This window comes from Nilaparvata lugens, chromosome 11 (assembly GCF_014356525.2).
Source record: "Nilaparvata lugens isolate BPH chromosome 11, ASM1435652v1, whole genome shotgun sequence".
NCBI lineage: Eukaryota > Metazoa > Arthropoda > Insecta > Hemiptera > Delphacidae > Nilaparvata > Nilaparvata lugens.
Genome location: NC_052514.1, coordinates 20,549,140 through 20,693,318, shown reverse-complemented (window position 1 = coordinate 20,693,318; position 144,179 = coordinate 20,549,140). Strand labels below are relative to the sequence as shown.

Sequence of the window (144,179 nt, the reverse complement as noted above, 5' to 3'; positions counted from 1 at the left end):
ACTATGCTAAGCGCAAAGTGGAGAAAGGTGCGTGCGTGTGTCAGTGTGTGTGTGTTTGAGTGGTAGTCAGGTGGCTTGTGAGGTCTGGAAGGCACCAAACACACCTTCTCTAATCAACGCGCGCACACGCACGCACGCACGCAACGCTAGTAAACAGTGCAAGGCGGTCGTTGGACTATTCGTTGAATTGAGTCGGTGTTGTATAGAATTTGGAGGAGGCAGTGGAGGGGCAGGGGGAGGGAGACCAAAGCAAAGGAAGGTGGGCATTGTGTGCGCTTTGAATACCAAACAGAAAAGGGAACATAGGTGACTGATTTGAGGAAGAGGTAAAAGAAGACAGGAAAAGGAGGAGAAGGATAAAAAGAAGGAGAAGAAAATTGGAGAAAAGGAGGATATTAAATATGTTAAACACCTACAATGAGAATTTTTTTGTGAAGGAGACTTGGAAGGAGAACTGAGAAAGTAGAATGGGCAGAAGAGGAAGAGCAGAAATGGAATGAAATTCATGGCTTTACTCTTTAGAGAAAGAAGGGAATATCACTCACTCTTGATATTACCTATTTTTTTAATGGTCAAGTAAATATAAGATATGATATTGTATTCATTCATACTGATTTTTATCCCACTAATTTCAGATTCTGTACCTGTATTATTTTCCCAACTCTGTATTGTATCAATTTCAAGTCGTATTCACCAGTGTTGAATACACTGTTGTTGGGAAACAACTTACATCTATTCCTTCTTGAATTATGTAGTGTCTAGTCATAGAATGAACAATTTTTATATACGTTTTCTACTTTACGTAGAAACAAACGCGTAAACGTTTACTGTGTTCTATTTTAGAATATTCATTGCAATGCCAATGTAGTGCTAGTTGCATACTCAACTAAGATCGGGCGCTACCTTTTTCTACAAAAATTACGCAAAGAACTGCTCAAATGATACGCTGTAAATGAAGTTAGCTTTTGAATGTGAACTACTCAGTACTCACCGATAACTTTGTGTAGAGTGTCATCCTCGCCAAGCTGCTCTTCGTCGTCGGCATAGGCGTCGTTGACGAGGCCACTGGGAGGCGGCATGGAGGCGGCCTGGGGGGCGGTGCTACTCTCCAGAGCCTGCAGCTTTTTCGAGCCGCGCAGCGATCTGTTGAGAAACTCATTCTGTTGTGCCACTCGCTCCTCTTCCGCTTTGCGTTTCCTGATCTGTTCCTGTAAACAAAAATTACCAAAAATGTTATTAGAACAAAAATGGAATTATGAAATCACGAAATAAAGAATCAAAACTACGAAGATAATTATAATCATTTTTTTGGATAGTTGGAACAAGGATTTTCAAGCCTCACGTCCATTCAAAGAGGAGAGAAGTTGATGAAGAAGAAGAAAATAGTAGGAGAAGAATTTAAGATACATAAAGAGGGTGGAAATACGAATAAGTGAATCAATAATATTAACCAATGTACCTAGAATACTAGAGTATGTATCCTAGGTACCTTGACATTAACTATAAAATCATGGATGAAGCCTTCACAAAATACTGTATTATTGGAATAAATGAGTTCCATTTTTATTCTCATATTATATAAATGCAGATGAAGAAAAATATATGAAGAGGGTGAAAATACAAATATAATAAGTGAATTGATAGTATTTATTATCAAATCGAGAAATCATAGATACGATGATGATTAATTCGAATTTAGTTCCATCTTCATACTCAAATAATATGAACGCATATAATAAAATTGCTCGCTGGCTATCAACTTTTTAATACAATGCAACACTCAATAATACTGAAGCATGTACATAAATGTAAAAAATAAGAGTATGGAAAACACGAGTTTAATGGATCTATATACAATAAATCTATATCCATCTTAATGGATCTAATGCAATAGATTGAGTATATCACATAATCTTGTAGGAATTTGAGTGGAATCTGAATATAATTATATCTTGAGGAAGATCTTGAAGTACCCTTCATTCTTAAAAACTTTAAAATAGTTCAACAACTAGTTTCGACCCCACAGTTGCTTGAAGTATTCAATAGTTTATAGTTGTTGGACTATTTTAAAGTTTTTAAAAATAAAGGGTAGGCCTACTTCAAGATTATTATATTGTTTTTATTAATTTATTGAAAGTGACCCATGTGAGTGAAGTGTTTTTATCTTGAGGAAGATATACAAATTATTCTAGTATAGAATCTGTGAAATTACATTCCTGACAAGTTTGAAAAGGAACAAGACATGAGTTGAAAAGAAAATTTTTTTCAAGTTCAAAAAGATACTATAAAACATTGAAGAAACGGAAAACCAAATCGAATACAAATAACTTTTGTCTTGGTTGTAACCATTAGTTTTCACTTATACGTTTTCATCAATCTCCTCTATCTTTCCTTGCTTCTTCCGCTCTCCTACTGATCAGCGGTTGACATAAAACAAACATTATTCACGTCACACTTCGTGATGGAATGTGACGCATGGCTCAAGGTTGCACACCTGGACTCAAGCATCTCACAACATTCGTTTTTCTTAAAATGTTGATAGCAAACATTACTGCTAGCCAATCACTTATTCTTATCATTTGTTTCGAAGAATAATTTTTCACACTTTTTATTCTTCTTGCTTATTATCCTCCACATTCTGCTTTATATCATCATTCTTATTTTCTTTAGTTTGCTTCTTTCGCGTTCTCTGATAACTCTGATTTAGTTTTCAACTAGCTCACAATTCTGGCTTAATTTTTTACTGGGCCAAGTAGAAGCGGCTCACAAGATTTACATAATCGCTGTAATAATATGATAATTGAACAATTATTGCTAATCATCCGAATTATTTGTTTTGAGGACTAATTTTTTCTTTAAATTTATAATCCTTTATCAAAATTACAAAATTTTTCATCATAACTTCATCATCCACATTCCTAGGATATTCTTCTAACACAAGTATCACCTCCATGTTCTCCTCAAGTATATTCTCAAATCCTACCTCCTCTTTTCCTTAAATTCTATGGCGTTTTCTCGATTTTCCTAGTTTTCTACAATTTTAAAGTCTGATTGTCAATAAAATCGTACGACATATTTCAAGACACGTGCTTCAATGAATAACAGGAAAACTCACATTTCAAATTGAATTTTGTTTCAAGTATGCAGACAGAGAATAAATGACTATGAAAAACCTCAGGTAATGGAAGATGGAATTAAAAGAATACGTTTGGCTATAATAGAAACGGGAAATTCCCGTATTATAAGGTAACCTATTTCATTTTCCTATTGTGATTTTTCCTAAAAAAAATTGCAATAAATGTACAATATTAATGAATGGAATAATGACAAAAATTATTAAAATGAATCTTTTTGTAGCATTTATTTCATGCATTCTATATCTATAATGCATTCATTGACTGGACCAAGTAGTGATGTACAAACATGTACATTTTCTATGTATAAAATACGATTAAAATATATTGAAATCTGAAATCTAATTGATTGTTATGAAACTTCTGAACTGGAAGTCAACGAGTAAATCCAGTATCGTAGAGGATAATTCATTGCCACGAATCAACTGCTGGATAGCGAATCAGAACTAGGGGAGCGGAATCAAAACTAAATCAGTCTGCATCCAACAACTGAATTTTAATCTGAAGCGGAAACTGGAAAGAATGATAAAGCGAACCGCAAACACGAAGAAGATCTAATTTATTGCACTTATTCACAAAAAATGGAGATTTATGAGTTTGCACGCAATAGCAAAGAGCGGTTTCATTATGAAGATTTGGAATCCTGCCATTGTCGCGCCATCATTGTTTTTGGTTTGTTTGTTGAATCCAATGACACAATTCGTGGATGCCACCACTGTATAAATAAAAATACATCTTTGAATTATATTTTATAAGTGGAGCAAATTTGTGAATTTGAACAGTGAGAGGTTTGGAATAGCACAAAATGAATGAATTTCTAGTTTATTAGCTTTGATAGAATCATGTTGAAAATTTGTAACATTTATTCAATTATAGATTTTTGTGACAGATGAAATAGAATTGAAAAATTTTGAAACCATAAAACTTCGATTCATGTAGCATTCTGTTCGATGAGGCAATTCAATAGGATTTATTCATCTATTCAACTCACAACGATACACAAGAATTATGAGAAAAATCTTCTGTTCTGATTATTCTTTTACATTCTTAGATTCTAATCCTAATCAACGTCATTGAAATTCCATAATCAATTGATCATGATTATTCCAGGACAAGTTGAAAATTTTTTCAGGCTACAAGGGAAACTCACCTCAGCTAAAGCGTTTTTCGGTAACTTTTTCGAAGACGTAGGAGTTGTGGACACCATGTCACCGTTTAAAACATCACCAACAAGTCACAAAACCAAACACCAAACACTAATTTCATAAAATAATTATTCGTGACAGAAAGATTCCAGTTACAAAAATCACATCACTTTCAAGTAACAAATGTAGCAGAAAATTAACTATATTAACGTCATGACAACACGGTTCACGAAAACTTTTTCCACTCAAGTTTGTCACTTATCCTGCTTGATTTTAGTTGATAATCAAATTCTAGTTGTTTTTAGAACACTAATGGAATGAAAGAATGGGAAAAAAATTATTGAGCAAATCTGTTGGAAGTGATGTTAGAATAGTTTGAACCAACAGAAAATTCAAAGATGAAATACATTACTAGGCTGTTTGGAACTGCCTGGTAGAAACGCAAAGCCCTCATACACGACTAGGCTGTGTGGAACTGAATACAGCTAACGACTTGAGACATTTGAAAGAAAATTCTAATTTTCCCATTTCTGTGTTTCTGACGCCCGCGCAGGCTTCACAGATAACATGTTATCGGTGCTGGCAAGGCCGTTGTTAGAATAATAAGTTGAAAAGGAAAACATCACAGCTTGGACTAATAAGGTGCAAATCAGTGGCGCTAATAGACACGCTAAGTTGACAGTCGAATATTGATGAAGATAAATTCCAATCTCGAATAATTTGAATTTATATCTTATCCTAAGATAAAAATTCAATGTATGTTCAAATTCTGGAAAGTATAAACAAAGATCATCAACAATTAATTTAGTTATGAATTACTATTTATCTAGTTACTTTTATTCTTGTATCATAATATCTATTGAAGACTTTTCCAACTTATCATTCAATGATATAATTTGTTGATGAAAAATTACAGTCTTCATGGGTACCAGGGAGCAACCATTATTGCCTTGACACAAAAAAACTAGGGTAACTTATATGTTTTGAAATGCGATACTTTCCCAATCTACGGTAGTAGATGTAGAACAATGTGAATATGAAATAATATTGGATAAATAATGAATAACTGCTGCATACGTATGAAGTATGGATATGTTAGTTTCACGTAATAGTGTACACGTGTAGTTACACGAAGTAACAGATATAAATATGTACTTTATTTTAGAAATTTGCAGAATATTATAATCAACTACAGAGGATTTGGATAAAGTCGCATTGAATCTCAGTCTCAGTTATAATCATCCAAGCTACATGTAAATGTGTTTTAATAAAATTTGAATCACATCTCACTAGTTTACACATTGAACTACCGACGACATTCACCACAAAAACTAGTCACACCGAATCTTTGGAGAGCTGATAGAAACAACATCACAAAGTTAATAATTTAATGTGACACCGACTGCTTCCTAACACGACACTGTTCAACTATTGCAACGCTGGTACAGTAGGTACTTCCATTTAGGTGAGCTTGCCGAGTTGATCATCATCATCATGCCAATCACCATCATCATCATTATCATCATCATCATCACCATAATGGGCAAGGTTAACAAAGCCACCACTAGAGCGTGCTAGTGGTTATTTCCACATAGTATAATGGACTTTGGTAATGCGCTTCAATGGGCAAACTTATCAAAACAAAAAGCTGAAAGGGAATGGACACAGGTGGGCTCCTTCCTGTTAATGACGTCACTGCCCTCATGTGTGTGATTGGGTTGCTGCACCTATATTGTGAAAAACACAACACATTTATACTGTATTTATATGGTACAAGGCTATCAGGATTTTCCTGGGGGACCAGATGGCTTTCAATTGATAACGTGCGTTCACCCGGTGGTTTATGAATTCCAGTAATTTATTCAATATATCACCACGAGCTGGTTGCAATTCCCAATTGGGTATCCTAAAAATAGTTCATGATTAGCAAGTCATAAAGTAAAACACGCATTCATAAATTCATTAATGTACACTAATTGGAATTCTCCACCCAAATGAATAATTTGGCAAAGACCTTCACAGTAGGTGATGCAAATTAGAGCACTGGGTAAATATAAATTCACATATCAACTCTATCATAATAAGGCCCGGTTTCATAAAAGCCTGCTGAGTTTCAATCATGATTAAATTTCGATAGATCCAACCAGAGAAGATTTTTTTTTAAGAAGGCTTCTGTGATTGGTTTTTAAGGCATTTGCATTTAATCAGGATTAAAGGTGAACTGAATTTTGTGCAACCGGGTACGAGACTGTCAGTGCATCATTATTATCATTTGATTTTTGGAGACTGGGGCTCACATGAGCTTGTGTGTAGATAATCAGATGGATGATTCTGAAAGACCTAAAACCCTAAGGTGGGTTCCAACCACCGGGAAGCGATTTCCAAAATCATAATTTCCATTCAGAAAACAACTGTTATACTGTTGCAAAATCAGTTCAATTGAGATATGCTTTCCTCCTTATAGGGCTACTACGTTTGATGGAATTAAATAAAAATTCTCAATTAAACTTTTTTCATTCCTTCAATCACGATACTTTATAAAATTCAATTTTTCAGACTTTGTGATCGATAACACACGTTTCATCTGATAATCCTCCAGTAATGGCCTACTGTACTTTATAAATTTAGCTTGGATGATTCCTTGAATAGTTGGAATACAGTATTTGATTCATGTTATTGAAAATGGAACACAGGTTCGGGAGGAGTGTGAATTTTGAAAATGGAAATTACAAAACGAATCAATCATTATTTCACCTTATGCACTAGATTTGCATTCTTCCGTCGAAATTATCGGTAGAGAAGAGAATGGCAGAATAAAAAAAGGAAAATCATCAAGATTGAATCAAAACTATCACTGATTGTACCAAAATTTTGAGTTATTAAATGGAATTTATTCTATGTTAAGTTAGTAGTTTTCAGTTCCCATGAAGATAGTAAATTTATTCTTGTTCATTGGCAACTTAGCCAGCATTTCTAAAATCGTTATAATTATGATCAGAATCTTATTAAAGTCCTTGGTTCCCACGATCCCACTTGGAATTATCTGTTCTCACGACGATCTAGACGCCAGAAGTATGCTGATTCAATCCCATAATTCTAAACTTGCAAAAGGGAAATAACTTTTCTCGCCTAGTTTCCTTCTTGCTTGAACGTATCACCTTCCTTATTTACTGAGCAGAAAGAGAGTGGGCGAAGAGAAATTTACAGGCGATCAGGTAAATATTTTAAAGTTCTATGGTAGAACTGATCAGTCTGGAAGCCTCTGAAAACTAGGAGAGCGATCACTCTAATCCCAGCTGTCATAGTGTTAACTGTTTCTTGAGATTTTCTTACAATTTCCAGTAATATGTTTTCGTTTGGGGGTACATTCTCATTCTCTCCAGGAGAATTTAATAATTGATTGTCCAAGTAAATCGGACATATTTGAAGTTACTTTAAATGTAGGCTAAGAGTAATATTTAGAGGTAAAGTCCCCCTTATAGCTATGGGATAGCTTTGTATTAACAAATGACGATTGATTCCCTCTATACTTCGCATCTTCAATACCCATTTTGGGTTTCTGTATCGGGCTGAGAATTTCCATTGTAAAAGGGCCGGCGACTTCTTCCAACCATGGATGAAATTGTACGTCATTGAACGCTGATGAGGAGAGAACAAGACTAACTCCCTTTTGGATCTGTCGCCGCGACGCCTGAACATTCCTGGAGGACGACTAATCATCTTTACCCTTCATCCATCTCCCCCAGGGACTCCGGACATCGCGACGACAACTACAAGATGAGTACTTGATCTTTCCCCACCAGAATTCAATGTGTCCCTTAAATTTTGGTCTCTTAAAGACGTAAAAATAAGTAAATTTGGTCTCTTAAAGACAAAGATAATCTTTAATTGAAGAAAGTATTTATTGTAAAGTGTTGTTTGAATTTAAATATTTAATATAGAGGCAATCAATCGTCAAATGATTTTTATTTCGGATTCCTCACTAGTACTAGAATAGTACTAGAAATTTCACTAACCCCTCCACCATCGGGGTCTCGCATGATTTCCAAACTTAATTATAGTTGTCTGAGAATTTAGGTTCTCAAAAGACACTATATGATTTTGATAGAGGAGAATAAAGATTGTCATGATTGACAAGGTTGTCATGTGTGAGTACAATTTATTCCGGTGTTCCACAGAAATCACCTCGCTCTACAATTCTACATCATCTAGTCTACTAATAAGTTTCTATCAAATTTGAGCAGGGTCCATCAAGTAACAAAGTACCAGTGATCAGACACTAGTACCAGTGATCAGACACTAGAACGTGTCAGTGGAATAGAGGGACAGGAAAGCTAGTTTGGATGAATCTACAGTATTCATAAGGATCGTCCATTTCTCAAACATCCATCATAGCTGTTATCATTCATGTTTCCCACAATGCTCTTAGTAGATTGGTTTCATTCCTAACTAGGGCGAGTCAATTTGTCTGACATTTGACCAATTCATTTTGAAAACCGTACAGTCTATCGTACAGAGAATTTCATAGAAGGTATAATAATGAGAATTTTAACATGTTGCCTATAGTTATCGCGTAAATAAATAGACAAATTTCCAGACAGGATCGGAGCCATTATCTATGTCAGCAACATAAGGAAAAATAACATTGTATAGTATAATATGATAAGTAATATCAGATAAATAGCTAATGTCTGTGCATCCGCTCACACGCTTGGAAATATGCAAATACGGATTGAATTTTCACAAGCAATATCTCACAAACTTGAAATCCTACACTGATAGAGAAACAAATAAGAAGATGTACGTGTTTATCAAGAGTAAAAGTATTCAACTGAATGAATGAAACAAAATAGAGAAGCCAGAGGAGTACGTATGGTACAAAAAACATTGGATAGTTCTTGGCCCCATACCAGCTTGGAGAGGCTCACTGTTGTGTTATCAATCACTATCCACTCTAACCTGTTTCCTCCAGAATGTAATAATTGTAGAAGCAAGGCAGCTTTAGAAAAGATTCACGTAAATCTGTCAGCATCTGTGGAGTGCAAAGCAGTGATGTTATTTCTATAAAAATGCTAGCAGCTTGAAATGGATCTAACTGGAGCCTGAGGGGTGAAAACTGGAATAAATGACAACAGAGAGCAGAGCCACCAAAATAATTCATGAGATTGTCACTCAAGCCTTGTTTTTGTGATGGCGAGATTCTCAGATGAGTCTCTTGACAGTGGAAATCACTCCAGAAAATTGGCCACATCAAACTTTTCAATCCGACAATATCAGGCTCAAATTCCTGGAACTTTCCTTACATTCTCGTCCATGGTATAATATGGAATTCAATCAATAAGAAAGGATCCTCTAATCTAGATCATAATAGGCTATCGATTCGAACTTACGAAAATTAACAAACAATCTCGACCACAAAGAATAATCTGTGGCTTCTTACAAGACCTACAACTACATGTATTATTTCTCTCATTTATCATTGAGAAATGGGATCTTCTCTCACTATTGGTTGATACACATGAACAAACTAGAATCTCTAATAACTCTAACAAGCTCATGAAATTGCACAAACACTCTACTTCACAACGTATGAATATATATTCTCCACAACCATATTCTTATTTCTTATACTCTTCACAACCATATATGGTCTTCTTCATTCATACTCAATCCGGATATCAATTGAAATGTGGTCAAGAGCCAGGTCAAATCACCATAACATTAATGATATTTCACAAAGAGAACGTCATTAGAATCCACACTGCGATTACACACATTCTCTATGACCACTATTTTATGATACAACATAATGTATTTGCAGATGAAAATTAAAGAGAAATAGCATTTGTTCAAATTGCCAATCAATAAATAATTATTGTTAAACGAAAATTCAAAGTTAGATTTTAACTGTAAACCAAGAAGTCTTTGTGGTGTTGAAAAGCATTTAGTTTTGGATTTTCGTTCGATAATAATTATAATGTGATTAATTGATTCACTGAGGAGGCAGGTACAAGAACCTCGCTCCTTCATCGAATTTCATCTGAATGTTCACTATCTTAATCAGATGAAGATACTTCATACACTTTGAAATCTCCATGACGTTCTTGAAATTTTATAATCACCTTTTCTCCTCAACCATGAATGTAGCAGTGGTGAAGTGATGGTCGCCACAGAGTAATATGATTATTATTTGACTATCGAACAGAGCCAGTCTGTCAGTCCCCCGGGGCCCGGGCTTCGTAGCAAGCAGGCATACATCCAGCGTCCGATTGGTTTCTAATTCGATATATTCAGATTCACTTGGAACAGTCAGTATTCACTTTGAATAGCATCAATGCTCCCCATTCAACCAATGCTCACAAAGTGAATGACAGTGTGGTGCAGATGTGGATTAGCCAATAGCAGAGCAGAGCAGAGGCTGTCATCGCATTCAACATTCAACTCACATGGAGCAGGCAGGCAGACAGGCAGGCAGCTAACTACTGATCCCGATTAGATCCATTACATGCACATTGCCACCTATGACTGCTCTCTAATGAATTTCAGATTGGTGGACAACGGAACTCCAGATGTTAGGTTCGAAATGAGGGGAAGTTAAGGGGGATTTTTATCTGGATGAAACGCCTTTTTTGTCTTGAAACACTTCGACGAGTTTTGATACCATGACCATACAGGAAAAAATACTTGGTAATATTTCATCTCTGACAGAACAAAAATGTAGAAAGAGGAGAGTATAAGAAGAGGATGTGTGAGTATCTGAATGAATCTTTGTTGATCGGCAAAAAGATTGTGATAGACGTCCAAAAAGTAAAAAACGTAACTCCGTTACACGAAGTTTGGAAATTATACTCTTATACATATAAATTATACTCATACTTATACATTATAACTATTTTGGCGTTGCCGATTTCATCACAGGCTTCTCACACATCGGCTGAAAAATGGAAGCCATGCCAGGTGCAGACTTCAATTTGGGATACTCAACGAAATTAATGGCAGATCCATTTTATGAGCGCGCAGTCAGTCCGTTGCGAATCCAACCGAGACTCCAGCTTACATAACGTCGGTTAGAACAATCCCAATCAATAATACGTGCGTCTGACAGTTAAAAACACAATTTCAATTTAGCCTTGTTCCAGAGGACTCGTATCCAACGAATTATTTATTAATTAATGAATCAATTTCAATAATTGAGATTGGTTGTACAGATAATGATTATTTTATAGTTCCATAGTTATAATATTAATATTGGACGATTTAGAAATTGGTTGGAGTGAATTTATGATAAAACATGTATGTTCAAAAAGTACTAAAAAGTTTTTGCATTATAAGATGATATCGTGGCTTAACATGGAATAAGTTCCATTATAGACTAATAGAAAAATCGCTTTATTGGCAAACCGTCTCTAGCTAAAGAGTTAGGGTGGAGAATAGTTGTTATTAGAAAACATAATAATAGTAATTCATATTTGACTTTGACTGATACAGAATGTTTCATTTTCATTTTCACTTTTTCCCATTAGGATCAGAACAACTATACATCAGATTATAGTAATTTAGTTCTGTAATGTTCTCTAGACGTTTAATAAAGTACATATATATAATACTACTCTAGTTATGAAGTTCTAGTACTGTACCGCAACACTCGAGATCCCAGGTTGGAATATTGTACATGTATTCCATAGGAAGTGAAGAAATCAGGGAAATACTGTTCATTTTGCAATGAACTTCAATATTCCTACTTAATTTGTTAAATTATTATAGTTTCAAATAGAATTTAATCAGATTGTATTAAATGATTCACTGTTTGCTCAACGTTCAGTAAGTTATAATATCTTACTCTTTGAATGTAGAATAACTGGACTAGCTCAAAATTCGCAATTTTATTATTTTGTACATTAAATGCGAGTATGATTCGAGGTGTGTGCACGGTTCATTAGTATGAAGTTCCAATCACTTGTAAAATATAAAACTACATTTGGTACACACTCATTTTAATATTTCTCATAGCTTCTCCTCAACTTTCAAATTTTCAACTGTGACTTATCCAACTCTCGGAAAACCATTGCAGAAACTTTTCCCACAGGAATCATCCACTCCCTACAATACTAGGAATGCAAGACCTTGCTTAACTCACTTCAGGTGCCTTCTGATTTGTGAAGCATTCCTACAAGACAGGTGGTAAACACACTGAAATTCCAGAGGGGTTGATAGAATGAGATCAAGGTGAATAGAATAGAGGGGAATAAGGATGTTGAATAGAAGTTAAGCTCTTGTCACTCGACACAAGATGAAAGGTGGATGTTTCAGATTTTTTTCCTGGTCTGTAAGTAAATAAAAACATGCTATAGGCTACACATATATATTTTATGAATAGGAGTTTCTATTACTATATACGTTACTATATTACTATTACTATATACGAGGTTGTATACTATTTACGATACTTATAACTATATACGTTTATCAAACTATTTACGATGTAGGCCTATGATGTAAAATTTCAAAGCTATATGTGTAACGTTATATATATTTTGAGTAGCGTATATGTAGTTATTTATGGTCGATTCTCCTAGTATTTTTTTCATATAGAAATAGACCGACTTTTTTCTTGTTAGAAGAGGGTGGATAGCAAAAAGCAATACTTGGAATAGCAGCAGGTTCTTTCCTTCTTTTATCCTGCATCGATACAGGTTAAAAGCAGTATCAGGGTCTTCCTGCACCAACCGATAAACATAGCAGAGTGGAAAGAATGTGACAGGAGTTGGGAAACGATTAGTGCGCATTTAAAAAGTGGGCGTTCTTGTGACTCCCCAGGGGAACTGCAACACACATGGCTCTGCACTAAATTCTACCAAATGTCGCCCGAGATAGGCTGAAAAAGGTCCTAATATCGTTCAACTGGGGTGAATGTGCACATTGCAGAGTGCACACTTCAACGTGAATTACTGCCGACGTGTCACTCAGCTGAAAACAGATCACTATCTTGTTTAGTCCTGACTGCAACTGCAGTATATGGGCTCACTGAACACTCTTTCCCCAGCACCGTATTTTGTAGGTAATTAAGTCTGGTATTTGAGCTTGGAAGTATATTTGTATAATTTGAGATTGAAGTTCCACGTTATTAAAAACAAAAATGGTTTGAACATGGAAATAATGCTCCATGAACCATTGGATGTAGAGCTCGCCTTCTAGAGAACTGATTCCATTCAGTATTATATAGTACGAAGTGTAAAAAATCATGGTTTGGATGTAAAATTTGCCTTCTAAACAATAATTTCATTTAATTGTGGTTCGGATGTAGACTTTGCCATCTAAAAACTGATTCCATTAAACATTATAGTACGAAGAGTAGTAATTTGTCTCGTCACTTTTTGAATAACCGTTGTAGCATTGATTTTCATGGTGGAGAAACCCAACAGATGCTACACCTTCCCGTATTAATTTGGAAAATTATTTGTGATATCTCAACTCACTTCAAGTGAGATACTCCTGCATGCATGTGGATATAATATGATCTCAAAGCGCCCTCACTGGGAGAGAAGTTGAGTAGAGGATTAGAAGCCATAGATATCAGGGATGTCAGACAACTTCTGTGACGTGAGAAAGGTGATGAATGCATCAATCAATCCATCCTAAACTCATATCTTATTTTGTCAATTATTGCTTTCGAATAAAAAAATACTCTTGACTATACAAAAAAGTTACAAAGTGTACCTGCACTATTTTTGTTTTGTTACTTCAACCATATACAGTCACAATTCTCTAAGAAGCGACAGGCTTTTTTATCTTTTTGCCTATAAAATTCGTGTACATTCTAATACCGACCTGTAATGCAATACGCTACCTACTACAATATTTGAAAATTTCAAATTTCAAACCTTGATTAAAGGGGATTTGAATAATAAGGATTGTTTGGGGAGTAATATTATCAAAGATCCAACGATCCGTAGAGATCCAGCTTTTCCATCCACGAAAAAGTATTTAAAGGGTTACTAGCGTTTCAAGTATTGAGAATTTCATTGTAGCTTGGAATAGAGTGCTGGATGAGCTAGCGCTTAGCGGCATTTGCAAAACATTTGAGTAGAAATCTTCCTCTCTTCCTATTACTTTTCAATACTTCTTGTTGTTGTTGTTGTTGTTCTTCTTCTTCTTCTTCTACTACTTCATGAAATACTCTTTCAAAACTATTGACAGCCTCTGATGCTGTGCTTGTTCATTGTGTACTTCTTAAAAATACATGGTACACGATAAATTCACTTAATAACAATAATGTTGAATCAAATTGCTTACCTGGAACTTGCGTATGCTGTCAAGTTGTTCCTTGGTGGGCTCCCTGGTGGACTGCTCGATGTTGTTGTTGAGGGGGGCCCTGGAGGGCAGTTGAGGGGGAGGCACAGGGGCACGTGGCCCCCTCGGCGGTGTCACTCCATCCTTGGGCGATATCGTGTCAGTTCTTGGCGGTGGCACAGGTTTCACTACCGTTCCGTTTGATGGTGTCTGCAAAACGACAATTTAAAATATATCAGAAAAGAAAATTATGAACATATTAGTGTTCATGATACTTATTTAACATTATCAAATTTTTGAATATTGTAAAATCAAGACCACTGATTCATCTTCACAATACACATATTATTGCTTTCAGTTTGATACTCAAGGCCTGCTTTCCAAAAAATTCTGATCTGCTAGGCAGAAATGTAACACTATAGAAAAGAAACACTATTCTATTATATAAGAGTTTCTAAAATGCGTTTGCTCTTTTTTTCTCATTGACTTTACACAACTTTTTCTTCAGAGTTTGAGTATAATTGGTCTCTTATACTCTTATACAAGGAAAATTATTTCCTTGTCTGACTACCATTACATAGACACAAGAAAATTTGGCTTTCCAAAATAATTGAGGTATTCCAAGTTCATAATTCCTATACATTAAAAAGCTAATTATAGTTCGTTGGTAAAAGCTATTTAAGGGATTGGTTCAAGTGCACCTCAAATGAACTTTTCAAGTCAGCTGTAAGCAGGGTGAAAATTGCCATCATGATAGCCAACCTCCGCCATGGAGACGGCACATGAAGAAGAAAAGGTAAAAGCTAATGAATAATAAGTATCACTTGTACATCAAGCGATAAAAGTGAACCTACTCGACGAATAGGTACAGTATTCAAACAAGGAGTACACATCTGCCTTGTCTATAGAGCTCTTGTGAGATCTTGGAACTCACACTGAGCACTCGCTACGGCCAATCACAGTTCTTATTCTATATAGAATGGATAGGATAGAATTTTTATTCGCCATTAGATACAAAATAGTACATTAGGCAATAATATCTTGTTCAGCAAGGATGATCGGATGATCTTTGCACACGTTTTGCACTAAATGTAAAATTGATAATTATTGAGAAAAACACTAGTAATATGCATTCAACGAGCGTATTTCATTCTACGAGCTTCATGGATCAAGATGAAGACTATCAAGTGATGCTGTAGCATTCTAGTGAAGGGAAGATGAATGGCTGCTGGTGAAGACTAGATAATTGAAAATAAATAAGTACCTAAATGTGATTGTACTGCTACTCCGTTATTCTCGTGTCAGCTAATTTCAATTAGTATTCAACATGACTATGTCCTAATAATATGGTATTATATTCTTATACATATATTCTTTGACAAATAGAAGCGATTTGGTTGGTGGTGGCGCTAATAAGCTATCGATAAGGCTCCATGAACTTAAAGCAAATATTAAACCTATTGTGAAATTTCTTCGTAGACAAGATAAGGAATCGTGGCTTGCTAATTTCAAAAACGTATCATCAAAGGACAGGGCTAATCATGGTATTTCGACGAAGTCAATCGATAATATGTATCCGGACGGCAAGGTGTTCGCTCATCAACACCTTCCAGCACATATCCTGGATCGGCTCAAGGTGGTGAGGGGCGTCGCCTTCCAAAAGGACTACAAATACTTATGGGCAGGGAAGGAGAAAATATACGTCCGGAAAGATGCTACCCAACAGGCAATATTGATTCGTAGTAAAGAGGATTTGAACACTCTATGAATCATAGATTCATTATTTTAAATATGTATGAACTAGACAAATTGATCGAATTAAGGTTTCATTTTATTTTATATGTCAACTATTATTTGAAGGTGAAGGTATTACTTCAATGTGAATTCAGGTGCAGTTATGATTCGCTTTTCAAGCATTGTTTATTTTTTATTAAATACATCTTGAGTGAGGGTCGAATTTCTATGATTGTGGTAATTTTTGCCATTCTAAAACTTGTGGTAACGATTATTGAGTTCATTTTGTTCCATTTTTTTATTTTTTGTTTTCATTTTCTTACTAAAAAAAGCTCAAGTTTTTTATATGAATATGTGGGTTTTGGGGAAGTCCCATCTATTATATTACATTCTTCTGTATGTTTTGTTTTTTGTATTTTAATTGTTTTATTTAATTCTCTATAATTATGACGCTAGCAAGATTACTTAGTTCAATATTGAGGAAGTGAATACCTTTTCCTCAGAATCAGTAGGCATTGGCATCTATCACCAAAACATACGGAGCATGCAATCAAACTTTGATTCATTCCTATTATATCTTAATGGTCTAACTGTGAAACCAGCGATAATTATTCTTAGCGAGGCCTGGTTACAGCATGAGAATGATGTTCTATTATATCAAATAGATAACTATGAGAGCTTTTCAGTATTTTCTGCTTCATCTAGGGCTAGTGGTATTGTCGCTTATGTGTACAATTCCATTGGTGCGAGGACGGGTGATTTCCAGATTCCGAATTGTGATTGCCTACTTCTGAATTGTATATATGGGAATCGCAAATTCTCAGTAATGGGTATTTATAGATTGCACATTGGTGATCGTAGATTATTTGTTAATAATCTGAGAAATGCTCTTCAGAATGTAAAAATGAATGATTTGATCTGTGTCGGAGATTCCAATATAGATATTAGCCTAGACGACATTGTTGTAAATGAATATTTAAACTGCTTAAGCAGTAATGGTCTTGAACAGCTGATTGATGTCAACACAAGGGTGGTGGAGTTGTCATCAACTTGTCTCGATCACTTCTCTTATCGATCTGATTGGGCTACTGTCAGTAGAATCGCAGTAATTGATAACTTTATCACCGACCATAGAGCCTTAATAGGCTTTTTACCGGTTGGAGAGGGAAAAATATTATTACGTAATGCAACTGATTTCAATAAACTTGATTATGATTTAATTTCTGAACACATAAAGGCTCAATCATGGATAGGTGTACTCGAAGTGGATGATACAAATACAGCATTTGATAAATTCTATAGTATTATGAACAATATTTTGAATAAATCCGTGAAGCAAGTGAAATATAGAAATAATCTGAAAGTGATAAAACCGTGGATGACCCCTGGGTTGACAAACAGTATAGCAGTACGTGATAAATTGTACAAGTTACATAAAAGAATGCCTGATAATATTACACTCAAAAATAAATTCATAACTATGAGAAATAATGTAAAGCAGTGGATAAAAGATGCAAAATGTAAATACTATTCAGACAACCTGAATTTACACGATAAAAATCCAAGGAAAAAATGGGAAGTATTACATTCAATCTTGCCTGGTGAATATAAAAGAAGCCATGGGATTCAACTTAACGAAAGTGGCTCATTGATTAGTGATAGCAAGAGCCTTGCAGATATATTCAATAAATATTTTATTGAACTTCCTAAAAGACTCTCCCAGACTTGTCCACCAAAAACAGATCATATAATACAGCGATACTCAAATGAATTCAAAACGGAACTAAATGTCAGATCAATTTTTCTGGATCCGATCAGTAGTGAAGAACTTATACAAATTGTTAAAAAACTCGATATGAATAAGAGCTCGGGTAACGATAGAATAACAGCTAGAATTTTGAAGCAGAATATCTAATATCTTTCCCAGGTTATTACATACTTATTCAATCTCTCAATAGTTGAAGGGAAATTTCCAAATGTCTTGAAAATCGCAACTGTTATACCGATTTTTAAAAAAGGGGACAGATTGTCCAAAACTAACTACCGTCCCATTTCTCTACTACCTACCCTATCAAAAATATTCGAAAAACTTATAAAAAAGAGAATTCTGAATTTCTTAGATAGTAACAACTTTTTCTCTCAGCAACAGTTTGGCTTCAGAGAAAATCTGAGTACTGAACTGGCACTTCAGCATTTCCTGCAGAATGTATATAAGGGATTGAATAAAAAACAAGGTAAAAATGCAGCTGGTTTGTTTATCGACATAAGTAAAGCATTTGATACAGTTGATCAATTCATGATCTTTTGCTACATGAATTATGGCGAGCAGGTATCAGAGGCACACCGTTGGAGTTGCTTAAAACTTTCCTTCAGGAAAGAAGACAATCAGTTAAAATCAATAATGAGATTAGTTGCCCTTTGGTAATCTGTCATGGAGTACCGCAGGGATCTGTCCTGGGACCTATATTATTTTTAATATATATCAACGATTTATTTAAGGGTGACTTCAATGGGGAAATAACTACTTTTGCTGATGACACTGCATTGTCATATAATACAGACAATAGAATCCAACTTCAGTTAAATATCCAGCAAGATTTGGATAAACTATCACTCTGGTTTTCTTGTAATAAATTATCTATGAATGTACAGAAAACGAATTATACTATTTTTAGTCTTGCTGGGAGTCAAAGCCTTCCAGATCCTATACTTCTTCACTCATTTGACTGCAGACGAGACCAATGTGATTGTCCCATAGTTAAAATGGAATCCACAGTAAAATATTTGGGTGTGTTCCTGGATAACAACCTATCTTGGAAACAACACATATCAGTCCTTAAAAAGTCTCTCCACTTTTACCTCACAACAATGCCAAGATTGAAGGGGCTTTGCAATCAGAATATACTTAGAGATATCTATTATGCGTTTGCCCATTCAAGACTTAGTTATGGTTTGAGTTGTTGGGGGGGGGGTGCCTATTACACTACTTTGGATCCTATAATTAAGCTACAAAAATCATTTATTAGAGTAGTTGCTGGTATGGGTTATAGAGACCACTCTTTTCCACTATTTCTCCAATCTGGGATTTTGCTGCTGAGACATATGTATGTTCACAAGGTATTGTCCATGTTTTACTTGATAAGTGGAAATGACGGTGTAACAGTGGAATATTGTGATTTGGTTGAGGGTCCCCATTTAACAAGAGGAGTGGTAAATCACAACCTACGAGGAGTCAGGCCAAACTGCACTCTTTTTAGGAAGTCATTTATTTTTCTTACACTTAAATTTTTCAATCAATTACCCAATGATATCAACATAGTTTTCAAGTCTCGTGATAGAATACAGTCGCTTAAAATCTATTATCAAGAAATGGCTACTAAGTATTACCCGAGAGGATCTTGAAACCATGTACAACCCTATGATTTAATTTCCAGTGATGAATGATCTATTGCTCCAATTTCGCCAAAACTGATTAATGTTATTTTTTCATTTTTCATTAATATATTCTCTACACGCTTCAAAATGGTTTTAAATAATGTTTTAGTGTTTGTTTAATAATTCTTAAAAAAGTGTTTGAGTTGAATTCATTGTTTCCTATTGACTGGCTCATTATTCTTCTCCGCTATATTCCTAAACTCTGGTAATGTATTGTTTTTTTATTCCATATCATTTTTGAAATATATATATATATATATTGTAGTGCTGTATTTAAATGCCTCACGTTGGGCCGGCAAATCATGTAAAGCGTTTTTTAACGGCTTCACACATGTAGAGTGAATCTTGTACTAAATCAACGGTGTTGGGGTTATAAATTTTGTAACTGCATGCGTGGACGCTGAGTGTACACCAGACTGATTGACTCACTACAAGATTCAATACAATTGTCGGAATCGCAGGAGGCCTAAACGCTCGCTCACCCTTGATTCTTCTTATGACAGATTGTATGGTGATGAAATTTTTATAAGTAGTGTAGCGGACGCTAAACACTGAATACGGATACCTTAAAATTATTACCTGTGAAGAATGAGCATACAATATCATACAGGTTGAGCAAAAATCCCGATGTAGATAATTTACGGGACTGCATCTCTAATAAGTTCTGAAGGATTAAAATACGGTACTTGGACCAAATATCGTTCAGAATATATTTCGAGAACAGAGTCTTGTCGGGTTTTAAGCTCTATTGTAGGAAATTATATGATCTCTGGCTGCATCTGCTGTACTGTTGATGTATTCGCTCCTAAGTCGAGGTTGGTAACAGATAAAAGCTGATATATGAGCAGGTAAGGACAAAGAACAAATATCTCGATCTGACCCCACTCACTACATCCACTTAGACCTGTTCCAGTATCCAGCTTAATTCAATTATTTTAATGATCGTATTCGATCAGTTCTTGATGATATAGAACGTATCAGACACAACAATTGACAGGCTCAAGAAATAATCGAACTCAGAAAACGAATTAACAAAATTGAAATATATTATAATAAAATATAAGATCTCACAGTGCAGATTCAGAATATAATTTACAGAGTGAAAGTGTTTCAACATTGACAAAAATGATTAGCAGTTTTCTTGTACTTGCATGATACCATGCGTGATTCGACAGAATTTTACAATTGATAAAATTTAACAGTCTTGAAAAAATAGTGAAAAATGAATAAAAAATGTTTTTTTTTTTAAATTGTTCGGGGTCGTGGTTCTGGCAGCGGAGGATAGTTAATCAACTACAAATTCTTAGAAATTCTATATGAATAAATTCTAGGCTCTTAATAACTAAAAGCGCTTGTCGGCGTGGCCAATAATTTAACGAAGAAAAAATTTATGTTTTCTGCACTGTAATATTTTTCGAAGCGTAGATTGGGCCCCTTTAAACTTATAACTCACGTGAAATTCCTTGGTGGTCGTGGTTTTCTTCTTTAGATCAAAAATCGTTTGATCAGCAGCGGGTCCAGGCTTCGGTTACAGCACGTGGGGAATTTTAATTGAAATATCTCCTTCACCAAATTAATTAAGGGATAATTTAGCTTTAAATTTTTTAATTTATCGATTGATGAAAATAAAATTTACAAATAACAAATAGATTGGCCTAAAATATTGGCTCACAAATAAAACATATGAAATCGAACAAGAATTTTTTACGAATAGATCTTGGTAACTATAAAGAGATCTGAATGGTGAGGATTTCAAAAGGGAAGTGAAGTCTTTTTCTCTAAGCTTCTTGGCTAGACCTTTCTTCTGAGAATCTCGGTGTAGTAAATTTGCATAAAAAATTTGCCATTGGTAGAACGATTGTGACGTAGACATGACGTCAGTGGCAAGCAAGAGAATATAATTCCTTTAATTACAATAATAATTCAATTTATATAATTCTTAAAACCACTCAAGCTCCTCGACATAGTTCCTCTTATACAATGCATATGTGCTAGCGTATATGATAAGGCAGGTTTGTTGTCTGATAGTAGATTAACATATGTTGTTTTCAAACGATCACCTTTTTGGTGCTATTTCTATGCACTATGATTGGCTTAGGCTTGCCAAAGAGATTTAATTACCATGTGGTTCAGTTGAAATAATAATTAATAAATTGATATTCTTATACAATTCTTATTATGTTTGAGACCGTTATAATTAATTTCTGCTGTTTTTTATCAATAATATGCTGTTCATGATATGACCTAGTTAGTTACAATAAGACCTGACATATAATATAATTTCTTGAGTAATAAATAATTTCAACAATAATACATACATTTTTATTTTTTATTCGAAATTCTTGGTCCTTTTATTGATAGTTTTTATAATTTTTAGAAATGATATTATACTTGGCATGAAACCGGCATGACATTTGACAATACTTTGAATCAGTCAGCTGCATTCGAACTGCTTTAAAAACATCTGATCGATAGTAAACAAAGTGTAACCTCAAAATTCAATGAGCAATTCATAAATAATTCGTGCTTTATTTGCAAAATAATTATAATTTTATTGAAAATATTCGGTATAGAACGGTACTCTTATCTAATATACGGTTACTGATAAGTAAGCTTTATCGCTCGGTCGCTAACTACTCCTTTAGCAAATTCTTTCATTTTAAGCAGGTTAATCACAATTTTTCTCTCTTCTCATGAGGTCTATTTAAAAGATTCATCACAATATATATATATATATATATATATATTATATATATATATATATAATATATATATATATATATATATATATTGTTTCTCTTCGTCCTGCGTGATGAATAATAGATTATTATAATTATTAATACTAGATTAATCTTTCATATATTTTCCTTGTTGAATTTGTATCTGCCGGCTTTCTCTGTCTCTGCTTGTTCCTTGTCTAACTGCATTGCTCTCAACTGTACTCCTTCATGCGGACGTGATTTTATCACTTGCATGGTTGACTATTTCCACATATTTTTCATTTATAGATGTATAGTGTAGGCAAGAATGGAGATTTATCAGTATTATTATTTATTTTTTAATATTTAAGTGATGAATTTCCTTTATGTATTATGCTCCATTATTATGTGTCATTATCATTATTTTAGTATTATTAAGTAGTTGGTTATTTTCTTACACTTGCACAAGTTGTTTGTTTATTTTGTTCTTTTCTTGTGGAAATAAATAAATATAAATATAATATATATATATATAATAGAACTTGCTACTTTCTTTGTAGGCAGAGACAAACAACTAACGCTTATCCTTTCTCTATGGTAAGGGTGACCACTTTAAGAGCCAAACTCCTCTAAATACCAATAATGAGTTTAAAAATTGCTTCATGGTGGTTAGAAATCCACCTAAAGCTGTAGGATCATCCTTAACAAAAAATCAACTACTGTTTATTTCAAGTGATAATATGCTGTGTTGTATGAATGAATATGTAATGTTGAGAGCTCTGACCTGTGAGGCTTGCCTGGCATGGGGCCGGGGTGGCGGATATCGGGGTGGCGTCTTGCTTCGGGCAATGAACGAGTCAGGCACGTCGACGGGCAACTCCCGGTGAGGCCCCCCCTGCCCCCCATCCACTGCCGCCGCCATCATCATCATCATCTTGTACTCCTCCCCCTCGCCTCCACCCTCCTCCCCCAGCACGTGGTCGCCCAGTGGTCCGCGCTTCACGTCGTCCGCATCCACCACGCGGATGCTTGAGCCGCTTCTCCTCCGCGGCCTGCAGACAAATCAAATCAAAGTTTATTATTCTCTTCAAATAGTTACATGAAGGTGTGTTGTGCCATAGAGAAAAGATAGCATAAGAAAATGGATATCTGGCCCTTACTAAGCTATTAATTTGAAAGGTGTACTTTATTAAAAAAAAAAAAACATTTTTTGTTCATAATAAATATTACTGTATAATATTATAGTATTGTCATGTTTGTAATGTGTTTAGAATCTTGAGAGAAATAAACTAATTGGACGGAATTTTTCTAAATTTTGTGGGGTGCATCTATGCTCTTGGGGGAGGGGAGAAGGGTTGTTACACAACTGGTAGAATTATTGTAGACACTTTCAATGAATGAATAATTATTAATGATGAATGTTGGTTTAGTTTGGGATAGGAACAGTTTTTTGTGATGCCTGTTCACCTCCCAAAAGTATTGTTATAGATGATTGTTTGTAGAAATGATGGCCCAGATTGGGATGCTTTATATATTTTAGATGTTTAGAACACACAAAAAAGTTTATATGTTGATATAAATATTGGGAACAAGACGAATTTTGGACAAGAGCATAAGTATTGCACCTTCCCGAAAGTATAGTTGAAACACAGATGTAAATTTTTTATTTAAATCTTTGGTTTGGACGATTAAATGAACATGGCGCTTGTTCAGCTTGGATTTTCATATCAGTCTGATTCCTATATTGGTTAAAGTGGAGTGCTGTGCTCTCATCCTACAGGTTTAATTTCCTATTTAGCAGTTGAAAAATGTTGATAATTAGCTGCCACTGGAATAAGCAAACACACGGCCTCCCTATCCGAATTTTCCCACAGGAAAGCTTCAATTTGTGAGAACAATGCAGTGGGCGTCTGTTCAACTATAGCTGCTCGTTTTTTCCAGCACATAACTAAACTCAAGTATGTGTAGGCCTACCTTGACACTCTCAAGGCAGACATAACCTTGGGAAAACACATAAACCTGAGAAGGAATTTAGCTACTGAATGAACAATGTGAAAATTTTCTAGCAGCTTGATGCCTCGAAAATGTTCATGTATTGGTATGATCATAGATTGAATTTGATAATATTTTATTCATATGTGAAAGCTGCTCTTAATAAAATTACACACGTTTCAACGTGAAACAAGTATTATAATTGGATTCTTATATAATACAATTACACATAAAATAAATGCGGATGCATATATAAAATATATGCAATAATGCGGACTGAAAGACAACAGCATTAGAAGAATCAGGAGCAAGTGTGTCAATCTTTGTGGACAATCGAGCTTCAGAATTACTCAGTACAATTATTTCTCCTTAAAAATTTAACTCATTCATAGCATTATTTGTTCAGCTTCTCCAGATCCAAGTGTTCTAAAACAAATGTAACAAAGTTAACTCTATGCTTACCGCCATATCCATGACATTATTATACTTCATATTTACATATTTATATCATATACAACGTAATTTCATTTTTCATATCCTACATGTATGTAATCATTAGCAAGAATATAGGGAAGACAAGATCTTTTACTTCCTGTTTCTCGTCCCCGGTAAAAACAGATCAAGTAAAAGAATTCAGAAATACCAACAAACTATGGGAATTGTTCTTGTGTTACCCGAGGATCCAATCTTGTGCATTACGTTTTACCACATATTCATAAATTAGGAATCATGAATCACTTCTACTTTTTCGTTCCCTTTCAAAACAAGACTTGTACGTGCAACCGAAACTTCTTTCCATTTCACTTTCATGGTCCTATCAGAGCAATTTAGCCAATAACAGCCACTCATCTCCGGGAATAATTCAGCACATTCTAGATTGCGATAATTGTCGGATGGCTGACTCGGTGATGGTGTTTGCACAAGTTACTGCTAATCGTCGCCAAACATGCGAGTGATGCCAGATTTCCCTTCCACCCCACCCCCCCCCCCCAAAACATCGAACACCTGATGTTAGTCAACAAATTAACAAGATACGAAACTAATGCTGGGTCTGGATTGTTCCCCTTGGAGTTCTGAGTGGTTAGTGGGGGGAGAGGGGCATGGAGTCGTAAATAATGAACAAGGCAATGTCAGAGTGAAAAGACGAGAGGGGCACGATAGACCTACTGTGTGGTGGGGGAACTAAGTCGTTTCAAAATTGCCCGAGGGAGAAACGGGATGAATGCGGTAGGATGTGAGTGAGTGAGTGAGTGAGGCAGCTCGAGGCTTACAGAAGCGCTCAAATCTGAAAGAAAAGTTGGCAATCATCCTCCACCGCCCCCGTCAACATCCTTGCAGCATCCCTCTAAACCGCTTAGCATACGGAGCCACCCAGCTCAGTATCATCACCAGTTGCCTGACTATCTGTACTATACTGTGTTTACTCTCCTACAGGTAATAGCCAACTGACAAACTCACACATTACATATGAGTACTAATCTCCACCATCTCGAAGAGCCGTGTGTCTAAACCATTGTCCAAGCAGGCTCCAAAATTAATGTGAATTAGTAAGTGTTTGTTGGTTACATCTATGTTGTCGTGAAACTTTAAACTCTAAAGTAACATGATAACAATGGACCACATTAACTCTTCCCTGAATTGTCCAACTAGTAGGCCTATCAATTAATTTGATATCGCTGCTTTGCTGCACAACATGTGGAAGAATAGACTAAGAATAGTATAGCTCTTGCAGTTTTCCTCAAAGAAAAATCTGTAATTTGAATCTTCATACCAATTCCAATATATTACACTTCACGCCCAGAAGTAACACTTGATTATCCTCATTCTAATTATCTGATAGACTGACTTCAACTCTTAAATGTCTTATCATTCAACATTAAAAGTATTGGAAGTCATGTTACTTCCATTGGAAGTTGGAAATCATGTGTTACATGCATTGGAAGTCAATGTGAATACATTTTTACTTTATACTAAGAATATGACTGATATGATCTCTAATTGAAGAAGTCCTCTTATTATTATTATTATTAGCGTATGGCTTTGAATGGTGGAGAGACCCAAGGGTAGTTCCACCTCGCCGTATATAGTCCAAAGTTCCCTGATGGGAAACCGGACACTTGAAGGGAAAAAATCAATAATTATCTGGAGATCATCTTTGCCCTAGGTCTGAACAGAGAAAATATAGCGTAAGCACTTCATATTTATACCTTAGGGCTGAACATAGAGAAAAGATAGGCTTGCGATATCTTCTCTTCATCGTATAAATAATCAATGCTGCTATATCACAACGTTTAGGCACAAAACTCTTTGACCATCGTTACATTCTAGCTCGAATTAGAACACTGCCATGTTACTCAATAGAATGCGGAAAATTCAGAGAATTAAGAAAATGTCAAAAAAGACTAAAATTTCTAGAGTGGAATTGTAGAAGTGTCCATCATGTTGAGGAAGAACGCATGAGTCATGAGTGTGACCGAATTTTACGCCCTGACTTGACTCGTCATGGGAATTGCTTTTCTCATTAGATACCGGTGCAGGTCCTTTTGATTGGAAAGAATAGATCTACTTCATGTGTTAAAAGATAGACCTCAACCCGTTATTATTCTGTGCTACTCCACATACCATAATGTATAAAAAGATTTGTGCTTTTAGAGTTCATGAATGGATGATCCAAGAAACACAAGGACTTATCCTCTTAATAAGAACAAATCTCAATACAATGCAACATATTACAGCCTATATTATTCCAATGATAAGCTCAGAATCAATTTACTACAAGAATGGCAAACTATAATAACGCTTTAGGCGAGAATAAAAAAAATTAAATAAGATCCAATAAATTATCAAACTCTTTTTCTCAAAAAGGAGATTCCTTGATTGCTAAATTTAACAATGTTCGTGAAGGAATTAACAGTAATTACGCATGTTTAGATATTAAATATTTATACAGTCTTTTACCCCAGCAAAGATTGAGTGCTTACGTTGTGCTCCATCCTTGGGTAAAAAATATAGCTTATTAGCCAGAAATCTATTAGTTTTTATATAAATCTACTATGTCATGATTATTTAATACCTAATATCTAATACCTATAATCAAACAAGGTATGTATTTTTCTGATAATTCTGATTTAATACCTTCAATCATTATTGAAGGTATCAAATTATTGAAATAAATTGAAGATTTATCAAGCAAGAATTCCTAATTATTTAAACTGTATTTTATGCTACTATTTATGACAGCTGATTGAGGAATTATAACTATAATAATAATTTCATTCTTGAAAAACAACAAAAATATTGAAAATGAAATTTGTATTATACTCAAAACTAACAATCCTAGTTCAGTCTAGACATGAACCATCAAGAAAACAGTATAGTTTACAACACTATCTCTCACTACTTTCTACTGCTACAAATACCTGAATACTTCATGTTACACGACAACAGCCCCTACAAATAAAAATCATTGCTGAATAGCTGTCTTAGATTGCAGCTTGCAATTAGTTGTCGTTCATGTCATAAACTATCCATAGAACAACTACAGCAATATAACTAGAGTATCAACAAGATATCAGCAACAAGAATCAAGTCTTGCCGTTCACAACCTAATAAAATTCAGTTTCCCAACCCATATCTAAGACTGTATAGGATTAACGACGGTGACACAGAGGTTTATCAACGGTCTCATTGTTCGAGTACACCATTCCACCTCACAATAACTCCTATCCTCATGAATAACCTCACCGAGCATTCCTCAACGGCACAATAGAGGGCGGGCTACGATTTCGTCACAATCGGATCAAAACACAATAGTCATTTATTATAATAATAGATTCCGATCTCAGGAAATCATAGACGACTTATTATTCTGGTTTCGTGTAATAATGTATTCCGTAGCACACCCTAAAGGGTGGTGGGGTGGTTGGTGGGAGGGGAAACGGAAGAAGGGACTTGAAACGTTGCATGACACGTGGTACGCGGCTATGAATAGAACTTTGTCTAGAGTGCTTGCTGCTCAAGAAAGTGTGCCAGAAACACACCGCAACGCAATTAGACAATATTTCATTCATATTATGTTTACAATGTTGTTGTTACTAGACTGCTTGGAGTAACAGTAGATGACTTCTGATTCATAATTCGTTGTTAGATGAATTAACTAACATTGAAAGACTCATCCTCTTCTAAATGGAAGTGAAGTAGACGTTGGCTAGATGTTTCATCATGATTTAGAGTAAATTCTCCAACATTTATTCAGGGGTGCCCCTCAAGCCCATGAACACACCTCATTGAATTTTTGGAAAAAGCTTCTAAGCTCCCCCCCCCCACCATAGTAACAGAAGACAAGTCTCTCAGCTCAGATTCAATCATCGATACCCGTGTTTGCGTGGCATGAAAATTATGGGAAAAAATTCAGGTATTCTTTGAAAATATGCAAGTGACCTATTTAAATAGCCATTCCATATTGTATTCTCATTAAGGCGTAGTCTACTGAATGTTCATCCTGTATTTTGTATCGTATTATGTGTGGCACCATTGTCACATCTCATTATCAAATTTATTATGGATCTCATATAAGATGTTGAATAAATGGGAGGATCAAATCTATATACAAGGGAGATATCACTGGATACCATAGACTATAATAAGCTGGATATGGCCAGGACATATTATGTCAAACTGGAAATGGAATAGAAGTAATGATTGGCAGCAATAGGTGATCATCCGGTACGAGGTCTGTCCTTGATCGCTTTGTTGGGATGCGACGATGCTGTCCAATGGCAAATGGACCATCACTAATTCCTGCACTGAATCGGTTCAGTTGAATTAGATACTGACTGTACCACCGACTGACTACTGACTCCAAATCAGTACTGACTCTCTACCGGCTTCCCTCCCATGACGCCTGCTGTTTTGGCCTCAAAATGAATTGGATTGGAATGCGAGGAGCAATATCAGTGGCTATAACTTATGTGAAGAAATAATTTTAGTGAATATCACTCTGTGTAGGATTACATTTTTGCTCCATTCCTAATACTGTAATTAAGACAGCATGACCACAGGCTATAATTATCATCAATCCAAATTTCAGCATCGAAATTCTTGAATGGTTAGTAATCATGTCAAGTCGAGATTTTGTGATACTTCTAAAGAAATTTTGTGGCTAATTATGTAACCTCCACTAAATTATGTGATTCTGTTTCCACATTTATGAAACATGTGATGAATGAACTAAGGATACTGCAGAGCCTCTAAATATGCAACAATGTCTATGATACTTTGATTGAAAAATGTTACACATTTCGTTACATTATTACATAATTTTTCGATACAAATCATTACATAAAGGTGTTCGTGCTCATAAAGGAGCACTACGTATACACATAGTTCACACATAGTTCACGTATACACATAGTAACACATAGTTCATTTTGAAAGTTGATTTTTACGAAAAATTTCCAAAAACTAAATCAAAGCAAAAAAAGAAAAGTATTTAATATAGTAGCAAAATTTCACATTAATTCCATTCCCTCAACCCTTAGATTTGCAAATATTTAAATCTCCTTCTGCATTTTTCAACCCTCTCCTACTTGAGCTTTACTCAACTCTCTCCTCTTTCACCTTTTCTCATCATCCTTGAAAAGTATGATTTGTTCAACTTGGCATTATGTAAAGGATGGAATACATCTGACTTCATTGGGAGACTGCACACTTCATGAAATGATTACAGCCTGCAATGCTGAACTTTGGACTCTGATGTCGATGTACGTTCTTGCATTATTCAACTAGAAAGATTCATTTTATTTTTGCCAGTGGAAAGGTTGCACAACATCAATACATATACAAATATTATTGGCTTTCAAAATCAGCTAGAGAAACAATTTTTGGGTAATCCTGATGGTTCTTCTCCAATCATCAATCTGATATTGTGCTTGTGTGAATAAATTGAATATTGCAAGTCACATCTGCCAAACTCTTAATTGTTTACAAACAAATATTATTTGATAGCCAACTACTTTTTTATTACTAATGACTCATGATTATCGTTCATTTCTTCGATAGTTTGTATTCGTCATGAGCCTACTAGCAGAAGTACAAATAGAAAAAGGATATGAGGAAACGTGAACAAGCGTCTGAGAAGATCCGAATGCATACCAATCAGGATTGATTACTATTCTCATCCAGGAAATCAATACAATCAACAGAGCCCTCAGTAATTAAATAATTATTACGATCGCATCCTTTACAACGAAGGCCAAACATCTAATAATTCTATATCACGTGGTCTGGTCTTTTCGATCACCGGATGATGTATGTATATGCTGTACAACCAATCTCATATTAGGGTCTCTATCTAGTTCTATTTCTCTCTGTCTTTCCCATTCACATCCTCTTCACTGCTATTTTCTTACCGCGAACATGGTGCGTGTGTGGAATAGAAGGTATGCAAGTGAGGAATAAAGAAAGGAAGTCCTTACATGGCCTGTTAGATGCAGCCAAATGATTAGGCCAACAACGCAATTCAACATCCTAAACCAACAAGCGTAGCTACAAAGAAGGCATAGCAGGGAAGCACATGCTTTATGAGGCTCAAGCAACACTGATAATGTATGGTTGGGCGGTTGGAGCGAGGTGCTTTTCATAGCAAATAAGAAGTTTCAAACTTTTTGTAAGGAAAAAGAAACAAAATAATTATTTTATAAAACAATTGGGAAAGGAAAAGTTGAGGAAATAATCGTTAACTTGATTGGAGTGCTCGAGAAATATGAAATACATATATGAGTTCGAAGTTTGGTAGGACAAGGTGAACATTGAACAATAATACATCATCAAGATTCACCATGAAATATTATAACATTATTTAATATGATTTAGATAATGATATGCCATCGAATAAGTTGTAAAGTGGTTGAGGTAAACATTTTATCAAGTAAGTTGAGGAAAGCTTATTGATAATGAAATGATGTGGAATAATTAATTTCAAGGTTCTTCCTGCTCAAGAGAGTTGTAGTCATGAAATTTCAACCCTCTCAATCTCAGTATTATGAATGTTCTATTAGTAATAATGTATCAAATACCATGTACTGAAAGATAGATTTTGTCGCCTTATTATGGATCAATAGATGCTTCATATCATAATATTCAATTCGATTACCCTTTGAAAAAGATTTTTAACTTTTGTAACTGAGATATCACTTTTCAAATTCCTCAGTGTCAAGAATCTGACCGAGAAAGTTTTGATAAAAAACGAGAAAGCCGATCTTGGAAAAGTGTAAAGTTTAAAGGTTGCCACTTGTAAAACTCAAGAGAAACCCCAGATCTCTCTCGTCAGATAAATTCCATTACAATCAACTGGAAGCGTTAAATGATAGCAAAGTGGTTCAGAGGCAATCTAGATCCGAAACAAGCTTAAGAAAAGTCGTTCTCACTAATCTAGTCTTCCAGGTTCTCACGAACCTCCGTAATAGAAAATCGAGACCTACTAAAAACCAGTATTTCGTATCTATGAATATTGCGTGTTTAATAATTATTTTAACAGTATTGTAGGTAAAATATTTTTCAAATAGAGCCGTTATAGTACACATTCCATTCATCAATGAAAACACATAAATCCAGTTTAGAGTTTAGTTCTCATCAACAACAGCATATCATGTATTTATGACTCATCACTCTGGCATTCTATATTTTGCAATATTGAAAAAGAAAAATCAAGAAATGACGGACAGCTTTTGAATAATGTAGTTTTGCAAGTGCTGTATCACAAGGCTTGGACGCGAGCTGTGAGAATGATTGCGAATTTCAAGGTCGAACGAACTCTGCTGCAGGCTTCTGTGTAATAAAAGGATGGGGCGAGTCTTCTTTAGCAAATGACCTATTAACTTATACCAGTTACCCAATTGACAGCTGATTCAGCGCAGGCCTAGTTTTGAAGCTTGGACTCCATGATTAAGTTGGTCTATTAGTGATAGAGTAATTTTTCACTTTGTCAACTTTTCAATTAAAACTATTTTCTATAGTTTTATTGCAATTGATACTTCATATTTCACTCAAGCGAGGTAATAGTTTAAAAAAAGGCAAAAAATCATAGATTCCAGTCATATATTCAATCACTGAAAGACAAGATAAATCCGTGGTTGGACAATATCTAATGTTTTTTTAGTATCATGGATCTATTCAGTATCTACCTCAATATCTTCTTCACAACTTCAGAAAGTCAATTTTCTTGTTTCTATTTCAAGTAGTACCTTATAAACTACTAATTGACTTCAGAATGTCAATTTTCTTGTTTTTATTTTAAATACTAATAATTTGAAGGGATTTATAGTTTTTGATTGTATTATATTGTGATTTGATTCCTTGTATTTGTATTGAATAAGATTGATATATGTGCAAATTTAACTCAATCATAAGAATAGATTCCATTCAAATATTCACTTTTCAGGGCTACTACAATATTATTGAAATCAAATAAAATTTTCAAACCACGTATTATATTTTAATAAAATATTTAAATATTATTATTTATTTGTAATTATTGACTTTATTATATTAGTCCAAAATTTTGAATTTCACTTGAAAAAGACTCTAAAGAAACATGTTGTTAATTGAAAAAGGGAACTTGATGATTTATATTTCATTTATATTCAAATAATAATATAATAATTGTAATTGATTGAATTCATAGTTTATTGTTACTCATTTCTAGTTTGAGTGGAGCGAAACTAAATCCTGACTCATTTTTTCATAATTCCTAGCAGAAGTCACAGAGCTGAGATAGCTATTAAAAACACGTGTCACAGGCTTTCCAAAACCTGTCAGAAATATTTATCATTTTACAAGCTCCAGGCACATATAAACAGCGAATGACATAAAAAAATCTAGATCCAATTTTAATAATTGGGGAGACAATTACGCTTATCAAATTACCAGTGGCAATCATACTGGAGTTAAATGAATGATACAATCAGTCAAAACATATTTGTGATAAAACTGTACCACAAAAGAATCGAATTGATTATTTCCTATAGAGAAACTACTGATTGAAAACCACAGGAACCAGATATATCTGAAATAATAAAGATGTCATGTACCAGCAAGGAACAAAGCACTTCACTATTACAATACCTTACAATCAGCTGATTGAAAATGAACTGACTGACGCGGAAGAGTGGCCAATTCAGTCACGCCTGTCTGCATCATTTGAAACGAAGCAAATGTGTTTGCAGTGCTTAAAACTCTAAACAATTCACTCGCAATCAGTTTTAGCAAAAACTGACTACAAATGATTAGAGCTTATCTTTAAAACAGAAATGATGCGGATAGAGACCGAACACTGGACATGTTCCAAGTTGCATTCAACGCAATGCAGAGCAATTCAATTGAAATCAACATTGTTTTAGCTTTGATGCAGACCTAGTAATCTGATTTATTCCTCTTTGTCCCACCCATCCTTGTACTACATTCATTTAATTACCGTAGTAAAGGATTCATCAAGTGTTGATTTTAAATTTGACAACATAACTCTTTAAATACTAGTATGAGAATTACGATTGAGAAGAGAGCAAATTGAGAACAGAGCAGAGGAGATGAAGAAATGATCAGCCTTGAGGAAATTTAGAAAGGTTTTGTATGAAAATTAGTTTATAAAATTGTACTTGAAATTCTCTAAATTAAATGTAATAAGAAGTAAAGGTAAATGATGAGCTATACTAACAAAGATTGCTGGTACATGAGAGTGTAATTTCAAGCGAATTCCACAATGGATAAGAATAATGTTATAACAGATATTGATCATAGTTTCTTTTCTGAGATAATTTATTCAGTTCAGTGACATAAGAAATAGTTGATAATGATGATGGTGGAGGAGTAAGAGAAAGAAAAGGAGGAGGAGGAGGAGGAGGAGGAGGACGAGGAAGAGGAGGAGGAAGAGGAGGAGGAAGAGGAGGAGGAAGACGAGGAGGAGGAGGAGGAGGAGGAGGAGAAGAAGTAGAAGGGAGAGGAGATGAATGAGAAAAAGTATTAATAGTGGATAAGAAACAGAAGAGAAATTAATGAAAAAACAAGGAATGGAGATTTAGGAGGAAAAAGAGGAGATCAATGAGAAGGAAGAGAAGAAAAATAATGAAGATAAACGCAATGAGAGACAACCAGGAAATAGTTAAATAATTTGGTTGTTGTACAATCCATTTAAAGCCATTATCGCAATTTAAGTGCAAAGATTACAACTTGCAAGATAGATTTATCCTGCACATGCTTTAATTGCAAAATTCTATGGAAACTGACGTAACATGTGCCCTCCAAACTCTACCATAAAAAAAATTATTATTTTAGCTCATACTGAACTACTTGACTCTTGAATGGACTTGCTCGAATGGATACGGACAATACTGAATTTAACATGGGCTCAAAGTAATTTCCTCATTTTCAAATGCCAGCTGTACCGAATTCAAAGGTATAAACTTAAACGCTGAAAAAGTTCTGACTCATCCCAATCATTTCAGTGTATAACAAAATTCAGTTTCGTTCAGCATTCCTTGTTTTTATTGACTATAAAATACTGGTTCATATATTTTAGTTGAACGCTGGTGTCATTCTATGTTTTTAACTCCATTCCTTGGTTATTCATAAAAATATACGAATGTGATTGCCTCATTGCTTCATTGTGGTGAGCTCAGAATACGAAAGGAGTGAACGATTTGCTCGAGGAATTTATGGCCTGGCAAGTGGCAAACACCATCTACCATGGAGTCATCATGAATCATGATCGTCACAGAATGGAGTCATTGAGGTTTCAACATTACTTCCCACTCCAATGACTGAATAAAAACATCAAGGACCAACCAATCAAATGATTTTGATCGTGAGAAATTATTTGATATGGATATTATTTTTAAATGGTGATTTATTATTATTGGAATGAGACGACTTAATAGCCAAAAAGAGCAGAAATATTTTGTACTCCAGTTTGAGAAGTGACTGCATGAGGCCAGCTTCATAACTACAGAACACCCTAATTTAGTAGGTCGATTTATCTCTCATCATCCCTTTCAAGCCTAGGTTTCAAGGAAATGTATTGTTTTTCAGCAGAAAAACAAATATTAAAAAGATGAATTTCACTATTTCATAAATAAACAAACTTCGCCATCTTGTATTTATAATTGTTAAATCTCAATAACCCACCACAATCTACAAACTCTCCTACTATCCAATCACTGAGAACCATAGCACATTCTTCCCTTCAATCTCAATTAATACTTCTTTCACCCACAAAAAATCCTTAGAACATTCCTCCCCCTTCAATCTCAATTAATGCCTACTATTTTCTGTCACAAACCTATCACAGAATCCAACAATTACCATTGCATTCCCATCAATTCTAGCACCACTTAATGAAAAGCATACCGATAAATAGCTGGCAACTTGACTCCTGAGGAATTCTATGCATTGTGAATATTTGCCCTGTTGTCGGCATTTAACGTGGGTGGCAGTCAAGCAGTAGAATGCAACTGGCCAAGCTGTTTGTATTTGCAACGACGCGGAATGTCAAGAACCGCATTGGCTTGTGTTGCGGCTGTCATGCAAAGGATTTGTTATTCGCGCGCGCGCACATTCGCATACGTATGCTAACCTGTGATGAGGGTATGTTCAGAAGAGAGGTGGGGAAGCATCTATGGGGTAGAGGGACCAAGACATTGCAGCTGACTCACCACACTGGTGAGCGAATATATTGTTGGTGGTGACTGAAAAGTTATAGATGTGTTGAAACTTTCCGCTGTATACAGTGAACACTCTATACTATAGTAAGTATAGAATTCAGAGACTGTATAGTATGAATCACATGCATTCCGAGCTGCCAACAGTGGAATAGAGAGTCCCAGATTCTAGGAACCGAGAGAAACGCACTGAATTTCCTACTGCTAAACTAGAAAATGCCAGGCACCCTTCCGAGAATGGGATGACTGGATACCAGGTAACTGAGTAGTGAGTACGTTCACCCAAAATAGTTGTGTGTTTCCATTTGAGTCTGTACTCCAAGACTATTTGCTAAGTTTAATCTGGTCGATTTGCGATATTTCAATAGAGATTATGGGACGTCTCTTGAGAAAATTATTCGTTATAATCTACCAAATAAGTGGTTGACCCACAGAGTATAGAATGTCATTCTAATTTGCATTCTATAATCTCTGGGTTGACCAGAAGTTGAGCAAACACATAGTAACACTTTCTAATAGAACTCTGAGGTTCCACACATAAGTTGATATTGTTTGAGAAAATATTATAAAACACCTTTCATCTATCAAATGGGCGAATAATAGAAAATATATAAAAATATAGTAACTTGCTTTGTTTCAGCTTTCAAAAATCAGATGTTAGCAAACACTGACACTTCATGATTGAAATTCGAGTCTGTAGAATCAGTTTAAAGTAGTCAAACGATTGTAATATTTGAGATTACAATAATATATTCATAAATCGATTCGTAATTACTTTAGCTAGGCCTATGAAGGAATAATAATGAAAACTGTTCTATCAACATCAGAAAACCAAATCTTTCGATAATCATGGAACAAATATGCATTTTCTTCTGAGGATTCCAAGTTGGACTCCTTGTTTAGAATTTTCCTTTGTACAATAAATTGTTCTTCTAAAATGATTGATGAAGACAAAACTCTTACATGTTCTCACTTTTTGGGTGATATGTATCTAATAAAAAGCAGCATTATAGTAGCAATAGTGAAGCGGTAATTATTATTAACAGTTTCAAAGAAAACCATAAACTGAATGTCAGAACCAACGATTAAAATCCGAGGTTTCAATTCAGTTACTCCGAAATGAACATCATTAAAGAATAATACACAGAATATCCGTATCATGAAACTGATTGATCTCCCTAAGCGTATAATGCTTTATAAGCTGTCATACATTGTGTGGTTTCCATCCTCATTAGCTGGGTTAAATGACCAACTCAATTTGTAAGTTTCAAGTTGAAGGACAATGAAAAATGGATTTGAACCTTAATAGCAGGGAATTTAATGACATGAATAATTTCTGTAAAGGGAGCAAACCGTCCCAGGTCAATTAAGAGGTTAATTATTATTAATGTAATGTAGGTCGCAGCACAGAAAATATTTATCAATGCCACGAGAAATTTTAGAGCAGATTATATTGTAGAGAATTCATTCCCCAAAAATATAAATATAATATGTTCGAAGATAATTTTTATAATGAGTCAAATGCCAACAATATAAAGTCCAGCGCTTCCAAAGTTTAGAAAAATAAATTTTCCCACTAGAAAGAACAATCCCTCTCCCTACATTTTGTCAGTAAAACCTTTTTTGCTTTGAGCAGTTGCCTAGTAAGTTAGCCCAGGCTGGGCCTAGTAAGAAATATAGTCAGGATATTGACAATGAATAAACTGTTTATTATATTTCAGCATAAATATTAGTACCATCATATCGACAATATTAAAATAAATTTAGCTGTATAGTGAGTTTTATTATATATCTGTGCCGAACTTACAAAAGATACATTCCGTACATCAGTGAATATATTTCAGTAGATTTCCATTTTATAAAGACTTGATTGAATGAATGAAAACTGTGTTACGCGGTTGGGGAGGAGTGTTTGGATACCAAGAATCGTGAGAATAGATCAGAAAAAAGTGAGCAGGACTGACATCACAATACAATTCAGTAGGAAAAATTTCCTTCAGCCATCCAAGACATTTCAGCTGGATGTTGAGTCGACACTGGAGCAGAGCTATAAAGACGTTGGTTGAATATTATGGAACTATGTATATGTTTAGTTCTATGCTATATACTTGCCTTGTGAGCATTATTGTGTATGGATGCGTAGGAAAGACCAGAGAGAGAGAAACAAGAAAAAAGGGAAGGAAGAGGGATTGAATGGATGTGAGAGGAAGAAGAAACAGACACAAGAATGGAATACTACAGATTAGTGGGAGAGGGAGTGAGAAAAAGCATTCCAGATAGAGAAAAGAGAGAGAGAGATGTATGAAAAGAATACAAGAGAAATGAACAAAGATGAATGTAAGGTGGATGAACAGCATGATCCAAATGTACAGGATGAATGTCAGAGAGCAATGAATTCAGTTTGTACGTGTAAGAGAAAGAAAGATAAAACGCGAGAGGGTGTAAGAGTGCATAGCATTCACTTTGTGTTAGAGAAAGAGGGGATATACATAATAAACTGAATGAATGAGAAAGAAAAGGGACTGCATTTGTGTGAGAGAGATAATAAGAACCCGAAAATCAGTAGAAGGTCTTCAACCACGTGAGGATAACAAAGGAAAGGAACAACCTGACGTTTCGAGGAAACCATCCTATCCTCGGACAGGCTTGGCTGTATCATCATCTACCTGTGTCTGTCAGATTCACGTCCTATTGTCAGCATTGGTTGGATGGGAAGCATTTACGTTATTTTAAATGAATGCTGATAGTTTGTTGTGAATGTCAGGTAGGCCTTCCAATATCAGAGACAAAGGCTGTAGAGCCGGAGCAGGGCGTCATATGGTTAACGGGAGATGTCATCAGGTTATTATGGGGAGATTCCTCGCTCGTATTTCAGGAGAATCAACACTCAACACTCATTGCGTGTATAAAACTGGTAGGGAAAAGTTCTGCTTCATCAGACCTATATATAATTTAATGAGGATATATATTCGTGTGCTTGATTGACTTGACTATACTGTATACTAAGTGAAGCTTGGAAGAAACCGTTGATGCAAATTGATTGTCTGAAAATATAGCTAGTAAATTGAAATCAAATTGAAAATGAAGAACTCGGATGCATGAGAAAAACATGAGATCATTTACATTAGATATATTCATCGGAGAGTTATTTTTTTCCAGACCAGAACAAAGACTCAGACTGTTTGTGGTCTGGTCTGGAAGTGTGCAGGCGGCTTAAATGGATCTTTCACATTCATTCTTATGTAAAATTTTATTTCAACAATAAGAGAAGACATTTCACACATAATAACTTCGACAACTTCAAAAAATAGATCACTTAATCATTAGAAAAATCATTATGTATCACAAACACAAATCATTAGTAATATAATTGGCTAAATGTATAATAATTGTAAATGGCTCATTCATTAGAATTAAACCGCAATCAAAGATCATTAGATATTGTCTAGTTGTCCGAGATGACAAAGAGTAGTTCTATATAAACAAAGATGTTTGATGTTGAACTGTGTTTTGAATGTTGGTATCATGCATTAATAAATCCTGGGGTTTGAAGCCAACATACATTTTTTCACAGGCACTTGGAGAAACTAATAATTTGTTAAATTCGAAAAATCATTTCTGAAATATGTGGATGTTGGAACAGGGCTTCATTGTAATAGTAATACTATTTCATTCATATTACAATGAGTAATCAAGATGCTTTTTGAAATGTGATTCATGACGAATTGGGTATTATTTAAAAACTATACATTGATTTAGATTGTAATGAATCTAACTATGATGTTAACTTGGAACGTTGATTCAGGAAAACTTAATTCAAGCTAAATGTGAATGAATAATAATTATTTCTGACTACACCAGCTATTACACTATTATTACTCATCACTTGACAATTCAATGCTGGAATAATCTTCAATTATTACGATCATTTAAACTCAAAAGTGGTATGTAATTAAGCTTGTCAACGTTCTCTTGAGTGATTTACGCAAGAATTTGAATTTTCGAAGTCTACAGTTCATTGTTGTCATCTATGAAATATGTTGTTCAATGTATAGCTCCACTGATTGAACAAGTATTAATGTATTATACGGTAGGCTACTTGATCTATGATCTATATCAGTTGGGAAAAGTAACTACCAAGCATTCGCAGAAACAATTCTAAAAAAAACACATTTTCAAAATAAGCGTTAGAAATAACGTTTATGGAGAGTTATGGACAGTTGCAAACCTCACAACAGAATCAAGTAAGCTAAATGCCAATGAATTAGTGGATATTCTATCCAATGAGAACTTCAACTAATTGTAAATAACACTTTCAAGATTGTTAATGCAATGTATCATTTTATTATGTAGGATAATTAAACAAAAATAATCATACATTCTTAAACTTCTCACAATCTAATCTATTTCCCTTGGTAGATGGATAATGAAAATTTATTCCTGGAATGTTATTATAAGGGGCTGCTGAGAAGTTGTTTCCCCATCTCTTAAATGACTTGAAAATTTATGTTGGAAAGAGACTCGAGAGTAGAATAAGTTATACGAAGTAACTCATCACTTTAAATTTGAATTTAAATACGCTTTGCATTTGATACGAAACTTTATATTTCACCTGTGATATATGATTAGGCCTATTGTAAATTCTGAAGAAAAAAAGGAATATCAATAAGGAACAATAGTTTTGTTTGAGAAACTCACCAGTAATTCTTGAGCAGCCGCATACTTTTGATAAACAAACTTTCAATTGGGAAGCACTATCATGAATACAAAAATATATGGAACACTCTCGACTTCAGATAACAAAGCACTTATTGGCAGGCAATTAACATCTCATATTAGACCTGAAACTATTTGAAAGGTGAACGCACTATGGACATATTATTTCCACACCGGTGAAGGAGTATTTTATCAAATCACAACGATTAATGCTTTTGGAAACCTGAGCTCATCAATTTTCAGGATACACTTCACAGATGACACATTCTTTGCAGGTGAAGATAAAAATTCACTACACTTGAAACACTAATGTGATTGTTTACCAAATTTGAAACTGCCAAACACCTCAACTTTTGAACATCCGGTAAAAAAAATAACCAAACTTCAGACACCAAAAGATGACAAATACTCATTCGAGATTGCTTTCTACAATGTAACAAAATGTACATCCAGAAGATTCCCTTTTTATGAGCAGCAACATCACATATAATTATGAATCAACACACATGGAATTGAACACTGTGATCCTTTTTATCAGTGAAATAGTGATAAGGCGACATTCACAGCATTGTAAGCTGCAACACAATCACAGAGTCACAAATAAATAGGGAAAAGTGAATTATGTAAACGAAAATTTCGAGGTTAAGTGCTTGTTTTTGGTGGATGTACCGTTACATTTTCACTGAATTTGGGGTTGATTTTCGATGATAAGTCACAAATTACACTCATTGGAAATGCTACACTGGATATGCGAGTATTTTTTAGGATAGGCAAAGTTCATATCGAATAAAAACCGAAACAACGATCCCTACAAATTAGATTAGACGCGGAAGACTCGACCGAGAACTGAGTCCAACACAAGTTTTCACATCAACGATGCCGGTTACTGACTTGGCTTTGGCTGTGGTATCGTAGTAAACGTTCCTTCCACCTTCCACCACTACAAAAGCTCACCTATACGAGCAGCGCCCTCATTCGGCTGCTAGAGGAACCAACTACTACACCTGTCCGGCTTTGGAGTTGGAAAGAGATAAGGAAAGTGAAGAGAAAAAGATAACGTGAGGGAGTGAGGGGGAGGAACAGAAAGCGAAATTTTGTGTGAGAGAGAAGGTGAACGTAATCTTCCACTAGCCACCCCCTCCAACAAAATTTTGTTCTGTTTTTATTTAGTTGGCTCTATAGATGCTGAATCCAGTGACTGCTTGAAAAACGAAAACCTACGAATAGGAAGCTCTACAAGCAACCGAAATTCACATATTTATTTAGAGAAATTGATAAAAGTTATTCTACAGGGTATGTGCGATTTGTAATGTTACTTGTATCATTTGAATTTAGTACAAAGTTCCCAATTCGCTTTGATATTATGTGAATGAAGAGAAAAATGTATAGAGAAATAAATGAAGAGGTTTTCTAGAGCAGGAGTCAGCCCAATCTAACAATGGACAAGCGCTCACAAAACAATGCAATGTGAAAAGTTCGATTTTACAAACGATAGGTTAGTGAAACGAGATAGAGGGTAAAAATACTAAAGTTAGTATTTCATTCTCATTAAAACTGATTCCTTGAGAATCTCATATTGGTTGTTGTCTTGGACACATTTTGCAAGAGTATTTAAAAGAAATAATATCCATGGATGGCACAGTATGCAAAGTAGTTTGACTGCAGTTTAGTATTAATAATGTGCATGGATGATATGTGACAATTTAAAAGATAGTTATTATCCAATAAGATGAGTTACAATATTTTCCAATTCGGGTGTTAACAGTATAATCAATAACAGGAGTTTTAGTTTCCTCTATTCGTAGTAGACGTCCAAAAAGTCAAAGATTTAACAACAAAGGAGCAACCAAATTAATAATACTGTAATAATAATAATGATGATCAAATCATCATCCCAACGTAGAGATAATTGAAAAACTTGTTGGAAACGCATCTGTAGTAAACTCCATTGTATCCGAATTTCAATTTCTGATGAACGAATAGGACTCGAGGGTTGAATAATAGAATGCTTTGTTGGCGATCACGACTTAATGAAAGATTTTACAAGCATATCTGTAGCTGATGAATTATTCATACAGTTATCTCAATTCTCCAACTTTCAACGATTATTTCCTTGCTTCTTTTTCTCGATATTCATGCTTTCAACTCAATCCTACCATTATTAAGAAATCATAGTCTTTTCTGTCTCACAGTATTCTGCTTTTTCATGGTTCAGCACCTGAATGGCACAATATTATTCTCAAGGCTATATCATATAGAGAAATCGAGATTTCTTGGAGATGATATTATAAGAAAAACAAAAGATGATGAGGAGGAAGAGAAAGAAAAAAAATCGTTGGAAGAAGCAGATATCGCTCTTCTCAAGCCAGGGCCAGAGGCAAGTACATAAAAAGTATACAAAAAGTACGATATACAATATACAAAAAATATATAAAAGTAGTATATAAAGTATAAAAGCATATAAGATAAGTCATTTTTTTATTTAGCCTGTAAGAAGATTCAAGTCTCATGTAATTTCTTTTTTGTAATAATAATGTTCAAATTGTTATAAATAATAGTTATACATTCTCAAAAATGTGGAACTGAATTACTGTTTTTTCAACATTAGCACATTTGGAAATTCTCATGTATGTAATCCGATATTTTACAACGAAAAACTAGTAGAAATATGCTTAGAACTATTGATCGAATTCATGCGCCTTGTATATTAGGTCTTATTTAGACCCCCTCAAAAGAAAGAACATTTTTGAAAATATTATGTGTAGATTCTAAAAAACTGACTTTGCCTTCATCCCAATCAACGTTCTTCCAATTAGAAGAGAACATTGATCGAAACAAGATAGTTTTATAGTGCTGAAAATACAGGGACGATTCCAAAAAATTTAAAGGATTCAAGTTATAAAAAACTGAATTCCCAATGGCATTCAAAATTTATATACTGAATTTGATTGGAGCTGTCCAAAACTAATTTTTCGGGAATCCAGTGTACTAGCTGAAGAAGCTGTTAACCTTTACATGAGAGTTTGATATAATCTCCTCCTCGGAATCATGTTGCAGGTGGAAGCCCTTGGATAAATTAAATTATAAAAGTAATGTGGAATAAAATCAGATGATGGCTTCTGGATTTTAGATGGATGATTGAAGTTTATAGAAGATGGAGGAGTCTTGTGACGAAGATGAAGATGAAGATGAAGATGAAGGTGAATAATTGAAAGTTAATGAACAACTCCTCAAAGAGGAGAGAGAGAGGACTAGGACTGGCTTGGAGTGTAACAGACAGACTGGTTGCTTGGACAGTTATTAGCTTTGATTACATTTTCTGCTCCTTTCTTAATCAACGACCATCTTCTTATTTTATTCCCAACAGGTGGATTCACTCAAAACTGTCAGCAATTCTTATTTATAACATCAATGCTACCCATTCACTCAATGCTGACACGCTGACGGTCTGAAGCAAATCCTTCCATCTAAGTTATCATTTCTGTTTTCCTCTATAAGTTACAACTGCTTCTGTCTCTCTCAATCTCCATTCTATTTTTAAAAATATTGTTACTCAGTTTTGTTCATTCCTCTCAATTCACTCATTCCGTTCTCCCCTTTTTCCTTTCTTTCGATCACGTCTGTCTGTCTCTTTCTCTTACTTTGTTTTTCTTCACTTCCTTATTTTTCTCTATTGCCTCAACCTCCTGTCTCTTTTATGTTTTACATCTTAATCCTTACTTTTTGACAACTTCTTTCTTCTCTCTCTTTCATTCTACTAGTCTTCCATTATTTCTCCATATTTTTGCTGAAACCATATTAATAATAAAATGGTTGTTGTTTCAATAAATTGATCAATCTCACTATCCTTCCCTTTCAAATTTCTCTTTTGTATCTCATTTTCTTCCTTTTTCTCCTTCTTCTCAATTACTTTTTCCTACTTTTCCTCTCTTACTCAGTTAATTTCCATCCCCAGTTATTTCCTTTTTTCTCAATTTCACTATCCCTTCCCCACATTCTTTCTTCATCCTTAGTTATTGTTCTCTATTCTCAGTTTCCCTATTCTAACAGCCTAATCGGCCTCTCCTCACCACTGATTCGTGAGGTTTGTGGAGAGTAATCACCCCCACCCCTCCCACCTGCACACTGCCAACTCTGCTGAGAAGATGGGTTGACTGAAAAATGATGAAATGCCTGCCCCTGGCTTAATCAGCGGCAAACGATAGCTGTAAGTCCCCATGTTATCTGTTGCCAGGAGAATGTTGGCACAAGAGGAAGAGAGAAAGGCATAGATGCGTAGGAGAAGGATGGAGAGATGAGAGGGATGGTGAGATTATTTATGAGCTTAATAACTGCCCTGTTCTGTGTACAGTGATTATTATTAAGGACGTGAAGTGGGATGAGATGGGGTAGGGAGGCGTAACTCAAGTAGAATCTTACTCTGGAAGGGAGGAGGGAGAAAGGAAGAAAAGATTGATTAAAAGAATAAAGTATTAGATGGAGAGGACAATCAAGTTGGGTTGAGCGTGAATATTATCTTAAATGTTCAAGTCAAAAACTTTATTGAGATTTTCACATTATAATTACGTTAGAAATATCTTAAAAACTTTGATTAAATGTTACGTTAGAAAAATGATCGAATTTGATAGAAAATATAGCAGCCACAGCTCACGCAAAAAACTAGAATCCCACAAGATAAGTAGGGGTGAATATGGAGAATAGGAAATGACAAACCATAAGAGAAAGATCACTTCCGTTGAAATTACGCCTGTAGATGATTGACCATTTTTATTATCCGTTGTTCCGGTCCCATCCGAGGCTGTTTGAAGTTTACCAGTAAGTGAAAGATCCCCTGGCCGCGTTACGAGCGCTGCGCAGGTTAAGTTCAATGGTGGGGCCGCCACCTTGCTGCATTTGAACTCAAAGGATTTTTATAAGGTTTACTCCCCTAGACAAGTTGCTTTAACCCAGCTGATGAGCCTTGTCTACCCAAGAAATTATAAAAGAAAAAGAAGAAGATTGGTCAAGGAAGACCAGACAGAGAAAGTGAGGGAATAGAGAATAGCAAAAAGCTCAGTCAATAGAAGAAGCTATTCTAGATATGAGAGAGTTCCAGAGCAAAATAAGATGAAGAAGGAGGATGGGAGAAGGGTTCTGGAAGTTGGAATCATGACGCAGATAGCACAGTCTACATGTTTTACTGTGGCAACAGTCTAGATGGAGGTGACTGCCGATCTGACCATAATATAAATCTGTACATATGCGGAACTATTAACAGAACTCTCAAAAATAAAGCCCGAAAAGAGACGAAACTCAAATTTTATAAAGTAATGGCCGTCCCTACACTTTTGTATGGCTCTGAAACCTGGGTACCAAAGAGAAGGGAGTGGAGCAGGTTACAGGCGGCCGAAATGAGATTTTTAAGGTCAGTGAAGGGATGCACCAGAGAGGACAGGCTTTATAGTATCGATATCCGTAGAGAGCTCAATGTAATCTCCATATCTCAACAAGTTGACGGGAATCGACAACAGTGGAAAGAACACGTTGAGAGAATGGGAAACGGAAGAATCCCGAAAGCTGCCATTGCTTACAAGCCAGAAGGGAGGAGAAGTATTGGCAGACCAAGAAAAAGGTGGGAGAATGTTTGAAGGCGGAACAGGTATTAATGCCTACCCCTGTAAGAAGACGACGACGAGATGATTGACAAGAGATGAATTGAGAGGTTGTGCAAATCAAGAGGAGAGACACATTTTTCATTAAAAATAATGCCTAATGATATGATCAAACACATAAGTATTGCGCACACCACTGCGAATCGCATGATGGCGAAGAGAACTTTGAAGCCGTGAAAAAAGTCAGCATCGTCGTTTTAGGCGACTCATTTGTCGTCTTCGTCATGTGACTCGCAGTGGCGTGTGCTTCACCAAGGCTTCATCAAGACATGCAAAACTATTGGAATTCATATTGATGATAATGAGAATTGAATAGAATCTAATTGATTTGAGAATGATCCAGACGAACTGTGAGTATAGGAATGATAGATCAAGTCCCAGTCAGAGTTTTATAATTCGTCAAAAATGTTCTTGATAATTAATGAGGCTTATAAAATGTGTTTCAATGTAGAATTGAATAGTGTAGCATATTTTCTGAGACTCACCACAAGTTAGCACAACATGTTACGTTTAATGGAGTCACCTGAATGACTCACCTGAAAACAATAAAAATCTATTAGAATCTACATCTACAGTTCAATGTATCATGTTTACACAATTTACAATTTTAAAAGAATTTCCAATTCTACAATACATTTTTTTTAGTAGCTGAATGTTTACACCATTCATGATTCTGCCAAATACTCAAATTTATTCACTTCATTCACCACTTCACAAGATCACAAAAGAAATTACGTTTGTGACGTGTTACCTATTCCCTAAGACACTATTCTGTATTCTCTATTATGTTAGTGAGTCAGAAGTTGAGTGAGAAATAGATGTAATTTAATAAAAAATTCAAATGTTTAACATCCAATAAATCCACATTCTGATAAAATATTGAAACTTAATGTCTTATGCTTTTCTAAAAATTTTATTACAATGAGATTCATTGTGAGTGCCACTAGTACTCATGGAAGAATATTTTCACTGAACCAATCACGGACACTCATACTGAGAAATATGAATCCACCTTGAGTCACTGACGGCTGCACTACAGACGAGAAGAGGTTGAAATCAAATATTGCATAATTCACAAGTAAACATAATTCTGTGCCTGTAATGTTCATTTCCACAAGTAATTGCACTTATTGCAATAGATGAATAATCTGTAATTTTGATGTTAAATCATTCCAATGAAAAGTGCCGCATCTTGTATCATCTCACCATTAGCAGGGAGAAACAATGTTATGAATAATTATATACTTCAGTTTTGACAATTTCGGGTTGATACTCTCTCCTTTATAGATTGACCAAAAACACGTCGGATCTCAAACTTCAGGACCAGTGAACAATTTCGTACGGAACAACTTGTCCCCGAGTGGAGACAAACAAGAAAAAGTTTGTTCTTTCTTTTTGAGGTACCTTGCAGTCCAATTCCACGCTGCTCTGCCCCCGTGTTCCGGATCACTACTTGACTATCGTGAGATTCACTTTCAACTGTCAGCACTGGTGCAATGGGGAGCATTCAGGTTATTTACAACGATTGCCGACAGTTAAAGTGAATTTCACTAAACTGTTTTAGTACCAGCTTTCACATTCACCAGTCAGCATTAGTATAATCGGAAGCTTTGATGTCATTATAACCGTTGCTGACAGTTTAAATTGAATTTCACAATACCAGCCTTGAACCTGTGGACATTCTCATCCCACAACGATTACCTCACAAGCTCTTGCTCTGCTCTCATTTTCTTGACTTTAGATTTTTCTCGTTTCTTTTTGGAACGGTGGACCACCAAACACCACCGAAGAACAAACAGGCTATGGTCACGTCCACTAATCCAAACACTGCATGCAAACGACCAACAAACTGCCTGCTGCAAGAGCAGTGCTCACAAATTCCACACTCATATTTTACACCTTTCCATCAAACTCCAGCTGAACAGAATCAACCGTTCAAAAACACAGAACAGTATGAGACTTTATTAGACATGTACTTTGGTTTGAAAACACAAAACATATAGGACGTTTCACTTTGGTTTGTAAGAACCAAAAATCTTATAGGACTTTTTATTTACTCTGATTCGAAAACACAAAGAATGCAGGAAAATAATGCTTTGGTTTGAAAAGAAAAAAACAGTAGGCTATGGTACTCTTCATTTTGGAAACCTCTCTCTACATAATATCTCTATTCCCTTATTTCCTCTCATACAGACGTCACTGATTCCTGCCGTACATTGGAGGTACGACCTCGGTACCACAGTTATGATATCGTTCCAGTTATGATATTAAAAAAATGACGTAAAATTCTCAAGTCTCGCCTCTAGTTCTAGAGTGTTTTTCTCTCGAAAAATCTGCGTATGCACAGAACACATGCGTAATGAGTAAGATGACGTTTTGTTAGGGTTATAGCAGGAAAAAGGTTAGCGAAGGGTTGAGGTTGGTTAGGAACTTGGGTTTTGATTTTAAATAAGAAATTGTAGTGAAGGGTTATGGGGTTAGGGTTTGCTTTTAAAAGGCTGAAGGTTCATGAATGTTACGTTGTCATTTTCCTCGAGGGATACTCTCGTTCTAGTTCATGTTGTTTTGATAATCCAACAAACTCCATAAAGGTTCTCTTCAATACACTTTAGTAAAACCATTGATATCTTAGTTGGGTGCCACATTTGAGATGGCGAAATGCAGCCTGATCTTTGACTTTTTCCTGGGAATAATCATTATTTTATTTAGACTAGTATCAATTAATTCATACAATTATGAATAATATGATCATGATTTAGTATTGATCGGTTGAGAGGAATCTTACTATTTCTAATCTATACTCTAATCTATACTAAGTCTATTATATCTAATATATACTCTATCTCTAATCTATACTCATTTCACTAAATGTAAAGTAGCCAAAGCCAAGCATTGAGCAAAATTGAAAATCGATTAAAGTTTATTCGATTCTTCAAAACTGTATGATTTGATTTTTGATGGAGTGATAATCATCTTTGATACAGCAGTATATTTTTCATTAAATTCAAATTATGGAACGGATTGACTGATTTGTTTTCTCCAACTACTCTCTATTGTTCGAATATAATTTTATGAATGAAGTCAAACCTCACTTCCTTCAATGGGAAAGTGGGACGAACATAATCTACCTGTTCCCTATACTTTTTTACTCCTTCAAAATACAACCGGAAACTGTCAGGAACCTTCTCACTTCCTCATCAACAACAATACCACTCTTTTACCCGCAATCATCTCCCAAACCCTTATAACTATTTATCCATGATTTTATAAGTGTAGGGCCATGAATCCTTAAAATAGGGCTCCTAAAAATAATGCTCGAATAACTAACTGTATATTATTCATGATTGTACTACTGTAGAGCTATATACCTCCCCTAGGAATAATTCTTGAATTTATTCAACGGTCTACGAGTTAAGTCGGTCACGGTGGTGGCACACACGGGTCTCATGTCTCATGTCCAGGTCCACCCTTCTTTTTTACTTTTTCAAAAAAACACCCCCACAAAGTTTTCGCTGAGTGAGTGGAGACGCGTGCACATGCGTGCGTGGGTGTTTTGTGGGAACTTCCTGTCGCTCGTGCAGGTGCCCACCTGTCCTGCACTGCACAGATTCACCTCAAATTGTCAGCATTGCTTGAATGAGAAGCATTGATGTTGCAGATGAGGAATGGTGACTGCCTGGAGTGAATTTCACTAGCAGCCCACTCATGTTTATTTTATTGGCGATGCCTTCGCATCGTCTCCCTCCCCCCCACGTGGTTTCCTCGAGTACTACGTCTGCACCCTGCACTTCACTTTTGCAGTCGCGTCTTCATTCTCATAGTTTCCATTCTGTATTCTGTAATCTATCTCGGAAATCGCACGTGGGTCAACGGTAACAAGTTACAGATACATATAATATAGATACATATTGCTCTATCGATTAAAGAAATAAATAATACAGATATATCAGATTCACGTGATTCAGAGATCTCATCTATGTTGTGATATGATTTACAATATAAGAGATTATTTCTTCTCGTTCCCCAGATTTACAGTGATGAAAAATACGAGTGAATCTATTTACGTTAATATGTGAGGAGAAGAAATATCAAATCAATAGAAATGGAAATAGTTCTCTGAATCGTTTTCTTCTCCGAAATGATTAACATAGTTTGAGAGTATTCCAATGGAATTATTGACATTCTTTTCATCATGCTTATCACGTATAATGTTTATTGCACTGATAAGCAGTATTGAAATACTGCCGAGTAATATAAGAGTATACTAAGATCATTTTTTATGATAAGTAAATGTTGGTTATCTTCAAGTAAATCTTCATGTTGGTTAGGTACTCGGAACTAAAGCCTAGAATATTTCCCAATAAACTCGCCCTCTTCCTTATTTGTATGCAGGCAACTTCCTATCAGTCTTCCATCATGATTTGCGCACTTTTCTCCTTAAAATGAAGATCGATAATGGACAGATTAGCGTCAACTGTTACACAGCAGAATGTTGCTTGATAGAACGCTAGGCCACCTTTTATTGAACAAGATGGAGAACGAAATTATGCCCGACTGCTTCCCGAATATAGTGAGAGATTTTATGATGCTGCTCGGGATATCAAAAAGCATCATGCAGGGAGAGAAGGAGATGGAGGGAGAGAGGGTGAAGCTCTTGGGGACATCTGGCAGAGTCGTTCATCAAGACAGACACCACTTCTCGAGGTGTTTGAGAGTGTGTCGTATGATTGGATGATGAAGAGGATGAGCTATCCCCCTTTCCTCATCCCCCATCGCCCCCTGGAAAGGGTTTTTGGCAACGGTTCCTACAAGCCTTCATCACTATCTCCTCTCTTGTGAGAGTACTAGCAGTTGCCAACGAAAGTAAGCGATACACTCAACCGTATGAGCCGACAAGAGTGAGAAGGGAACACTGAAAAGCAGGAAAGAGAGTCTCTTCTATATGATTTATTCTGTAAACTTGTATCTTACTTGTTGCTGAAGCTATCAACGATAAATCGCAACTTATCTCTTTATTATTTGTAACGTATTATATCAAATCCAGACTTCTAGCAAATAATAGGGAAAAACTTGGGAAGGGATATTAGATGAATTTTGTACAAATTAGGGTTGATCAAGAGTGTTGATATTTACGTTGATGATCCAGGCTTGTGCCATACGACATAAATTCTATTTCTGTAACAAATTTAATTATGACAGTGAGGACGACCGGAGGCCATTAAGTTAAATTAATGGATACCTCAATTTTGGATAATTATATTCATTAAAAATTTGGGAGAACAATATTATTTTGGGCTATGCTTGTTGCTCCTTTCCCAATCATTTATCAGATTTTCTGAATGAATAAATGACTATCAAAACCGACTATCTCCAGAACTTTTATAAATAACACAGAAATCGATCAGTTGATTCATCATTTCTGTCATATTATTCAGTTCAGTGACTCATCATTATTGTAGCTCTTTCATAACATACAGAAGCTGCAAGCTGCTATTAACTACTGATGTATCCTGCTGCTCTGATGTGTTGTATTCTCAGATTTTCTCTTTCCTTCTCCAACTACTTCACAAACATTCTTCATAACTCATTCTTTTCATCTCATATATTCATCTTCTGTCTCCTTTCTCTATTTTGTTCTGTACATCAACATGAGTCTTGGAACCGGTTTATGATGATTGAGAAGAGGGAGAGGGCCACATCAGATGTACATTCCTTATCCCTTACTATTTATTCCCATCAGAGAAGCATTATTCCTCAATAATGTTTGAATTTCTAGCACTTTATGATTCAATTTTTTGTAAAACGATCATAGGTTAGAGATTATAAATGGGGTTGTAACTTATAGATTGCAGGGGAGTGGAGTGAGGAGGGATTCGAAAACCCTGTTTTTGAATTACTTCTAATTTCATGAATTCAATTCGATAACTCAAGGTTTATTCCAAAACACCTAATTTCATAACACCTACTATTGATCAATGTAAATTAAAATTTCTATTACTTGGAAAACAAAAATACCACAGTACAATATAGATAAGAATTGAGGTAGGTAATGAAAGCAAAGTGAAAAAAAATTAAATTACAATGCTTTAAAATACAAATTTAATTTGTATTAATATTCTTTTCATAACATTTCCTGAAGAGACTCCATTTGAAATAATAGTTTGAACCAATGTACCTAGCATACATGAATTCTAGGTACATTGGTTTGAACGTTGATGTTAGTTGAAGACAATATAGTGGAATTTCCCACTACCTTTATAGCAAAAAACAGTTTCATTTACTCGATGATTTGATAAAAATTATAATAATAATGATGTGATGGAAAATGACAGGAGCAGTAGATAGACACCAGTAGAAGTGAATAGATTGTTGATCAAACATTTGAAATAAATTTGAGAAAAAATAGGTTATTCATACTTTTTTATAAAATCTATCAAAGAAAATTGAATACGTCAAACGATCGTGATTTTAGTTGGTTTGGTGACAATTATAATGTAATTTTTCAATGTTTTGCAAGCTGTGAGACTTTTAATGAATGAATACAACTGTTATAATAATATATTTCAGATATTCATTCAGGTATAAATGAAAAGTGAACTATTATTCCATCAATAAGATTTCAAAGAGATGTTTATAAGGAAAAACGTATAGGAAGAAGAAACATTTGAAAATTTATGAGAATTTTCCTCTTGCAAATTGATGCTGCACAAGCTATGAATGCAAATCGACCAGCCTTGACACAATTTCAACATCCAATTATGCTGTACTGAGACTTCAACCTGAAATGAGATGACATTTCAAATATTCAGTTCAATTGACAGTACTGTGTCATTCATCTCTCATCAAAATAATTTTCACAGATGACAGGTCTCTAGACAGAACTGTCTGTTCCTGGCTGCGACATGACACATCCAGCAACGAACCTCACTGATAATCTGTGTACTTCTTTCAGCCCCTAATCGGTTCTCTCATCTTCCCGCTCTTTTTCTCTCGAACGCTAACCATCACACACATATACACACGTACTATTTTTTCATTCCCGTCCATTATTGTTCCTCTTCCACGGTTTCGTCACAGTCACGTTCGCCGTCTGTCCGGAGAATAGAGTCAAAAAAGAAAATTGAGAAAAACATAATCTTACAAGCACCAATGGCAGTGAGTCCATTCCACTCCACCGGCCAACTAAACGCGCGTTTATGTTCCAACCACAGCATACTGTGCTCAACCTAACTACAGCATTTCAGTTTAGAAAAATCCTTTCTACTATATTTCGAATATTAGATAACTTTAAATATAAGTAACTGAATATATTAAAAGATACCGTGTTCAACCTCACTGGAACATTGCAGTTTGGATAATTCCTTTGGACTATACATTAAATATTAGGTAACTTTAAATATGAAGAACCGAATATATGAAAAGATACTGTGACATTATTTACTGGAACATTGCAATTTAGATAATTCCTTTGTAGCCTACTATATTTGAAATATAGGGTAACTTTAAAATATAAGTAACCGAATATATGAAAAAATACTATGTTCAATCTTACTGAAATATTGCAGTTTGGAGAATTCTTCTGTTCTATATTTAAAATATTAGGTAACTGTAATATGAGTAACTGAATATATATAAACAAATATGTGAATATAAAGCATTTCATAAAAAACAATTCATCAATGATAACAATGAACAGGAGTTGTGAAAAAATTGTAAAAGCGAAAAAATCTAAAGCTCTCGTCACTAACTTCTAACCCAAAAAAATCATTCCATTGTCCAAATTTATGAGAATTGCATTCACGCATGAACTAAACACTGTCTATGAATTTTTATTACCCTCAAATACAACAGGAAAAGCGCTTAAAACAATCACAAGGAATGGAGGTCAAATGGAAGATTATTAGGATATATCCAGATCTAAAAGCGTTGAGTGTTTCCCACATATTCCCATGAAATTCTCGAAGACGCGTTCACATTTAGTTAAGACGGAGAATATGATGAGATGAAACTTGTGCACACATTCAGACAACAATCAGTTGGAGATTAACGACGAAAGCCTACTTGGAGGAGTCTGAGTCTGAGCTGAGCTTTTGACTCAACTTGGCAGCGGTGGTGACAGACAATCCAAACAACAGACAACAGATAGACGCACTCTGGATTACCTTAAAGCCGGCATAATAGTCTTAGGCAACATGCGAATGTTTTCTCCAGATTAGATGTCTCAAAATCAAGTTAGCCAAATAAGTATGGCGGGTAAATTTACGGGTTCTACTCGTGACTTACTTACATCGATCAAACAGTACCAATTTATTTATTCTTTTCCTACAATGAAGCACAGATCGGGAGAGAAAAAACTAAGGATACCTTGTACTATTCCTCTCCCGAATTTAGGTTACATTAAAAAGTCCGAGATATTCCAGAGGGCGGTGGAAAAGAAATCTCTTCTGAATTTTCTCAAGGACAGACGACATTCTTGGATTGGACACATAAGACACGACGCATTCACGTCAAGTATTCTAGAAGGTACTGTTGATGGACAAAGGGGTCGTGGGAGACCCCGGCTACAGTATTTAATACAAATGATGAAGGATCTGGGTGCTATGAGCTATGTACTATGGAAGAGAGTAGCAATGGACAGATTTAGATGGAAGACTGCCAACCAATCAAACGATTGAGCTGTAAGAAGAAGAAAAAGTCCGAGATAGGGTTCTGTCTTCTAGGTTTTCACTTTAACAAACTTTTAATACAACTATTAAAAATTCTTTACAAATTAAAATTCTTCTACAACTGATATTTATTGCTATTTCGCATAAATGGAGGAGACAATGCATGACTGGAAATTCCTAGACAGCTAAATATTTCTCAATTCTGAGAGTTTTCAAAGATCAAGGCATAATTGACTATAATCGGACGTGATGGAAGAATCCCTTTGTCTGGACATTGTTCATTTGTTCTATTCATAATAATTACGAGATTCAAAGGACGGATACTGCACAAGAATGCTTTGTACAAGTGATGCTTTGTGATCCCTGCTTGAATAATGAAGATACAATGTATGATTTTACTGTATTACAAATTATATTGCTTTGTACATGTCAAGTATGCTTCTCACATATTTTAAAATATGTGAGGGAGGAGGAATGTAGAAGGAATAGGAATAGTTGGGACTAAATCAAAACAAGCCAATTGCAGATGAATATTCCCGCAATGCATCTATTGCAAAAATGAATGAAGTTTAATCATCTCTAGGAAAATAATCCATCCACTGAATAGTAAATGTTCTACATATTTTTTCCAGGTTTGGAATAACTCTCATGATTTATTCCGACTTCAAATTACTCCAATAGACCAGTATGAAAGTGGAAAATAACTATGAAGTGTCCACAATATGAAATGGAGACGCAAGGCTGCCGACAGAGAGGAGTGGAGAGGCATTCTAGAGGAGGACAAGGCCCTGGATGGGCTGTAGCGCCATGGAGTAAGTGTCCACAATATGAATAGGGAAATTTCTCAAAATGTGGGATTTCATCACCAGTCACCAGGAGTTCCAATTACGATTTGAAGTGAGCTGCATACTTTTTTCAGAAGTTACACTCATAAGTTTACATCCCTGCACATCAGGATTGAAATGAATGTAGAAATAGAACTGTACAAAACTATTAAATTGTAATTTGTTAATCAACTGTTGCAAAGCTATTGTTTTTCCGCTATTTGTGTTTGCTAGCTATTGGTGTTATATTGGAATAAGCAGTAAAAGAAGTAGGAATAAGGTGTAATATATAGTGCCGGTTGCACAAGAAGCGGTTAAATTTTAATCGTGATTAATTCCACAAGAACCAATCAGAGTAGCCGTCTTAACAAAATGGCCTTCTCACTATGGCAACCGGGCCATACTGTATGGGGATAAGTGGTAAAAGGATTACTGAAAATTAGTCCAGTTTTGATCAATGGACTTTTGTATTAGTACAGCTCCTGCTGTTCATACTTTCCAATAAACCACTATATCATTGATTCGAGAGTAATGCCTTTTCTATTATTATTTGGTTTCCATTACTGATGAGAGACAGTTTTATCACACATTTTCAATCTGTTCGCTTCTATTGCTGACTCTTATAACATTGACATTTGAAATCAAAAAATATTCAAGGATAGTATTAAAATCTGGTTGTATTGAACAAACGCAGAAAGAACAAAGAAGATTTGAAAAGACTAGTCACTAGTCTGCTTTATTTTCTACTTTGTCCTCCTACGCATTTATGAAACATGGGACAAATTCAATTTCGGTCGACGGTTAAGCTTAAATTCAAGGTCTCTGGACTCATCATCTAAAAAAACAAAATAAATAAAACAGCGATCGTCCCCAGCCTATCAACCGCCAATCGCTATTATGCTCAGCATCGACTCAGCACAGACATCCAATTGACTGCCCTTCTACAGCAGATAGTATCGCACACAACAAAAAACTGTCATCCAACGATAATTTCGGCGCACCTATACCTGATACTAACATTAAAACACCCACGCATGTCCTATGCTACAAACCAAGTGAAAAGAGTTATAAGATGCATCATTTCTGTGCCGGTATGATTCCTATTTGTAGAATAGTAAATATCGTTATGTATATCTGAGGAAAAAATTGTATTTCATGCAGTGTGTAGGCCTATATCTTGTGATTCAAGTTTATTCTTACTAGATTAAATCATGTAGCTGAATAAATCAATTGTCTAATTCAGTAACATTCCTCACACTCACAAAATAACTGTGGAAAATGTTATAAGAAATGAGAAAATCTATACGGTACCAACTATTAGTGAGTAATTTTAATTCTAACATGAGATTATTGAGTGTCCACTATTGATGTTTCAATCAATAGACTCGTTTTTCCTGACTCGTTTTATGAGACCGCATTTCATTTCATGCACGATATTTTTATTAAAAAAATATTGTTTAGGCTACAGCCAATTCTATAAAGTGTGAGAATTTTGTTCTTTTGGTGGTTTTGCAAAACTTAAATACTGTGTGTGTGTAGTATACATTATTCATCATCCATCCACTGTATATCTAATATCTCATTATCTAATATGTGAATCAGACATTACTCTTTGAAGTAGGAATAGAATAGCATATAAGTCATTTCATAGATTTTCATTTCATAGGTAGGTTGAATGACATAAGTGGAATTTGTACACGTATGCTTGTAAGGTCTGATCGTCATCCATTCAAGATATAATACGAAGCTTGACTAAAAGGTGTGAGTGTACATTTGAGGTGAAGTATCATGATGAAGGAATAATCTGATAATATAAGTTAAATTGGATAAAACATATCTGAATTTATTTGCATGAATGTGGGAGAAATGTAGTGTGCAAGAAGGAAAGATGGGAGAAATAAGTGATGTGTGCCTCACGAACTACAGTACTTTTCCAAACCCCTTTTCTTGAATCATTGCCATGATTCGTAAGTAATAAGACTACGTGTATAAAATAAAAGAAATTTGCAGCTTACCTGCTTGAGTTCCAACTCCTCAGGGCCCTCTTCGCTGTGACCGTTGCTGAGTGGGGGCCGTGAGGGGCGGGTGGGGCCGGGGGCGGCTCCAGCAGTGGGCGGAGGGGTGGTGGAGGCGGTGTGGTGAGATCCCCCCAACTCGGTCACATAGATCGGACTGTTCTCGATGAATCCGTTCAGCTCGGCTTCTGTAGCGGGGTTCTGCTGCTGGTTCAACTGCACAACAAATAATTTAATTGATTGATTACACTAATAAAATTTATTTATTTCTAATCACATTTACCGTACTTATTCCTTAGTACTATCACTCAGAATTAAATTTCAAAACACTAACTAGTAATTTAGACAGCTATTACTATTTAGACAGCCAGGAAACTATTAAATCGAATCACTACCTAAAATATCACTCAGAATTGAATAATTAAATGTCTTGTTTTCATGAAAAGGATTTACAGTTATTCACGCTTAAGTTTCACTAATTCATTGAAGATGAAGATTGAAGATTTCAGCTTTTTGTAATGATATGAGTTCTTAATTACACATTCACTCTTTATATTAGTTTACGCCTCAATTCACCACCTATCATTTCTTTCTTTATTACTAATATATTATCTTTCTATTTATATTTGATGTTTTTCTTCTCTCTCCTAGTTCCATTCCTTGTTCTCTTTCCAGTTTCTAATGTGATCGATTCAACAACAAAGTTATGATTTCAACACTAATTCAATTTCTGGACAGATTCAACTATTGGATCTTTGAATTGAAACTTCTTTTTCTTCTATTTCCATCCCTATTCGTGGATAAAAAGTGACATTGTTGAAAAGCTTTTCATTTTTACATTATATTGGAATATTATATACTTATTATTTTATCTTATTATCGATAAGTTTTTGCCAATTTAATTTTTTATCTAATTATTTTCGTTCTTCATGGGATAAAATAATTCTGTTTCCACCATTGAGTACGAAGCATTTCTGGTAATTATTGCGATTATAAAAATATATTGATATCGATTGAAAATGTTTTTGTTTGAATATTGATCCTTATATTGGGCACAGCAACTTTTATCATTGCTGTTTGGAAAAAATACTATAGAGATTCAATGTTACAGTATGCAATCTCCATAATATATCTATTCTGCAATTATATAAAAAATCATATATGCCGAATAATGTTGACTGATAATAATCATTAATCAAAGCTCAATCTAGAAAATGTTGGATGTCTGAGTACCAAGACTGGAAACCCTGCATCCATGAAAATTTATATGGGTGGATTTAATATACCGTTAAAACAGTTATGAACAGAAAAAAAGTTCCCCAGGCTTCAGTGGAAATATGGGAGAAACTTCTTGCCAAGAGTATCGAAGTAGATCACTCGGCCGATACCAGTATTCACATTTTATTTTTGTGGAGCACTCACAAGTATCAAGTGTCAGAAAAAACCCGTTCCTCTGCAACTGCAATACCTCTCTACCTCCATAGAAATCATCTTCAACTTCTGTAATATCATCACAAACTTCATCATCATATTGGATTAATTTGATTAATAAATGAGTATTGTGTATTATCATAGAAGTGTGAATTCTATTTCAAATTAAGTGGAAATATTCAATCATGTCTCTCATAGTGGACTAAAGCAAACGATTTATGCTAAAATTCGATCGAATATACATGCACCAACTTCATGTTGGAAAATAGATAATGAATAACATCAGAATAATATTCCTGATATTCAGGATGATATAATCTAATTTCTATTATTACCAGAGCAGGCAAAATGATAAGCAATACCGTACAAGGATTGACAAAAAGGCGAAACAAATTAGAACATATCCAGGAAATTTGGTAGGTTGGCAAAAAGTTAGGGGGAAGTCAATCGCTGAAAGGAACCGTAATCAATTATATTTCCAGATCCCTTTTTCTTAAGATGAAGAGGGTTTGTGGTCCATATGGGGTCCAGTGAGTGAAGGAGAAAGACAGAAAGATGGTAAACTTGAGAAAAAACTTTGGGCGATCTTGGTGTAAAATCCTGTAGTTGTCAAAGTACATGACCAAGGAGTTCCAATACATCAAGATCAAGCGGGTAAAGAATAGATGGTGATTTTTTATTGAATTCTCTATTTCTTCTTAAAAACAGGACACATTTAAAAGCACAGAATATGACAAGCAATGAAAAATTCAAATTAGAAAAGCTGCATCTTCATAAAGTACATTCACTGCAAGTAGACTATGTATTTTATCGTGCAATGAATGTCTTTTTCAAAGGAATATCAATGAATAGATTCAGATAAAATCCATATCAATGTGATTTACTGCATCTTCATCATGGACCACACTGCTGCACATTAGCATGTATTTTTCAACAATAATTATTGTGCAATGAATAACTTCTCTCAGAAGAATATGAGCTACTGAGGGTAGAATAATTCACCAGTTTTTTTCATAATTCAACAAATTAATGTATAACTCCAAAAAATTAAATGAATATATAAAATTAATAAATAGATATTCCAATAATAATTATTGAATACTTCACTATTAAAGAGAATCCTTAAACAGACATACACGATTACATTGAATAGCTGGATGATCATAAAAGCGAGTCTTGCTCATAGAAGGTCGACCCTTCAAGACGATGACAGAAGAAACCCATCCACAACTCTCGTCAAAAAAATCTTGTCCACCCAATTTATTATTTTTGTTACACGCTATCAATCCTCCCAGCTCCCACACGCACATGTGCACCCGCACGAGAAACACGTGTCTTGGGAATTATTTTTGCCTCCATCTAAATCGGAAGCCCCGGCAAACGGCCACAGTCCAAGGGAATGGGTCACATCAGAGACCAACAAATAGATGTATTCTTCCTGTATGGTCACATGCACCCTGCTATCAACCTGAATGACACAACTGATGGGTGTGGCTCATGGCTCACATGTGTTCTACATTATTGCGGAAAATTTCAAGGAACTAATACTTTTGGGGTTTGTAGGGTGACATGGGGTTTTTTGGGTCATCAGTGGTGTTTTGGCCAAATTAATGCATAGTGAGATTCACTTCATCCTGTCAGCATTGATTGAATGGGAGGCATTCCTCTTATAAATAAGGACTGCTGACAGTGTGAAAGTTTCAAGTGAATTTCTTTAGATGTGAATACACATAAAAAATAACAATTTCTGGTGAGAAACAAAATCAAATCCTGGTGAGAACTGATTCAAGAAACTTGAACAATTACAAGCATCTTGCTGGGAGCTGGGGTATCTCCATTCCGAACAGAAACCCTAATGAGGGTTTAATGAGATATTGTGAACCATTTAACATTTTTTAACATCATAGTCTTGAAGTAGAACGTTCTGTGTAGAGAACTATATTTTTATGTGCAGCCTATCTATCATAATTTATTATAATTATTTCGTCCTATTTCAATTTCTATTCATCCTTTATCCGTGATTTATAGTCAAAATAGATCCAACTATTCTTAAAATAGTTTCACCTGTTTGGAAAAAGCATAGTTTTGAAACTTTGTTTTTCTGATGCAATTGTTTAGGCCTACACGTGGCATAGATTATTAATTTTTCAGCTAGAACAGTTTTTTGAGACAAAGTGCTAATAAACGTCTACAGTTTCATCAATGCTGTATGAAAACACATGTAGTTAATAAAAATATGTCTTTGAATAAAGGTGTTGATATTTACATAAGAAATTATTCTCTTACATTTTTATTCAATTAAAATTCCAAAATTATTCGAGCCCTGATAGAATGATCGACTCACTGTTCAGTCAGTCGAGAATTTTAATATTGGAATGAGGGGTATTTTGGCAAGCTGAGCAAAAATATAAGGTCATAATTATGTACCTTTTCGTTATATCTTCAAATGAAAAATTAGTTTTGTGGGTTGTCAAAAGTCCCTCTGAAAGGGAAACTACTCAACTTATTCTATCCAGTAAAATAACAATGATCATTCATCCATCTATCATCATAGAAGATGACTATAATCATAGACTATAATAAAGGAAAGAACTATATTATACACGTATACAGGTGTAAAGTACTGGAAAATTATGTTTGACGCATCATCACGTCTGAACTACTGGACTGATTTACTTGAAATGCTGCATATCAAGCAGGATTAATCAACCGAGGATTCTTATAGGCCTATTTTCAATTCTTCTAGATTCCATTACGTCAAGTTTTCAGTTTGTCAAGTTTTGAAATAGACCCTTGCGATGCACGGGTTACCTGCTAGTAAAGTTGATAAAGGTGGGTGAAAAATAATATTTTTTTTGCATCCTCTTGCCTTTAAATTTAAAAACAGCTTTTCTCAACTTACTTTGTACTAGCTATTCACAGACACAGATGAGCGCGATATTTATTTATTGGATAGACATAATACCTAAGCCTTACATTATTCTCCATATTCTATTTAACAAATAATAAAGTAGAATCATTGAAAATGAAAAAAGTTGATCATAAGTCAAATAATCCGAATGAAATTTCTTAAACAAATTTTTAGTTACGGTACTTATAATGAAACAATGAAGAATTAGTATATAAAAGAGAAAACTTATTCAATAGAACTTGGAATGTATACTTTGGATAAAGCAGGGTATATTACGTTGGTAACATAGGCCTAATATTATCATTGAAAATGGTGAGGATGAAATTGTTGACCTGTTCATAACATACCTATCTAAAAAAAGAAAAATATAGCCTAGTTTCAAAACAATATCACTGTGGAATAAGCAACAGTTTCTATGCAAGTTAATTCTTGCCCATCATTCTCTTCTAAATCATGAAAATATTGAATGAAAAAGACTGAGAAATTGTCAAAAAACCACTGATTTATCAGTGAATAAATCAGTGGTTTTTTGACAATTTCTCAATTACCAAAATATCAACTTCTCAACTACACAAAATGTGAAAAAAATCATGAAAAATAATAAATATAGTATCTTCAATAAACCAATGGAAGAGAAAAAAATATTTGAAAGTGACTATGATTTATGATTGTTGGTTGAATTCACAAAGCGAAAGTCAGTTTGTGATAATTTTATTTATTGATATTTATTCACGATACACAATCATGTAATGACATTAAATTTGTAGATAAATAATAAGATGATCCTTGTGCTATTTTCTTCCGAATTCAATGCTTTGGTATTGATAAATAATGAAAATATACAAAATAAAAAGGGCTAACAGTAGTTGGAAGAGGTTTTGAACTAATTGCTTACCATTTTCCAGGTTCGAAATCAATAATCATCCAATACTGATATTTATCTATGTTTCCTTCCCAATATTTCCCTTTCTCTTTAAATTATTATATTTATATTTATATTTTTTTCTTTTAATATATTTCTTTAAATTATTCTTAATTTAGAAGAAGTAGGCATTCGCAAATTAGATGCATCCCATAGCAATTTATCCCTGATTAATTCTCTAGTTTCATTTCCGTATGCATTATATTATTATCTACTCCACTTCTCCACTGTATTCAGTGTTGCTATTTCCATAGCTGTTGTCAGTTGTTTGCTAGGACACAAAGTCAAACATTCTCAGCCCTAGGCAAAGGCAAAGGGCCAACGTGAGTAATAGAACAATCTGAAGTAGGACCGCTTCCGACTTTTGATGATGATTTATGATGGGCATCAGGCTTCAGGCAGCAAGCACTATTCATCAGCCAACGCCAACCCTTCTCCATCTCATCCCTAACTAACCACAGCTCTGAGCCCTCAGCCCAGCCACTTATCAACTAATTTGAATTTCATCTAGGATCGCCGTCCAAGTAGGATCTCCTCCTGGTTCTTGTGAATTGTGAATGTTGCATTTTTTTAAAAAAAGGAGAGTGGAGCAAGACTCTCTGACCGTCGGGAAGTCTCTGTCAACATTTGTAGATACCAGATTGGCACCTACTGGGAGGGACTTTTCCAGAGAAAATGTGATCTTCAATTTATCTAACCTGTGATCTTTCGGTTAAAACTAACTTAGCTCCATCCCTATTCCAGGTACTCCAAAAATGGCTTTGTTGGATGAACCATTTCCACCCATTGATTTTATTCTCAAAGCAACATCATAGAATTCTTCCTGTAGACCTTGCAAGTTTCCAAGTTTCTACGTTTCCCAAAATGTGAGAGTCAAGAACGACAAAGACAAGAGGTAAGAGGTATATGAGAGTGACCTCGCTGGATGAGATGTGATGTCAGAGCTTCCAGGTCGCAACTGATCAATTTCAGGGCCTCTGACATGACCTAACGACTGCTTTTTAGGCAACCGGGACCAACGGATAACGTGTCCATCGGATTAACGTGTCCATCCGAAACACGGGAGTGGCCCTAAAGATGGGTTATTGTCGTTTGTGCGGATCCGCGTTCGGCTGCGTATGCGATTAGTCAAAATAGCAACTTTCCCAAATGTATTCGTATCTATTTGTATTATATCCATTCAGTTGAAATCGTAATTCAGAATTAAAATTATTGTTACATTAAATGGAACGACGTACCATACCATCTGAGTGAATATACGATGCAAATAGATACTATTTTTTATTGTTTGGAAAAGTTGCTATTTTGACTAGTAGTTCTGTGAACAGTAGACCTCATGCAGTATTCTCGTCCACAAGTACCTGATTGAAGCCATAGACCTTATGGAAATACAGCAATAGACAGGCTTCTCCAAACATCTGTGTAATCACTTGTCAGCTGATTTATGATGAATAATTCTATAGTCTGATTTTTACTCTAATATTGGCGTATGAAGGAGGCTTCGTTTTCCTTTTATATTATCCTTGAAATGCAAAACTTCCAAAAACCTTGTATATACGTCGACGCGCAATTAAAAAAGGAACATACTAGTCAAATTTCATGAAAATCTATTACCGCGTTTAGCCGTAAATGCGCAACATATAAACATTTAAACATTTTAACATTTTAACATTTTAACATTTTAACATTTTAACATTTTAACATTTTAACATTCAAACATTTAAACATTAAGAGAAATGCCAAACCGTCGACTTGAATCTTAGACCTCACTTCGCTCGGTCAACTATACGCATACGCAGCCGAACGCGGATCGTTCGAAAACCCACCTTTACATGGGGTAAGAGTTGAATAGTTTGATAGTTCAAAAATTGTTATAGTTGTTACATGACTAAGGGAGGGAGACTGTTTTGGGCTCTGCCTGTTGTCCTCTCCAGATGCCGATAATATTGTATATTATGATTTGTGACGTATTTAATAAGCTTAATGAGCGGATAAATTAGATTCAACTAATATTGAAAGGGATTCTATATCATTCTCGATCAATTATATAATTTTAAGGAAAATTTGAAATTATAGCTCTCACGAAAAACAGAAAACACTGCCTCATTTCTAAATACTAGCGGGAAAACATGAAGTAAGTGATAATGAGCATGATGAATTGATGAATGAGGTATTAGATGGATGTCAGCTAATGTAGAGGCACTGACCTGTTTCGATAATCCCTGGATATCGACAGGCTTGATTCGTTTGAGCGCTGACAGTCTTTCTAGCCTCTCTCGCGATTGTTGGTCCACTGCTATTACAAATGCATCCTGAACAACGCTGATGCTCGCCAAATCTAACGCTGCAACAAACAAAAGTTAACAAATCTGTTAGAATTTTATTAAAAACGAGTTTTTATGTTGCATCAAGTTATTTCCTCATTTATGGCTATCAAAACTATGAATCCACATTTTTACTTATTATCACCCTCTTACATTATTAAGGCAAATTCGCTCTTGGGCTCATGAGTTGAGAGTTCGAAAATCAATCAATTCTTTAAATGATTGCTGAAGCTAAGCCAGCGCAATTTAGCTTGAAGGCTACGTAGACAACTTGTGAAAAGGATTTCAACAAAGAGGCGCAATCCTTAATGAAATAGAATCATCTAGAGTTCTAGACAATGCTCGAAAACAATGAACTATAATCAAAGAATGAATGGAAGGGGAACTCGTAATTAATTTGAAATGCATTCTTCAGTTACCCGAATTAATGTGGTTTTCGTTAGCTCTTGTTCAATTTGTCTTGAGAAGAATTATTTAGGATAATTATTTTTCATTGGAATAATAAGAGCAAAAGTATAAAATGAGTAGAATCAATAAATTGACATTCAAAATATATCATTCACAATATTAATGTTGTTAAAATGAGGAAATATGTACCCAAAGTATTTACTTTGTCAAGTGTAGGATACAATTATACAATCTATGATAATTGAGAGCAAACTTCTTTCAAGCTCCAACAATTTATTGTAGAGTTAATCCAGTCAAATTTAAGTTTCAGAACTATTGGTTATGAGGCAAGAGATCAATGAATTCAAATTCATGATCAAGTCGAAGAGGATAAGAAGTTCGTTGTATGTATTGAATTCTCTTCGTTTAATCAACAATTATTTATATATTTTGCCTTGCGATACTTGAGATAAAGCACCAGTTGAAGACATGACTGATAAAATAACATCCAAATTACTTCATTATTATACTATTCTATACACTATACTCATAACCCAAATGATAGAGTTTTTTATTTAACCTTTATAGTAATATCTATAAGATATTGTACGGTCTGATGGGGAGCAAATCATGTCCAGAAACAGCTTGTTATGATAAAACGTTCATTTGTAGTAGCTTCGTAAAAACAAATTTGATGTTCAACCAACAAAGATAATTTTTATTTCAACTATAAAACTGAGACATGTGCGGAAAAAGTCAGATTTTCCTCTTAAGCACTGTACAACCTACATAGTTTGTATTAGTTTTAAAGCCACCAAGTTTAGCGATGAGATAAACGTTTCTCATCTTTCCACTTAAGTAAACAATCACCTTGGATAAATTATTGCTTGTGGGTTTTGCTCTGCTGTTCCCTTCTTCTTTCGCTAACCGGAAAACAACAGACTCGCACGAGAGAAGAGGTTTTTCCTGGCACAATTCCAATTCCAACCAAATGTGCATCATGTTCAGTAGTAGATGTGGGAGTTGGACAAGGAAATGCGTTTCCCAGCCTATTATTCCGCTCAAATAAATTACTCTGAACAGTTTTCACAAGTTAGCGATGATAAATATCCAGCATACATAAAACATAAAGTAAAAACGTAAATGGATGTAGGGTATTCTTTCAGCCTTCCAAACTTTTCCAGGGTTTCTGTGAAAATTTCAACCTTTGTAATTAGACAGCATCGTAGTATTTTTGTATTGTACTGAAGGATTTTCGAATATTGTCCACATCTCTGAGTTGAGCGAGAGTCTTGGTCAGATAAAATATATGAATTCGTGATGATTGATAATTGTAATAATGAATAATATTGTATCTTTACATTGTAGCATTTTACAACTGTTGTGAATTGCCTCAACATCAACATCTGAAGAATCAATTGAACAAGACAAATTAAGAAGAATGCTAGATGATAAGATAATGAACATTATATTTTGAATTGGCGGTTTCACTTTCATAATTCTCCTCTATATACAACAGCATCATCTATTCCATATATTTATTTTTCTTCGAGGAAGTTTTACTCGTCAAGAGCAAAGTTAACCAACATTCCAGTTGTGGGTTGCACAAAGCAAGATAAATTATTATCTGAGATCAATATTGTGCCAAGAAGACAGATGTTACTGATTGATGCAAAATTCAATTCAGAATATATTGGTGAAACTCATCTTACAATGATAAAATTTTGCAAATTCTTAAGTGTATCAACAAATAAACTGATACCATAATATATGAGAATTAACTATACTTTATATAGTCTTATATTAGTCACCAAGTACTTTTTGCTGGCAATAACCAAAATATGTGAACGAATAAAAGGCATCAATCATTTCTCGTGTTCTTCTTCTGAGGTAGGCTACAAACAATTTTTTCAGAGAAAAATGGAACAAAATTAGGCAATAAACTATCATCAACATAGCACCTCCTCTTCCGCTATGGACGTAATAATAATATGGAACCTGCAGTTTGGCGACTTTATCAGGTTCTCTCACTAAATAAGCGTTATCAGACTTCATAGTTGGATGATTCGACCAACGGCCCAACCTTGCACAAACACACACACTACCACTTGACCCAACAAACCCATTCCACCCCCCACCCCACTGACCCCATGGCAAACAAAGTTGCTCTCCACTGATAACAATTATTCGAGACCACTCTATATGGAGAGACCGCCGGATCAATATGTACCTGTTCCAAATAGCACTGTTTAATTGAACCTGATAGTTTATCAACAGCACTCAATTTAATCTAAACGAAGTTGAAATTTACACTTGTCTATTTCTCTATGTATTATATCAATTTCCTTGAAAACAATTTTCAATTTTTTTCCTTATCTAAATTCATGAGAAATATGATTTCCTTATTGATTTCACGAGAAAGCTCTGTTTCAATTTGTTCATAGTGAGATAATGAATATGCAGGTTAGTTTGGAATACAAAAAATATAAGGTTGATAGGAAAAAAGATAATTATAATTGAGGCATTTAGAAAAAATGAAATGATCAATGCTTTCCATGTTTTCTCATTCAGGAGACCAGAGCCATTCGTGTTTTCTCATATTATATGACTGTAGTTCGGGATAGAATATCATGATTTAAAATCAGTGAAGTTGCATACAAAACTTATTAAAAAATGAGGAGAAGAGAATCAATAAAGTGCATGTAAGCCTTATTCCTACAGTAACTCACAGAAAATTTTCTAACAGAAATAACTGATTTCTCAAAGAATGTCATTTTTTAAAGATTAATAGGTTTTTAAAAGTGATATTTTACAATTCCTGAAATAGACTTATACTTCGTTATAATATACTGGTTTTGGCTATAACTTCAAACATTTACTGTATCTAATGATTATTCTTATGGAAAATCATGATGATAATATGAATTTATTATCACTAATAAAAAACTGAATTGGAAGAAATATTCCACCATATTAGTCTATATTGAATTGATTTAGATCTTTTGCGGAGTGCAGAGTGATACCATAGAGAAAAATAGCGTTGTCATGCTATTGTTTCTATATTATGATACATTATGGTAGTACTGTATATGAAGTACGTGATCTGTGAGTGACTTAGGGCTACACTTTAGGCTACACTTCACTTTCTTTAGGGCTACTGTTAATATAAATGAAAATATAAATCTCAGTACCATTTTAAATTATTTTTTCACAACATGTTTCGGACATTAAAATGGCATTAATGTCCGAAACATGTTGTGACAAAATAATTTAAACGGGTACTCAAATTGATATTTTTATTCATACAATATTCTGCCATTATTTTTCGATATCATCGGTATTCTGTGGTACAAATAACAAAAGTAACATACTAGTACAATACTCATTATCCTCTCCAGACAATCTAGACATGCTTCACTCCTTAGAGTTTGTTTGGACTTTGAGCTGACTGCACTCCATGTCAGTTGATAGTCACACCAGTAAAACAATTACACAATACAATAGTAAACTACAAACTATATCTGAAAATAACCAGAGGTAACCGACTACAAAAAAATAACAGTACGGTATCTCGCATTCACTGACTGACTACTACTAACTAATGTCTTTTTCCGCTATCAAAAACAACCAAATTCATATATTTATGTAGTTACATGGTCTATATGTCTGTACCAATGGAAAAGAAGTATGGACTTACTCCCGTAATACTTTATTCTGCAGTAAGTACTATCTATAGTAGGCCTATACTATTATACAAATACCTAGTACTTCACTATATTCAACTATAATATAGTGAAGCTGAGTAAGTTTGACAAACTCATAACGTTGCATGAGGGTTATTATAATGTATAGGCATAAACTATGGTTTATCCATAAAGGTTTATTGATCAGTCCTAGCATAGAGTAAAGATACCGTTGAACTTGAAGCAATCATTTGTCTCAGGTCCTAGGCTCTATTTAAAGGCCATGCTGGAAGTAGGCTACATGAGTATGTAGGCATATCCTACAGTCTATTCTAGCTGCAATGTGGTTCATAGACCAGTAGCCGGTAGCTATTTACAGGACAGAGAGCCGCGGGGTTTATTGGATGGAGTCGACACACCTACAGCTCTTGCTATCACTGACTGATACGTTCTCAAAGGTCAACCACCTTGGTCTTCGAGTCTACCTCCCCCTGTCACAGTTAGTCGATTTGTTCATTTTTTGCCCATAACTTTAACCTAGCTTGGCATTTAGACTGCAGGGTACAAGTCATCTAGTTGAAGATGAGGAATTTAATTGAAACTTTTAATTTTCGCTCTTCCGCTTTCTTTCTTATTCTTAAAGCTACTATCATTTTTCATCTTTAATTTTTCTAGTCTTACCTCTTATTCACCCCTTCATGTTTTCACCAAACTTTTATCTTTAAGACTCTTTCCCCTCAAAATTTCACTCTCGCTAGAATTATTGAATAGTCAATTTTTTCTCTCTTGTTTTCCATCTTCACTCTTGATATTTCTCGTATATCATTCGATTTCCATCTATATTTCAACTTCCCATTCTGTGATTGCATTTCTCGTCCTCATTCGAGTTTCAGTTCTCCTGGTTCCTTTTTGAAATTACCAACTCTTTTTATTTATTTATTTATTAATTATTCAGAATTACACAACTTTTCAAAAACTTTTAAAAAAATGAACAGCAAATCTAAACTTTGAGAGAGAGAGAGAGAAAAAAAAGAGAGATAGAAAGAGAAAGAGATTGAGAAAGAGAGATTGAAAGAGTTGTGAGAAGGATTGATGGTATTGGTTTGATGAGTGTTGTGGTCAGCAAGTTAGGCTTTGCTTTCCACCAATAAAGTACGTCGCTCGACTCCAATTACCCAAATCAGATTGGAGGGCTTCGCTTTCAAGTCCCTCACCGCACTACTCCACCCTCCGCACTCTTCATCTGCCCCCCTACATGTCTCTTAATCACTCCTCCCTCACCCCCTACTAACCCCTCCGCAACCGCTTTCTTCCACCCTCATTACCCTCATCATGAGAAACCACAGAATTCTGGTCGCACTTTTGCGCTATTTAAATTGGTCCACTTCCACAGTTTTGTAGGTTTTCCAAGGCAAGTTATATGCTAAATGTATCTATCAGTATGTTCATATCAAGTAGCACTTGTTTCCTGAAAACGTCAATTATTTTTTGGGCGAGACTAGAGACATGAATTATGGTACCTTGATGAAATAACTCGGAAACTATTAAGAACACAAAGTACAAGCATAGAAAAAAGAATGTAATAATAATGATAATTAATTTGTGGAAGAGCAACTACAAAACTGTACAAGACATTCGATATTAAATTTGGACTTGTATCCTAAGAGAAAGGAGTAGAGTACTTCCAAGTATGTAATGTTTTCACTAATATTGTTCACTATGATCTGTAGATTTGGCACTCAAGGAGTTCGAAATTCTCATTCAAAATAAGGCATCACCGCAATTCGAAAGAAAGAAAAAAGGCATTTTGAAAATGGAAGCAAAAGTAACTCGACACATAAGTTAGAAGAAAGCATCCCATAAGTACCTATCTTTGAATAATAATAAACAATAAATTTTATTTAATCACTCCTTACTTGATCCTGAGTCATTTACAATGCTACATCTTTGAAGAATGAAAAACTTTGGATGAACAACTAGATGAAGAGGCAAGAAAACAATTAATAATATGATTATTTATCTCAACATAACATACAACTACGAAACTGTCTTTCATTTTGATTTTTCAATCTGTATTTGGAATGGATGAAGAAGAATAATTTATCACTTAATTTTGGGTTCGACAGTAATAATGAACATCTGTACTGTTAAGACTAGCTTTCTCATTCTCAGAATTGATCACAAATCAAATTGATCACGATCACAAATTTTATCACTAATTTTGCGTGTGCAAAATCTATCTGTTCCTGGCACTGTTTTCTCCTCTTGTTTATTTGAAATAAACAATGCATTCAATGCTAAACTAGTGAGCGACCTCCGTGATCATCAATGCGACCTTGGATAGTTGCACGAGGCGCGATTTTTTATCAGTGCAATAATAAACTGATTGCCAAATTAGTATTTTCACGTTCCTATCAATGCCGAGCTAGTGAGGTTCACTTTAAACTGTCATCCGAACTTATGATAACAACATCAATGCTTGCCATCCGATCAATGCTGACAGATCAAAGAGAATAGGCTGATAATGATGCATACCTGCGTTGAAAGTAAGATGATCTACGTTCGACGATCTGCATATTATAATAATAATGTAGGTTATTAAGACGCCACCAAGGAAATTCTACGGTCTACTGTATAGTACACGTATTTTCCACGGTCTGTTGGATCTATTCGTATCTGAATGATCTTTCTAGGTCGATCGTGATCAGCTGATTCAAATCCTTCCAACCATTGACGGGTTTTTAATCGTCTGTCCCCTCCCAAAAAGTAATATGATAGTCTACTTTTTCATTCAGGAACCCTGATTTTGTTGTTCCAACTTTGAACAATTCTTGTTCTTCAACAATTTTATTTGAAATATTTCATAGCCAAAAATCGATAACAAACTCATTGTATTCATACTAAAAGCACGAACCTTTTGCAAACCCGTTCAACTAAACAAAATTCTCTTTATGGAATATTTTCTATTTTTGTAAGAGGATTCAAGATTATCAATATGATACTGTATCTCGCTTTATTCTCAGATCATAGAATTTATTCAATATCGACTTGTTCGATTCATAACTTGGAACAATATCTTCATATTGTACCAGACTTTTAGGAAGACGTTTGAATTAGGGCTGTAATAATAATTATTAAAAGCTTTGCATTCGATTTATGATAGATTTGAAACATACATTTTTTCACTGGTATTTCATAGTAAATACCAGTAATACTAATACCTATTAAATACCAACTCATAGTCGGGACATTTAATTGAGAACGCTGGGACATACATAAAAATAAAGACTATCCCTGGAAAATCGGGATGTACATTTAGATTTATAAGGACATCATATTCATCCAAGTGATATCTATGTTCTACTCAACTTCTGGCAGTTATACAAATTCCTAGAATCATCATTCTCTCCATGAAACATAGATTTTTGTGACATTTCCGTTCCAAAACAGGATGAAGTTTAATCCTGACAAGTATTGTTCAGAGTGGTCTACAATGTTATGGAAATTGCATTTACTGCATGATCGTTTGCAATGTCCCAGATTTGTTGGCTTTTAATCCTTGTCCATGATTTGCAACGAGTGCTGGACGCCGCAATCATTAACTCACTCTTGTCAAGAGAGCCACAGACATGCCTGACCATTTCTGCGAAATCACCACCAGACTCATATTGTTTAATGACCCAACAGTTCATCTCGCATCAAACCCATTTCAGAGCAATGAACTTGCTATTGCGGTTGTAAATTTTTCAGAAACACCATCAGCTATGAGGCTTTTGAAAAGGTCACTGGAAATATGTTTGGGTGGAAGGAAAGCTCTTGTAAAAGATCATACAAATTCTATATGAAATTATTTTATGAAAAATCTATATAGAAGTTTTTTTATTAAACTTGATTTGGGTATTAAATCAAGAATAAGTTGATTATTTTGGAATCAAATAGCATTACAAGTGCTGATGTAGTAGATTTAGTTTTATTTGGAAAATAAACATTTATTTATTTATCACAAGTGTTTTTATCTTTGCAATCTTCGAAGTTTGAATAAGCCTTGTTCTTTTGACTGATGGTGTTGATTATTAGAGATGTTTCAGACAAAGAATATTGCTGGAATATGAATCTATAATTGAAAATAGATTTGCAATAAATTAACTCCCGAAAGCGAAAAAACTTGTAGATTGTAGGTGGTAGGTGGTGGATTGTTGGAGATTTAACAAAATTGACTCAATGAGACAAAATGAGAACAGAACTATACTGGAACTCGATAATTTCAGTGAATAGAATGAATAATGCACTTTCTGTACCCAGAAAAGTAAATCCAAATGATTCTTCAAAATATAACCTTGTTGAAACAATATAAATTAATCCACTATTTACACTTTTTGTATACAAACTACAGAGTTTTCTAACTAGTGAAACTAAATATCTTGCTTTTGGGTGGGGAAAAAATCTCCTACACTGTTCCTACTCAAAATAATTCACTCTTATATAAATAATAAAATTGTACCTACTCAAGATAATAATTCACCTCTTAGATTTTGTGGGCAAATGTTTTATGGAAATAGAATCATATCTATGAAAATAAACATATTGGAAGAATCAAAATTTGAAGCTAGACAAATAGATGAATATCAATAATGCAATAAAAGGTAGGAGATTCTAAAGGTAAAGGTAGGTCATTCGTCTTCAATGTGTATGAGATTTCGAAAATAGGTTCAAAAATCAATGCTCTTGATAAACATTTGAATTGAAGAGAAAATTATTATAATATGTGACATAGGAAATAGTATTGTTTCAGTTTCATGAACTACTACAACACTATGATAAGATAAAATTGGAGAAAACAGAGCATAATGTGAACCAACATTGAGAGAGTGACTCAGGAAAGCATGTCTGTCACTCGTGTATCAAATCAACAAATTTCGAGCTCACCGGATTCAGAATTGTTTCCTCGAAATTGTCGATGAAAGGTGCGGGTAACTTGTGGTGATAGCCGCGGGTGCTGGTTGGCCTTGACTGTGAGCGACAGAGACAGCAGACCACAGAGAGACAGAGACAGAGAATCAACAGACATCATTGTTGGTCTCTCCAGCTCTCTTCCTCTCCAATGAACCTAATCGGTCCTTCTCATTTCATCAACATCATCTCGACAGCAGCCTGAACCCAGCATCTTTGGCATTCACCAGAGTCGTCTCTTCATCCGCATATGAAAATAGGCGGGAAACAATCCTCACAAAGAGTTCTTCCACCTCGTGTCATTCTGTCGCGCCAAAATATTCCAGGTATCAATATTGATCGAGCAGAATTTTTGTATATACAATTTTTAAACTTGAGACTCGAATAAGAGAAGTGATGAGAGAAGATATGGTCCAATTACTGATAAGGACTGTTTTTGTTCAAGTCGTCACCTAAATCAAATTTCCTTCATCAATACAGTCTTCAAAAATAATATTTTGCATGGCTGCGTTCGTGATTTTTTTCTACCTCAAACATTATACTTCTGCGGAATAATGATTGTGAATTCGCATCGACACCTATGTAAGAGGTGAGAAAGATTTCTTTATAATTCTTCAAGACTTCAAGATTCATAATTCTATTGTTCATAATTCATAGCAAATATAATTATAATGCTATTATGGAGTGAGATTTACACTAATTAAACGAATTTTTGTGTGGCTGAACTTTCATGCCTCGTTTCAAGTATGTTCAATTGTAGGCTTGTGTGTTGTATCCTATTATATTAAGCGATTTCTGTATTTTTATATCTGGTTATTTATTTATATTTATATCTGGTTATGTTCAACGGATCTCGAAAACGGCTCTAACGATTTTCACGAAATTTGGAACATGGTAGGTTTATGATATAAAAATTCGATTGCACTAGGTCTCATCCTTGGGAAAACTCGCTGAACGACATTAAAAGGTTAAAAGGATAATTCATTCTTGGCTGAAACAGCTGAGACTTTCGTCGTCTGCGGATAGTAAAAAAGTGAGTGATTGAGTATGTGAAAATATCGCATCCCCGAAATTCATAAGATGACGTATAGCCAGCTATGAAATATAAACACGATCATTTTGGAGAATTGTGTTTTGTTTATAAATAAATGAAAATATCGAGCGAAGCTCGGTGCCCCGATATTTTGAAATTAAGCAAGGAAATAACGACTATGAGAATATAGACTACAGATTGGAAAATATTAGATATGTTGTATTCATACCAATAAAAATATAAATTTAAATTGAATTTGAATGGATAATCAAAATGAAAATGTTAATCAATTGACTGTGTTATTTATCCAACAAATAAAGTAAATTATAGTTTTAATTGACTTTACTTTATCTAACAAACAAATGAAAGAGCTCTAGAAATTTCAAGGTAAAATAAACATACCAAACTCTTTAACAGCTAAAGCAAAACGTTTTCCAACAATTCGACTTCACAAGGAAAATTTGGTTGGCCAGGCAATGCTACGATTCAAGTCATTTCCTGCAGTCTTCACTAGGTGCTGGCATATCACAAACCCGAGACACCGCATAAAAGTGTAGCACGGGTAATTCAGCAGGTAATAACTTTGTTCAGGGCAATGATAAGAAATGGGGCTGCGTATTCTAGGTAGTCGAAAAGATAGGACATGAGAAGAGGTTGACGTAAATTGTATAAATGGAGGTGGTGGTGACATGGTGACAAGGAGGGGTGGAATATGTGTGAGAGGAGGATGGGAAGGAGTTAAAGAGGTGAAGCTGGGGGGGGGAGGAGGAGGATGAAGGGTGGTTGATGAAGATAAAAGAGAATTGGTAGAGGAGACGCTTCTCACTAGAGCGTTGCCATGACGACCATTTAGGGGTGGTTGATGCGAGAACTGAACTCATATCGGCAAATCGGGCCATGGGCTTTTCCCTTCCACGACTCGGAAAATCTCGGCCACACCTAGACAGAAACATCCAGCCAGACATGGAATGCTCCTCGATAAAAGTTTTCAATTCATCACGTGGACGAATTGATTGTAGCCTATAAACGTTTGCAGTACGTTCATACTCGATAAATGGATCTATACATTCTATCTTTTTCTGACCTGATATTTGGATGCACGTATATGAACTACATCTACTTTAAACGTAAAAAACAATGCATTTTTTAAATTATTGTTTATCGCCTTGACAATGCATTCTCTCGAATTCTTCTCCAATGCAAATGTGCTCCAAAATATTATTGTACATTACTGTTTTTACAGTTTATGAAGCTCCATGTTCAAATAAAATATTGATTTTGGAGATGTTTAGAGTTTAGTAGAAAATTGATGACAATCTACTGTGTATTTATTCATTTGCATTCACTCAATGTGTTGGAAACTATACATCATCATCTTTCATTGTTTATTGTTACTATACAGGGTTTTCAAATCCTCTCGTACAAATGTGCTTAAATATCCCACACTGATAGTGAACATCTTCTATTCATTACAAAATTGTAGCAAGAAATTGTAGCAAGTGTTGTTTTTTTTTCTTTTTTAATGGTGATAAGGAATTTCTAGGTATTCCTAAACATATGTCTTTTTCTTTTCCTTTTTATTTCTGCTGGTATAAACTAGTAATTGTTAAATTTAGTTTGAGGATAGACTCCCACCAGCGAGCAAGTTTCACTTTTGCTGGTGGTAATTTTCATTTTCATTGGATAGTTTATATTGAGTATTATAATAGTTCATTCTTATTATACTATATCGTGTATGTCGTGAGAAAATGAAAATAAATTTGAATTTTAATTTTGAATACGATTTTTGGATGAAACAAAGAGCTGCTTCCCATGAATAGTTTTCAACATTTTAATTAATTACTCATAGATTGTTCTATACACAGAATAAAGAAATATTTTTCCCTACAAATTTAATAAATACATGTCACTTTCAAAATGCTTCCATCCATTTCACGTTTCATTTATTTCTAAATTCAAAGACCCTGCACTTCAATAATATCTGAGATACGAATCTGAATCATCATCAGCATCTAGCTGATTATATCCGGGAAACTAGATTAGCTTATATAGAACGACAACATGGCTCCCTAATCGCCACAATGATTTTCATCAGGCCATTTCAGTGGACGCTTGCGCTGCCTCCATTATACGTTGGTCGTAATCGTTACTGCGCTTTCCACTGAATTGAATCCTAGTCCATTAACGTTTCAGTCAGACCAGATACAGTGCGATTAAAGCTTCGGAACAAGATGACACAAACTCTAATGATACTAAATCTACTGTATATTGTTTCAGGATTGTTTGGAACAGGATGACAGGAGTTGAACGAGTCTAAATTATATTTTCCTGTAGCAGAAAATTGAATTTTATCTGCTTTGGATACATGCAGTCTGCCTGCAGGTAACTGACAGTGATAGTAATAACTGTAACTATCAGCCATAACTGGTGGGAGTCTCTTAGGGAAATTATCAAATCTGGGAATGATAGCATTAAGCACAGTGCAACACTCATTTTCACAATCATTTTGATATTGGATTAATGGAAAGGAGGGTGATCCATGTGAGATTGCATGATAATTGACAATAGAAGATAATGTATAATATATGTATTATGAATATTAATCAGTCAATATTCAGACATCAATTTTTTCGTAAGTTTCAGAGTTTTGAAGAGCGATTCACACTTAGAAATGCATTTTTGAAAAGAACTATGAACCAATGTATTGTAAAATCGGTCATGATTGTAACCCTAAATATTTCTCAACTGGAAAAACTAATGGACAATTTTGTTCCCAATCCATACTCAAAAAGTATAAATAGAGCTACGATTGATTATTTTTCTACTACCACTGAATATATTTAAATACTGCACATTTGGGTTAACATAGTTATCGCACTACAACATAATCAGAAATACAGTACAAGATTTACAGAGCATATTGAAGAAAGACTATATAAATACTGGATTTTTTTGAAACTAGACAGTCATATCTGGAGTGGTACTGAAATCACTGAACACACAGCCATAGCAGAAAGATCCTTCCCTTGGCATCGGCTGATTTTCTAGAAAGTTCTGAGGGAATAATCCTTTCTTGGATTGGTCCTCTTTGCTCTCATCGACAATACGGTCAATCCAGGAATGCTGACCTTCGGTTGAAGCAGTCGTCATTATGTCTTCATAAACCTCAATTGGCAAGACTTCATGAAGTGGTTTGAGTGTTCCTGGTGGAGGGGGTCCATTGAAGGGAGGAGTGAGTTTTCCCGCTTCATGACCAACAACAGAAACCACATGTAATGACTCCTGTACAGCATTTGCTCCGGGGAGTGGCACATCTCTTGAAATCTTGTCAACCACTTATTGATTATGAATCTCTCATTCATAGGAAAAAGTTCGGTAAGTAAAATCAGGTTCAATAAAGCTGTTGAATACAGGCTTGACAACCAACTGAACCATAGACATTGAAACACAATTCGTTATTTGAAAAAGGATTTTTCCCGTAAAATAATGTAAATAGCATTGATTGATCTCATTTGATGATAATAAAGTTAGATCGCTATCTTGACAAGTCCATATACCCCTTTGAGGGGAAGTCAGTAGCTTCTAAATTATCTATCTATCTTGATAATAGAGCATAATCATTCATCTATAGTATTGAACGTGATGTAACTGTGTTCCCAAAACCAAACTAACTCATTCAACGCATCGAAATACTACAAATCCAAGCTTTATTTTCCTATCCATTATCTTTTTACCATTTTTCTTATTGTGTTACCGTTGTGAACCAGTTAAGTCGGCATCACTTAGTTATTAACGGAAGTCTTTTCATCGCCCAGTTCCCACAATCGTTATTATTATTTTACAGTTGAAAAGGATAAGGCCTCCATAGAGATTCATAGCGTGATTAGATTGCTGCTTTTTCTTCACGAATATACATGATGCACGATTCATTTTTATACAAGAAAATTATACCAAACAGCAACAAAAAAGTAACACCAAAGCCTCATTTCGTTTGATGATGAAAAATTCACGATATTCAATTGAAGCCGGAATAATTTCTATGAAGAAAAATATTTCTCAAACTCAAACTTAATTTCTCAATCACAAACGGTCATGAGTTTAGTAATTTTTATTCACGATGTGCAATCATGAAACTGTAACTATTCTATAATTCTATTTACGGAATAGGTAGGCAACAATTCTATGTATTCAATTGATGTCGGTTTTATTTGAATGAGAGTAGATTTATCAAATTCGTACCGTTGACCATCATTGATTTAGCAAAAGATAAAATCGTGCTTAAGTAGAGATTTTCCTGATTTCACAACCCATCCTTATCATCTCATATCAATCCAAGAAAATGTTTCTCTTTCTTTTTTTAAGTATAAACTAGTAATTGTTAAATTTAGTTTGAGGATAGACTCCCACCAGCGAGCAAGTTTCACTTTTGCTGGTGGTAATTTTCATTTTCATTGGATAGTTTATATTGAGCATTATAATAGTTCATTCTTATTATACTATATCGTGTATGTCGTGAGAAAATGAAAATAAATTTGAATTTGAATTTTGAATACGATTTTTGGATGAAAAAAGAGCTGCTTCCCATGAATAGTTTTCAACATTTTAATTAATTACTCATAGATTGTTCTATACACAGAATAAAGAAATATTTTTCCCTACAAATTTAATAAATACATGTCACTTTCAAAATGCTTCCATCCATTTCACGTTTCATTTATTTCTAAATTCAAAGACCCTGCACTTCAATAATATCTGAGATACGAATCTGAATCATCATCAGCATCTAGCTGATTATATCCGGGAAACTAGATTAGCTTATATAGAACGACAACATGGCTCCCTAATCGCCACAATGATTTTCATCAGGCCATTTCAGTGGACGCTTGCGCTGCCTCCATTATACGTTGGTCGTAATCGTTACTGCGCTTTCCACTGAATTGAATCCTAGTCCATTAACGTTTCAGTCAGACCAGATACAGTGCGATTAAAGCTTCGGAACAAGATGACACAAACTCTAATGATACTAAATCTACTGTATATTGTTTCAGGATTGTTTGGAACAGGATGACAGGAGTTGAACGAGTCTAAATTATATTTTCCTGTAGCAGAAAATTGAATTTTATCTGCTTTGGATACATGCAGTCTGCCTGCAGGTAACTGACAGTGATAGTAATAACTGTAACTATCAGTCATAACTGGTGGGAGTCTCTTAGGGAAATTATCAAATCTGGGAATGATAGCATTAAGCACAGTGCAACACTCATTTTCACAATCATTTTGATATTGGATTAATGGAAAGGAGGGTGATCCATGAGAGATTGCATGATAATTGACAATAGAAGATCATGTATAATATATGTATTATGAATATTAATCAGTCAATATTCAGACATCAATTTTTTCGTAAGTTTCAGAGTTTTGAAGAGCGATTCACACTTAGAAATGCATTTTTGAAAAGAACTATGAACCAATGTATTGTAAAATCGGTCATGATTGTAACCCTAAATATTTCTCAACTGGAAAAACTAATGGACAATTTTGTTCCCAATCCATACTCAAAAAGTATAAATAGAGCTACGATTGATTATTTTTCTACTACCACTGAATATATTTAAATACTGCACATTTGGGTTAACATAGTTATCGCACTACAACATAATCAGAAATACAGTACAAGATTTACAGAGCATATTGAAGAAAGACTATATAAATACTGGATTTTTTTGAAACTAGACAGTCATATCTGGAGTGGTACTGAAATCACTGAACACACAGCCATAGCAGAAAGATCCTTCCCTTGGCATCGGCTGATTTTCTAGAAAGTTCTGAGGGAATAATCCTTTCTTGGATTGGTCCTCTTTGCTCTCATCGACAATACGGTCAATCCAGGAATGCTGACCTTCGGTTGAAGCAGTCGTCATTATGTCTTCATAAACCTCAATTGGCAAGACTTCATGAAGTGGTTTGAGTGTTCCTGGTGGAGGGGGTCCATTGAAGGGAGGAGTGAGTTTTCCCCGCTTCATGACCAACAACAGAAACCACATGTAATGACTCCTGTACAGCATTTGCTCCGGGGAGTGGCACATCTCTTGAAATCTTGTCAACCACTTATTGATTATGAATCTCTCATTCATAGGAAAAAGTTCGGTAAGTAAAATCAGGTTTAATAAAGCTGTTGAATACAGGCTTGACAACCAACTGAACCATAGACATTGAAACACAATTTGTTATTTGAAAAAGGTTTTTTCCTGTAAAATAATGTAAATAGCATTGATTGATCTCATTTGATGATAATATTCAAAGTTAGATCGCTATCTTGACAAGTCCATATACCCCTTTGAGGGGAAGTCAGTAGCTTCTAAATTATCTATCTATCTATCTATCTATCTATCTTGATAATAGAGCATAATCATTCATCTATAGTATTGAACGTGATGTAACTGTGTTCCCAAAACCAAACTAACTCATTCAACGCATCGAAATACTACAAATCCAAGCTTTATTTTCCTATCCATTATCTTTTTACCATTTTTCTTATTGTGTTACCGTTGTGAACCAGTTAAGTCGGCATCACTTAGTTATTAACGGAAGTCTTTTCATCGCCCAGTTCCCACAATCGTTATTATTATTTTACAGTTGAAAAGGATAAGGCCTCCATAGAGATTCATAGCGTGATTAGATTGCTGCTTTTTCTTCACGAATATACATGATGCACGATTCATTTTTATACAAGAAAATTATACCAAACAGCAACAAAAAAGTAACACCAAAGCCTCATTTCGTTTGATGATGAAAAATTCACGATATTCAATTGAAGCCGGAATAATTTCTATGAAGAAAAATATTTCTCAAACTCAAACTTAATTTCTCAATCACAAACGGTCATGAGTTTAGTAATTTTTATTCACGATGTGCAATCATGAAACTGTAACTATTCTATAATTCTATTTACGGAATAGGTAGGCAACAATTCTATGTATTCAATTGATGTCGGTTTTATTTGAATGAGAGTAGATTTATCAAATTCGTACCGTTGACCATCATTGATTTAGCAAAAGATAAAATCGTGCTTAAGTAGAGATTTTCCTGATTTCACAACCCATCCTTATCATCTCATATCAATCCAAGAAAATGTTTCTCTTTCTTTTTTTTAAGAATGAACTACATTACGTTAGAAATGAATAATTCGTTTAAATAACATGAAAAGCAATCAAATTGTGTTTTTAAGAAATATTGAAATGGGATATTATTTGTGATATTGTCAATTTTTAACATAAGTTGAATTTCCAACTACATATCAATATTATTATTTTGAAATTGCACATGCTATCCCAGTCTTTCCTATAAGATTCTTATTAGAGCCTCTACAAATTAACGGATTTGTGAATCTCAATACACAGATAACTCTACTATATAACAAGATAATTATGCAAGATTGATGATACTGTATGTTATACAGTACTGTTGAAATACTTGTTTTTCAAATCAGGTAGTCTCATATCTAAATTTACCAGAAAAACCTTCAAATGACAGTTTTGCGATTAAAATTGATGTCCTGTAATAGAGTTGCACTTACCAGAAGGAAATCAATTCGTGATATTCAAACAATGATTGTAAACTCAAAAATTTAGATTGATATTTAACATTGATGAATAATTGAATTGGAAAAATTGTCTTGAATATTGGGGAAAGAGATTATTCCAGCAAGTATTTCTTGGATACGGTAGGTGAAAATAAAAGAAAGTTCACAGCTGAAAGGATATGTGACAATAACCCAGTTGAAAAGCGCAAGGAAGCTATTAAATGGAGGACATTGCCAAAATGCACAACTCTACTGCTGATGTCGCATATTAAATTCGGAATGCATCATTTTGCAGTTGAATCACGTGTCTAGTGTCACACGTGTCTTCACACTAGCACACACAGACGCGACACGCACCAAAGTACACTTTCACATCCATTCTATAATAAAACGGGAAAAGTTGTGAACTACTGCTGCTGAGTCGTTTGACACCAATAAAATTGTTTACAACTTAGCTGACTTCCAAGTCCGAAAGTTGTCGATTCTTTTAGACAGGCTTCCTGAATGCAAATACAGATGAGAGATAGTTGAACGTCAGCAAACCTAGGAATTGTTTCCAGCTATTTTATTGGACTGTAAAGTATTTGAGAATTTTCACTCAATGAGTTAGAATCAAAATCAGCTTTCATGTGTTGAATTATTAATATTTTTTTGAGTCATGTAACTCATTTGCTATTTGATTTATTCTCTCAACATTGTCTATGAGATTAAGAGATTCTAGGGATTATCATACAAGGCTGAATGCCGATCTATTATTCTATCTCTGTACGCTTTCTCTATTTAAACCGATCTATTTCAAAACGGTTCTGTTTTGACAGACTGATTTGAACTAGATGATATCATTTTTAAAGCCTAGTGGGATCAAGCTTTTCCAGAAGCTCTTCTCCAATAACATCAAAATAAATCGTCAATATTGACAAAAAACGCACTGATCCCCCCACCAGTGAGTAAATAAAACATCATGTATTTGATTTGATTAGTATATAACTTATATTCAGTAATATCAGTTTGAAGCTGTGAAACTATTTACCCATCAAGTAATAGAGAAGACTTTCGAAAGAATGAAAAATAGTTTTCAATTGTATTGGTTGAAATCTTTGAAAAATAGAAGAGAAATATAGGTCTATAATAGGTCTATCCATTGTATAGGTCTATCCTATATCCAATAATAATTCTGACGCATGCCATGTTTGATTTGCGGTTAACCATAGACTACCAGCAGCTTTCTCCTCCAAACTAGAAGCACCTTTGTGAACAGAAATTGATAACCATGTTGTTTTTTTACGTAGAGTACTATGTCACTTTACAAGAAACCGAAAGCTCCCGCACTGACGGTGGGGTCACAATATCTCGAGCTCGAAAGCGGGTCGCACAGTCGATATATCGATCGACTGGGAGAATATCGATTATTGCGAAAACTATATCGATAGATCTAGTCGATAAGCTTTGGGGTTAAGGTCGCACTGACTGCTGCTGCTGCTGGAGCTGAGTTGCATGGTAATGGCATTTGAGAAGTACACTGACATTCACTCTAAACTGTCAGCAATTCTCATGAATTACATCAATGTTATCCATTGAAGCTATACTGATTGTTTGAGGTGAATCTGACTGTAGAAGCCTACCTTACTTTAGTCGGTCAAGCACATGTCCGTACATGTAGGCCTACATCCCGTTTAGGTGTGAGTTTCAAGTCACATAGGATTCTCATTCACAACAAGATTCCATCAACATTGCAAAGGTCTACTACTAGCTAGAGAGATTCACTTCAAACTGACATAATTGTTTGAAAGAGACTGATGGTATTTATCAGGAATCATAACTGTTCAAAGTAATTTAACTATAGGAGGTTACTTGTGAAATTCACTTTCAACTGTCAGCATTGTTTGGAAGAGAGGCATAGATGTTATATATCAGCAAAAATGACAGTTCAAACTGAATTCATTTACCATAGAAGACTCACTGTTTCGAACCATAGATGAAGAAGTGAGAGAAAATAAAGGATTCAGCGTTTAGAAGAAAGACATTTCATGCTGAATATGAAGCTCACATAAACTCTAGGCTTGTGTAGTTGGAGGAATAATCAATAATTATGATAGGAGATGATAATGCCATATAACAAATAAACTCTCTAAATAAAAACTCCGAACTCTTTTGTTAACTGTGAGGCGTGATACATTTTAAAATTGGATGTATATAAATGCAACAAGAAAGCATATAATAATAAAGAAAGCTCCACCACTAAACATAGGGGTATTCCTGTAATATTAATAAGAGATCAATCGTTAAGTTCTTTTTGTTGAATAAAGTGAAAATATTTTCATTTTGATTTGATAATATAAAAAACATTTAAAACATTTAAATTAGCTCACATGGAGGTATGAAAATATAGAAGCAAATCAAACCAGCGAATTTACTATAATTTTCATTTATTGAGTAAGTTTGGAGAGAGATTCCGAAATGATTCAATGAGATATCGAAGGAATCATGAATAAACTGCAAAAAATGAGAGGAATTCTATCTCGATTTTGCATAAATGCTGCATCCCGAGGAATAGACTACTAGATAAAATGAATCGAACTCATAGGGGGCGTAAAGATATATCTTAATCCAAATGCATTTTTATATAAGGAGGATATTAGGGATGGCTTCAATCCAGCCCGATTCCATGTATAATTATTATTTCAATCAGATACCATTTAAAGCTGAACTAATCTAGATCTCTCATAATTTTTCAAATTAAATTTAGTTCCTACATAAGTTGCTGAGAGAGTAGGCTACATGTACAGCATCCGTCAAAACAATTCGAGGATTTCGATTTGGTGGTGCAGTGCAGACCACGAGCCGTCATTGAGGCTCATCAATTAATTATTGTGCACTAATGATATTGCAACGATCACAGGCATCAGTCTGTCAGTGCTGGCTCCAGCTGTCCACGATGGCCTGCTCAATATTACACCAATCAATGTTACAGAAATTGATGCGTAATCAATGGCTGGCTCGAATTCCGACAGTGGAATACTACTCTTGATTGAGATGAGAGAGAGAGAGAGAGAGAGAGAGAGAGAGAGAGAGAATGCTTGATCAGTAGCATGTCAAGTTGAGTAGGATCTAGTAATACCAGTTACCAGAAATGTAACCAGTGCCTTGTCAGGTAGATTGCAATATCAGATATGTCTCTGACATTGCGGTGGAATTCTATTATGGAAACACTCCATTTCAATGAAGATAGCTGAGTGAATTTATTTATTTATGATGAAAGGTTGGTTATTCTTGAGATGTATCATCTCAAGAAAATCATATTAATTTGGAGTGAAGTCCTTACCTCTTATAGTATTTTGAGAACTTTGATAAAAAGTTGTGAACGAAGTTCATGTTTGTTTTGAGAGAGTGGAGCCAACCACAGAAATATTTCCATCTCTTTCCCGGTAACTTACTTTTTTCACAAGTAAATTTGCGGAATGGGATACCCAAGCAGTCAGAAAAGGCACTATTAATCTTTGATAAATTGATGCCGAGAAGTTCGAATACCAGTAGATTCGAAAATAGCAGAAGATTAAATTCCAAAACTCTAACTCAATATTCATAATATCATTGAGATTATTTTCTCTTATCATAATATAATAATATTATTTCTGAATGTATCGTGAAAAAATAAGATAGGGAGTTGTAATATAGTATATTTCGCACCTACAGCAGAAAATGACCTCGGACTATAGAAAAGATTGAGAGCCGGAAAAACATTTTTGCCCGTGGTGCGAACGATATTTTTTGCCACACTACAGGTATTGCTGACAAAATAAATAAAGAATACTTGTTATCATACCTATCTCTTGATTTTAGTGGTAGAAGATTTGCAGTCAGGATTTCAGATTCTTTTAAAATTTCACTTGGAATATCACGGGCGTCGTCATCTTCAAGCATTTTTGAAAATTTGGAATGCGCTAATCAACAATAAATAATTGAATAAAAATGGTTGCGAAGCGAATGCTGAATTACTTTGATTCGAAACTCGAACTGAAATCATGGCGATTTTGTTGAAGAAAGTGGACACTCGCCGATCTAGCAGATGACTTATTAGCTACGGACTTCCATGTTAGCGGCTAGAAAGAGTACGTTTTCCGGTCTAGGCCGGAAAGAAACCCTTTTCTGACGTCAGACGAGAGTCGTCTGCAAACAAGGTATTTCAGATCTACGTAGGGACTGGAAAACTTTCTGTGCAGTGTGGCGAAAAACTGTATTTCATAACGGAATACAGACCTTTTCAGTTATCATGGTATGACATGACCAGGGATTTGAATCTCAAGTAACTGGGGGGAAGTTCTCACTAAATTGGATTAATAGCAGATAATCTGACTAGAATTACAATTCGAAAAATTTACTTATAATGAAGGCAGAATAAAGAAGAGATTGAAATATATGTGAGAAGACAAGATATTCATCCATCATGGATGCATTTTTAATCCTTAATAATTGAAATTGATTTATATTTTTGCTAGTTACTAGATTTTTTCTCTAGAGGTTGTCCCTTCATTACTCAAACAGTGGATAACAGATGAAATGCTGAGTAGTGAAGCTAGATTTGATATGAAAGTGAAAAGTATGAGATGTGAGAGACTGTTAAGTGAGGGAGAAATAGAGTGAGAGAGAGTGTGTTGAAACAGAAAGGAAGAGGGAGTCCTGGAACATAGAGCAAGAGAGAGATAGAGATAAAGAGAGTGTGAGGCAAATAGAGAGAGTGTGAGTGTGAGAGAGTGAATGACAAAAAAGCAGAAGTGAACGCATCCTGATGCTCGTGATGGTCCAACTTGGTGAAATGATGCTCATTCCCGCGCACCACAAACAGCGTCGAGCATTCTAATTGACAGATTACTGCTGAAATCCGCAAAGCAGGTAACTAACAAGTACTCCACCACAGAACACGAGATATTTAGAGTAGCATGTACCACACGGCGTCAGACAAAAGCACTTTCGCTTCGTGTTTCTTTTTACTGCCGCAGTTGGTGAAACGCGGCTAATTGTTGCAAACGCAATGAAATTGTTTCTCGTCGGCCTGCAAATCCTTATTAGCGAGCTTGGCTCACAACTTACTAAATAGAGGCCTAACTGCATTGCTTTATTTGCAACCTGCAGGATGGAGCTGCTTTGGTATGAATGAATGCCCGACATTTTCTAATGAATGGTGTCAAAATAATGATGAATGATCACTGAAATAGAACATATTCAACGTAGGGAACTTTTCTTCTTATCCAGGAGGTGATCCTTCTGAGACCTTGCATGGAGGTCTCACATGTTACATCAATAATTTACAACCCTGAATGGACTTAGATTTTTGTGCAACACAATTTTATAAATTTTCAATTTCCAGAAACGATCCAAGAAATTAAAAAAGAAGACAAATCAAAAATCTTTGTAAAATACCTTTCAAAAACGCCCAGATGGTTCTTGTCTTCTTCTGTTATCATCCAAGATTCACAGCCACACATTATAACAGACCGAATTAGGCGTTCATATATTTTTAGTTTTGTATTTCTACACATGAGCCTGTTCTACAAAAGTTTGCTCTATTTTCAACGATACGCTTTGCTTCTTGCTGTATATATGTCAACTTGTTTTCATTATTTAGCCCCCAAGAGAGTGAAGTTTTTTGCACCTTGAAAATTGTTCAGACCAGTTATGAGGAACTCTTCTTGCTTGACTCTTTGATATTTTTATATACCTGAATGTGAAAATTTATATCGGGAAGATACCACCAGAGCAAAATTATTACTACAAATAATCAAACGGTATCTTTTCTCCACGATACCAGTCTGTGGGGATGTTTTAATAAGTTGATTTATCAATTCAAATTTTCCATTAATATAGGAAAGCTGTATAGGGTCATAAACAAGACATAGTCAATTATTTTTGTATATTCTATGATGAATTTAAATGCTATGATATTTTAAAACGAATAAGACCATTTTTTGGGTATTGGAATATGGGCTTAAGTACACTCAATTATAAATTCTCAATTTTTCGACCGAGTTTGTTTTTGGACCGCCTTGACAAGCCGAGAAGAATGAAGAGATGATGAAATCTGAGCATTGTGTCAAAAGTTATAAGTGTTTGAAATTTTGATACTTGAGGTATCCTTATGCGCGACTCTCCACTAGGAAATACTGAACGGAAGCATCGAACGGGTGATGATTCTCATAGAACATATTAATCTCATGAACTTATATCACTGTGCGAAATATCAATGTGAGGACAATGTAGTTGGTAATGATAGTTGAAGATGAAAATCAGGTGTTTTTCACAATACAAATTTTTCAAATTCAAATACTCAAAAATTGAAGTTGAAGCTGAAAATCAGGTGTTTTTCACAATACAAGAAGCATTGTTGTCAGGTTTACCTGAAAATCTATATGAGATAGAGCACTATACCTGATCTTAGATTGAAGAGCACAAAAATACGCCCAGAGGGATTTTGAATTAAACATCTAAATTGTAACAATCGGATAATATTGTTGATTACTAAAATTCATAAGAATTTTTTTCTTTAAATTTTACTCATTTTTGTAAAATCATAACTCGGTACTCATTGAAGGTAGAGAGTTCCAAATGATCTCATTTCATTCAGAATTCTATAATATAAAAAAGGTGAGGGCAAATTTTTCTGTCCGATTACTGGATTTGGCAGAAATAGCTGATAACTGGAAATTGAACCGAAAATACGTGGTTTTTGGGCCACCTTGTATCTACAACAAGAAAATGTTGCATGAAGAAATTGGTTCTGGACTATTCTCATGTATCCAAATAACATTAAAAAATCAGAACTACAATACAATTTGCAAGCACCAATTGCATATAGTGACTGGACTAAATTACAAACTCAACAAATAACAACATACTTAATAACAATTCTGCATCGGTAAATATTGTATATCTATTATTGAATTACGGAATTTCGATATTAGTGGGCACTGAGTAATTGATGAAAGTTCAATAACCTACAATCCATTTTCGGTTACACTCCAGAATGTGGTTGCACTGCAGACTGCACGAACAATGACAGCGTATAATACAAGGAAGGATATAATACGGCATTTTACCGTTGGAATTAATGCTGCATCAAGCGTGCAGAGGGCACCTACATACTGCAAGTCTGCTACTGAACTACGATAATAAAACTAACGACGCGTTACTTGTATCAACTCTGGAATTAACCGACACATTCGTTTCAAACTCCGCTTCATTCAATTTGGGTTACAATGTAATAAAAATGGTCCACAGTCTAAAAATAAGGGGAACAATCAACACAAATCAACAATAATCAATCAACAATCATAAGGGGACCTATCTTCTAAATCTAGACAAATAGATTTGATGCATAGATTTGTATTTGAAAACTTGTTATTCCATCTATGTTTGCAGGATCGATGATGAAACAATTATTGTTCTATAAAATGTGCATAAGTCAATGTAGAGGAAAACAAAAGGACTCTGTATCTAATGCCATGTCGTGCTGTAATAGATAGAGATCAAATTTGAAACACTCAAGGCTGTTCGGTAAACTTTTTTATTATTTCTTTTAATCTTTTTCAATATAATTGTTAAGATCATTATAATAAGACCTATCAATTTTGAAGCTTATTCAGTGCCGTTCGTTCAGTGTCCACTCTTGTGTCAGTGTCAGAAACCACTGTTTCTCACTCTTATAATTATCGCAACAATTATATTGAAAAAAAGATTATCCAATTCAAATAAAAATAAAAAGGTGTATAAAAAGGTGTAAAACTAAAAAAAAAACAGCCTCAAGGGCCGTTTGCACAGTAAAAGCTTAAATCTAATTAAATCATCAATGGCTCAAACTCAAAATTAACCACATTATGAGAAAGATACTTGATATGGATTCGATTCAATTCAATTAAAAATGAAATTTCGTTTAAATTGACACTGAGCGAACGGTACTGAATAAGCTTCAAAATTGATAGGTCATACCACGGAATAAAGAAGTACCCTGATGAAGTTCTTCATTACTCCGTGGTCATACGTTCAAGTTGTAGCTATAATTTTAGGTGTCATTTGAAGCTTGAAGCTCACCTGAAGCTTGAATTAGGTTGAACACAGATTTTTTCAGCTCAAAGGTTAATCTCAAAGTCTTGAATTACTTTCTCCAATTAAGATCTGAATCTCAACAACTGATCTAATTTATAAGTTCTAGAAGTCACAGAATTAAAAAGAGGAATTTATATTGATACAGGTTTCTACTCACAATATGAACTCCAAATATAGCCAAAACTCACCTGAAAAAACACAATATATCAATTATAATCATAGAATATTCAGATTTTGTAATTTAGAACATGAATTGCATGGGAAACATGGTGTTACATGGCTACACAAACGTTTTTTCAAGCATTTTCCAAAAAAGTTCAGTGTACCTCTACCTACAATAAAGCAGTCTACCTCTCATTACAACTCCCTCAACAGAGGTTGAATTTACAGTTTACAAATAAATGAATAAATTGAAATGAGCAATGCCTAATATCTAAAAGTTTGAGGCAATATTGGTGATGTTATTGGTATCAATATTGGTGGAAGGACGATAAAATGTATTTATAAGCACAGATATGAGCTTAGCAAGCTCATATTCTTGAGAGCCCACCCAAGCCATGTAGTGATCTAAAATTTCATTCATGTCACCTAAAAATTGAGCAGTATCGCTTAGGAGGAGAAAAATTGAGACTCAGGAGGATTAAACAAATCTATCGATACTTTCAAATTTTCCATACATTTTATAGTAATTCTAGAGGTGGCTATAACTAAATAATTATATTGAATACTAGAGAAACTCGGTTTATCGGTTTCATCCGCTACGAATTGTAGCTTTCTAGTGCATTAACATTTATTATTGTTATTGCTGGTACCAATCTAACAACCATTATACAAAACAGCAGAGTACAGGTGAAACCAGTGAGTAATAACAGTAAACGGAGATACAAAGTTGAGTGTCTCAAATTATTATTATGCTAATGTTCGTCCTCATTTACAGTAAATCCCTGGCAACGCCCAAGAGCTAACACTACAGCGCAAAATATTCTAGTATTGTTTGACCTTGCTTTTCCGACCAGCAAGTAGTGAGTTCGAACTGCACAGCCACTACAAACTCCTCTCAGATCAACTACACATCCTGGGATGCGAGACCACGGCTAGTCGGACTCCAAAAAACCTGTCCTGGTTGTTTCTCTCTCTCCCTCACTCTTTTTCTCCCTCAAACTCCTGAAATGCGGCCAAATTCTCGTTTTTATTTCACGTGGAGGAGAGAGAGGACCGCAGCATCTGACCACGCGGTCACAGGTTCACCGAGCGGCAGTCGTCAGTCGTCAGTCGCCAATGCAATTCCAAACGGCATTCGGAAGCGACACACACACACTCACACGCGCACTCATTAGCATACCGACTCCACGTGTCTGGACCGAGAAACCACAGAATTGCAACTCATGTTGTGTTTAATTATTTGAAAATCTTTGAATTGGAACTAAGAGAAAACCTCCTCTACCATGCGCAATAGGGATAGGATATGGCATTTCTGCAACAGAAATAAAATGAAAATATTCAGGCGTAGTTAGGGCTTTCTTGTCCTCTCTATCAATCATCATTCAGTATCTTGACAGGACAAAACATACAGTGGACTACAATAATCATATTAAATGAATAAATTAAAGAAATAAGCTAGAACATAATTACAGCAATTTAATAATAGTATCATTATTAACGTCAATCAAATCATTTTAATTGGAAAACATTATGATTATTGACATTTGATTGGCTAAAGATTGTTCGATATCATTACATTGTATTGGAACCAGTGAAGCACATTTTACTCACTTCACTCACTTCATTGAAAAGTTTTCCACCAGCATTCTATTGAATACATAATTTCTAATGTGATTTTCTTCTCAACTTCATATTTTCTTCTGAGTACTGACTCTTCCTTTTTATTTGTGAAATTTTATATGATCTCAATCTACATAGAATAACCTCTTCAAGAAATTAAAATGATCAATATAGAGAAATTACGACGAGTGTTTTGGGTTGCACAAACCGGGATTGATCATTGTGAAAGTAATAAAGTCTTCTTTGCAATGTTCTTATTAGAATATTATTATATTATAATTATTACAGTATTGATTATTAAGTTTAATGAAATGTGATATCATCAAAATGTCAGCTACAATCGGTGGTGCAATTAGTAGGATAAATCAAGATTAAACCAAGTTTAGTTTAGATTAGTAGATTAAACCAAGATCCTTCTTATTACAATTACAGCATAATGTCAATGATGAATGAACACTGATGCAGTTTGAATAATTTCTCAATGGCAAACGAAGAAAAACGTTCTGCGGAGGCCATCACTATGCAACCTCATGCTAATCGCATATCATGGAGCTCTTGAACAATGGCGCAGTTTTTTCCTTAATTGATAACAATGTGACTGAATTAATTGCATAAGTGTAAGTGAAGAACAAGGATAGATGAATTAAGGTGGAATCGGTTGAGCTCTGAAGGTTGAAATGGACGAAGAAGCAACACAGCCAAGGTTAAGCCGGCTTTGATAGCATCAAACATCAATTTCAACCAGTGATGTATGGATTCACACTGTTTTAGCTCAGATTCATCGTAAACCTGTCATGGACCAAATGGATCTCCATGATATCTCAGTACAGGGAAACGTTGCCATAATAGCTTACCTCCCATCGTAGAGTGAATTATAATAGAATGATTGGAATACAGTAGGTTCTGTGAATAATCATTTGTTACTGATTCCAACAACCTCAGATCATGTGTGAATCATTTGTCTTTTGCTTCATATTTGAGAGACAAGGCTAGATGATTCAATAATGTACTGGTGCAAATGGATATTATATTTGAAATACCTTCTGCAGTCACCGCCGTCATGAAAATAAGATTGATAATAGTTTTCACATTGTATTGCCTAAAATATCCACTACTATCTCATAACAGCTACACTAGTGTTTGATCAACTTATGAAATTGATATTGAATTATAGGGCGAGGCTTCCATGAGAGTATTTTCAGTAATATACACTTGGATATTGTAATGATTGTGTTCAATGTATTTCATGATAAACTCCAAATTTTTATAAATATTTTTAGATTTTTTATCGAACGACTAGGTGAGTGATGATAGTGCAGATACTTGAAATGAAATGGGAACATTCTTTATTTGACGTAGTAGGTTACTTGAAGGTTTTAATCAATATGCAGTGAATGAGAATGAGAGTAAAGGGTGAATGAGAGTTGGAAATCAATAAAACAAATACAACCAATATTGATTCACCAATGGATTTCAATGAACTCAAGCCTACATCAGAATGGAAACTTTGTATTTGATGGCAGAAAAAATGCTTTTATTAGATGGAAAATTATAAAATGTGATAATTTTTGTGTTCAACAGAAGTAAATTTAACTTGACAAGTATTATACTTGAGAAGTATATTTTGTTAAAAAAATACAAGCTATTCAGCTTGATGGCTTGTGAACAAGAGAGTACCAGGATTCTTCTTCATGAGAAAATAGGAAATTTCATTGGTGTTCGAGTTGAACGCGATCTCTTAAGAGACTGAGGAAGTGTATATCGGGTAAACAAACATCAGGCCAACCGGCCAACAAAATGAGGGCGAGGAGCCAGTGATGAGTGATTAAGAATAGTGACAGACTTGTTTTTTATTTGGTTTTCAGTTCTCACGGTCGAGATACCACAAAACTACTATTTACATTTCTTGTCCTAGGAAGAAAAAGAGGAATCCATTCATAGAAAGGATTGGAAAAGGAATGGAATAAAGTGTATTAGTTAAGATTCTTTCCCTTTTTACCGTCTTAACCTATTCCAGGCGTTAGCTATAAGCTTAGAAGAAAGAATACTTCTAGGATATTCGTTTGTCTCGCATTCCGAAATCGTAATGGAATTACCAATCATTTTCTCCAGTAAAGATTAATATTAGTGAAGTTTGAAAGATGAAAATAACATTCTGTATTAAATTTGTTTAACCCTTGGACTACCAACCTTCTTCACATACACGGAATACCAACTGGGGTAACTGGGTCACCCCAACAAGATTTCTGTTTTATATCTTTATTCTATATTTTTTCCATTAATTCATCTAAGAAATGCATTACAAAAGCTTTTAATATAATTAAAAATAAATTTCTTTTGTTGAAAAATATGTTTTCAATCAAAAACTGACAGGACAAAAAATTGAGCATTCTATCAAATAGATGTAGGGGAAATGTTGTCAAATAATTAAATTATGGCTATAGAGAAGCAATTTTTTCAAATTTAGATTTCAAGTGATCATTATGAATCAGGTTTGGCGAAAAAATGATAATTGGACATTAAATTTATATCTTATGCATTCCGATAATGGATGGAATATACCAAAAAATTGCATGACATGGAATACCAAGCGGGGTAATAGAGTTACCCCAAGGATAAATCTGCTAATAATTGAAAAAATAAGAGGAATGAAATGATTTTATGAGAAAAAACAACTAAAGTGATATGTTTTTAACAAGTACTCAAGGTTTCAATGAAATACAACAACATTATCTACAAAAAAATGGGGAAAATGTGGGTTGGGGTAGTCCAATTACCCCGCTTGGTAGTGAAAGGGTTAATATCTCATATACAACTTTGAATGATTATTTTTGGCAAAACATCCAGCTCACTTCTTTTATCCACGACTCATTTCATTCTATTGGTATTCCAGTTTCTCTTTGTTTCCCGATTTCATCAGTTGAAAACAATGAATCCCATCACAAAGCATCAATTTCATTGATAGCCAATCTAGCTTTGTACTACTATTACATTGAACAAATATTTGAACTCCACTAACAAGATAGTCGATATACAGTACTAGTAAACGCGAGACAGAATTTTTGGAAAAGGTGTTAAATATGTTAGAGCAGAACTTTCAATCATGACGATGTTTGACAAGAGAATGATGTGTACGTCACTAATACGTCCTCTCACTATACTCTCTCTTTTACTAAATTCTCTTTCTCTCATCGCTGACGCAATTGCAAGTGGCGCGCTGATTAGAAGCAAACTGATGATTCTCGAAAACAAAACCGTCTAAATTTAGAAATTCTCTTTCAAATTTACTCGATATTATTAAAGTTGGCATCCCCTCTCTGCACCAATCAACAGGTGGTGGTTATGGTCAGAGGGGGGGGGGTTGGTGTGGAGGAGGTTGATAAAATGACAAGCGGTTGTTGTTGTTTAGTGCCTTGGTAAAGAATGGAGGGAACCGTGCCGATTTGGCGACTCTATTAGTTGCTGCCAGGGAATGGGAATAGTTTTTCCGGTAACACGTCAACATTATCGCGCCATTCCATCTTTTCCTTTCAACGTGTACACGTTTGCCATTACCGGTTCCATGTTTCCACTTGTTTTTCCAATTTTCCGTGCCATTTCCACACCATTTGTTTCACGTTAACGAATTTGTTTCCAAACTGTGATTCAGCCACAGCGTACGCTACAGACGTTACAACTTCACAATCAATTGAAAATAATAATAATTCAAGAAACAGTTCAAGTTTAGAATTGTCAAGTTTTCCGAGCAGGTGGTGAAGGTGATTAATAATGAAGTGGCTTGTTTACCATTCATTTTAAGGTGGAAATTCATACAAACACAACGATATATTTACTGTTTTAATGGCATCGATTAGGACCAAACTCGATAGTGAATTTTGAATTAGCAATTTCAGATCGAAACGCCTGAATTGTTTGTTTGATAGACTTTTAAGAATGTCATTTACGTTTATCATAATTTTAGTAATAAATGTATTATTTTCGAACAAACACCTTAACTTGGAACTGAACTTTGATGATAAACACTTCCATAGGCCAATTTCATGATTTCCATATGTGGAAAATTTTCCTATTTTCTGTCAGGTTTCAACGTTTTCAAAGTTCATTCTCATTGAATTGAATTATTATCTTCAGTGTAACATTCCAAATAACTAGAAAACTCATCTTGACCTTTTATGACTGACAAAAGTCTTGTAACAATACTTGTTCGTGATGAATGGAACTATTTAAACATACCTTGAGCATGTCAAAATCTCCTCACAACTTGTGCAATTTGAACTATTAGACGTATTTAGCCAAAATAAATTTGGAAGCCTCATTGTGCCAAATGCAAATTACCAAGTTTCTCTGGCAGTCAATCAGCTATAATTTGTTGACAGAATGTGGCATGTTGCAGACGGAGCATTGTACTGGTGATTGTTCTCCTTGAGATAAGATGGTGATTAACAGCAGAAGACATTTAAAAACACCAATTCGAATAAGCTTGTTTTTATAGACGATGAGGCTCTTGTAGAACAATTGTCATTGACTATCATTTAAACATAATTTATTACGAAACTTGGAAATTTTGAAACATCTTGAAATAAAGTGATTTGTAATAATCTCTTCTCGAAAACTTATCGTGTAATTCAAATTCTGACGTCTGGCATTCTTAGATCTTTAACTAACATTTTTTTAAATTTTGTGGAAAAGTTAATCTTGTGAGCAAGTTACTTTAACAAGTTCTTCTTGATGTCGTCTGAAACACTAATACATACTTGGAATTAATGCTTGATACCATCCATTTACTAATGCTGTATCAATAGTTATTGTGGAGTTGCATAGGAGGTTTGAATGTGTGTGAGAGAGAGAGGTCTGCTTCGCTATAACTTTACCCTCCAAAATAAAAACAAAGGCTACCAGGCAATAAATCAAACAAAAAAGCTCTAAAAACATAGAATTAAAGTTTATTCAATACATAAACTCATTACAGTAGTACCGTATTATCAAGCTCGTATTCCATGACATGAGAATATTATTCTGCAATCGTTTATACTCTTACTAATACTAGGATTTTTCACGGAGCTTCTATTCTATGACATAAGAATACTGCTACTGTTTTCAGATTATTGATCTGAATTCGAACCAACGGGTAAAATTATCTACTCAATGGGAGAAAATGATATCTCATTCAACTCTGAAACAATTATCTCTTATCATAATACCTTGTAAAGTAGATTCTCTGCAGACAAATCGGAGGATAGAGTAATGCAACCTATTGTTCGATGAACTATTCCTGAATTGTTTTTCCAGACATCTATTGCACAGCAAACGAATGAGTTCGGTTAATAGAGCAGATAAGTAATAAAATTATTTTTATAGTGTTCCATGCAACCAGAACGGTTGATTTAGGATAAAATGTTACGCAAAGAAAAACATAAAAATCTCCTATATAGAAGATGACTGTTCTCAGAAATGGCTTGTCTAAGTATCCTATAGTCTGTCCAGACTGCCATGAGCCCTGAAATATTAAGCTGACCCTCGCTCCCCCACGCGCAGGCACACACGCCCGGCCTACCTGCGCCGTTGATATACTATGTATACTACGTAGTATACAGGTAGGCAGACCGTCCCTTTCTCACACACACAAAAGGAGACTGCGCTTGTGTGTGTGTTGTTTAGGAGGGTCGGCCTAATCCTTCAGAGCTCATGCCTGTTTGGACAGAGTATAGACATAGACCTGAGAGTTATGAATCGACAACCAATTGAAAAATATACACTGAATGGAAAATAAAATACCGCATAATAGGACGTTGGAGTTTCAGATTTTTATACACATTTTCGTATTGAAACTCCTGACAATGGAAGAAGAATGTGAGATCCATACAGAAAAATACAAATACAGTAATTAGTTTTCTATAGAAACAATATATATTTTTTTAATAAGGTTTAGGCAATGTGAAGAGGGACATAGAGTGATGGGTATCTTCTCAGTAGATAAAGACAACCTATTATGTTTTCATAATATGGAACAGCACTCCCAAAACTTCTGTGGGAACAATAATATGTTAAAATCAAATTATTGGCCAATAGTACATTTGAATACAACAGTATAACGCAAGTCAACTTTCAAGCATCTTTTCTAATATCTTTGGATATTTTAGATTATCATTTAGTCTCGGAGAATCATAATTTTTTGTTGTATTATTATACATAATTTTGCCTATTCACTATTCACAAGACCATTATCGTATATATTTATAAATTCTCTTCACATCATGACTGAACCTGAATTTAACAGTATGACTTGATTTTCTTATATGAATTGATCAACTATCGTAGACAACCACTTGATGGACAACAAAATCGAACTTGACGAAGTTCCAAACTTAGAATCATTTATAAAATCCCTTACAGTGTTCTAGGTTCAAGGTTAAAGTCATCAGATAGATGTCATCAAGATAATTATTATCGATACTCGACAGTCATCAGAGTCAATCCACAGAAGGCTATCGAACAGAATCCACTATAAATCACAACAGAGTCGACCTGATAATTTTCTCTTCATTGAGATCATCGTTCCGTAATCTTGGAAAAGAGCCGTTATCTTCTTCTTCTTTTTCTAATATTCTTTTTAAAGAAGAGCAGAGATCCAGAAAGCCCTCTTTGGAAACAGTGTCGATCGAGGCCTTGTGGAGAGGTGACTGGCTAGTGGCTAGCCTGGCCTGGCCTGGCCGAGATTAGAATTGGGTCCCGATCCACTCTAATCGCTTCATTAGAAGCCAAGCGGCCACCTCCAATTATTATTATCACCGCCGTTGTCCAAGAGAAAGGTGAATTCAATTGGTTCCAGATCAAACCTGGTGTCCTTTGAAAATAGTCACTGCATTATCCAATTAGTGTAGCTATTAGAGAATGGTTCAATTTGCTAATTAATAAGGGTTTGGTTCAATGGATTTTTTTTTTTTTGTTTGACCAGGTTTGAATTTCATGGCTCTATCAGTAACGATGAAGCTGAATTCCTACATATCACATTATTATCAGTATCCGGTTCAGTGGAAATAGTCTTCCTATGACTTCTAATAAAACTATTTCAACTCAGCCCAGCCGAGGTAAATAAGCATTTTGATTATGTTCTCTTAGTAGGAATAAACAAATAGTGAATAAAACTTGCGGTAGTTTAACAATATTCAGTTTACAATATCATGATGGTTCACTGACAAAATTGGACTACCTCCTAACACCTTTCGTATCCTTTTTTGTAAGAAATTTCTAAAAAAAGAGATTCATAGAAAAGTTGAATGAACTAGAACAATAGCATTCTGAGCTACTAAATATGGAAATTAGTTACAAATATCCACGAGAACAACTTCAAATTGGTGCACACACTTTTTCTGGTTACATTGTCAATTTAGTTAACGGGAAAGCACGGCAATTTTGTGGATAATTTATTCTACCTGTACGATAACCATAGAGGATATACTCTACATACGATAGATTGAATCTATCTATTTTAATATGATGCAATAAATTATTGCAATCGGACTCCCAAGAGTCATCAAGCACCAATACTTCAAGAGCCTTTCTCTAGAATGAAGAATCATCACCTTCTTTTCACAGTAAGATTTAGAAAATAATTTATGATCATACCCATGAGAATCCGTATTTGTAGATCCGCCTAATTGTTTATACAGCTGAGAATGTAGGATGACAACATAAGAATAATAAATATTGTACTCGAACTCTCGAAAATGCATAATACATATCAACATACAATTCAGTGAAATGTAAAATATGTGTTACTAATTTGTTCTAGAGTTAGAAGCACGATCCATATAAGAAATTCCACATTTCTTCAAGCACATTTCCACTGGGACTTACATTTATTTATTAATTCATAGACAATAGATACAATACAGGTGTAAAGAACAGGCATTAGCCCAAAACGCTTTCAACCTCTATTAAAAGAATAGTCCAGAGGTTATGAAGTGTTCACGAATAATTTCCACAAATAATATTTTCTCAAATAATTGATTCAGAGAACCCAAAAGTTACTTCACACGTACAGAAAATAATCTTGAAAAATTCCTATTTTCGGCCAAAACGGTTCCAGTACTGATACCACTATCAACTGGTTAGAAATAACGTAGGTACTCGAATCAAATTTTGATGGAAATCTACTTCAAAAAACTACTGTAACGGTTGTCAGCACAGTTGCCCTGAAATCAATAACCAGCCAGCAGATATGTTTCACCGGTTCGGCTGAAAAAACGTGGTTATGCAACAGATAGCAGGTTGCAAGAACATTGAAATGCTGACAGCGAACCAATTTCTAGTCGTTGACGTGATCTGGATTGCATTTGGCCACAATGACAACGCGCTGTCTTTTGTAGATCACAGCCGGAGAGTGGTGAATGTATACATATATATAATACTGATCACAGCAAACTGTGTCAGCTCTGATTGAATGGGATGCATTGATGTTATTCATATCAACCTGTCAGCATTCCTCCAAAACATCAATGCTCATCATCCAATTAATGCTGGCAGTTTTTTCAAGAATCTCTCTTCTGCAGTCTGCATACTTCCTATTCTATCATACTATTTATATTGTGGTGCAGTGCAACACTTCCAACCTGACGAGGATAACTCGGCAATCGTAACATAACTTGAAAGGTTATGTTTTTTAATGTTTTTAATCTAAGGCTCAACTTCGGAAAGAATATTTAAAATATCCTTCACACTAACTCTCTACCAAATAGAGTTAGATGATATAGATTAGTAGATGGATAGTGTAGATAGGAAATATATATTGGTGAGGGGACTGTAGTGTAGAGAATATAATAGAATAGATACATTAATGAATTTAAACGATTTGGTCAATGAAGAACGCAAGATGTTGAGATGTCATAACAATGAATGCTACCAGAAATGATACTAGACATGCTATCAGACATGGTTGGGAAACAAAAGGATCTACGCCAAATACTGCATCGTAATTTGCATGCTCAGCTTACCTTTTAGTTGGAGTTTGACGTTTCTGTGTTTGTTATAATATGAAATTATCAATACATTTATTATAATACCAACATTCAAAAGCAATAACCTAACGACCTAATCCACAATTTAAGGCTCAACTGACACTTACGCGACTCAGGTCGAGAAGAGACTCGACTCTAGTCGAGAGCATGTGTTTCCAAATGGTGACACTCAGACCAGTCGATTCTAGTCTCCGCGACGTAATCATTTGAAAAGACATGCTCTTGACTAGAGTCCGAGTCTCTTCTCGACCTGAGTCGCGTAAGTGTCAGTTGAGCCTTAAAGGGTGGATTAGGTCGTTAGGTTATTGCTTTTGAATGTTGGTATTATAATAAATGTATTGTTAATTTCAAATTATATTATTTCATATATATTAATTTCATATTATTATTATTATAGAAACGTCAAACTCCAAGAATGGACATTGATATGTCCAAAGCTCCGTCAATTTATGTAGATGCATAACAATATTATCTATAGTTATTCCAAATTGCTTTTTTCATATCATAATATACAATTTCAATAATTATTATCTTAGTCTATATTATGTAAATTCATGTATAATTTTGCTGCATTATAAGCTATTGTATATAAGTGTATAAGCCAGTATATATTGTAATCTACATAAATAAAGTAATCAATCATCTATCTTTTACTGTTTTCCCTGATTTCTCTCAGTGGATCTTCCACGATATTCACTCAACAATCCATTATCTTCATCTTTACTGAACAGATTATGATCTATGTCAATGGAGTAATGAAATTCATAAATTATTCCATTTATTTGTTTTAATATTTTAAATTCTCCTGATCGTTCTCCTGTTTTTTTCTCCACTCCATACTCATACATCCCCAACTCCTTCTATTCTCCTCCGACTCCTCCACCATCACCTTTCTCATCCATCTTATTTTACCATCAAGCCTATCTTCTTCTCATACTTTCCCTCTTCCTTCTTTTCATTTCTCCTAATTATCCATATTTTCAGACTCCATGATGGACTTCTGATGATCATCAACTTCATTCTTCTTATTTCATATTTTGTCTTTCTTTTAATTTTCTTATGCCTGCTCACTCTCCTTTCGTCATAAATTTATTTTTTCCTGCCTCTCTCACTCTCTTAATGGTTCCAGCTTCACACTCCAAATTCATTAGTGTTTTCCATATTATTTATTCATACATAACATAAAATCAATGTAAAAACAACTTTCACAAAAATAAAAAAACAACAAAATTATCCCCTCCTTTTGTTTGCCACATAACTTCTTCATTCTTAGCCTACTATTTATGCCTTTCTTTTCTACTTCGTCAACAATCCAGCTCACTTCTTTTATCCACGACTCATTTCATTCTATTGGTATTCCAGCTTCTCTTTGTTTCCCGATTTCATCAGTTGAAAACAATGAATCCCATCACAAAGCATCAATTTCATTGATAGCCAATCTAGCTTTGTACTACTATTACATTGAACAAATATTTGAACTCCACTAACAAGATAGTCGATATACAGTACTAGTAAACGCGAGACAGAATTTTTGGAAAAGGTGTTAAATGTGTTAGAGCAGAACTTTCAATCATGACGATGTTTGACAAGAGAATGATGTGTACGTCACTAATACGTCCTCTCACTATACTCTCTCTTTTACTAAATTCTCTTTCTCTCATCGCTGACGCAATTGCAAGTGGCGCGCTGATTAGAAGCAAACTGATTCTCGAAAACAAAACCGTCTAAATTTAGAAATTCTCTTTCAAATTTACTCGATATTATTAAAGTTGGCATCCCCCTCTGCACCAATCAACAGGTGGTGGTTATGGTCAGAGGGGGGGGGGGTTGGTGTGGAGGAGGTTGATAAAATGACAAGGGGTTGTTGTTGTTTAGTGCCTTGGTAAAGAATGGAGGGAACCGTGCCGATTTGGCGACTCTATTAGTTGCTGCCAGGGAATGGGAATAGTTTTTCCGGTAACACGTCAACATTATCGCGCCATTCCATCTTTTCCTTTCAACGTGTACACGTTTGCCATTACCGGTTCCATGTTTCCACTTGTTTTTCCAATTTTCCGTGCCATTTCCACACCATTTGTTTCACGTTAACGAATTTGTTTCCAAACTGTGATTCAGCCACAGCGTACGCTACAGACGTTACAACTTCACAATCAATTGAAAATAATAATAATTCAAGAAACAGTTCAAGTTTAGAATTGTCAAGTTTTCCGAGCAGGTGGTGAAGGTGATTAATAATGAAGTGGCTTGTTTACCATTCATTTTAAGGTGAAATTCATACAAACACAACGATATATTACTGTTTTAATGGCATCGATTAGGACCAAACTCGATAGTGAATTTTGAATTAGCAATTTCAGATCGAAACGCCTGAATTGTTTGTTTGATAGACTTTTAAGAATGTCATTTACGTTTATCATAATTTTAGTAATAAATGTATTATTTTCGAACAAACACCTTAACTTGGAACTGAACTTTGATGATAAACACTTCCATAGGCCAATTTCATGATTTCCATATGTGGAAAATTTTCCTATTTTCTGTCAGGTTTCAACGTTTTCAAAGTTCATTCTCATTGAATTGAATTATTATCTTCAGTGTAACATTCTAAATAACTAGAAAACTCATCTTGACCTTTTATGACTGACAAAAGTCTTGTAACAATACTTGTTCGTGATGAATGGAACTATTTAAACATACCTTGAGCATGTCAAAATCTCCTCACAACTTGTGCAATTTGAACTATTAGACGTATTTAGCCAAAATAAATTTGGAAGCCTCATTGTGCCAAATGCAAATTACCAAGTTTCTCTGGCAGTCAATCAGCTATAATTTGTTGACAGAATGTGGCATGTTGCAGACGGAGCATTGTACTGGTGATTGTTCTCCTTGAGATAAGATGGTGATTAACAGCAGAAGACATTTAAAAACACCAATTCGAATAAGCTTGTTTTTATAGACGATGAGGCTCTTGTAGAACAATTGTCATTGACTATCATTTAAACATAATTTATTACGAAACTTGGAAATTTTGAAACATCTTTAAATAAAGTGATTTGTAATAATCTCTTCTCGAAAGCTTATCGTGTAATTCAAATTCTGACGTCTGGCATTCTTAGATCTTTAACTAACATTTTTTTTTTAAATTTTGTGGAAAAGTTAATCTTGTGAGCAAGTTACTTAAACAAGTTCTTCTTGATGTCGTCTGAAACACTAATACATACTTGGAATTAATGCTTGATACCATCCATTTACTAATGCTGTAGCAATAGTTATTGTGGAGTTGCATAGGAGGTTTGAATGTGTGTGAGAGAGAGAGGTCTGCTTCGCTATAACTTTACCCTCCAAAATAAAAACAAAGGCTACCAGGCAATAAATCAAACAAAAAAGCTCTAAAAACATAGAATTAAAGTTTATTCAATACATAAACTCATTACAGTAGTACCGTATTATCAAGCTCGTATTCCATGACATGAGAATATTATTCTGCAATCGTTTATACTCTTACTAATACTAGGATTTTTCACGGAGCTTCTATTCTATGACATAAGAATACTGCTACTGTTTTCAGATTATTGATCTGAATTCGAACCAACGGGTAAAATTATCTACTCAATGGGAGAAAATGATATCTCATTCAACTCTGAAACAATTATCTCTTATCATAATACCTTGTAAAGTAGATTCTCTGCAGACAAATCGGAGGATAGAGTAATGCAACCTATTGTTCGATGAACTATTCCTGAATTGTTTTTCCAGACATCTATTGCACAGCAAACGAATGAGTTCGGTTAATAGAGCAGATAAGTAATAAAATTATTTTTATAGTGTTCCATGCAACCAGAACGGTTGATTTAGGATAAAATGTTACGCAAAGAAAAACATAAAAATCTCCTATATAGAAGATGACTGTTCTCAGAAATGGCTTGTCTAAGTATCCTATAGTCTGTCCAGACTGCCATGAGCCCTGAAATATTAAGCTGACCCTCGCTCCCCCACGCGCAGGCACACACGCCCGGCCTACCTGCGCCGTTGATATACTATGTATACTACGTAGTATACAGGTAGGCAGACCGTCCCTTTCTCACACACACAAAAGGAGACTGCGCTTGTGTGTGTGTTGTTTAGGAGGGTCGGCCTAATCCTTCAGAGCTCATGCCTGTTTGGACAGAGTATAGACATAGACCTGAGAGTTATGAATCGACAACCAATTGAAAAATATACACTGAATGGAAAATAAAATACCGCATAATAGGACGTTGGAGTTTCAGATTTTTATACACATTTTCGTATTGAAACTCCTGACAATGGAAGAAGAATGTGAGATCCATACAGAAAAATACAAATACAGTAATTAGTTTTCTATAGAAACAATATATATTTTTTTAATAAGGTTTAGGCAATGTGAAGAGGGACATAGAGTGATGGGTATCTTCTCAGTAGATAAAGACAACCTATTATGTTTTCATAATATGGAACAGCACTCCCAAAACTTCTGTGGGAACAATAATATGTTAAAATCAAATTATTGGCCAATAGTACATTTGAATACAACAGTATAACGCAAGTCAACTTTCAAGCATCTTTTCTAATATCTTTGGATATTTTAGATTATCATTTAGAATTTTTTGTTGTATTATTATACATAATTTTGCCTATTCACTATTCACAAGACCATTATCGTATATATTCATAAATTCTCTTCACATCATGACTGAACCTGAATTAACAGTATGACTTGATTTTCTTATATGAATTGATCAACTATCGTAGACAACCACTTGATGGACAACAAAATCGAACTTGACGAAGTTCCAAACTTAGAATCATTTATAAAATCCCTTACAGTGTTCTAGGTTCAAGGTTAAAGTCATCAGATAGATGTCATCAAGATAATTATTATCGATACTCGACAGTCATCAGAGTCAATCCACAGAAGGCTATCGAACAGAATCCACTATAAATCACAACAGAGTCGACCTGATAATTTTCTCTTCATTGAGATCATCGTTCCGTAATCTTGGAAAAGAGCCGTTATCTTCTTCTTCTTTTTCTAATATTCTTTTTAAAGAAGAGCAGAGATCCAGAAAGCCCACTTTGGAAACAGTGTCGATCGAGGCCTTGTGGAGAGGTGACTGGCTAGTGGCTAGCCTGGCCTGGCCTGGCCGAGATTAGAATTGGGTCCCGATCCACTCTAATCGCTTCATTAGAAGCCAAGCGGCCACCTCCAATTATTATTATCACCGCCGTTGTCCAAGAGAAAGGTGAATTCAATTGGTTCCAGATCAAACCTGGTGTCCTTTGAAAATAGTCACTGCATTATCCAATTAGTGTAGCTATTAGAGAATGGTTCAATTTGCTAATTAATAAGGGTTTGGTTCAATGGATTTTTTTTTTTTTGTTTGACCAGGTTTGAATTTCATGGCTCTATCAGTAACGATGAAGCTGAATTCCTACATATCACATTATTATCAGTATCCGGTTCAGTGGAAATAGTCTTCCTATGACTTCTAATAAAACTATTTCAACTCAGCCCAGCCGAGGTAAATAAGCATTTTGATTATGTTCTCTTAGTAGGAATAAACAAATAGTGAATAAAACTTGCGGTAGTTTAACAATATTCAGTTTACAATATCATGATGGTTCACTGACAAAATTGGACTACCTCCTAACACCTTTCGTATCCTTTTTTGTAAGAAATTTCTAAAAAAAGAGATTCATAGAAAAGTTGAATGAACTAGAACAATAGCATTCTGAGCTACTAAATATGGAAATTAGTTACAAATATCCACGAGAACAACTTCAAATTTGTGCACACACTTTTTCTGGTTACATTGTCAATTTAGTTAACGGGAAAGCACGGCAATTTTGTGGATAATTTATTCTACCTGTACGATAACCACAGAGGATATACTCTACATACGATAGATTGAATCTATCTATTTTAATATGATGCAATAAATTATTGCAATCGGACTCCCAAGAGTCATCAAGCACCAATACTTCAAGAACCTTTCTCAAGAATGAAGAATCATCACCTTCTCTTCACAGTAAGATTTAGAAAATAATATATGATCATACCCATGAGAATCCGAATTTGTAGATCCGCCTATGTTTATACATCTGAGAATGTAGGATGCCAACATAAGAATAATAAATATCGTACTCAACTCTCGAAAATGCATAATACATGTCAACATACAATTCAGTGAAATGTAAAATATGTGTTACTAATTTGTTCTAGAGTTAGAAGCACGATCCATATAAGAAATTCCACATTTCTTCAAGCACATTTCCACTGGGACTTACATTTTTATTTATTCATTCATAGACAATAGATACAATACAGGTGTAAAGAACAGGCATTCGCCCAAAACCACAATTCAACGCTTTCAACCTCTATTAAAAAAACAATCCAGAGGTTATGAAGTGTTCACGAATAATTTCCACAGATTATATTTTCTCAAATAATTGATTCATAGAACCCAAAAATTACTTCACACGTACAGAAAATAATCTTGAAAAATTCCTATTTTCGGCCAAAACGGTTCCAGTACTGATACCACTATCAACTGGTTAGAAATAACGTAGGTAGGTACTCGAATCAAATTTTGATGGAAATCTACTTCAAAAAACTACTGTAACGGTTGTCAGCACAGTTGCCCTGAAATCAATAACCAGCCAGCAGATATGTTTCACCGGTTCGGCTGAAAAAACGTGGTTATGCAACAGATAGCAGGTTGCAAGAACATTGAAATGCTGACAGCGAACCAATTTCTAGTCGTTGACGTGATCTGGATTGCATTTGGCCACAATGACAACGCGGTGTCTTTTGTAGATCACAGCCGGAGAGTGGTGAATGTATACATATATATAATACTGATCACAGCAAACTGTGTCAGCTCTGATTGAATGGGATGCATTGATGTTATTCATATCAACCTGTCAGCATTCCTCCAAAACAACATCAATGCTCATCATCCAATTAATGCTGGCAGTTTTTTGATGAATCTTTCTTCTGCAGTCTGCATACTTCCTATTCTATCATATTATTTATATTGTAGTGCAATGCAACACTTCCAACCTGACGAGGATAACTCGGCAATCGTAACATAACTTGAAAGGTTATGGTGAATCTAAGGTTCAACTTCGGAAAGAATATTTAAAATATCCTTCACACTAACTCTCTACCAAATAGAGTTAGATGAGATAGATTAGTAGATAGGAAATATATATTGGTGAGGGGACTGTAGTGTAGAGAATGTAATAGAATAGATTCATTAATGAATTGAAACGATTTGGTCAATGAAGAACGCAAGATGTTGAGATGTCATAACAAGGAATGCTACCAGAAATGATACTAGACATGCTATCAGACATGGTTGGGAAACAAAAGGATCTACGCCAAATACTGCATCGTAGTTTGCATGCTCAGCTTACCTTTTAGTTGGAGTTTGACGTTTCTGTGTTTGTTATAATATGAAATTATCAATACATTTATTATAATACCAACATTCAAAAGCAATAACCTAACGACCTAATCCACAATTTAAGGCTCAACTGACACTTACGCGACTCAGGTCGAGAAGAGACTCGACTCTAGTCGAGAGCATGTGTTTCCAAATGGTGACACTCAGACCAGTCGATTCTAGTCTCCGCGACGTAATCATTTGAAAAGACATGCTCTTGACTAGAGTCCGAGTCTCTTCTCGACCTGAGTCGCGTAAGTGTCAGTTGAGCCTTAAAGGGTGGATTAGGTCGTTAGTTTATTGCTTTTGAATGTTGGTATTATAATAAATGTATTGATAATTTCAAATTATATTATTTCATATATATTAATTTCATAATATTATTATTATAGAAACGTCAAACTCCAAGAATGGACATTGATATGTCCAAAGCTCCGTCAATTTATGTAGATGCATAACAATATTATCTATAGTTATTCCAAATTGCTTTTTTCATATCATAATATACAATTTCAATAATTATTTTCTTAGTCTATATTATGTAAATTCATGTATAATTTTGCTGCATTATAAGCTATTGTATATAAGTGTATAAGCCAGTATATATTGTAATCTACATAAATAAAGTAATCATCTATCTTTTACTGTTTTCCCTGATTTCTCTCAGTGGATCTTCCACGATATTCACTCAACAATCCATTATCTTCATCTTTACTGAACAGATTATGATCTATGTCAATGGAGTAATGAAATTCATAAATTATTCCATTTATTTGTTTTAATATTTTAAATTCTCCTGATCGTTCTCCTGTTTTTTTCTCCACTTCATACTCATACATCCCCACCTCCTTCTATTCTCCTCCGACTCCTCCACCATCACCTTTCTCATCCATCTTATTTTACCATCAAGCCTATCTTCTTCTCATACTTTCCCTCTTCCTTCTTTTCATTTCTCCTTATTATCCATATTTTCAGACTCCATGATGGACTTCTGATGATCATCAACTTCATTCTTCTTATTTCATATTTTGTCTTTCTTTTAATTTTCTTATGCCTGCTCACTCTCCTTTCGTCATAAATTTATTTTTTCCTGCCTCTCTCACTCTCTTAATGGTTTCAGCTTCACTCTCCAAATCCATTAGTGTTTTCCATATTATTTATTCATACATAACATAAAATCAATGTAAAAACAACTTTCACAAAAATAAAAAAACAACAAAATTATCCCCTCCTTTTGTTTGCCACATAACTTCTTCATTCTCAGCCTACTATTTATGCCTTTCTTTTCTACTTCGTCAACAATCCGTTTCACTATTCTTTCCAATCTTTTTACTGCATTCATCTGAATCTAGGATCCTCCTGTCCTTCTACGTCTACTTCTTGATGATCAGTCTTTCCCTTACTCAAAACAGCTTCAAGCTCCTGTAATTGCCCCACTTTGTAAAAGCAAACTTGTTTTGGTTGCACTCACTAGGCCACCCAATCACCTCTCTCTATCATCTCATAATCTTTATGGAATCACCTCCATATTTCCTTCAATACGTTGAGCAGCTAGTGAGAGTATTTATCGTATGATGTTCATTCACCCAGTAGATCTCGTTTCATTCTAGGCCAGCCAAACAAATTATTCAAAATTTGGATTCAGTTCAATCATTCATTCAATTTATTTACACAATCACAAAATCGAATCAATAATTAGAAGAAAGAAACAACACGATACATCTATACTTGTTTCTCTCACTTATTCTGATTGTTGATACAGTCTAAATGACATACTACACTTTTAGAATTGAAATTACAGAATGAAAAAACAGAATGAAAGAGGCATGCGGAAACTTTAAAACTCTCGAGGAGTTATATAGTCACTAGGAATTACAATATTTTAATAACAATATCAAAAGAGGCGAAGATAAAAATTGGAAAAGTACAAAAAGAATCATTCAGTTTTGACTACGATCAGTGAAAGAGTTTTTCGGAGTTCCTCGTGAATTGAACAACATGGAGAACTGTTCAGACAAAACAAAACTGTTAAAAAAACTGTTAAATTGACTGGAATAAAAGTAATGGAGAAAAATCAAATTGTATCCTTCTTTCTAATTTTCCTTTGATAAGGTACACAGCTATTCCAATGTTTTTTTTTAATGTGAGTTCCAAACTGATGAAAAACAGGGTTGCAAATATTCGATTATAATAAACATTGTCTTTGTCATTTGGCAAGGTTTGACCAGGAATGGAATGGGCAGTCGATTTTAGCTGGCAAAGTCAACTCTAAAATAAAATATGGCTGGTGACCGTATCGAGGTTCAGGAAGGGGGGAAATGTACGAGCAAACAAACGCACCTCTTTCACCCCTCCCCCCCCCACAATGGGACTAAAGTCCATAAAATAAGCAAACAAGTGGCCACTACATCGGTAATGGGTGGTCAACCAACGGCTCACATTTCTCGCAAAAAGAATGGTCAAGTAAAGCAAGCATACTCTAGATGCCGGCCGCAAACCTCCTAAAGAATTCTACAGTAAACCAAACATTCATAACAATACAGCGGATATCTAAACATCCAGGAAAATTCTGCAGATATTCTTGTGTATGGAAAAATACAGCGAACATCCAAACATCCAAGAGAATACTTAAGGCATTCAAACACTCGGACAATGCAGCAGATATTTAAAGTTAGGTTGAAAACCACATTTCATTTGCACTGTCTACTCAGATTTCATCTAGCGGGTTGAGTAGAAAAACGTGGCTATTCAATAGAATATTGTTAACAGCTCTCTGAAAATTGAGTAGTGTTTCTTAGCATTTTCAGCAGCATTGATGTAGTTGTTATTGAGATAAAATAGGGTGCTTCCACCGCTCACTGTATTATGTGCTGTATTGATACTGTACTATTCATTTCAAGTAAGTAATCATTATTTCGTAATGCAGAAATAAAATAGTTATTCGTAACAGAACACGTACTATGAGTATAGTGATTTTCTATAAAATGATTAATAAAGGATAGGATAACCCATAATAGCCATATCATATCATTTCAAGCTATCAAGGAAGCTTTGTTCAATCGATAAAGCAATCAACGCCTATAGTGCCATAAAGTTTAATTTAATCCAATGCGTTATACCTATATACTTTAAAGGAACGGAATGGTGAGTTTTAATCCGTTCTTTTTGCAGACACAAATGCAATATTGCTGGGTCCAATCAAGTTTCCCAAAACATCGTTATTGAGATAGAATCAATCAGTAGCAAGGAAATAAATATATAGTATGTGTATTAGTATAATATCTGTTGTTATAAAACCTTTCTGTCAACGGAATTCAATTGCGAAAGTACCACTGATGGTAGATAGATTATATTTTCATTTACAATGCAATTTGAAAGCAAATAGGCTTACTTGGCAAATATGAGAGTGATGGACGGATAACTATAAAAGATAAAAAATATTAAGGATTACTATAAAGATAAACGATAAAATTGTTAAAGTAAGGTGGGTTTAAAGCTGCTACTAATTTCCATTTGACTCATACAGATAACATGGAAGGGAAAACCTACACATATTTCTACACTGCACTCACACCCACCAGAAATATAACAATGAATGCACTCACATTATTCTTGAGAAATCTGTCACATTAAAACAATAGAAGATCTGTAATAAAAGCACTTTCTTAAATGTTATTATCATACTTTTTTCGCACACACCTTTTGAGATGTGAGTCAAAGTTCACAGCCACTTGATATTATCGAATTAGCTGTCAGCTATTCATAGCTCAGCTCATACAGAAATCTGTTGACAGATATCACGGCCAAAATACACATTACACAAACTTTGGGAGTCGTGGAATATCAGTTTGAGGTTCTTTCAGTTTATCTGTGGATAGTACTGGTAAGAACTAAACTTTTGCTGTAAGATGTGACAAATTCTATGAAAGATAGCTAGGTTTCTTTACAATAGGGTGTTTCTGAATAAATTAGTCAATCTTGAATAGATTCAAACAATTAAAAAGAACAACAAATCATATACTTAATAACTTACACAATACTTAATAACTTACTTCATGATAGAGCATCAAAAAAGTTCGAATTATTTTTCTTTTTTCATTTGTATCTGTACAATTTTTATTGTTAAGGAGACGTATTTTGGGAATAAATAAATAAATGAAATAATATTGATTATATTAATTGATGAATTTATTGCGTGCAATAATGCAAGCAATTAATAATAAAATAACATAGTATTGTCTCTCGAACTTTCTCCGCTTTGAACTTGGGCTTTGCTGTTGCCAGTATGTCTTGAAGGAGATTAGCTTTTGATGTTAACATTTTTGATAGACGAGCCCCAACAGCCATTAGCCGTTTTCACACCAATACATCGCCGACACGACATACAGACAGGATTTACTCTGATGGACAGTATAAGAGGAGGCTGCGGTTTATAAATGCGCGAGGTCTACTGATCACAGAACTACTAGTCAACTAAATGAAGTTTAAATTTCTCTTAATCTATATTAAAAACAGAATTTTAGCTGCTCAAGCTTTAGTGACAGTGGATATATTTGGATACACACACTTGGAGTGAATTGCTAGGAGGCTGAAAGTCGTTTGTTCACCCAATGGAGGAATCATTGAAAATGTATAATTGTATAGTACTATGTAAGTAACCAAGTTTTATGGGTTTATGTTGAATCCTTATTGTAAATGAATACCTTTAAAATTGGGTTATCAATTCAGAAACAACTAGCAATCAGGAAATTATAAGATTAGTTTCCAAGGTCAAGTTATCCCGATACTGAATGTATGGTTTTTGTAAGCATATTGGAGAGTTTTGGGAATTGTAAGCTCATAATTGGATTTTGAGTGAATGTACTTGGTCATTTATTGAAGAATAAGTCTATTATATCCATTTTATAAACAAAAAATAAACCAATAAGCCACGTCAACAAATAAACAAGTCATTCATTCTATTCTTATCATAATATCTTTCTTTGTAATTCTATTATAAGTCAAAATGTATTATTTTATCTTGATTTGAGAATGAACTGCAGGTCTCAGTTCTCCGATCATACCAGAGTACAATATTATAGACGTTCCACACTGAGCCTGAATTGAATCTTCCTAAAGAGGTATAATAAATAATTCGCAGACTTCGGAAGTAGATGCATTGAAGCGACCACTTGCCTTTACACCACGCAACCTTTGCTTCCGTTCCCTAACCGCTGCAAATGTATGGTACACCTAGGTACCGTTGCTACATCCGGCACATCCAGTAGCTGTACTACTCACTAGAGTATATTCAAAACAGGCAATCATCAATGCTACTGCTATCATCCACTTCCATACTTCAACACCAGTTTCCGTCTGCTAGTAAATGGTGTTTTATACTCATTACTGTTTCGAGTTAATACTACTACTAAAGTGGGAATAATAAATATAATATATTTAACTGGAGATTGATTAAAATAATATATATAAATTGAGAATGGTACATTGGTTATTCTATGCTGCTATTACTATTGTGAATTAATATTGTATTGTATTGTCAAGTGTGAGAGATGGCCGGCTACGCCCTAGCTTTGCCCTCCTAGGATTAAAAAGTAAAGGCAATTCAATTCAATTAAACTCTTTCGATAGGTCTATGCTCTAAAACTCAGCAACCTGTTAATCATTCTCTTCAACCACTGGCATAGAGAAAAGATAGCTTAAGAAGATATCCCATCATACTAGTAGTCTGTGAACAGTAGTTATAATCCACAGCCTCCTCTTATACTGTCCATCAGAGTAAATCCTGTCTGTATGTTGTATCGGTCGGCGAGATATCGGTGTGAAAACGGCTAATGGTTTATCAAAAATGCTAACATCAAAAGCTAATCTCCTTCAAGACATACTGGCAACAGGTCAGCCCGAGTTCAAAGCAGAGAAAGGTCGAGAGACAATACTATGCTTTTTTTAGTTATTAATTGCATGCGTTATTGCATGCAATTAATAGTACACACATCAGCTGATTTTTTACCAAGTTAGATTGAGATATTAATTACATGCGCTATTGCATGCAATTAATAATCCACTCGACAGCTGATCTATGATGAATAATTCTATAGTCTGGTTTTTACGGTAATATTGGTGTTAGAAGGAGACTCCTTATCCTTTTGTATTATCCTTAAAAATCGAAATTTCAAAAAACCCTATATATACGTCAACGCGAAAATCAAAAAGGAACATACATGTCAAATTTCATGAAAATCTATTGCTGCGTTTCGCCGAAAATACGGAGCATAAATATAAAAATAAAAACAAAAACTTATAAACATAAAGAAAAATGCAAAACCGTCGATTTGAATCGTAGACCTCACTTCGCTCGGTCAATAAGTCGTTTATGTTTCAAATTTCAAGCCGATTTTTTGTTAACTGAAGCCGATTACTGTCAACTACTGTCTATTATTACAGTTTTGGCCGGATGAGAGTGTAAAAACAAAAACGGCACAGTGAGACTACCAGCGTCACAAAGCTTCACGAAAAATAATTATAGACCTATCGGCTTGAGTTAACATTGAAAATTGGAACATAAACGCTTTATACCACGGGATATCTTCTTATGCTTTTCTCTCTGCCACTGGTTTCCATGCTGAAGATGATTGTTGATCTAGAATTCATTACTGTGAAATCTCTGAAAAACCTCTTTGCTTTATACTCAGTATCCTTCCATATAGATATGCTATTTGGGTACCACAGCGTTTTTGAGTAATAATAGTCTCAATGAAATCTTTTTCAAATCACGATAATTTGTCTTTGAATAAATTTTTCATTTTTTTTTTCTCTTTTCTGGAAACGGGTGTTAGAATACTTAACTACTGCACATGCTTCAGGGTTGAAACAACCATTAGTGATTGGTGTCTCGCAAATTTTGAAACAAAATGAGTGAATATTCAGAGACTTGCAGACGTGTATTGCATGATACACATCTGCTTTATTAGTAAACCAGATTCTATTCACCTGATAAATGAACAAGTAATAATCACCTTGACAATCCCAATGATAACCAGTTCAACACAACTTGATACCTATCATGGCCTAATATATACACCGCTTCAGATACAAACTAATAATATTGATAGTAGCTCAACAAGTCCAATTGACTTACTGAAGTTGGTTTTCCTAGCGTGAGAACACAGCGAGTTTCCCATCAACAATAATTACAAAGAATAATAAGAATACATATAATAGGAAATATAAAAAAATATTACAAGATAAGAATAAATGGAAAGTAATAGGCTATAACTTGCCCACCACTTCTGTAGTTCATCCTACTTAGAATCTCTAGATATTATAATATTTTGGAAATGTTGTTGTATACAATCACATTGTGTATGTACCACAATCGCATTGGGAAAAGTTGGACATAATCAAGCGAAACACTTTCAATGAAATGAAACTACTCCATGATGAAAATAACAGGGAAAAATTTATGTATTGAAATAATAATATGGGTAGATTAATGTTATACATCCTATTATAGCGAGTAGCGAGCAATTTCTGTATTTATATATCTGGTTAATTTTATATTTGGTTATTTTTATATCTGGCTATTTTTATATCTGGTTATTTATGTTTAACGGATCTCGAAAACGGCTCTAACGATTTTCACGAAATTTGGAACATAGTAGGTTTATGATATAAAGATTCGATTGCACTAAGTCTCATCCTTGAGAAAACTCGCTGAACGACATTAAAAGGATAATTCATCCTTGGCTGAAACAGCTGTGGATAGTAAAAGAGTGAGTATGTGAAAAATCAAAATATCGCATCCCCGAAATTCATAAGATGACATATAGCCAGCTGTGAAATATAAACACGATCATTTTAGAGAATTGTGTTCTGTTTATCAATAAATAAAAATAACGAGCGAAGCTCGGTGCCCCGATATTTAACAATATTAATACAGAAGTGATTATCTGTTTAGAATACTTAAAATAGAGTTTTCACAACTCCATGGCAAATGAATGTAATTAGAAGAAATTCTCGGTGTATAGTTTTACTGAAATGGAAAATAGTTTCATATTTAATTATTGAAAAACTATAATACGTTTACAAAAAACCAAAACATAAAGTACAATTCGAAGAAATAATGAAAAATGTATATATTCCAGAGATAGTGAGAGACTTTTCAATGAAATTATGGAGATAATCCTAGCTATAATTCACCGAAATACTACTACAATATTCTACAAATATGTTCTCTGCTTAATAAGGCTATAGCTATTATCGAATAGAACTAGAAATCAGGAGTGCTTGACACCGTTATTTGAAAGGTGTGTCATATCAGAACGTTCCTACTGATTTTGCAACGCTTTATCTAGTTCAGTCAGCGTATTACACAAACAAAATTAATAGTGTTAATTCATTTATTTTAGTGTTATGTAATTAGATAGATGTTTATAATGATGCAATAGGGGATCTATCCATAATAAGTAATAATGGAACACTGTTCTATAGGTTTTCTTAAGAATGATTAATTGGAATAGATGTAATAGAGAAATACCTTTGCCTATGAAAGCTGTAGATCGCTAGATAATCATAACACTATTCTGTTCATTATTCATAACTGGAACATACAATCTATTCAACAATATTATTGCTTACATGAAAATTGTACCATTATGACGATAAAACTTTAGCATTTCCACACCCAAAGACAATTTCCACACCCAACAAAATGAGATAAATATAAGATAAGAATTTTCAAAATTCAAAATAGTGAAACAAAATAGATTTTCCAATTTCCAACAATACTCTCATCTTATCTGGAAAGGTTTGAAAGGAAAACATTTAAGCTAACCAGCTGTAACTCAACAGCATTATTTCTATTGTTAGAACTATTCATAAACAAATCCCAAAGCAGTCATGAAGTTCTACGTTGCAATTGCCTTTAATTTGCTGAGAAAAAGCATTGTAGTGACTCAAGGTCCATGTACATCTCTTATCCACTTGCACGGTTAACGTATTCTTCTTTTCTTACAATCACACTACTCATACCTTTATTTCTCTCTATCTTATTCATTTTTTTCTGAATTTCATTCCTATTTTTTGCCTTCTCACTGTAGGCGTTCATTCATTTTTTCCGCCATTAACATTTTTTCCACAATCCCAACCGCTAAATGCTGTCATTTAGGTTCCGGCCTTGAAAGCCTTCCACAAAATTCTACTAGAAAAGCAAAGATTACCGTAGTCAGCCTAGCATGGGGATTGCAATTGCAATGCAGGAAACATCGGAAACGAGGCCTATGCTTGAACAGCGTGAACTATGTTTTGCTCACTCGACTGAACAAAATAGTGAGTAGTTTCGTGTTCACTTTTAACTACAAAGCGATACCGGCAATGGAGAAGAAAGAGAAAACAACAACTAATAAACAGAACTGGGCCATATCGTCTCGGCCTATGAACATTTCCAAATCAAGTACAGAGTCTTCCTCACTGAATATAACATTTGGCATGTACAGAACAGTCCTTTCAACTCACATTGAGAACTCACCTACAGAAAAACAACATTAATCTGAAAGAGGGTTAAGGTAAGAACAAAACTCCTTATCACAAAAAATTGATGACGGTTGAAACTATCTATATTAATAAGGTGACAGCAATTGGAACAACATATTGGATCATCACCTATTGTTATCTATTTTTTCTATCCCTGCTTGTGTGCTTTGATATAGATAAATAGATAAATGACTTGTGATATTGAGAGACAGTCCGATGAAAAATAATGTAAATTGCAAGTCTTACTATCACTAATGGCCTCTTCAGACCAGTACCTATCAGAGGGAACGTCTATACTGAATTATTTATTCTTCTATACTAGATTGTTCATTCTGAGCCAGTATCTAATACAGAAAACTTCTGATAGTGATCCATATCTATAAATGATTTTTTCTAGTAAGAGAATCTGATCAATAAAGGAGTGTGGGATGTGGGAGTAGGTACTGGCAGACAGAAATTAATATTGAAAATGAGTAAGGCAGTGTCTACTACTATACAGGTATAATACAGTATACACCGAATATTATATGTTTGAAGGTGCCTTAGGGAGAAATAGTTTGGGCATTCATAGGCAACATGGCAACAACGTTCCAATAAGTATTATTAGCATTGGACTCATAGTTGGAGCAATATTGCCCAATCGAGCTAGCCTGGCAATGATATTGCAGCCGCCGATATTGAACCGAGAGGTCAAAAAGAAATAAGTGATATTGTGATTCCGGGATAAAGTCAAGCTTTTACCGGCAACAGAATCGATGATTCCAGTCTCGCCTGTTTTTCTATCGATCTTCGAATCGCAACCGAAATTGCTCCGCACTCATAGAATTGCATGGTTTACACTGGACGCATCCGGATGAATTTTTTCCCGTCTCAGATTGTGCGATTCAAATCGTGATCTCAGTTGCAGTTTTAGTTGCGCACGTCGCAACACGACTAGACAATGACCCCTGTGCGCATGCGCTGTGTAATGATCACCAGAAGAAGTAGTGAGACGTCAAGAAGGAAAATTCGAAGCAAATGAGCACAATAATTGGAAAATATGAAGATCCGGTCAAGATGCTGTTGGTCTATTTTGAGTCTACAATTTAGTGGCTGAACGGTGGATTGTTGTATCAACCTCTACTCTAATAGTACTGTATTGTATTCACTATTTCTGAGGAAAAGAACCATTTTCATTCTTAGCATTATTTCTAACGAGCTCTCTGATTGAAATTTCAACAGATTTTCTCCACTAACTAAACGTAATCCCCTAATCAACGTATTTAGGATTTTTCTAAATTCGAGCATATTTTTCCAACATTCAGACTTTTTATCAAGTGCTTTTCTGCACAAAAAAACGGCTTATAACTTTTTTATATGGCAGCTTGTAGTCGTGACTCAACTCGCCTACGCGAATGCGCCTGCCAGCCCACCACTACCATCTTGCTGCTTGCTGGCAATAATAAAACCACTTCACCTTTCTGGCGTGCACCTTTGACCTTGGAAACTTATTCGTGTCTCTACGACAATTTCAACTGGTCTAGAAGAGTCAAAAAACTAATCGGAGATAGAAGAAGCACATGAACACATCAGGAAATAACAAAGAAAGTAGCCGGCTTACTCATTTTTGGAACCCAATAAAGAACAAATTTTCAAAGTACATAAAAAATTACCAACGATATATTATACTGATTAGAACAGAAAGGACAAAATACAAGTAATCACTTCTTCCAATGGACAGAAAACATTTATATTAAAGAAGCTGTTTACAAATATTTCGACTTCTACATTATTTATTCAAGGTGAACAAGAAAGCATTATTCGTGGAATATGGAAATTGGAAGATGTTTTCCATCTACGGGGCTCAAAATGAGACAATACCATTTTAGTTTACTACTTTCGTCTAAATTGAAACCAAGAGAGTCGTTTGCAATAAATATTCACAATACCTTAAATTTTTTATCAAAGTTACAATGTTCAATCATGTCAAAACCCAATGTTTGAAGATTGAATATTGCTCCAGCCCCTGTTATAATTCAGAAACATTAATGCATCTCAATCATGATTATAGTACGCTACCTTAAACATTGGAACTCATATAATGCAAGTTACGAAAAATCGAATCAATGGATCAATTTATAAACAATTGATTACTTGATAAATCTACAAATTCATCTTCTAATAACAATGAATCAGTATGTATATATCAAGTATTTAATGCATGAATCAGCGCAGGGATTGATTTTTTGCTATTCCTATAGATCCTAGCAAATTTCATTTCATCTGACTTCTTCAAGCTTTGTATGAACAAACACTCATACCATAATAAATTAGGAGTATAAATTATGATATTAGCTTGGCTGTCACAAATTAATAAAGTTGGGAAATAAAGAGAAGAAGAAAAAAAAGAAACGCTATCATTGTATTGCAAGCACTGCCGGATCCAATTGGGGGGGGGGGGTGTTTGCGAAGGGTGCACTGGGTGCTTAGTTTTGAGGGCCCCTAACAATTTTGGGGTACCTAACAATTATAGGTACCGTAATGGGAGATTAGAAAAAAAGTTTGTGGATGATATGTCGTAGGCAGATAGGCTGAAGTACTGTATACAAGTGGAATCCGTCTATTCTCTCTGACAAAGACCCATGTGGGTCTAGTCAGCAGAATTGTCAAAAAATTGATTGAATTGATTTAGAATAGTGAAAACTTGTTGCGTGCTCAGCGTTAATTTGAATATTGGTCAAGACAATAGAGGATTTTTGAAAAAGACAATTATGCTGAATTGACTTTTTTCAAGTCCAACCATATCTAAATATTGTTATTATTATAAGGTTATTACATCAGATTAACCGATATAGGACAATCCGATTTTCGCATTGTGATGTTTATTATATTAATGTTATGTAGTAGTCATAGTAATATAATAATAAAAATAATAACGATATAACCAATGGTTGGAGAGAATCATACATCTTAATTGTTCAATTCAAAATTCAATAGAGTTGATGTTTTACAATTCAATAATCCTCAGAATGGTGGATATAAATTTCTTCCATGTCACAGGAGCAAGAGCTCTTGAAAAGTGAAAAACAATAAGAGAAATGGAGGTTTTCCCGTTTTCCTCAACTGTGGAATGGTTCTCATTCCGATTTCGTCTCTAAGTCAGGTAATGAATTCCCCCAAAAATCGTAAATCACGTTTCCCGAAAACATGCACGGTTCTCTTCCTTCACCAAACATTTATGCGACCGGGCCCTTGTGTCCAGGGAAATTGTAACCAGAGATAATATAATGTAAATTGTATATTAATCATACATTGTATACTTACATTCTTGATCATATATTCATTGATTGTGACTCGGAAAATGTTTCAACCCAGCGAAACATTACAGCATTATTGATAAATGAGCATTGCATAAATGAGTTAGTTTTCTGTGAAAATTACTCGTTATGCTGTGACTCATATACACGACTGCATTAAACATTATATCACATTCCTTTGAGAATCGTTAATTTTAGTTACTCACTAGCATTATCAACAAAAGGTAGGATAGCCTACAATAAATCACTGGATGCTTTCATTCGTGCTAAAATAAGAATTTCACGTAGCAATTAATCTATAGAAAACGAATTCACTCACGAACAGGCAGTTATTCCAATTTCTTATCAGAGTAAATTGATTGCGGGATACCTGATAACAGCTCTCAACTAAAATTGAATTGCTATTTGTTATCAAGTGGTAATGAAGGTTGTTCCAATGCTTTAATACAACAGTAGAAAATAGAAAATTGATTGCAAGTTATTTTTTTATGCTTTGTGGAATATTCTCAAAATTGTGAATAATACTATTAATATGATTTATTATTCTAATCATCAATTACTTTGACATTTCAGAATAAAAATATTATCCGAAACTGTAGTCAATCGCACGAAAATAGTCCGATGGAAATTGGAACAGATGAGTGCAAAGTTGCCAGATTTCAGACCATCTTCACACTATACTCTCAATAGATAGCACCGCGCACCTTAATAATTTCAAATTATTTTTTTCTTTCCAAATAATTCAATAATTCAGACACTAACCACCTGCTGAAGCAGGTAAGTTAATGGTAAAAGGAAACCGTCAGGCGTCTCTCCTTGAGAGTTTTAGAAAGTTTAATGGTGATCTTTTCAATTCTTTTGAAACTTGCTATAATTTATTATCATGAGTGCTCACAGGAGGGGGGGGGGGTTTGAACAGGGTTTAAAAATGACTACTGACAACATTTGTTATTTGTAGGGAGAGGGTAGAGGCTGAAACTTTTCAAAAGCTCAGGAAGGGGGATGCGTCCATGGTCTTGGGGGAGATGGGCACCCCTGTTATAACAGTACAAATTTTAAATCTACCAACAGTACCGATTTAAATTTTAAACAATTCTGTCAACTCTCCAAAAGTAATGGTATTGATCAATCGACCTTCTCATATTAGGCTAACTGAGATATTGAAATAGGCTATCATCCTGGGATGATAATGACTCAGATTTTCCTATTTGACAAAACATTTTGAACTATTACAAACCTTTTAAAACTCCTTTTAAATTTTCAAGATATTATGGGACCAATAAATTTATTTTCAAAGATATTGCGGTTATTTTGAGATGATAATGTTTTTCAATAATTTTTTGGGTGACATGGTGGGTAATTTATTTACTTGGCACTAGTTTAAAAATTACTTCAAGGATTAATAAGAAACTCGATAACATCTGAAATAGATTTTTACCTTGATGGCTGTGCGCAGATACAGTGGTGTAGTGACCTAACAACGCATGAGACTCTTTATCCAATAGCTCCAGAGGCTGGCTGCTGCAGCGGTGAGATATTATTTGGCACAACCGAACGCTATGCTATCTTCTACACGAACCAACCGACTAGTTTTCTTATCAACACACTAGAAACCCAACTGATAAAGAACAACACAACACTGAATCAACAAGTTATTGTTTGTGAACGACTGTTTGGCGGTGATAAATTTTACGAGAGGAAGAAGGAATATTGTATCCAACGACAGCCACGGTGGATTCTTGTGGAAGACTAGATGACGGTTTTGCCTGAAGAGGTCGCTGCGGCTCACCTGGCGAGATAAGTCGTCGACGGTCGACCTGGCCGTGTGACGTCACCATCAACTACAACTACAGCCGAGGTTGCACGATGTTAGCCGAGAGAAAACGAATGGTTCTACAACTGACTCTTTCCCGAATCCCGAAACGTTGAAGGAACTAGGAAGCCGGTTATGAGACAAAACTGGCAGACTGGAAAAAAGCTAATCATTACCATTGCTATCAACAATGGACAACATTAACATTCTATCAACATTTTTAGAGAGAAATAGTATAGGCTCAGCCTAGTATTTCCTTCAATGTCATAACTATAATATAGTTATGTATACTATAATTTACTAATAATACTAATTTATAGTACCTATACTATAATATAATAATAATACCTTAATATAGTTATAGTATTATAATTAGTTTTTGTACAATGAATAAACAATCGCTAGAAATAGAGGCCGGGATGTTACCAGACACACTCAAAGATTTTGAGAAATATTTTTCTGGCTGAGGATGATGTTAAATAGGGGAATTATTCATGAACAGTGTAGTGTGGTCTATTTTATCAGATGACACATTATGAAGTATTTTGAAAGGGCTAGTAATTATATTGTACTATTATTTCCATATTTTAACATTATTTGCTTCTTATTGTGTGGTATTGTGGTTACAGTACAGTTTTATCATGAATGGATATTGGCACAAAGTTTATGGAGAATTTTACTACTGGTAGTACCGTGTAGTACTAAATTATAAAACCATACTATTCAGAAAAAACTATTAAGAAATAATGTTAATCACAGCATTCGTTGAAAAATTATTGGAATTATGAGCTTATTAAACTTATTGAGCTTATGAACTTATTAAAAAATATGTGTCATGTGCCTAAAGAATGAAAGGAACTTGCAATTACTATTTAATACAATTATTACGTTGAATATACAGTGATAAGGTTTTATTGATAATTGAAGAATATTTTCCTGTTAAAACGTGCATCAAATTCTATTCAGGTTCAAAAATACCTCTTTATCCTTTTTATTGTTACCGATACCTATAATTACAGTATCGTACCTTCCTAGTTATCGAATGAGCACTTTTAAGTCGGTCCCGACTGATTTTAACAGTTGTGAGGCTTGGTGGGACCATTCCTTGAGGGACTCGCCACCAACAATAAGCCATACGAATTTACTTGTTTTACAGTATTGTCTTTTGGTTATCTTTAAATCAGCTTATTTATAATAGGTTGTATTATGAAGCTGATTTGGAAATTACATGATTTCCTTTTAGGTATTTCTTTGTCAATTTAACTGATTTCTGCTAAAAAGTCTTGTGATATAACATTGCATTTCAAATAAAAATCAATTTCTTTGATTCTACAATACATTATTGCAAGGTATTTGATGTATGCGAACAGTGAGCAAATTCACCATTTTATATTGACGATAGTTGATATTACTCTATTTGTCCTTCTCAAATCTTCAAACATGATTTTTAGTCAAAGCGCAGCTGCCGTACTGTAGCTATGATAAGAGTTACCAGGCGAGCCAAGGTGTTGATCAAGGGAAAATTATTCACAATAAATTATTGCATTTAGATTCAGTATACCTCTTGAGGGGGGGGGGTATAAAAATGCCACATTGTCTATAAAGTGGTTAATAATTTATAAACGCATTTGTGCTGCTTATTCTTTCATAAGTTTGTTGTACGGCAGCTTAAAAAAAATAAGTATAGTGCCGTACGGTGAAAAACAGTTGAAGAATTAGGCGGCTATGGATTACTACTGTAGCCGAAGCACACTCAGAGTGTCACAGTTCCAAGTAATAGTGGAATAATATTATTAAGAAGGTAAATATGTTGGAAAATTGAAGCCAATTGGAAATTAGAGCTTTGAAATGCCTCATTATTAGATGACAGAAATTAACAGATAAAGAAACTATGTGACAATAGAAAGTATATTATTTAATTGAGCTCCAAATTGAATCAACTTTATTCATAGTTCTTCCAATTCAAATAAGGTTCTTCAAATCAAGACCAAAAGTACCATTTATTATCATTTCGGGTTACCGAGATGCACAGTTTTGAATATAGATGTTGGCCATTTTTTGGTGTACCTATATGTAATTATGGGCTAAAATACACTCAAGGAGGAATTTTCCACTTTTTTTATTAAATTTCAGTTATGATACATGATTTTCAACCGCCCTGACGAGCTGAGAAGAATGAGCTGTAGTACGAGGAGATCTGATCAATAGCTATAAGTGTTTGAAGTTTTGATCCTTGACGTATCCTTATATGCATCACCTCCCCCCCCCCCTCCACCAATAGGAAATACTGAAATTGAATGTTTCAATGTAAATCATCTATGTAAGATGATTTAAGTCGAAATATGTATTTTTTTAGGAGGGCCTTGAAAAGGTATTACTATGAAAAATTGTATTTTGGCTGTAGAACATGATTTTCTATTTTTGGGTGTATTCCCCTCCCCCCACTAATAAATTCGAAAATTCCTGAGGAATCCTATTCAGAATGAATTGTTCTTTCACATTATGTGTGTTTTTTATCATTACTAGAAAAATATTCAAGTTGTATAGGGTAGAAGTGGTAGGTTTGCATAATTTTGAAAACCCCATTAAAAAATACCCATTTTTTGAAAATTCGTAGCTCCGGAACCAAAAAAGGTAGAGTCCTGCGCGACCACTAAATAAATTGGAAATTTTATCATCTTTAATTTTGTAGGAAATGATTTTTCACCAAATACATGAAGTTTACGAGATATAGTGGAAAATTAAAAAAAAGTCTTAAATTTTGGGGGGTTTTGGAGTGACACACCCCCTAACACACCCCCTGGCGTGTTAGAAAATTTCAGATTCGAATTCAGCGCCCCAAAATGCATATAGAAACGTGGGAAAAAATTATTTCGGGGCTGTTTCCTGAAAAACGACCATTTGACTGGACAATAATTAATAGAGAAGTGGATGAAGGTGAGTAGATTGTAAAGGTAAATAGTAGGTTATTCAATTAATTATTTTTCAATCATAAACTAAGTGATTCAATGGCAAACAGTAATAAATTAAAAACATACAGCAGCTTCAGCTCTTCTCAAATCATGATTGCTAGACATTGAACATCTGTTCCTTTCATTTTTAAATATATTCAGGAATAAATTCCCTAAATAGGCACTTACAATACCATACCGGTAATCAAATTCACGAAAGAACAAGGAGAAACTAGTAAAAAAATTACCTATTTAGCCTTCATGCATAAATTATTCAATTTACTCATATCATTACATGTTCGCTGTCTTGCTGTTTCATGACTATTGATAGATAATACATTTTTCAACAATAGTTTAAAAGTAACTAAACAAGATACTTTATCATAATTTTCAATACGATATTTTTTATGAGAAACAAGTTAATCTAATTTGTGAAGATACTTGAGGACTGAAAATTTTGTTAATTGAATGTATGCCTTATGGAATTTTGTTCACTATAGCCTTCTCACCACGAATAGTGAAAATAAAGATCTGGTTCTTACATTTTTTTGTATCACGTAATAAAATTTGTACATCACATTGATCTCCTGTATAACTTTCAAGCTGTCTTGGAGCTTTTCAAAAAATATTTACCATGTTTCGACCACAATTTGAAGAAATATTACAATATTTTTAGAATGCATAAGAGTGTTACCCGGTACTTCTTTTAATATGCAATAATCATAAGGCATGCGAAATATAAACGTGAAATCCTTTATTTTATAGAGATAAACTCAGATTCAAACAATATTAAATAATTAAGTTTTAATATTTAAATAATTATTCAAGTTAATATATAAGAATTAAGTTTGTTTTTCGGTGATCCTTCAAAATTATATTTTTAATATGTAAATATTTCCTATTTTAGTTATAATAATGTGAAATATTTTCTTCTATGTTTAGTTTTGAAGCATCTAAATTTGAAAATTTGTGAAGATACTTGAGGACTGAAAATTTTGTGAATTGAAGAACTACAAGACTTGACCTATTTCGGACTATGTGTTATCTAAATTTGGGGAGGAATAGCACAAGGTTACCTTATTTTCCTCTCCCTATTATTTTCATAATGTACTTATTGTATGAATGAATAAAGAGTAAAGACTTATTGTATGAATGAATACCCATATGAGTATTCCGTATACCTAACATTCTCTGTTTATGTTATACATAAAGAATGTACAGTAGTATAGGCCACTTGACAGCTTCTCATTGGATGGAGGATTGTGTATTAATTGTTTATTTCATTGTAATATTTCAATGGTAAAAGATGATTGCTGCAAATGTAAATTAATCAAATACCCTCATATTTTTGTGTTAGATGTTAATTGGATAACATGAATTATTCTAGTGTATAATGGAAATTACATACCAACTCTGCTGCCGCTTCTCCTCTTCACTCGTAAAGAGATTACCCTGGATCGAATACACTGGAACAAATACATAAACGTACATTTAGAATAATAAATATAAATACTATCAGCACTATATCATGAATCATAAGAGAATGTATTCATTAGACGTTTCAAATATTTTCAAAGAAACCGCTCAGAGTTTCGAGGAAAGTATATTATATCATTCATGATAGAAACAACAGCAGTAGAAAGCTAAAGAGATATTATAATAATATAATAAATGTACATGTAGATTGGTGAATAACTGAATATATTCCTCACCTCCTGAAACTATATTGTGTAGGCCTACTTCATTTTTCAGTATTGTGAAAATAATTCAATAATAATTATTTTAAACGAAAATCAAAATTAAATGCTATAATTGACCCTGAAGACTCCTGCTACTGCAAATATTGACAACAGGGTAAACAGCTAGATGGAAATTCGATGAGCGCTACCTACTATTCAAAAATTTAACCTGTTGTCAATATTTACAGTAGCAGAAGTCTGCGGAGTCAATTACAGCATTTAATTTGGATTTTTGTTCAATAATAATTATTAATTCATAAGCACTTGAATAATTGCAACATCTCCGTAAGTTCCATCAATCTGTAATTCAATAATATTATGTTCCCACGACATGGAATAGAGAACAAATTAATTACATGCATCTTATCCACGAAGGCTTGAGCCTGTGTGTGGAGAGGAGTCTGTTCTTTATAGAGAGATAGGTAATGCTTTTTGTAGTTTGAGAAGGATAAGTCATTCTTGATTTTATAATAAAGATGAATTAAATCATTATTTAACATTTCTGAGAGGATAATACACTTCGAGAGCATTGATGCAACCCAATAAAGAACCCGTCACTGGAGAAGTAGAAGTTATAAACAATATATTATCATACATGAACACATTATATCACCTTATTTATTAAAAAAATATCGAAATGAACAAACAAATATATAGAGAAGAAATAAATTGATAGATAAATAATATAACTTGGTAACTACAACTTTTTAATAACAAAATTTGATGATGTTGGTTTTGCCTCACTATATTACATGGCTAAGGCAATATTGTAGTAAAGGTATATTACATTATATTCACACGTGCAGTCAGATAAGATAGTGCAGATTACAGGAGCTTCTGTGAATCATAAATTATTGGTAATTAGGATGGATTATGGATTCTATGTTTTCCCTACCAATCTCCCTCAACCATATTTTGATGTGTTTTTTATACTCATAAGGTGAACAGTCATGAGCATTACGAATGGTGGAAGGAATATTTCTGTAAAAAATATGTGCAATACAGTATAGTGGCTGTTTGTTGTTGAGTGAGTTTTGATAAGTCTTGGTATTTCAATGCCAATGACAAAAATAATGAATACAATGAAATAAAAATAATGAATACAGTCTAGTGAAATATTGTAAGTTATTTAGTTCTATTCCTTGATGTGAAGTAGGCTAATTATCTGAATTAAGTTTCAAAATTAAGAACTACAAGGTGCGCTATAATATTATAATTTGTTTCTCTTAAGAGTGATTAAGGCTCGGTTGGACAAAAGCCGGTTAAATTTTAATCGTGTTTAGTTTCACGAGAACCAATTATTAGAGAAGGCTTTCCTGAAAAGACGGCTTCTCTGATTGGTTCTTGTAAAATTAATCAGGATTAAAATTTAACCGACTTTTATGTAACCGGCAATAAGAGTGATTTTGGTCACTATCAATGAAACAAGGGGAAAATGTTTGAAGTAGGATGAACAAGAGCTTTATAAAACTGAACCGGTACATTATGTATATTGCTTCATTGCTTCAGCCCCTTGACTTTTAAAATTACGCGCGGAACGTACATCACGCATGTTACCAACTGTTGATATAATTATAGAGTTTTGGAGTATTTTTAAAGGTGGATAGGACATTCAATTTGGAATTATTCATTATCCATAATAATTATTATTTTAATGGGTTAACTATTTTGTAGAAATGTTTGGAACAAGAAACAGTACATTCTATGTCTGAGTCAGCTCGCATTCAAAAACACGTACGGTTAACTGGATAAATTACCCCTTCGGAAGCTTAAGAAGATGATTAGGATTTTCTAATATGATTTTTCCGATTTCCATAATTTTTTTATAATGCTTTTAATATTGAAAAGGATATTCTAGGCGTGTAAGTTTTGTTTGGTTTAGTTGGCTACACTGACAATGATTCAGTCCAGAGTGGCTGTGGCATTTCTCGCTGACGAAGTTTCCTTTTGTTTTGAGCTCGCATAGAAAGTTTCAAAATTAAGAACTACAAGGTGCGCTATAATATTATAATTTGTTTCTCTTAAGAGTGATTAAGGCCCGGTTGGACAAAAGCCGGTTAAATTTTAATCGTGTTTAGTTTCACAAAAACCAATTATTGGAGAAGGCTTTCCTGAAAAGACGGCTTCTCTGATTGGTTCTTGTAAAATTAATCAGGATTAAAATTTAACCGGCTTTTATGTAACCGGCAATAAGAGTGATTTTGGTCACTATCAATGAAACAAGGGAAAAATGTTTGAAGTAGGATGAACAGGAGCTTTATAAAACTGAACCGGTACATTATGTATATTGCTTCATTGCTTCAGCTCCTTGACTTTTAAAATTACGCGCGGAACGTACATCACACATGTTACCAACTGTTGATATAATTATAGAGTTTTGGAGTATTTTTAAAGGTGGATAGGACATTCAATTTTGAATCATTCATTATCCATAATAATTATTATTTCAATGTGTTAACTATTTTGTAGAAATTTTTTGAACAAGAAACAGTACATTTTATGTCTGAGTCTGCTCGCATTCAAAAACACGTACGGTTAACTGGATAAATTACCCCTTCGGAAGCTTAAGAAGATGATTAGGATTTTTTAATATGATTTTTCCGATTTCCATAATTTTTTTATAATGCTTTTAATATTGAAAAGGATATTCTAGGCGTGTAAGTTTTGTTTGGTTTAGTTGGCTACACTGACAATGATTCAGTCCAGAGTGGCTGTGGCATTTCTCGCTGACGAAGTTTCCTTTTGTTTTGAGCTCGCATAGAAAGTTTCAATATTAATTTATAATTTTGTGTGTTTTAAATTTTAATTTGTTTTTGCGATTTTCGCCTGCAAAGTGAATGACTGTGCCATCGAACAATTGAATGGGTCCAATAATGGCTGCCATCAGAAAGAAATTGGTTATCGTCGGTGATGGTGCTTGTGGTAAAACTTGTTTGTTGATAGTGTTCAGTAAGGATCAGTTTCCAGAGGTTTATGTGCCAACAGTTTTTGAAAATTATGTTGCCGACATCGAAGTTGACGGAAGACAGGTGGAGCTGGCCCTTTGGGATACGGCTGGCCAAGAAGACTACGACAGACTCCGCCCTCTATCATACCCAGACACTGACGTCATTCTCATGAGCTTTTCGATCGACTCTCCGGATTCTCTGGAAAACATTCCTGAGAAGTGGACGCCCGAAGTGAAACATTTCTGTCCTAATGTGCCTATTATTCTTGTTGGAAACAAAAAGGACTTGCGAAATGATCCAAATACCATCCGCGAGTTGGCCAAGATGAAGCAAGAGCCCGTGAAGCCAGAAGAGGGTCGTGCCATGGCCGATAAGATTAACGCCTTCGCATACCTTGAGTGTTCCGCAAAAAGCAAGGAAGGAGTTCGTCAGGTGTTCGAGACTGCTACCAGAGCCGCTCTATTGAAGGTCAAGAAGAAAAGGAAGGGCAAGTGTAGGCTTTTGTAGGGTGCAAAAATGTTCTATCCAAGTGCATGGTTCTATTACAAAAATTGGGCAGAATTTCATTTTCCAACCCATAATCTTCACATTTATTCTTATCAAACATTTTTGTTCAAATCGTGTATGTCTTTTGAATTAATCTAACGTTTCTATATTTAGTTACGGTACTTTTTTTTAGGAAATCCTTTAAAACATAATACTTTTGGTAAGGTTATCTACTTACTAAGTTTGTTTACATCACCAAACTGTCAAACCAGTCAAGTTATTCTAAGGACTGATACAAATATTAAGTTACTTTTGTTTATTTGTAACTTTATACCTTGCAAAATCTCTTTCAATTGTCTTATTATTTGATATTTCATTTCTCATCCTTTTCCAAAGTGGAATCTTTTGATTTGTCTACACTGATCGAAGCATACAAAAATCATCAGCAATATTATCGTGTGAAGAATATGGGTTTTTGTTTAAGTAATATCAATAAAGTTTGTGTACTGTATTAACAATGAACAAATGGGATTATACGCATATTATTTAGGTAAATAACTATTTTTTTAAGTAACTTACGTAGTTATCTCTCTGAAATAAGAACATTTACAGTAAAACAAAAATGGATTTATGAATGTCATTTTTTGCTTTGAAATCTATTTTTGAATTCAAGTCAAGTACAGTAATGCTAGGGTTTCCTAACTTCAAAACAGGATAGTTTACACTTGGTACCGTGAATGTTAATAGAAATGAATTCAAACTATCGCATTTTATCAAATCCTGAAATTATTTTCTATTTAAGCAAGCTCTGTAAAATGTTTATTCTTATTATATTGAAGTTCTTATTATAAAAACATTCTTATTTCTTATGTAGCTTTATATATTTTGACGTATATAGGCCTATATTGAAAATAGTTCTTGCTGGTTTCATATTTGATACCGTAACCATTGAAGGGTTTAAGGTAGGCCTATCAAAATCATTACTAATGATTGCATTAGTTTGAAATTAATAAACAAGATTGCCCATCTAAGTATAGATGTTAAATTCTCATGCACAGAACAAGTCTGTTGATAACACATTTTAGGGTTGGCAAGGAATACTCTTTTAAACCCTAGCTTCACCATATTTTTTCAAATGAATACAGACTGTCTCTGCTTGTTGAATGTATATGAATATTGATTATTCATATTATATGTAGGCAAATTGGGAATTAATCATAAAATTTCTGTAGCAATAAATATATTCACATACTTGCATTACTAATCAATCATTACGTTAATGGATGAAGAAAAATCCTACAAAATAGCCTTAACAAAATAAGCACATACTATCCAATATCAATGTATTGTTTCTTGATTATTTCTTCCAAGAATTGTAGCATCTCATTTATTTAATTTATAAATTGATTATTCTTAAGTCTTATGAGTCAGTTTCTACTGACCTTTGTCTGGTAATGATATAACTTACAGCAACTAGAAAACTTTCTCCCCAAGAAAGCAAATTATACTTTTGGACTCTATCATCCCCAGCTTGATAATTCAGTTAGTCAAACTATATATTTTATTTGTTGGCATGATTGTAATCGAGATTTGCATGTGTTGTTTTGGTAATTATTGTAGTAAACGTGATAATTTCCAGTTTTCCCCCATTCAAACGTGACGTTTCTACATTTATAGTCTTGTGTATAATTTTCAACCAAAAAAGAATACCTTCTAAACTGAGTATTTAGTCTAAACTGACTAAATGATAGTTTGAACATCCTCGTATTTAATTTTCAATTTATTGAACACAAGCTTCAGTTCTCAATTGTTCAACTTTTCTCAAACTGGAACAACTATTAGCCTACCTTTTTTAGTAATATTAACTATTGTAGCTTTTTAATTTTTTCAGTAGATTAATGTTATAATAATTATATCTAAGAATCATGAAGCTTATCAAAAATTTTAACTTTCAATGTTCAACATAGGAGCTGGCAAAATTTAGTTATGACAATTTTGTTTTTATTAATTTAAATAGCCTTCAAGATCTTTTAAAACCTAAACCATGTTTAGAAATCAAGAACAATATATTACGTAAGAACATAATCTATTTTCAATTATGAATTAAGAACTTTATATGTTTTTCAATGCCATTCTTTTTCTATGATTATTTAATGAGCTTTCACCTCATAGCGATTGAGAAGGAACAAGATCGATTATAAGTGCGATTTATAAATCTTTTGATAAACGTATAACACCGATTTTGAATTAGTATGTGAATATACGAGAAGTCAATAATACTCATGAAAAAATTGATATAATGTTGATGATGTTGCAGATCTCCATTTTCAATTTTGTGATAAGCCAACTAAAAAATGTAATTTTCACCTATTATCACGCACAAACGATGGCCTAAATGATATTCCTTAAAAATAATTTAATTTCTTATTTTACTGTGAGAGACTTCAATTTTACTAATACATTTGACTGTCTAAACATTGTTTTATAATTATACCAATTTTTTGTTTAATTTTTATAGAAAAGCCTAATTATTTTTATTTGATTTTCAAAACATTTTGGAGTTGGTGGAGGATTGTCCATGAGCAATTTTCTTATCAAATATAACTTTGCAGTAGAGATTCCAAGATGCTCTTTATTATTTTCAAGTTAAAAATATAAATTATGAATACCTACAACCAATTCTAAACATTTGAAGCTCCCCAGGTAATTTTATTTTCAAGTCTTCAATGACTAATCAATAATTCCAAATCTCTAAAGCTCATCTACCCATTCTCAATAATTTGCCACGTGATCCATTAATTTATCTTGTACAATGTCTATCTCCCACCTTAAACAGTTAGTTTTTCTTTTGCACGTTTGATGTTATTACAACTAACCGTTCACTGTCATGTTACCTTTGATTGTGATTATGCAGTGGAGAAGTCACAAAATATTAATGACTGATGGTGGTCACTTATAAATTCCTCCATGACAGTGTTAATCATTGTGTCATCTAAACCCATTTGTGTTCATTTGTATTTGTTTTCAAGTTTTTTAGAATATTACATTTGAATAACTATTAAATCGTTGAGTAATTATCGTAATTTACATTTCAATAGAGAATTTTGTTCCAAGTCTTGCTAATGTTACTTTTAATTTACTTCTGCCAATGTAAGTCCACTACTTGCGATAAAGGATGTAGTTATTTGCATCAATTTGATTCAATCTATAATTGAGGTACCTTAAAAACGATATTCTCTACATTTCAATGAAGAGCATATTATGAACGGATTTCATAACAAATCTTCAAGCTCTGAATAATACTCGTTGCCATTTTTTAAAACTCGAAAAATGTTTTCACTCAAATATCTTATTATTTTTGTAAATATTCTGCTCACATTTAGTTTTTGAACTCCCTACCAACAATTTTATGACACAATGCTCTTATTTCATAAGAATTTGAATGATTAGCCTTTATTTATATCATTTCAAGATTTTAATATTTTAGACATTCGTTAGATTTAGGCTTGATAAATACTTATATTATCGATTATTATTCTTGTTCATCATATACTTTAATTACCTATACCAATTTATTGCTTCCTGTTTATTTTTTTATTAGTACCGTAGGTAAATATATATTATTTGAATTTGTTAATTATCATTAATAAAAAGTATGTATCCATATTTCAACAGCTTTTTATTATATTCCAGTACTTTTGTAGATTAAATTATTTTAGAAATTAGGGGGAAATTTTGCAATAATTTTTATAAAACTTTCCTGTTACGGTATCGCTAATACTTCCCAATTTTATTGGAATTAATTTTGCACATGCCTGCAATTATGAATGAAATTGATTCTTTGTATATCAGATAATAGTAATAAATGAAACAGTTAAAAAACATTTAGTTACTGGTATTTTATTCAATAGTGATTTCTATTGGAAAAATATTAGGCTACACACCTACCAAAATTGCCATTCTCTTAAAAACCACATTGTACTGCTTTTAATTTCTATTTTTTGCGAAACCAGTATCAACCATTTGGTGTTTTCAGAAAAGTTTTAAAGGGAGCTGGCTGTTAAAATAATGTGATTTGATAATTAAAACTGCATTACAGTCACTTTTGTATTTGAGTCATGCTATTTAAAAGAACTTCTACACATCTTTATCACATTATGACTAAACTCTATGGAATCTGTACAGAAATTAGAATATCGCTTGAAAAATGGTGCTCAAGAGCGGAAATCCCATATTTTACTCAGTATCTTGTCTTGAAAATTTCTAGAAGTTCTTTCAAATAATATAACTAAGTATATGATCATCTCTCTAAGATGAACTTTGGTGACTAAAATCATAGAATAAGCATACATATAAAGCAATAGATTTAGCAGTAAAGTAGCCTACGGTATGATTTCTCTATGCTACTGCTCGAAGTGGACATAAAACGTTTTATAATTACAATAAGGTAAAAAATTATCTGAAGAACAATAAACTGTTGTCTAGACACGGTGAATTGTATAGCACTGTTCATGTAATTTGGTAATAGTAGTTGTAAACCTACTATTTTTAAAGCCTTTTTAAAACAAGAAAGATGACATCAATTAAAATGTTCTATGATACTTGTATCCAAAATGGCGGCTGATTGAAGTTTTAGTTTCCAAAGAAATTATTGATAAAGTTTAATCAGCCGCCACTTTGGATAAAATAAGGCCTCTACCATAGAACATTTCTATTGATGACATCTTTCTTGTTTTAAAAAGGCCTTAAAAATGATGTAGGCTTACCACACAATGGGTGTTTACATTTAAAATATTCGAGTTACAACCCCCCCTTAGTCGCCCCCTTATGAAGGGTTGAAATTCAGCTTTACATCAAAATAGAGTATTTGACCAATATCTTATCCTGAAAGTTACAGTATTATATCTACAACAGTCTCCAACTTATTGAAGGGTTCCCATACATATGTCTCACTCTGTAGACCTATCTGTGTATCATATATGCACAGAGAGTGGTGCAAAAGTGACGATCCATGAAGTTGTATCATAAGCTTTTTGATCGGTAGAGACTTTTAAACCACTCAGTAATCTGTATATTTTTGGAAACAAAAAGCTGTCATTAATCTGACCAGATTTTATCATAGCTGGCCAAAACGTTTTGAGCTACACAGGTCTAAATAGCTTATAAAATTGTATGGGCTTATAACTGCGTAATACCATAGAGAAACAATAGCGTAAGTAGATATCCCATGATATAGGGCTTTTATGTCGCAACTTTTACTGTTATCTCAAGTCGATTACTAACGATTGTTGTAGATTTTTACTGTTTTGGCGAGGTGAGAGTGTATGAATGGCACTATATGAGAGACTACCAGTGTCACACAGCTTCAAGGGAAAGAACTACGTGGACTATCGGCTTGAGTTACCAGTAAAAGTTACGACATAAACGCCCTATACTATGGGATATCTACTCAAGCTATTGTTTCTCTATGGTAATACACACATATTTATGAAGTGAGTGATGTAGGCCCTACATTATATAATTCAAAACTGATTTCTTTCTATTCAAAATGTATATTTTCAAACAATATGTTATTCTCTTCAAGTACAGTGGTTCACCTGGATAGCTTAGGGTGGCCACTAACGACAGACAAGTGTTTTGAACATGAGTGTACACACATGCTCGTCGTGCATGTTGTGTCATCAGCGTGAGGCTTTGAACAAAAAACAGTTCCTAATAAGATAACAATATAATATAAATACTGGAAAATTACAAATTCTAATGATAGAAAAATAATTTAATTACAAAAATGTAGCAGCGAAGAAAAATAAACAACTAAAAATCGAGGATAAAAAACCTGACCTCAACAATTATTTTTGTTCTAAGCCTTTCGCTGAGATAACACAACAATATATTATGACAACATGTGTTTACACACATGTTTAACTCACTTTTCCTGTGGTTGGTGACCATCCTTACACTTCCTGCGGAAAGGTTGCTTCTACTCTTCATTTTGATTTTGAAGATCCCAATTATATTGGATCTTTGGAGAAGAGTGGTAATGATCAGTTGGAGAGTTGCAGTGTGCTGCTGAAAGTTGAGGGTACATCAATTCCGCCGGTGTAAGGTATGACATGACCCAAGCAACTGCATGCCTTAAAGGAGAGAAACGTTGCGGTTTGAAAAAATGAAAACTTTGGTGAGTATGAATTAGTGTCATTACTTTTGTTAGATACGTTTGTAGGTAGGAAGACCTCCTTGGAGGAAGAGCTATTGAAGATTGTTTCCTAGAAATTGTATTAATAAATTGGGATTGCGCGTTTAGCGAGCTTTGCTAGCAATTTATTTGAGAAGGGTGGATGTGAGAGGAAATGATTCCCGAGGGAAGAATCCAGTAAACGACGTTATTCCCGGCTTCTCTTGTCTCTTGAAAAATGCTCCACCCTGGCAGTCTGAGGTGATCCCTCCACGGCCCTCAAGGCCCAACATTCACCATCAATCTTCTCACCTGCCTAACAAACCTTTATTATTTTTTGACTTCTCTTATTTCTTCCACTGATCTCAAATGCTTTCCAAAAATAAGAGGTCTCATTTTCCCTCCCAGAATAAGAGATAGAATTAATTTATTAGAGGTGTCTGATACTGATCCTTGTAGAAAAGTTTAGGAAAATAAGGAAAATTCCTTCCAACACTTGTTAAACCTTTGCAGCTCAAGTGAAGACACAAAACCTATAAGAAGTGTTTACGGTAGTGTTTCAATTTTTTGCTAAATTTGATCAGAATTTAAGTATTTTGAATTCAGTACGGTATGGTGTCGTACAAATGTTGTGCTTTTAGCTTTTATTGCCTACATTCCAAGGAAAGTTTGTTTTTTATTCATAAATTGCCAGTTGAAAAATAATACCATAGTACCTTTTTTTTAAAAAAAACTTTTTAATATAAAATACAAAAACAACTAATCTAGTATGGATGTTCAATCCATTTTCAATTTTTCTAAATAGACTAGTTTATTTTTTTAATCTACAAAATATTAAAAAAGATTTTTCTTTTAAAAAAGGGTACCATGGTATTATTATTATTCAATAACAAATCAAGTAGCCCTGAAGAAATAAGTTATTAGATCATGTATTGCCATTTATTCATATAGTTCATATTCTTCACTAAGTACAATATTGGTAGGTAGTGTACAATAATGTAGTGGTATTCTTCATCAGATTAATAGAATAAAAAGACTGATTATTTGATAATGAAATGTAAAATGATAGAAGAAACCTGAAAAGTTGACCGAAAAATGAAATTGACACTCAAATATTATCATTATTGCAGGCTATTAGAAAAGTCATAATTAATAACGTACCTTCAGAAAGTAGGTATTATATGACTACCGTATTGAGAAAAAATTGAAATGAAAGTGCATGTTGTTAACAGCTAGATGGAAATTCGATGAGAGCTACTATCCTAAAATTATTAGATCAATTTTATTTTATTAATTAGCATTTGAACAAATGCAATTTCTAATTTATCTCAATCAGTAATGTGAGAAATTATATTTAACTGGTTGTTGGAGATGAGACTGACTATGAATTAACTTATAAACCTTATAAGATTGAAAAAGGTGATGAAATAATAAATCACTGAAGTCCTCCTTATTCACTTTAAGAATATATTATCTCTTTAAAAAATATTTTTTACACAGTAAAGACACTATAAATTAACATAAAAAGAGCTGTATTTCACTTTAAATATATCCATAGAACTCTTAGAATTTATACATAGACGAGACGAAGGGTTATAATTTGGAAGCTTTCTAGCTAACGTAGTAAGGAACTCTTAAAATTATAAACACATTCTAAAACTGTCAACTACTTTCAAAGAATTTTGCTCGATTTCTTTTGTTTGCAAATATGAGGTTGTATAACTATATTTAAATATTATAAAAAGCTGAAACTCTGATCTACCCCGTACTTCCAAGTACGGTAATTATTATAATAATGCATGAGACATTTTTACTACTGTATTCATAATTTTAATTTCCAATTTCAATTTTTATTCTCCCTCTTTTTTTATTTTATTCTAAGGAAAACAAATGGTTTCAGTTAAAGTGCACAAGCACAACTATATTAACTGTAACCAAAAATATAAAAAAACGTGTAGTCTCGTCTCAAGGATAGTAGGCTACCTATATAGCTATATACTATATGCTATTCTTGGTCTCGTCCTACATTATTCAATGTGATAGTGTACAAATGATAAAAAAAGAATACTCTTATTCGATTAGCTCTATTTCACTCTTTAATGCATGATTTCTGAGGGTTCTTTGGGTCTCTTGTAGTGAAGTTTTAAAAAATTAAGTAAATTTAATCACAAAAATTGTTAAACACCAACTGAAGCTTCAGAAAAACAATAATCGATGATGCTTTGGAGAGACGATTGAATAGTGAAGTGTAATTTTGTCTATTTACTATTAAATGTTGTCAGGTTGTATCTCCAGGCTAGAAGTGGGGTAGTTATGGGATATGGCGGGAAAGCTGCCAAGCAGATTGGCCTGCAGCCAGGCCAATGGCCAAATCATGCAGAATGGTGTGTACTGAGATTCACTTTCAACTGTCAGTTGTCCTTATGAAAGCATGAATGCTTCTTGCCATTCCACCAATGCTGACAAAGTGAATCCCACTAGAGCTGATAATACAGGAGCGCGTCTGGCTCTCACCAAATGCACTATGCATGAACATCAACTCCGCCACTTATATCCCAAACAATTGCTTAATAAAATGTGTAATCGTATATTATTTTATTGTTGTAGTTCTATCATTCATTACGAGGAAATCTTTATGTTGAAAAACAGCTTCTTATCAACCCTATGCTACATATACTTTTAGTTATTGTCATTGTTCCATTTTCAGTTTTCATTGGACTCTTAATATTCATAAATCTTATTTTTAGTTATCTATTTTTTTACAAACCCTATATATTTATCAATTTCAATCATACAAAATTGAATTTTTTCGAATAAAAGTTTCAACTAGGCTATTTTATAGGTATTTCACTTGTTAAGGCTGTTCGATACACTTTTTTATATTCAAATTGGATAATATTTTTCAATATAATTGTTAAGATCATTATAAGAGTGAGAAAAAGTTGCAACTGAAATTTTTAAGTGGTCTAATAAGCGAATTATGGGTTGTTGAAGTGCTAACTTTCCAGATTCCGTTTTCTTTCCAGATCATGAACGGTTTCGACTAGGTATATTAACAGAACTTCTCTTAAAAATTCAAAAAATGTATCTTTCCAAACTAAAACATTTTATTCCTCATATATCGTTCATAAATAAAAAAGTATTTTTTTAAATTCAATAACTTGTTTATTTTGACAAAAATCGCTAAAAAAGCATATTAGAACAAAGCCAATGATATACTAAATGTATTAAAAAAACTCCAATGGAAAATTCGAAACCGTTTATGTTTTGGAAAAATGGAGTTAGCACTTCAACAACCCATAACTCGCTTATTAGACCACTTGAAAATTTCAGTTGCCACTTTTTCTCGCTCTTATAATCTTAACAATTATATTGAAAAAAAAATCCAATTAAAAAAAAGTGTACCGAACAACCGAACAGCCTTGAATCATTAATTCTCAAGCAATAATGACTGTGATTATTATTTATCGATTGATTAATTCCTGAGAGTTTTCTCAAGTATATGTATGAGTAATTATGTTTATTTATTTATATTTTCAATGATATGTCATATTATAAAGAGTTTGTGATATGTCTTGAATATTCTAATTAACAATATATGAAATTGTAATTGATAGCTACAATATCATTGTCAACTATGAATGATTGGAAAAGGAACAACAGGCTTAAAGCCCCAAACTGTTCCTTTCCCAAATTTGGATAGAAATTGATGAATGATCAAGGGGGAAACCGTTTGATAAATGTAGGAGTATTTCATTGACAAGTTGAAAAAATTACCACATGCAACTCAAGTTGATGAGGTGGATCAACAGCAACATAATATTTTTGAATATTACCTACTGGTAATCAATATTAAATTATTAGTCTATATTGTTGATTGAATACGGTACAACACATTATTTTTATTATTGAGAACCTTTGGTTAATATTATTAACAGAATGTATTATGTGCTACTCGATTATTGTGTTACAATTTAAATGTAGAAAAAACTATCGATTAAAAATAATTGTTTATTGTATAATGTATACTTATCATTACTTATCATTACTTACATTCAGTGCAAAAATAAAAATTATTACTCAGTATGTAGGCCTACCGCTACCGTACTCAAAATACCGAATTGTCACTGTCATTATAAATAATATTAGAATAGAAAAACTTTTAATGTGAAATTTTCAGCTTCAATATTATTATCAAAATTTTATATTTGTTTGCTTTAAAAATGTGAATTGTGTTTAAAAATAAGTTTTATTAATTTTAAACTTCATAAAATAAAAATTCAGGAAGTGAAAGTGGAAATTTTTAGTGAGAAAACATGAAGAACCCAATATATATAACCTATAAATTTGAGTGTGAGTAGGAAATGACATTGGGTACCTACATAATACGGCAAGGCAGAACATCCAAAAGGATCTCTCTGCCGATAAAAGCCATATGAATTTAATAAAATAAAAAACATATATTAGAATGAGATGGTACTTGAGGAAATATTATTTATCTGAATCAATGCAAACCGTGGCTGATGATTCATCAAAACAACAAAATAAATATTTTGTCTTAGCTAAGTAGGCTGTACAAATTAAGAACACTGATATTATATGTGAGTTCTACTTTATTTTCTATTTTACTTCTAGGAATATATATTTATAAACCCAAAAACCTCAGTATGTCAACAATAAACTATAATCCTGGAGGTAAAATAGTACATAAACGTTAATAGAAAAAATATATAAATACAGAGTGTCCCACGAAAGGTGTAACAGCAAAATACCATTTCTACGTGAATTTTACAAAGAAAAATTTCTTGTAAAGTTTCTTTTATTGCCTTAGTTTTGAGATGATATAGATTTTACGATATTTTTGAAAAACGTCAACTAGAAAACTATCTGCCAAAATATAATCCTAAGGATGATTGGGAAAAGGAAAAAAATCCAATAAAATTCATATTATTTTTATCCTTTGTTTGGCGTTTTAGTACTTTCTATAAGCGTTTGAAATTTGGCATTGAACTTGATGAACTCGACAATATCCTTGGAATAATCATGATTATTTTGACTGATAGTTTTCTAGTTATTGACGTTTTCCAAAAATATCGAAAAACCAATGCATGTATCTCGAAAACTGAGGTTGATAAAGAAAATTTTACATTAGGTACACCTTTTGTTACAAATTGTATGTAGAATATATGGTTCGGCTGTTACACCTTTTGTGGGATACTCTGTACCGTATATAATCAGTGATGTCAATTTATTATGGGGAAGTTCCAAAATATCAATGTGTAGGCCTATGGACAAAATTTTAAAATTCATGATACTCCAACTATTTTATTGTTGAAGTAACTTACAGTGGAAAAATGTGGATGATGGATCTACATCTACATCTAGGTAATAAACTATTTCTCGTATTTCAAATGATTTTTCTAAATTTCGGTTGGAACTTACCGTAGAGTTTGATCTTGTCATCCTTAGTTTTAACCAGAATGATGACGTATCCACCGAGATCGACCATGTCTAGGTTGGCACCAACACTACCGCTCCACCATTTCCACCGAAACCAACATCCTACATCGCAATCTAATCACTATTCACAATCACCAAAAACAAAATTATTCATATAAAATCGGTCGCCATTCACGACTTATCACT

The 144,179-nt window shown here is 34.2% G+C and overlaps 3 protein-coding genes across 4 annotated transcripts in view; 1 reads left to right on the top strand and 2 right to left on the bottom strand.

The window, feature by feature from the left end:
• The window catches only part of LOC111062267 (MAGUK p55 subfamily member 5), a 67,744-nt gene extending 25,984 nt beyond the window's left edge, over positions 1 to 41,760 (bottom strand). The window contains exons 1-4 of one of the 2 annotated variants that reach the window (XM_039437825.1): positions 40,839 to 41,760; positions 23,222 to 23,489; positions 14,573 to 14,779; positions 992 to 1,208 (exon numbers count right to left, since the gene is read on the bottom strand). In XM_039437825.1, the coding sequence (XP_039293759.1) occupies positions 992 to 1,208; positions 14,573 to 14,779; positions 23,222 to 23,489; positions 40,839 to 40,861 (715 nt within the window). In that variant the 5' untranslated portion in view covers positions 40,862 to 41,760. The remainder of the gene's footprint in view (positions 1 to 991; positions 1,209 to 14,572; positions 14,780 to 23,221; positions 23,490 to 40,838) is intronic. The other variant, XM_039437826.1, reaches the window with a different exon arrangement.
• Positions 41,761 to 57,934: 16,174 nt separating this feature from the next.
• On the bottom strand, positions 57,935 to 130,476 carry LOC120353653. Its single transcript, XM_039438216.1, has 4 exons — positions 130,468 to 130,476; positions 128,594 to 128,651; positions 65,484 to 65,620; positions 57,935 to 58,228 (listed from the first exon to the last, which is right to left on the bottom strand). Exons 1-4 carry the CDS (start codon positions 130,474 to 130,476, stop codon positions 57,950 to 57,952), a joined length of 483 nt encoding a protein of 160 aa, XP_039294150.1. The 3' UTR covers positions 57,935 to 57,949.
• Positions 130,477 to 131,599: 1,123 nt separating this feature from the next.
• On the top strand, positions 131,600 to 136,022 carry LOC120353579 (ras-like GTP-binding protein Rho1). Its single transcript, XM_039437834.1, has one exon. The coding sequence runs from the start codon at positions 131,786 to 131,788 to the stop codon at positions 132,377 to 132,379; it is 594 nt and encodes a 197-aa protein (XP_039293768.1). The 5' UTR covers positions 131,600 to 131,785; the 3' UTR covers positions 132,380 to 136,022.
• Positions 136,023 to 144,179: the final 8,157 nt, after the last annotated feature.

Bases quoted from the DNA above. Each gene is read 5' to 3' on its own strand.
- LOC120353653 (XM_039438216.1), bottom strand. The intron at 65,621-128,593 runs GTATGTAATTTC...TGTTTGTTGCAG, and splicing joins GAGAAGCGGCAGCAGAGTTG to CGTTAGATTTGGCGAGCATC. The intron at 58,229-65,483 runs GTCAGTGCCTCT...TTTGTTGTGCAG, and splicing joins TCCAGGGATTATCGAAACAG to TTGAACCAGCAGCAGAACCC.
- LOC120353579 (XM_039437834.1), top strand. From the start codon at position 131,786: ATGGGTCCAATAATGGCTGCCATCAGAAAGAAATTGGTTATCGTCGGT.